Genomic DNA, 124,726 nt, shown 5'->3' with positions numbered 1-124,726 from the left:
AGTTAGACTTGTTCGGACTTGTCAGGTGAAGGCATTTTTCCTGCCGTGTGATATTGTGCAGTCTCCTGTGACATCATGCTTCCAGCCACTGGGCTGCTATCTCTACAAACCCCTCAAAGTGGCCAATTAAGCATCAAAAGGGCATGCTGCATGGCTAATGTGAGCGAAAGGTGTGAGATTTCTCGTCAGTCCACTCCGGGGGCTCTTTATTGGGCTGCTGCAGAGCCGTCTGATCCCCGGGCCCTGGCTGTATATTGGCAGCTGTTAAATGTGGAGCACAAGGGAGATCTGTGCAGTTAAAGCAAATGGCCGAAGACTGACACCTGAGAGGTGGAACATGACGGCCACTGAAGGTGGTCTGGGGGGGAAAGATGTTGTGGAATCAGGCAGGAGATGTGGGGACTCAAGTGAGGACTGGAATAACATGACTGAAGATGTTTCTGATGAGTCATTTAAATAAGTAGCCTCCTTCATACAACATATTTGGGCCTTTAATAAAATCCACCTCATCCTCTATCCGTCCTCTACGACCTCCCTGATGTGTCATCCACTCCAACCCACCCCCAGGCCGACTGTTATATAAGACATCGCTCCCTCCGTCATCCCTCCGTGTCCCCAGGCCATGCACCGAGGCCTTTTACCAGTCACACCTGTCACCTCCAGAGCCGCTGTGTAATGGGATTGACGCGGCTGCTGCTGAAACGTACACCTCAGCACTCACACTATTTTTCTCAGCTGCTAAGATCTGAAGTAAATCTGCAGAGAATTCATCAGCGGAATCTCTCAGTACCCCCCCACCCCCCCAAAAAAAAGCTGTGTGACCTCTCTGGCTCATGTGAAACAGTTTAAGCGGGACCCCAGCATGCAGGGGTGGTGAGGAGAGCCACACTGAACCTGTGACTACTAACTCCTCCACAACAACTGGCTTCACATAAGGTGGATAAAAACACATCCTCAAGGCCAATGTTGTGCCGCCACGCTCGGGTGAGGGAGGAGGTGTCGGGGGGGCATTCGGGGCAATTAACACACTAAAAAGTAAAGTAGCTCTCTGCTTCCTTAAGTGCATCATTAAAGCCCAAGGTTATTATCCAGTTTAATAACTGCATTGATCCAGCACTAGAGGAGCTGGTCAATATTTCCACAGGAAAGACTTTCTTGCAGTAAACGTGTCTTTGTGCACACTTCAGTGCTGATTTTACAGCGTGTTGCACCGCCTTAAAAACCATTCATTTGCAGTGAAAATCATGAGTTACAAGTGGCTTTGGTAAGTGGTTCGTGAAGCTAAAAGCCAAGGATGCGGTGCCTTTGTATGTGCTGAGCGGACAGAGGGCACTGTATGCAGCGCACGGACATGAGAATACAATGAAAATGAAGTTGAATGAGATGTGTAAGTTCCCTCAATTCAAATTTTTCAGTGGAAACAAGAAGGGAAGCCGAGTTGTAATTATTTTCCCTTCTATGCAAACACTTTCTGAATTTCATTTTCATTCATTTGTTTCCTCTGCACTGAGGCGGTAAGTTCCAGGTCCAGACAGGCCCGTGAATATATAGTGACGCCCGTGGATTCTGCTCTGGATGTGGAGGGTGGGGGGGGAAACATGGGTTTGTTGGAGCATGGTCTTTATGCCCCTACCCCTCCTGTCCCATTCAAGGCCAACTTGGGCCTGTGGTGCTAACTGGCTGTTAATTGCCTGTCTATACACAGGGGCCTTTCTCCACATGCAGAAACCAGCTCCTTCAAGGGAAACCAGCTTAATGAGATTATCTATCAGAGCAGGGGCCTGTCTAGACACCCCAATACACAACCCCCCACCTACACATGCATCCGCCACCTCCACCACCAGCACAAGTCCTGCAGGCCTCTGAGGACGCCCCCAGGTACAAGTTACCTGCAGAAAGAGTGTGCATGTTATCATCACACCATTATGGGTTTACACAGCGTTTCCACCCACTGCGTCATTTCTCTCATGGAGAGAGCTGAGAAAGAAGAAAAGGATCAAGGCAATCCTGTGAACGTTTTAAAACGATATCAGTTTAAGCATTTTAATATTAATTTATTATGTGGTAAGTTTAAAACCTGTTTTGACTTGTAAATACTAAGATGCACACATACATTTCAGTGGATCATTCTGTTTAAATGCACCTTCCCCTGCTTTTCTCCCAGTTGTGTCAAATAGATCACACTGGGTGTTTACCACATTACACAAACACACTAAATAGCATTTTCACGTGTGGTTACATGCGTGTGAATGATATTGACACAGACTCTGGTGCCGATGCGAGCCTCGCTCTGCGGCAGAGGAGTGCGTCCATATTTGTTTTAAAGTCTCTTAGCAGTTAATAAAGATGCATTTCCTCCGCAGCCCTTCCTGTGGGGATGGTATCAAGGCTCTGTTAAGTCTCTTTGATTTCCAGCACCCTCCAATCACAGCAGGACATTGACTCATGATTGTGCCACTTCAAAGCTTGGGAATGGTTCTCCTGACCCCACCCACCCCAGGTCTCCCCTTAAAAGTCATGGTCACCCAGTCCTGCAGGACTTGAGATCTGGGAACAGCTCCTGCAACACCACTGAGACTGAGTGACCCCGTCCTTCGCTGCTGGATTTCTATTCTTTACCATTTGGCTCTAAATGTGAAGGAGGGTTAGCGGAGCTGAAGAAACACTGTGGATATCTCTGATACTTGGATTGTTCACTGACCCTGCATGAACACTTTCATACTTCTCCTGTGCTGCTCCTGATCCTGAAGAATGCAGTCCATCAGAGGTGAGTTGTTTTTTTTTTGTTTAAATGGGGATTCTCAGTCGATTACTCCAATTTCCAAAGCAGTGCTTGTCTTTATCAGATCACACCTCTCAAGCATGAAACTTCATATTTCACTCTCTGGTGATGCATTCCTATGAGTAATCTTTTTATTTCGTAGACTTGAAGCCTAACTTCGGCGGCCCTCCTCCTCCCTCCATGGCTGCCGGCCCTGATGCTTATCTCCAGGGTAACATCAGGTTGACTCTCGAGGACCCTGATCTCTGGAAGTCTTTTCATGAAATAGGGACAGAGATGATCATCACTAAACCCGGAAGGTAAGAAAAGAAAATGTGAAATGCAAAATGCAGGTAGAGTAGCGCCCTGTGTTTCCGTGTCTGCTTCTTGATTTATTCATCATGTGTTCACCTCTATGTTCCACAGGAGGATGTTTCCACACTGTAAAGTGAATCTCTCCGGCCTGATTCCATGTGCAAAATACATTCTGCTGGTTGACATGGTCCCTGAGGATGGATTCAGGTATAAGGTGAGACAGAAATTCTCTCATTTATAAATGTTTTAAACCTTCATCTTAGATTAAAGTATCTCCATCTATTCTGTTCATCTTGGGAGAGGGATCCCTCATGTGTGACTCTCTAGTTTTCTACAGTTTGTTCCATGTTGAAGTTGTTCTCTTCACTCTAGTCTAGTGTTAATTTGCTAATATGGGCTATTTAAATAAAGTTTAATTGATTAATGTGCAGCAGCCATGGCTTTGGGCAGAGAAATCAGAGTGGTGACCACAATCCCCCAGACAAGACACCCCCTGTTTATCACCCCCTCCTGACATGGTACATCAAAGGCTGCTATCTCTTCCTGTTTTTCTATTCCCTGCTGGGAGCCCACTGTGCCGGCCCCTATCTCTGTGGGTGGTACCTGCCGGCCGTCACTCTCCACTCTGCCGTGCTCCTCACACTGTGGGAATGGAGGAATCTGTAGACCGCTTGTTTTTCTGTTATGACAGACTGACTGACTATCTGTCCCTCTTCCTACAGTGGAATAAAGAGAAATGGGAGGTGGCAGGAAAAGCGGAGCCCCAGCCTCCCTGCAGGACCTACCTCCACCCCGACTCTCCGGCCCCCGGGAGCCACTGGATGAAGCAGTCCGTCTCCTTCCTCAAGCTCAAACTCACCAATAATACGCTTGACCAGCATGGCCATGTAAGTAAGAGCGCTCAGAGATGGAGTGCTAGACCACAACCTTGTATTTCCAGATGATTCCACATGGCTTCTTTTGAAGGATTTCAAGTTCTTGATTGACAATACCATGAATACTTGTAGAGTAGGAGCTCAATAAATTTAAATTGAATCACTCTCTTCTTCTCTGCAGATCATTTTGCACTCCATGCATCGCTACCACCCACGCTTCCACATCGTCCAGGCAGACGACCTGTTCAGCGTCCGCTGGAGTGTTTTCCAGACCTTCACCTACCCCGAGACTTCGTTCACAGCCGTCACCGCCTACCAGAACACCAGGGTCAGTCCCCAGCATTTAACTAAAACCAACACAATCTGCTACATGACTGAGAGTTTTAACTGAACTGACATCTATTCTCTTGCAGATTACAAAGCTGAAGATCGATCACAACCCTTTTGCCAAAGGTTTCCGGGAGGAAGGCACCAATAAAAAACGGTGGGTTTCACACTGGTCAGATACATGCAGTGTGGCCTGTTTTCCCAGAAATGCATCAGCAGTAGATTCCAGCCAATGTAACATGTAGAACTGTTCTAATGATGTTTCCTCTGCAGGCGTTCGAACAAGAACCCAGGCTGCCCCGAGAAAAGACCGAAGATGTCAGACATCTTAGACAGGGACTCGGAGGAAGACAGTCCACAAGGTTTGCACTCAAGACTCTCTTCTTCCTCACATCTACTTTCTTGTACTTTCCTGTAGTTGAGCTAATGATTGGTGTCTTTTTAGATTTCTGCCCGTCATCCTATGAGGCCTATGATGGAGAGGAAGGAGAGCTTCCCAAAAGGAAAGAGGTCAATGGTGTCAAAGAGGAGCGTTACTCCCCGTGGGCCGCTGACAGGGAGCACAGAGCGAGGACTGAATCTCCTGCTGGGGCAGACAACAGAGATATGTACAACGCAGAGCAGCTGGTTCCTGCTCCTGCTTCCTACCAGCCGTACAGGTGAATACCATTCAGGTTGTTTCACAATAAGAGCGTTATCTCATCCTGATCAGCAAATCACTGACCACCTTCCTTTTTCCTCCTCAGGTTCCACGAGTACGGGAAGTCTCCCTCTCCTTCCTCCAGCATCGGCAGCAGCAACAGTGGCACAGAACGCAGCAGCTTTGAGTCCAGGGTCCCTGATGTCGCCACTGTCCCCGATCACGACTCTTCAAAACCCCGCACGCAGGAGATCGGGCCCCCCCCCTGTGGCCCCCAGCCCCTCCCTGCCCCTCAGGACTACACCGGGGTCCTCAACATGAGCATGGCCCAGGCCGGCAAGCCTGGGGTCATTGGCCACCACATCTACAGCCCCTACGGTGCTGAGCAGCCCTTGGGCCAGTGGAGTGGTCCCGGTCCCGCTCAGTACCCACCTCCTCACCACCTGACTGCCGACTACACCCCGCAAGCTGTGCACCACGGCTATCACCATGGCAACGTGGCCGAGTGGAGCCAGTACCCGCTGTTCTCTTACTCGTGCTGGTGAAGGGATCCTTGACGTTAACTGACTGAGAGTGACTTAAAGTGCTGCGGCGCCATCTTGCCAGAATGCTGATCTAGCACTCGCAGGGAGGAAGTGCATGTCCAGACGAGGCTGAGGGCCCGGGGCCTGCAACAAGAATAGAAAGAGTAAAAGATGTAAAGTGTGAGCAGGGACTGTCGCTGCCTTGTCTTCAGACCGGCAGGACTCGGACTCCTGTTACTGTGTGCTGCTGCGCCATGCCTAAAGATTGTTTCATTAACTGTCTATTTATTTTGTATTTCATCTCTCGTTCAAGTGTAAATAATATTTTTGTAAAAAGAAAGAATAAAACGTAAGTGTGCAAGTTATGTCTTCAAGTTGTGATGTGATTTGAAAATAAAAGACTAAAAGTTACATCATCCTGCCTCGTGTGACTGATTACAATAAATATTTGAATCTCTTTTCAGAATACAAGTATCATTTCCTTATGAAAAATAATCATGTGATAAATTATCCAAACAGAGGAACAACTTTCTTGTTTACAGTGAGTTCATCTGACTGGAATGACAAATGATCCAGATGTATAGATAGATGGTTTAAATTGTAGCCAAGGACTCACTGTAACATAGAAAATGTTCTGGGATGTTTTGTCAAGATAATTTAATTCAAGCATGGTGACTTAGATTAAACACAAGGGCACACAAACACCTACATGAGCAGACAGAAGATGGCATCGTGCTTGGTTTTCTTGAACATATGTATAGAAAAGAAAACACAGGACATAATGAAAGAACTTTGAAAAGGAAAAACAAACCAAGACAAAAACTCTTAAAGAGAATGAAAGAGCCGAACGAATTAATATTGTTTGTGAAAGGAAGTGAATGACGAAAGCCCAAATCTTGTCGAACTACTGAACCTTATCCCAAATGGTGTATGTTATTCTTTCTAAGTTAAGTGTATTCGTGAGGTCACTAAGCCACATCTCAATCAGGGACCTCTTATTTTCCCAGTGTAGAAGCAGCTTCTTTGCTGAGGCTGTAAGATAGGAAACACTGTTGTGCTCTGCTTCATTTGTCCAGGTCATCAGTTTTACCCATGGGTGATCGTGAGGTCGTCGTTTTTTAATTGAAGACACTGAACCAGTAATTCTGAACCTTATGGAGAAAGGTGTCATCTGCCAATCTGTTGCATGTTGGGGGAATTTCAGGTTATATTCAATGCAAACTCTCCTTGGTTAGTGAAGGCTGTGTTAAATATTCAATTGGATTGAACAATACCTTGCATTATCTGTGATCTTAGGGCCCATTTCTTTTTCCCATTTGTTTTATAATTTGGGAATAATTTGACAGTACATATTTTTTACACTTCTACTAAATTGTGTGAAAGAACAACACAAGAGAAATGTCAGAGTTTGAGAAAGTATTCTCACCATGTCAACACAGACTACCCATATATCCTGATGATTCCCATGGATGAATCTGAAAACTTGTCACTGGTTTAAATGCAAGTCATTTTCTTGATTACTCATAACTCTTACATTCAAGTCAATTGTTTCAATCTGCTAGCAGACAATTTCAGATTCTTAACTTCTAACCACCATGTAGAACTTTTCTATTTGTTGACCTTTGCTCCATGTTCCTGTTTGTTGCCTCAGTTCACTGTTAATGCTGTTTAATTAGATAAATATATGTTAAATGACTCCTCCTCTACTGCATATCCTTTATTTCTGCCCCTGAAAAACTTCAGGAGCATGTCTATCTTTTTGTTTTACATCCAAACATCTTGCAGGTTTGCTGAGTTGAGACTGGAGAAGTGTTTTTGCACATCTGCATTCTTTGCACAGGACCAGCTCTGATAAGCAGCACGTCAGCTGTTGGTGATTGTTTGTATTTGCTCTTTGTTGATGTAATGGGGACCACTCTGTAGTTTGGAGAGGCCCAGCATGCATTAAAGACGTTGTGTTACTGTGACTGCGGCTCACCTGCTGGGGTTTACCCATCGACATCATAAAACATTGCACGACTCTCGTTCTCCATCTCAATGAGCCTTTAGAAGCATGAAAATGGGGGGCTGTCTGTTCCCTTTCACCACTAAAAAACACAGACTGGGCCCATCGCCTCCACCCGGGGTGGATATGAGCTGCTAATGACTGTTGTAAAGTCCAGGGGGGGAGGAAGAGGGGGGAGGAGAAGGAGGTCATCCTTCAGGAACAATCCCAGCCTGATGTGGGTTTTTATTCCGTGGGATTCATTATCTCGGAGGCCTCTTATATATAAGGCCCACATATATAATGTACACAGTTCATTCACTCGTTTTAATGAGGATGAGGAGGGAGATAACTGCATCACTGGGTGAGATGGTTGCTGTGATGAAGTTCAAATTCTTAAAAATAATGAGATTACATCTCCCAGAAGCCAGTTTTTAAATTAAAAGCAGTGAAGATAAAATCATGTAGTAAGAAACTGGGGAAATGAAACCCTGGTTACGATATGAAAGAGCTTGTGACACAGGATATTGATTGGAATGATACATAATCACGGTTCTGTCCCCATTTCCTTAATGTGAGTTACAGACACTATGGTGCAAATTTCTGTTAAATACATGTCAAAGCAGGTCGGTCTGAGATTTAATCGTGCAGCTGCAGATTGACCCAAAGTGAAAAGGGAAAAGCAGTGAATCAACACTTTGTGCACAAAACAATAAAACAACAATTTCTTATAGGACAACAGGAAACAGAAGTCAGTTTTAACTTGCTTAAGAGAGTAGACGTCACAGGAATATTGTAAATAATTCAAACTTCATTATGGAATGGTAACTGAAAATGTCCCTAGATCTTTCTCTCTGACAAATAAAAACGCTGCCGTGTACAATCTTTTTCATTAAAGCGACACAGCCGGAATCCTTTCTTCTAAGATTCATGACATACATTAAAATGAACTCTGTTATGAATCCAAGTATGAAGCAACTGTGCTTTTATTTTAATAAACACCAGGGGAAAGTTAGTAGAAGTTTATTTTGCTTGAATGAATTCAAGACTAAATAAGTTTTTCCTAAATTTTCTTTTGTTTATTTGATTCTGTGAATTACAGTGAGAGTGAGCACTATGCTTCGTTTGCTCTGGGTGGTGTTTGTATCAGGATAATTTAATGTGAGCACCAGCACCATTATGCTAAGAATGTAAACAATCAGTTATGAAAATAAATAGATCGCAGCTGAACATTTTCAGGTAGAACTGAGGACAGACTGAGCGACAGATGGAATTTATCAGGTAAATATCTGACATGATGTATTTGCAGTGGAACATCAGTGATTGACTTGAAGAGCTGCTACTCTAAAATGCTTTCTGAGCATATTGTATGAAGATAACTGATTTTAACTGGGTTTAATATGGAGTTTAACTAAGGTTGACAAATATTAAAAGATCAGAAAGATTCATGTTAAGATATGTGAAGGAAAACTATCTGAGAATTGTCTGGTGAGATTAGTTGAATGGATTCTATAAAGCTTTACTTTCTCTTGGTAAAATGTTTCCTCCTGATCTATTATCCATAATAATTTATGTAATATTGTTCATGATATTTATTGTATTTTCACATATATTGTAGCAACTTGGGTTTTACATTATGTAACTGCTGTTATCAGTAAGTTTCTGAAATGTGTGACAAAGCTGCTGAGGGATATAATACTGTAACATCTCGACCTTACTGTGCAAAGTGACGAGAGATAATGTAAGTTGTGATTTGTTGCTTTGCACTTACAAATTGAACTGAATTCAAAGGTCAGTGGTCGGGCTGCTCCGCGGATGTTCAGCAGGAACATTGTCTGTCACAGTCAGAGATGAGGAGCCTCTCTGAGTCCAGATCTCCATCCACAGGTGACTTTCTTTGTTCTCTATCGACTTACTGCCAGACGTTGGACCTCCTGCTCTCCCACACAGCAGTAGAAATAAGAATGAAAGCGACCACTTAGTAAAATTCCCTCGACACACACACATCCACAACTCCACTGGGCTTAATCTTCATAGCTGCATGTCAATGGGGTAATTTGGGGCCTTTTAATTGCTATGATAATGGTCTGGCAAAGAGCAGAGGATCGACCTGTGCTCAGATGTCTGTGGAGGCAGCTGACGATGTTAAGTGCAGGACATATGTCTTTAAGTATCCCCCCGGTGGTAGTATACAGCAGTGGAATGAAAAGGACTGATGCATAAACGCAGCAGATAGTTGATCCTGTGGATGTCCACTGCTGGTGTCAGCACATCCAAGCAGACAAGCTGGACGGGGGCTGGCACAGTGGTGTGAAACAGACAGGGGTGGAGGGACACTCACTTAGGGCCAGTGGGGGGTGACAGATGTAGATGAAACGGCCTCGCAGAGGAAAGCAGCAGTCGGCCTTCATAAAGCTGATGGAGTGTAGGGACAAATGGAGAGGAACTGGTGGAGACTGGGTGGAATAAAAGGACAGGAGGCAGAGAGGAGTTCAAACAAGGAAGGTCACCTGTGGAGGTTCTACATTATATCCATCACACTGTCAGGTTATACAAAAAGGTAGCTACTACATAAACTTTTCATCCAAGAGTGGAGATATAAGTTAAACAGTCAACAGGGACTTTAAACGACCACAAAAAAGAATTACTTAAATACTTACCTGCATAGTCAATGTGTTATACTTTATTTATTTGTGGTTTTTCATCTGTTTTGTTTTATTGCATTGTTGAGTATGATCTGGCTTCTCTATAATTTGCTTATACATTTATTATCATTATTATTATCCCATTTATTTGATTATTCAATGAATGTTTCTGCACATTTAAGTTAAAAGGTGCAATTCTTTTAAGGAAATTCCTATGGAACAGATTATGAACACAACAGAATGAAGAAAACTCACAAAACCTGGGCTCAGATTTCTAGTTGATTAGTAGTTATATTACTTTTCTTACGCAGAAACGCTACGGGGGAAAGATTTGGGGATTCCTCCCAGAAAAACAAGAGATTGTCACGTTTTTACCCAACAAGTCTAAAAGGTATTGTAAAATTCTGATGGAGAAATAAAGAGTGGGTTATCTTGTTTGTCAGCCTTTAACCAGCATGTGATGCTAAAAAAAACCCAAAACATCCTCAGAGATGACGGAGGCCACAGCCCTGCTCCCAGCTAACATGCATGCACAACAGAAGCAATATAGTATTGAGATGTGCTTTTATTACATTTGAAAAGTTATCTTGAGTACCCATTTTGCATTTCTTGTATAACAGCAAGTACCAACACATTGATTTGCTTTCAAAACTCTGATCCTATGAGAAAACAAAACTGAAATTTCACTTGTTCCTGAAGGATTTTCAGTGACAGAAATTAAAGGTGCATAGTGAGGAAAGTGTCATTTCACACATCTGACTATAATAATAACACTAATAATGTTAACTGTGAACTGAGGCAACAAACAGAAACATAGAGCAGAGGTTATATTAACCAATATACATATTCTACTACTCTTAGGATTCTGCCATGGAATAATACGCAGCATGGAAGACCAATGCAAACAAGAACAACATATCATAATGTTTTGGTTTACATTGCACACACGTAATTAACCTGAAGATGTGGCAACATATTAGGAGATGGGCTTTTCATCCTGTAGCACCAGTGTTTCATCATCCAGTTACAGATTACTTCCACATTGTTCTTTACAACTTGCCTGTGACATCGGAGGCACATCATCTGAGGCTCATCTCCATCTAATCAGACACTGGTGAACATAAAAATAAAAAGGTCATTACACAGACTTGTGTGTTTCAGCCAAAAACAGGCACAGTGTTAAAATGTCTTATAATTCAGGAGTTTGGATGTGACGATAAGTTAATCGTAGCAATAACCAGTAGCTTCTAGGCTGGAAAGGTAAACTAAATAATATAATTTACTTCACAGATTTTAATAATTTATCAGACTAGCTTAAGAATAACATTACAACAGGTAACAGCTGCCTGTAAAACGTCTACACCCTGGTTTAGGTGATAAGAGAATAAACATGCAGCTGAAAGAACTCCTCCATATACTGCACCACCATATAATTGCATAGCCAGTAGTCTACACTGCTTTACTTTGAGGATAGCTTTCCAGTGACAAATGACACAGTGACAGGAAATAAAAATGGATCAGCCAAAAACAGTTGCATCAGCATTTGAGCAGGTTTCATGGAGTGGGATTCAGGCCCCGTGCACACCCGGTTTTAACACGTGGTTTTTGTGATCTGATCATGAGTTGACAACTCCGAGTGCGTGCCTTCACACCTGGCATTAAAATGTGGCCCCACATGGACTGAACCTGTCCAACCAAGAGGCTGCCACTTTGTTACGAGACTGACGGATACCAGAGGTCACAAACAACGAGAAGAGACACAATCACGTTCACACTGTGACGAGAATGTGGACACGAGGCCCAGACCACCTCTAAATGTGGTCTGATCTGTATCCGAGTGCATTCACACATGTATTTAGTGCTCTGTCTTGAGATTGATCACAAAAAGCACATGTTCATACCGGGTGTGAATGAGGCCTTAGATCAGGTTTTAAAAGGATAGTTCACTGAAAAATGAAAATGCACTCATCATCTACTAACCAGGCTATCATCCAAGTGTCCTCAAGCCCCGACATTCGACTTTAAACAGCATCATTTTCACCGTGCTTTAAGCCTAAAAGTCAACTGATATCCTTCTACTAGGTGATTTCATGGAACCTCAGACATACTACGTGGACATTCAGGCTTAAACATGGTGTAAATGACCTAGTTTCCAGTCAAAAGTGAATGTCGGGGCTTGTGGACAGTTGGATGACAGCACACGAGCAGTATGGAGGCATGTCATGTTTTTTCTGTTGTTTTATTACCTCTGAAGTGTCGGTCACCACTGAATTTAGTTTTTTTGGATTCGGCTGCTACAAAGTTTACTTCTGAGACTCCAGAAGAGTTTTGTGGACTGAAACACTTCACCCACCCCTCCATCGGCATAGTAGTGAGTAGATAATGAGAGAACTTTCATTTTTCCTATAACAGTTTTGAACAGGGGCTAACTCTGTAGCTGAGACATAAATATAAATATGCAAAGATCCTGAATGACACTTTGGTTCAGAGGCACTCAAAGTGGTCAACATGCAAAGAGGACATGATGCTGTTATAAACCGCTGCCACAACAACATCCTAAAAGTACTTCACACTCAACATGCTGAATTTGTTTTAAAAAGTGCATCAACAGTCTCCAGTGCACAGACATTCAGTCCAACACAGCTGCTTCAGTCCTCATTAGAGTCCTCTGAGTTTTCCAGGTCTTCCCAAGAAGCCTTGGTGCGCTGCTCCCAGCTCCTGGCCTGGGCGATCACATTAGGGGGCATGGGCACCACGCAGGCTGCCATGCCCGAGACACGCTCCTTAAACTCTGTCTCGACCTCCCACTCGTCTGCGTCGGTGTTGTACACGTGAACATACTTCATCCTGTTACTCTTGTTGTGAGAGCGTCCACCCAGGATGTAGATGTAACTGTCCAGCACAGCTACGCCAGGTTCTCCGTGTCCAGCGGGGAGAGGGGTCATTAAAGACCAAGAGTTGGCAGTGGGGTCAAAGCATGCAACCTGAGGAGAGAAAAACAGGAGGGGGGGGCATCACTTAAAGTGTATTCCAAACTAATAATATTAATTCATTTCATTAAATCCACAGGCTTTTACAGAGATGCTGCACATTTAAGTGAAGTGTGTAATTTTAAGTTGTAAATAAAGTTATGTGACTGTTCTTTGTTGAAACACATTAATGCTGGTTTCAATATCACATTTATGAATAAATCATGGCTCCTAACGCCACCTAGGTTTTCATACCGTCCTGGACCTTTCAGGGTCGTAGCTAATGTAGGTCCACCATGCTCCTCAGATGAACGTGAACTTGGCAATCAGGAAACCACTGTCGCAAACGTGTGTGTCACTGCCACTGGAGTCAGACAACGTAGATGGCAAAATGGTATTTCTTATATGTGTGTGGGAGTTTGTCATGTCTGTGTGTGGGAGGGAGGGAGAGCCGTTCCATCTTAGCCCCGTCTTCCACCACTGTGTTCTATAGGCAATTTTTGAAATTCCAGGAAGGGACACTAAATCCGAAATGTAGGGGTGAAGGTAACCTTTAAACTCATGAAAGCTCATGAAAGCTCATATCTGTGTAAAATTGTGTGAGCGCTGCCTTCACTGAGCAGCGTTAACACCACTAATGACTAGTGACATCGTACCTTCAGGACATCACGCCGATATCCATGCTGATCATTGCTTCCCCCGATGACATAAACGCGTCCGTTTACAGCTGCCATGCCGTGCCAGGCCCTCTCTACCGGCCCCTCCGCACACGCCGTCAAGTGATTTGCCACAGGGTCAAAGCAGTACGTCTCTCTGAGGTAAGCCCCACCTCTGCGGCCACAGGTTATATAAATCTTTCCGCCGGTCACTGCTCCGGCATGTGCATACACCTAAAGAGAAGGTAAGACTTTTTAAGAGATGGTAAGAAATGGATAATACCTGGTTAACAGCAGGACAGTCCTATCAACAGATATCAGGTGAGTGTGTAGCAGCATCATGTGGATGGTACAAGTATTACATGCTGTTATTTTTTCATCTCATACCTCTCTTTTTAGAGGTGACACAAACTCCCACTTGTTGGTGTGCGGGTCATAGCGCTCCACTGAGTCCAGTTCATTACTGTAGTCTCGTCCTCCGATGGCGTAAATATGGTCGCCCACCACACACACACAGTGGTCCGCACGCTGCTGCTGCAGTGGCTGGATGGTACACCAGGTGTTGTGACGGGGGTCGTATCTGGGAAGAACGGACGAGACAAAAGAGTGAAGAAGAAATATGACTCCAGAAATTCAATCAGTGGGCAACACATCTATGCACAAAGTAGATATTTAATAAAATGAACTATGAATGAGAAAATTCACATTTAACTGCATGGATCAGAACGAGGTCTGTTTAGTAGCTCCTCTGGGCGTTTGATCGGATCGTATGATTTTCATCAGGAGATGGATTTGTAAATGTCCAAGGGTAATTGTTTCTTTCAGACCTTTTTACATCTGCAAGAAAATATCTAGCGACACAATTAAGCTCAGATTGTTTTCTCAACTGTGACTTCCAAAGTCAGTTAAAAGGCAAAATGTAGATGTAAACATATATTAAGGGGCTCTTAAAAAAAGGGAACTGGAACTTTTACATCTCCGTGACCAGAGCAGCAACCAAATCAAATAATGTTTTCCACTTGGTCAAAGAAACATTAAAAATGAGAAATAGTTATAATAATGAAAAGAACTGATAGTTGTAGACTAGACAAGTCTGATCTGTGTTCCTCTGAAGTAACCAAATATTCTGATGGGATCTCACCTCCAGCAGCGGGTCTCCGCTCGAAATCCAGTGGTGTTCTTGTCTCCTCCAATAAGATAAACAAAGTTGTTGATCACAGCGATGCCCTGGTTGGACATTCGCGGTGCATGTGCTGCAGTGAGAGCCCTCCACTCCCCCCAGCTCGGGTGGAACACCTGAAACAGGTGCTCGTTGTCTGTGAGGGAGCCGGAGCTGAACATCCCGCCGAAACCCAGGATACAATGGAAGGTGGACCGCGGCTGGGTGAGAGGAGTCTGCAGGACGGGCTGCCAGATCTCCTGCTCATGGTAAGTCAGGGCGGCTGAGGCCAAATCCTTCAGCGGACACTGGTTCAGTCTGCCGTACAGTCTCTGCAATACTTTTTTCTCAATCAGGCAGAAACGCACAGCATCAATCATCCTGAGATTATCCTTAAATTCAGAGATATAGCAAAAGAAGCAACTGTTATTAATACCTTTCTTGCTTTATAAATACTTTGTATGTGATGGAGAAGGAGAAGAGAGTATAAAACGCAGACACACCTTGGGACTGACCTGCAAGTACACCTGGTCAGTTTCCACCTGCTCGGGGCTGTAGTGGTAGTGAAGAGCCGCCTCGTACACCTCGTTTTCACTGTTCACCTGAAGCTCTTCGCTGCTCAGTGCTCGGAACACTACGTCTTCGGGGAGCTGTCGGTACACGTCGCTGCGAGACAGAGTCTGAATGTTCCTGAGGATGTAGGAGTGGACTCGGTCGTTGAGCTGCTGCAGTCCATACAGATCGGCGAGATGATGCACCTCTAAAATGTTGTCCTCATCCAGCCAGGAGAGGAGGAAATCACAGCAGAAGCCGATGACATTGTCAAGCTATGAAACACAAAAGTACAAAGGTCAGCTGCAAAATAAAAAACGCAATATTTTGCAAAAAGAGCAACAAATATCTTACCTGTACAAGTGTGGCAGCGATCAGGACTTCCTGGACACACTCCAGGTCTAACTCAATCTCCGAGGTGTAGATGTAGTCAAGTATTCTTTTCATGGCCATGTAGGAGACTCCATGAATTGGTATCTCATTTTGCTGTGTCTCCCGAAGGCCTCCAGCAAACATTCCCCTGGTGGAGAGGGGAGTGCTATGTTGTTGTTGTGATCTTATCGTGTGTGGGATCAATCTGGTGGCCCAGTGATGATAAAATGCATGTCCTAATGACCGCAAAGACCTTTTGCTTACTCTGCAAATTTCCTCTCATTATGTAATTGGAAATGTGTAATAAATACAAAATGCTAAAAGAAAAAGCCAATTTTCAGCAGAGAAACCCTCTCGATCAAATCTATGTTGACAGAATTGAACTTGACTTTTTATTGCTGATACACAAGCACATTCACCAGGATACAGTGAAAGCCTACTGTACCTTGTCTGCTTACTTTTAGCATCTTAATGGGATTTCAGGCCTAAAAGTAGGGCTCTGGTTTAGCTGCACAATGCAAGAGAAGCATCTTTCCCTGCTCAGTAAACTACAAGATAGCGTAAAGTACAATAGTTGAAAGATCACTTATGTAATGACATAAGCAGACAAGGAAATCACTAGGACACACAGACAACAAAGTCAATCCACAATGACCGCTGATCATATGACAACATTGATAAGATACAAGAGGAGGAACTTTATTTCTAACTGGACTCCACACCAAGTCTTGTGACATTGGGCGGGACACACCTGCGCTCACTGATTAGATTGAGTATTTTTGTGTATGTAAATGTACAACTGTTATAAAGTAAAAGTAATTGTGTCAAACTGCCTGACTTGTGATATGTTCAGTTGCCAGGAGGCCTTTGGCCATTTGGCCATGGTAATTGGCTTTCATGTGAGTGCAGCTTGTTCTGCATGTGCCATTATAACTGCACTTTGTCCAAAGTGACTTTTGACTGGTGTCCACGTGCATGAGTGAGGTGTTGTGGAGAGTCTTGCAGATGATGTCACACAAATTATGAGATTAAAAAGCAAGTCAAGCAACGGTGCATCCTGCTGTGGGTCACACTTACCTGAAGTAACTGCAGGAGGCTGCCAACAGTATGCGGTGGGCTTGGATGGGTCGACCCTCCACCAGCAGCACCACATCGAACAGGATGCCCCCCTGTCTGAGAGCCAGCAGGCCGTCCAGCAGGCTGCGGAAATGGGCTAAACTCCTGTAGGTCTGACGGCCCGATGAACCAGGGCCTCCTCCCACCGGACTCTTTCCATCCTCAGCCATGGCAAGACACTGGTGTTCAGGCTTCATCGCGGTTCTTTATCTCCCTGGAGCGGACACCATCCTAAGGTTCTTCCATACTCTTTAGAAATCCATGACAGCGCTGCGACTGTCACACGTATCAGGGGGATCAGGGCAGTTAGCGGCTAAAGCTGGGTGGATACGCCTCCTTCGCGATGCATCGTCACTTTCAGAACTATGCTACAGCTACTTCCACACCGCAACTTAACACACACACCGATCACAAGGACGTGAGACTATACAGTGACATGCATTTATCCTCCAGATGACCTACTGCTAGCTGCCCATACGCCGCTAAGCCGTCAGATAATGTTAACTCTAACCAGGCAGGGACGTTAGCTAGGAGGCTATCAGCTGTTAGCTGATGTGACGCTGTAAAACAGCGAGTTACTGTTTAAAACCAGAATCTGCACTGACGCATCATCGTGATCGTCAGGAAACAAAGTGTCCAACGAGCACAGTTTGACACAGTGACACTGATCCCTTCAGTCAAATCACCAGCTCACGCGCCTGATTCTATTTTGACAGATCAAAACAAGTCTGTTTACTTTTTGATGTCAGGCGATGAACTCGACTGCTATTGGTCGACGTGCTGCTGTAGCCCCGCCTCCTCTCCAGGAACGAGCCAGTTAGAGACTGTTTCACACTGCAGAGGAAATCATTTTGTGTTTGTCTCTTAGAATAATAAGAGTTTATGAGATATAGTTTATTCATAACCTAGTTTATGAGTTATAACAGTTAATGGGAGTTTATAAGAGTTAATAAGAGTTTATACAATTTAATAATAGTTTATAATAGTTCATAAGAGTTTATAGGGTATAGAACTGATTATAGGGGGTGGGAGTTATGGCAAAATACAATTTCCTTAATATTATGGTTGCAACCTTTATATAATTCACTTAGATTTTTAAATTGTATTCTTTATTTTTATAGTTTGTTTTCATCAATCGTCTCTAAATGTGCCTTAAACATGTCGTAACTTTGTTCTTTCTCCATCACCTCAGCCGGTCCTGGCAGAGGCCGTCCACACTGAGCCCAGTTCTGCCGGAGGTTTCTTCCACAAGGGATTTTTTCCTCCCCGCTGTTGCTCATGCTTGCTCGGTGTGGAACAAGTTGAATTTTGTGTTTCTTAAGATCTTGGACTTTAGAGCAGCACCTTGAGACAACTGTTTGTTGTGATACCCTGCTATATAAATACATTTGATTGATTGATTGATTGATTGACTGATTGAACTAATCAGTATGTACACAGTCTCTATTTTGTATGAGAGCAGCATCAAAAAGACGCACGTAAACGCTGGGAATTTGTTTTGTAAATTTATACTTGCGAATGTATGTTGGTATATATATATAAGTGTGTGTGTTTGTTTGCTTGTTCTGTTTTTTGGATGCTTCTATCTCCATTGTGCTGTGTGCCTTTATTTGACATTCTTATAGGTAAACATTACCATAACACCTATGGTTAAGGTGGCTGTATTTTTCATGGAAACAATAAAAAGCGAAATTCAAAAAAGATTGTAGAACTGTTTTTTTTCCCTTAATCCCTTGTTTATTTTATATCGCTCACACTGACTATTAAGTAGATCAGTAAGTTTTTAAGTAGGTAAATAAGAAAGCCTTTTATTAACATGTTTAGACAGTGTGACTTTGTCTGTCAAACACAAGAGGATGCTGTTTCCTGATCAAATGTCTGTGAGGATATTTTTAATGATCATTTTTTCAAATATAGGATTATTTGAATAATATAGGATTCAAAAGTTCCAGCACCAGAGCTTGATAGTAATCCCCAGTGCACACACACTGTGCTTTATTTTTAACAAGATACATGATAAAATTATATTGGCTATTTTTCTTCTCATAACTTTAGACTCTTCATTTTATCTGTCAGTGTCTCCACTCGCTAATTTTTAAACAGGATAATGAACAACAAAACAATAGTTCGACACCTGAGCTGGCTTCAGTAAAATAAATCATTAATTGCAGTAATAATTATCATTAATATTCTAAATGATATAAATAGACATTAAAACATCAAGCATTTATCAACACTACTTTTACCCCAGATACTTTGATACAATTGATAAACGCTACGCCTGCATTTGTTTGAACAAGAAAATACATTTGATCTTTGTATTTAAATCATACATTTGCATAAAATAATGGAATCCTTCTGTGATATGATGATTAGGTTGAACTTTCATATGCTAAGTCTAAACATATTATAATAATTATCATTATTCTTTGTCCTTGTTGTTATTATGTATTTTTCATGCTTCAATAGCTTTTTTGCTTTTGTCATTCTTTACTCTCCAACATATGGCCTCCATCTGATAGAGTTACATGTTTTAGATGGATTTTATATGACATTGGGTTTGATAACCGTCTGAGCTGCCAGATAGATTTTCTCATGCCAGGCAATCATGATACTCCTTTTTTATTATAAAACTAAAGCTTCCATATTTCTCAGGTTTTATAGTCTCATTCATCTTCTGCTGAGGTTTTCCATTTGCATATATAATTTCCTGACATGAACAGGAGAGATTTTTTCCCCACTTGTACAAACACAGCTGGAATGATCCATCACTTGATTTATTCCCTGGTCTAATATACGTTGCAGAGGAGAGCACAGGGAGGACTGAAGGGGAGAGCTCCTCTGTCTTTTTGTCTTGGGTGCAGATAGAACTGTTGCTTGATTAATTGATTAATTGATCAATCAGCAATAAATCAATTTTGATGTCAATTGTTAAGCAAAAATTACAGACATATACATTTTCTCATGCTATTGTCAACAGATTATCAGTTGGTCATACAAAGCATGACATTTTTATGACAACCTTTGGCTTTTCACTATTGTATGACATTTTTTAACCAAATTATTCACTTTTCAATTGTGAAAACCATATGCAGATTATTATTATTATTACTGTTACGGTGGTAACACCCATAACCCATATATATATATATATATATATATATATGCCTCATGTGTCATAGACAATAAAGGTGGTCATGGTTCCTAATTCTTTATTATTTTTAATATAATGATAAAACTGGATTACTGACTTTGAGGGTTAAATTCTTTACTTATTCTGCTAACATGCTTTTATTTCCTAACAACAGTGAATATCACAGAGCCATTTGCAGTTTACTCTTTAAATGTTGAACATGAATTCAAAATTAATTTTCACACATCACGTGCTAATGAAGGTGCAATAATCACAGGTACAATAACCTGTGTAGATAGGACTGTGTTTGTATCCTCGTTGTGTCGTCCGTCAGTGTGAAAGACTGAAAGCGTGATTTTTCTGTTGAACCTCCCTGGAGATCACAGAGAGCTTGGTTTTGCTATTAGTGAGGCTGGAGCATACCAGGACATTAGCATCAAACTGTCTCCTCTCATCAGGTGAAAGTCTCTCCAGCAGCACAGGGGAACAAATGACAAAAACCAACGAAAACAAAGTGGGCTGCATTTACAGAATTAACTGTCAGTTTGTGCTACAGGCAGCAGGGATTAAAAAGCGATGTTGGCTGCAACAGTCACCAAGACACAAACAAGCCAATGACCTTGAGCTTTAACAAGCTTTCCTGCTACAAAATGCTGCAAGACCCTTAACCTTCATTCAGATAATTACTAAAGGAGACCATCTAACAGTGCCATTAATAGCGTTCCAATGATGAGGAGTGTATTAGTAGTGTGTGTGTGCTGTGGATACAATGGGCTCTGACAGGAAATAATGCAGTGCATCCTGTTGCTGGAAAATATAGTGAACGTACCAGCCAGGCTTCACAGCATGGGTCCCGTATACAAGATCTGATAAGAGAAGAAACTGGCAGAACAGAGGACAATACAGCTGATTAGTTTAGGACAGCAGAGCTCCAGTGGTACCATTCATTCTTCTCGTACCCAGGTGGTTGCCATGCCAACTGCCATTGAAGATTTCACTGCAAAGTATATGGCAAAAAAAGCACCATGATAGAACAACAATATGGCTGTGCTTGACATATAAGAGCCTATAGATTTGAACAGCCTAGCCTCTCCCTGCTCTGTAATTCATAAGTTGAATGGATGTTTGAAACTGAGGTGTGGCCCTGACAGGTCCAATTTTGCTGTTGCTGCTTGATGATTGTGTAGCAATCAATTTTCCTCTGCACCAACCATCTCAAGATGGCTGCCACTGTGTTATTCTGAGATGAAAAGAATTGGAGGGTTATTTACACGGCCACAGGATATGGAAAGGATCTTTGTATTTTGTTGTGACTGTGAATGATTTTGTGAGACGCTGGAATGGTACTCCACCGGATGATCTAAACAATGTGATATCCAGTCAATATTCATTAATAATAAAAATAAAAATTACAGAGTTAAAAGTTTTGTCATTTATTATTTGACTACAATGGCAACTCTCAGGACAGCCAAAGTGGTGTCCTTTTCGACTCCCCCTCTTTCTTCTCAGAGGTCAGATTCCTCTTTGAAAACAGGCTGGGAGATTTTCTCTCCTCACTGGGGACTTTTAAGACAACAAACCAGTCATGCTTAAACGTTTAGGCCTCCCAACAGTATGTGCTCCTCCACAGGATAGAAAGGATTATCAGTTACACGAAGTAAAGTCTCCCAGTTTTGTCAAGCTGTTCCACATGCTTGTTCGTCATTGTTCATTTAGATAGATAGATAACATACAATACAAAATATATAGGAAATTATAAAATCAAATCTAAAATGTTAAAAATTGTGAAAGGCTTTAAACTTCATAGCTTCTCTTTCAAAAGACAGAGGGTGGTTCATCGTGTCTTTTTTTCCACATGGACCACACATGGTAGGAAACTGGCATTTCCCAGTGGAAAGCATTATACAAGACAGCAAGCAGAGACTTGATAGCGCTGGATAGCTCGGCTGGACAGTGCTTTGACAGCTGCTCTCCAAGGAGAGGTTTGGTGGAATATTAAAAGCAATGGATAAAGCCTCCAGTTTCCTCGAGTTGTCTCCAGTTTTATATTGACATGAAAGGTTTATTTTACTTTGTGTTTGTCTGTGCTTGATCAGTGCACATATTCTGTGAGATTGCAGAAACCCAGTCATTTACAGTAACCCTGGAAACTGCCGGCCGTGCAATGAGGCCAAGCAGAATGGGGCTGATGGTGGATCAAATTTTAATTGGGATAAAGCTGCGGTGGCCAAGAACCTGAGTGAACGGTTGGTCATATCTACCATGTGTCACTAGATCTGGGCTCATTTATTGAACAGGGCTACTGGAGATCGATGGCAACTTGCTGTCCTCCTTCTATCACGTTATGATGCCTGTGAATTCAGTTTTCATTTCTAGCGGGGGTGCACGCTATTTTGGTATGTGACATCCACCGTCTGATTGGCTGTGACAACGTTAGTGAAAGATCTGAATCACATGCTGACACCGAGGAACTCTTTGGGAAAAGTGAGGCAGTAAGAAGAATTGTCTGCGCTGCACACAGATGTGACTGCAGCCGAGCAGAATGTGGCTTTAGAAAGCAGGACTGACATGAACATTTATACGAATTAAAGGAGGAGGGTCAGCAGATCTAATGCACGCTGGATTGATTCTACCTTTTGGTCCGCTAATGCAGTTGTGTTTTTAATAAACCCCAATCTCAGTCTCCTCTCTCTCTCGTCTCTTGCTCTTTTCTCTTCAAATCAGTTTATTTCTCTATACTAAATGCAATTTTAAGGTTGCGCGCTGCAAAATTGATATCAGTTTTTTTAGCCTTGTTTCATTTCATGCTTGGCAGACTTTATGGTTCAAAACGACAGAACCAACTTTCCATTTAAAAAAAACATATTAGACATGAATTTGGAGGGACTAAGTTTACAGAAAGATACTTTGGAGATATACATGAACAGATTGTAAAATGAGAAGACTGAATCCCGTCTCTAATATAAATAAAGCTACAGCCTGGACAGGGTTGGCTTAGCTTGGCACAAACTGTAGAACAATGGGGGGAAAAGCAGCCTGGTCCTGTCTTCTACAAACAAAAATCTGCCTTCCAGCACCCAAGGCAAACTGTTTAGTACAACAGTTTGTATGGTGGTATTTGTTGCTTTTTGTACGGAAGCTATGTTATGCTAAGCTAAGCGAGTACTTGTTGCATGTAGCTTCAAATCTATCTTACAGACATAAGAGTCATATCATTATCATCAAATAAAATAAGAGCGATTAATTACCTAAACACCCTACTGTTTCTTTCTCTATAATGAGACATATAAGCCTTAAATCTGCAGAAATTGAGTTTTGGCTATTTGGGGGCAGCAGAATCAGGCTGTGAACACGTCTCCTCTACTCCTCCCACTATCCAGAAATGAAGCCAAAATATGAAGTCAGATATGAAGGCTGCCATCTTGCAACAAAGACATAATTTGGAGTCAGTCTGCTCAGTCCCAATGGGGATAGGAGCTGCAGTATCAAGGTGCCACCCATTCACATGCTCAACCATTTGCAAGTCAGTCTCATCTGTCAATCATGACGTTTCACCCAGTTATATTTTTAGCAGGAAATAACTACTTTAAATCAAAATCATCAGACAGATGAAAACTTGAACAAAGATTAATGTGATAAGATCTTACTTTAAAATAACATTAACGACTGGTCGATGTTCCATACACTAACATGGATGAGGCTGGACTTATGACCTATACTGCAGCCAGCCACCAGTTGGCGATTAAGACACCTTGGCTTCACTTTTGGGGAGCAGTCGTGTCGTCCATCTTTAAACACTGTGGGCTACTATCCAGCAGTTATTGAGCAACATTTGCAATCATTTGTATCTGTGTTCACCACCTGATGATTGCAACTTCTATATTAACTCTGAATATTGACTGAATATATTCATCAATGAAGGAAATATCTTTCTCTGTCTGTAGCTATACTATCCTTTAGCTGCTACTTGCTAACTTTATTTGTAGTGGATTTACAGTGTACAGTGGATTTATCACAGTATCCTTTTGCACCTATTTACCGATGCAGGCAGTAAACAAGGTAAATGGGAGCGGTGGGAATGAACTAAAGAATGAACTAAAGTCATTTAATAAAACACAAATATGGACCAAAAAACTAAACAATGGGCTGAAAGACAATAAAGAGCCCTGTAGAACTGCACTCGGTCTTGATCATAGTTATTAACAATAACAACAGATTATTTACTTACTAATATTCAGAGAATCAAAATAAATCATCCCTGTGAATATTAAAAAACCCCAGAGTTACTTATGTTGAAAAACAATGAATGTTACTGTCGATTATATAAACTGTTGTTCTGTAATACTCTGCAGCATGTGCTGCTCCCAAAACTCCCATTTTAACAGAGGAGCATCGGGGTGAGCTCTGTGTCAGATGTGATCTGTGCAACTGATGGGGGTTGTTTGTCATCCATGACTACCTGAGGCACTGTGGCATTTGTTCTTAGCTGGGGTTATTTAAAGCCTCTGGGATTTATAGGACTGTGCTGCAGTGATGGTGTCAAGGATCACTTCAGCCTGGCTCGTGTAAGGGGCTGACATACTGCAGGAGAGATTGCCCTTCGCTCGATGATTTGCTTCGAGAACACAATGTGTATGGATTTAGGGTTTGCGGTGAGTGAGGAGTCGAAGGCAAAATGGAGCCACTTCATCAATACAGTGTGTTCGCTTTGATTTTAATTGACTGGAAAAGTTGAAAAGATGGATCAGACTTCAGGTGTATTCAAATTTTATATTGACAGCTGTCAACTTTTAAAACTACAAAGAGGATATAACTTGGTGGACGGATGTGGTATGTGTCAGGAGAGAACTCGTTCATTTAGGTGCAGATCTGGATCAGGGGGCAGATCAAGGATTATTTTTCTTTAATATTTCAAGCCAGTGTTTTTCTACATTTTCACCATCTTTGGAGAGAATAATTCATCTTGATGAAAAAAATCCGGCACATTTCAGGGAATGATTTAATGAGTGTGTGTAACTCAGTGCAGCTTGGTGGACACGTGTGATCTTCTGAGTACTATTCTTGTTTCTTTGTCTCTGTTTTTGAAAAAAGACCATTACATGACATCATACACAATACCGTTCATATAACAGAATATCGTGAATGAGGAATTCATAAATCATACATACAGTATATTCCCACATACATTAAAAGAAGGTAATTGTCACCTATGCTCAGAATGCACCACCTCCTCCAGCACAAGAGCTGCAGCTGTAGAACAAGGGGTGCAGATTTTGATTGATCGGTGCATCACTGGTTTTTTTTCTTCTGCCTTATACAATATGCACATATATGAATGCATGTATGCTGTGGCAAGGAATAACATCCATGCTGGATTATGGTTAGTGTTGGCAGCAGTAAATCTTTTAACAACCACACTAACAATGAGCAGGGAACAGGAAACACTGACACCTCATTTTACACTAACAGGTGAATTATACATACATCTGTGCTCTGTATTGTAATTTACAACATTTTCACCATCAATACATACTATATATCATCATGATCTATAAATAATGTATCTCTATTATTCATTGCTTCCACCCATTTTTCCTCACTACTCTCTGTAAGTAACTCAGAAAACAATACTTTTCTGTCCTATTTGCATTAATTATTGTTACATAATGTTTTGGGGCCTTGGATGATCATATTTATAAAAAGATATTACTGTAAGACATATCTTTTCTTTTATAGCATACCCATTACCCAGGAACTCATAACGTCAAGTAGAGTAGGCAAACACACTTAGTACAGAGCAAGCGCAAGAACAGTTTTTGAAAGCAATTTAGATGTTGAACAGGAGAGTGGTATGAGTTTATTCGTCTGTTTACTAATTTAACATTATAATTAATTATTATTTTCATTTTGTCATTTTGTCATTGTTGTCATTACAGTATTCCCTGCCCTGCCACAATTTCACTCACCATTAAAGTTAGATATCAACAAAGTTCTGAACCCTTTTTCCGATTCACTATAATATATATAAAATCAGTCATCATAGTAATATTCTTATTTCTATATTTAATTTGAGAATTTCTATGTTTTTAGTCCTTGACAATAGACCTATGACTAATAACACGGGTTCACAAAAGATAAATATCCTCATGTCATTATGAGATACTGCAGTGGTTACCTTGTGTGTTGTAAATCTTTCTTTCTTTCTTTCCCGTCCTGCTCGTCTCTTTCTGTCCACCATGTCTTGCTATGTTGTGGCTGGTTCCTTTTAAAATGTATCTTTAAGCCTTCCTACACCACAGAGGCTATTAAACGTCTGTTGAAATCAGTTTTGGTCAAGATAAATTAAAAAAACTAATAAAAATACACAAAACGAATTGCTCCCCAAACATTGTTAAGCATGGACATGGGAGCTCCAGCAGCAAAACAATTCATCATTAATGGAGCACTTTATGGATTCACACAGGCAGTGACACATAAAATTATTAACATTTTTCCCACAAGAAGCAGCTGTATAATATCTCATGTATTAACAAGCCTATGTCTCTAAATCCAAATATGGCCTTATATGTGAATCCAGTTGCTTTATGCTTTGTAGAAAGAGACAAGGGGCAGCAGTCTAAACAGTTGATAGAGTGTGTTGAATTAAAGAAGTCATCAAAGAGAAATCAAATATTTCATGTGACAGCGAGATAATGTTTCAGAAATGTTTGGAACATGTTATCTGTTCTTGTTCTACCTTATCACCTGTGATGGAACAAAACAAATCTGCTTGTCTGTTCGTTTATGCACGTGTGCTGTGACAGAAATTTTCCATTATAGGTTTTCTTCCTCTCCAGATTGCAGAAGCTTCTCTGGCCACACGTCATTGTGCTGAACTTTCCACCAGCCCATCAACTTTCCACTTATCAATCATATTGAAGTACTGGCCCGCTGTCAAAAAAAACAATTTCATGTCGCAACAGTGCTACGCAGTTGTCCTGACGTTTAAGTCTAAATCAAAGAAATGTTCACCTCTCCCCTTCTGTCAACTGCAAGAAAAATCCAGATGTGACTGACAGAAGTGGAGATTGCACAAGAGAAGTACAACAGCCATTCCAAGTTTCAATAAATTGAGTCATTTCATATTGACATAGTGGCTAAAATCAAGTCCTGCGGCACACTTCCTCCCAACTTCTGCAGCATTTCTGCCCTTCTCTAAAAATTATGTGCATATAAATCATCTTTCTTGAGTGACATGAGCCCCGAGTCACAGTGTCAGGTACACACCCACAGAGCTGTTGTTGATGGTGGCAAATCATTTCACCGTTCTGCCTCTCTCGGACAAATTACGGCTCCCTCAAACGGCCTCCACTTGAAACAGGAGTGTGTGGGGACGGTGTGAAGAAGCAGTTAACAATCTGTTGCTCAAGCAAGAGAAGGTGCAAAGGATGGGTTTAAAATAGCTCCAGGGTGTTAACTGCAGAGGGATCTGGACGGAGGTTTTAATCGTGATGATTTTTGGATGTGCATTACTGCAGATGTAGAGACATGGGACCTGGGTTCCGTAGATTATGAGACATGTAAGACAAAGTTCATCAGTAGCGTGTGATCTTGCAGGACAACCCTGACATGTCATTGAGTGTATCAATATTCATACTTACATGCTAGCAGAGAAAATGATTTAAGTTATATAATTTATGTGTGCATAGTTTTGTTTGGGCAAATACTGCAATTTCAGTGGAGTAGGAACAGATGACATGCTCTGTACTTGACATTATGTGCGTGTGTTCAGCAACAATCCCACTTTTCATTCAAGAACCTCACAGTCTGTCCACAGATCATGACAGGATGTGAAAACTTCACTGTGCATTGCCCACAGTGTCCACAGGCACAGTGCACTCTACTGTGGAGAGAAAACACAGTGATGTCTATCCACAGGCTTGATACTGAGTCCACACAATTAACACAAAGTCCTACAGGAATTTTGAGCATTGGACTTCAATGACATATCACATCAGTTGTATATTACGGGGATATTTTTGCTTTTGCGCATTTGCATCTGCGTCATTACGCTTAGCCTGCATGTGCTCGACAATAATGTATGTGATGTCTCTCACACATTTCTGGCCTTCATGCTGGTGAAAGCAGACCAAGTGTGCAAAATTTCAAATCTCTCAAGTTCCCCCCCATCGGCCCCCTTGCGCGCGCGTGCGTGCGTGCCACAGAGAATATCTTATGTAACATGTTCGCAAGCACATCACATCCCCGCCTGTGCGCAGCGCTGTGTGGAGTAAGGTCGCTTTAAGAGCTGTATCTGAGCTGCTATCAGTGATCCTGACAGGACGCCTCCTGTCTCCTGCTCGACCCAAAACTCTGCGTGTCTCACTGGATGCGAAGCAGAGCGCCAAGTCCCGGAGGAGAGAAGACCTCGGTAAGACCCTCTGAGTAACAGACTGAATTCAATGTGGCATTTGGTGTTGGAACTCTTTTTTTTGTGTGCAGGGTAAACTGAGAGTAAGATGTCTGTTATAGATTTTAATGTGTTTTTTTATTATCACAATTCCAGATGGAAGCTCTGATTGCTTTGATGTTTCAGCCTGTTTTAAAAATGTATGTATTTCAACGTGCGTTTGGTGAGTTTACACACTGGTGCTGTGAGTCCCTGAGGTGTCAGTCTGTGTATGAGCTGTATAGTGATGAGATGTCTGAGTAGCCTTCTCACTTTGCTGATCTCCATCTGACGCGCTCCAAGTATAAAGTAGCTCTGGTTCAGTTCATGGACACCCAGCTGGTCTTTAAGGGTGGAAATGAGTGATGGGTCTCCACTGCCCCCCACGACAGGGGAGCCGTCACACACACACACACACACACACACACACACACACACACACACACACACACACACACACACGGTGTAAGGGTACACTGGAGGACCGGGGAGTCTCCTCCACCTGTCCAGAGCTGAGAGTCCACCTCAGAGCGCGCACACAGAGGATCAGCTGTGTGTGTGGGATCCACTCACAGGAACCTCTCCACACTTTCCATCCCTACATGTGTTTTCCAGTCTGATGGTGTCCGATGTTTATCTGTTTTATTTTGCATGAACTATTCCCGACTGGTGGCTATTTATTAGTGTGATTTTGTGCAGGGGACTGAACATAGCGGAGATCGTTGGTTCAATTTACATACATCTCTCCGTTTTGAGACTAATCTACATGAGCGATACAGTTTGATTGTCTATCAATCAATAAAATTGTATTTGTACAGCCCACACTCGCAAATCACACTTTCCGTCATATGCCTTATTTATGTACTTATTACTTTTGTGTAATCTGCAGCTTGTGCTTTATAATAAGTCTTAAGAATTAAGAATTAATTGTGTCCTTTGTAAATGTCTTTGTTCCATTTATGAACTTCCCTCAACACAAAGCATGCATCACTTTGAGTTTCCAATTCCTACCACAGTAATATTCAGCATCCAGGCTGCAGCATGGCCATCATTCGTAGACCATACATCCAGAAATTCACTTGAAGTCAGGCTGACACCCAGGAGGGGATTAATTATCCTGAAGTCTAAACACAGAAGCCTGTGAACCACAGAGGAATTCAAGTGGCATTAGCTCCAGCATGTACAAGTGTGTACTTTGGTTATTAAAATGCTGTCTTTGGTTGTAATTAGTGCAGATGAAACAGCACATTATAATGACATTACTGCTCATAACAGAGACAGCCACAAGCAGCTGATGTCCTGCCTGTCAACATCTGTCATTGTTAAACTTTAGATTTCATTCTGTTGCGTAGCTGTGTATAAAATTCATTTCTATCCGTGTGCTAAATATCCTGGTTCATCCCTTTTATTTTATATTTTATTTTTATGTGTGAGAGTATATATGCACACTTACACACACAGTTCAGACTGGCCTCGCTGTAATAAAATTGTGTTTCTTTTTTCCCAGTACATTATTTAGAAACTGTACAGACCACATGTGCGTCAGAGTCTAAATGACAGGTGTGAGTTCCTTTATGGACACAAAGAGAATGAATTCCTTCTGTCAAAAGAAGAGAAAACAGTGAGGGGGAACAATCGTCTCTGAAAGCCAAAGCCATTATCAGCATTATTGTGATGGAAATTTCAATCAGCATGTCATTATAGTGATTCCCACTCAGTCTGTGCTGTTTTCTTGATGATACACATCAGTGCATCATTTATTCTTATAGCCTGTACTCGAGGAAACAGAAAATCTGCATTCTGTCAACAGCCTCATGATACTGAATGTCTGTGTAATAGTGAAACCACTGCTGATGAGTACAAAGGTGAAATTGGACCAGTGACTATGTATCAGCCCCAAAAAGACACGTGTGGAACTAGAGGAGTGAATATAAAATCCCCTCCTGCAGCATGAGAATCACTGTCTGCCACAAACCCTCATTTATAAGAAATGGGTGAGGGTCAATTTTACATGAGCTACATTTCAATTTGACTGATAACCCATCCCAAGGGTTTATAACATTAAAAAGAAACTTTTCCTGGCAGAAAATTTACTAATTTCTTGTTCTTCATTTCGCAGGCAGAAAATGAAGATGGCTGTAATGACGTCCAAAGATTAAGGATGAGGGAAAACTGAAAAAAAAAAAATATAATTCACAAAGTAATTACTCTAGGTTTGACACAACAAATTAGTTGAATTAATTGCCAGTGTTTGAAGTGAGGAAGGAGAAGCATCATGGAGCTGCAGCACAGCACCAATCACAACCAAGCCTTGTGGAAAGAGATACCGTGGGATTTCGGGGAGGAGTGCTCACTCTCAGTGAGCGGCACCACGTTCCTCATTGTAGCTTACAGCACAGTATTGGCAGTAGGTCTCATCGGGAACTCTTGCCTGGTGTTTGTCATCACTCGGTACAAGGAGATGCGCAACGTGACCAACATCTTCATCGTCAACCTGTCTTGTTCTGATATCCTCATGTGCATTTTCTGCCTGCCGGTCACTATTATCTACACTTTGATGGACCACTGGATCCTGGGAGACACCCTCTGCAAGCTCACGCCCTTCATCCAGTGCATATCAGTCACTGTCTCCATCTTTTCTCTCGTCCTTATCGCCATGGAGCGCTACCAGCTCATTGTCCACCCGACTGGATGGAAGCCTGTGGTGGGCCAGTCCTACCTGGCCGTGGCTGTCACCTGGATTGTGGCCTGCCTTATCTCCGTGCCTTTCCTCTCATACAGCGTACTTGCCCTGCCTTTACAGAACCTGAGCGCCCCCTTTCTAGTTGGCGATCAACTCGTTTGTATGGAGCGGTGGCCGTCACTTGAAGAACGCAGAGCTTACACCACCTCCCTGCTCATCTTCCAGTACTTCCTCCCACTCATCCTCATCATGGTCTGCTACCTGCACGTCTACCTGCGCCTGAGGAGAAGGAAGGACATGGTGGAGCGTGGCAGGAACACCACTCAAAAGAAAAACAAGGGCTCCACAAGGATCAACGCCATGTTAATCTCCATAGTGGTGGCCTTCACCATCTCCTGGCTCCCTCTCAACATCTTCAACACTGTGTTCGACTGGAACCACGAGGCCATCCCGTCCTGTAGCCACGACATCATCTTCTCGTTCTGTCACCTCACGGCCATGGCCTCCACCTGCATCAACCCCATCATCTACGGTTTCCTCAACAGCAATTTCCAGAAACACCTCAAATCCACTCTGTTGCACTGTCGCTGCTGGGGGGTGGCAGAGCGGTATGAGAGCGTCCCTCTCTCCACTGTCAGCACAGAGGTCACCAAGGGGTCTATCTTGAGCAATGGATCTATCAGCATCAATTCTTAATTCCAAGCCTTTTCAGTAAAAGAGAAAGAAACTACTGGGGCCACTCCAGCCCTCATTGTGTCATTCTTAGGAGCTTCGCTTGCTTCATTGCGTGCAAAAGCGAGGTTGACATTTACAAAGTTATAAACCTCACAATAGCAGTCCAGAGGGAGTGGACTGTAGACACTTTAACCACATGGCAGAGCGCCCACAATTTAGTAGAGGAAGTAGATATCAAAATGATGGTACAAAGGTTGGACAAGTTTAAGTATTGTGGGCAACTGCAGACAATTTACATAAGCACTTTTGCAACTGTAGTCTGTGTAGTTGTGGAGCCACTGGAGTTTTGAAAATACAAAAGGTTTGGGGTTGTGTTGCTGTTTTATGTTAATAGTATTAATGAAAATATGAAGGGGTTGTGAACTGTGTTGTGTTAGAGATCATCGACACAGTAGCAGAACAGAAGGAGAGGACATTAGCGTTCTAAATGTGGCTCTGGGCGTTCATTTAGCCCGATTTACTCGCATCACCTTAATGCATTTCTTATTACCTGATATCCCAGCAAACTGTGTAATAATCTTTCTCAAACAACCTTGGCAAGAGCAATGGTACGCATCTCTGCTGTCTGCCAAGGTCTGCGTTCTGCTGTACTATTTGTAGAATGAGTTGTTTTATACAGCAACCTTATGTATGAAGTGCCATAAAACAGAATAAAATGGAAGTGAGGGACTTTGTCTTCTGCTGTATCTAACATTATGAAATATATGTATGCCCTGTAAAAGATGTGATACATTTATAGTTTATCGATGTGGTTGGCAATAAAGAGCACCGTGTAGCATAGCAGATATCTCCTAGGAAACCTGTTGTTGGTCACTTTGTGGTGCTGGACTAAATTAAAACACTCACTATTATCTTTAATGACAATGTCTATGTTGTAATATTGGATCTTAATTTTTACGATTAGTTTTTTATTTGGTTGTATTGCATTTTTGTTCTTTTTCTTCGTCAGGTCCATCTTGCTTTCTGAGTATGTGTTAAGCCAAAATTGATTTTTGTTGTCACCTTAAAGGTCAGTTCATCCACATTGTTCTACAGAAATCTGATTGGTCCCAAGTGCCAAATTCACACACAGAGACAAGTTGTCCACAGTAGGAAACACTGTGGAATATCACAGTCTGGATGAAACAGCCTCGATGCTGATCCACACTTGCATGGCATGGTGTTGTTTATTATGGAATGTACATTAAAAAACCCACCACAAAAGTTTTTTTTTTGTTTGTGTCTGAGGTCAAATTCAGTGTGCTGCCTGTTTGTGCATTATTCAGGGGGAAGTCTGAGATAACAACACATTTTTGATGCGTTTGTGTTGAATAAATCAGTGTGGTGTTTGTTGGCTTAAATGCACAGGAAGGGGAGGGGAAAAAAACTGTGTGAGAGATCAATGGGGTTTGTGATAAATATTCATGCTTAGGGAACACATGTTAACAATTTCACTTTTATCTGTCTGAAATTAGAAGCATGTCACTGATTCAGGAAGGAGAAGTGGTAAGGAATCTGCTTCCTGGGGGCCTTTTAGTTTTAATGGTGTCGTAAGAGGTCAAGTGTGGGACATTACAGTTTTAGACTCTGACAGTGTCTCAGATAATCCTCCAAACTGTTTTCCCAGAGGCAGCAGAGCTCTCAGAGGTCCTTGTCAGTATAATGGACTGTGTGCTTCTGCTGCTTTGGCCCCACCTGACCTTTACCAGCTGTCAATCCCCTCACCTCTCCATCCTTCCTTTCACCTGTCTGTCCTTTTAAAAACACCACTGAATGAAGTCACAGTGTTTCATTTTGTCAGGAATAAAGAACCCAAGATGCCAAGAGCTGCACACTGTCTCCGGTGACACTTGACGATGAGTGGAACTCAAATGATGCCGCTGTATGATGTTTCCCCAAGTAGCTGTGAAGGGGCTGTGGGCACATTAATGTTCTTTATAATGACGCTCAGCTGGAGACAAACACTTAATGGCTCTGTGGGGCTGGACTCTCCTCGCCAGTGGAGCAGTTTCAGAAAAATGAACATCTTGGCTCTCAGCATAATTCAGAGAGATTCTCAAACAAGCAATCTCCGCAGATAACAGGAACAACATGAACTGCGTAGTTGGCGAGAGATTTCAACAAGCTGTTGTTTGGAGCTCTTAAATTCTCGTCAGTCCCATATTTTTGCCTGCCTTACTACTATGAGAGTCGGGCATAATTCATCCCGCGTTGCCTTGTTCCCGTATTAATAACAGCTTTCTAACTGCTGCTGCTTTGTAGAAGAAAGTCTTTCAACCCTTTTGTGTGAATCTATCTCCCTAACCAATTCTTGTAAAGATCAGGAGGCTGCAGTTTTCACCACATGTAGGATCTACAGTATATGTGAATCTGCAGGGTCTTTACTGAGCCTAGGGACATAATATGAGGTGACATGATAGAGATATCTTACAAAATGATTTTTTAAATTAAAAAAATTAATTTTATGCAGTGATGTCAGATTTGAAGTAATTTGCCTCATACGCATTTGATCCCTTGTGCCATATGAAAATATCAAAGGTAAAGCCTGACTCTGGAATCCTGATCATGATATAACACACAGGGCTACACCAGACAGGACACAGAGACAACTCACGTAAAGGAGTCAAACATCATGGATCAGGTCCTTCCAAAATTCCCCTGTTTTCTTATCTTTCTATTGAATTGCCCTAATGGTTCCAGTTTTTCCTGTCTTCACATCTATCAAGAAGCATTTCTGGGAGTATTTCCTGGTTATACCTCTTTATTGGTTTGAATTTCATAACAGCATGATAACATAGCAGCCTGTTTAATGAGTCATACACACAAACAATCTTTCAGAGTAAATTCATGACAAAACAGTCCAACGTCTCTAAAATATGAATATGAATAAAAATATCAGTTTTTTACCAGATAGACAGACAGACAGACAGATAAATAGATAGACAGACAGACAGACAGACAGACAGAACGACAGACAGATAGATAGATAGATAGATAGATAGATAGATAGATAGATAGATAGATAGATAGATAGATAGATAGATAGATAGAAAGATAGAAAGATAGATAGATAGATAGCATCAACGATAACTCTGTTCAGTTCAAGTGGCCCAGTAGAACGTAACTGTGCAAGCATGGAAAATACCACTGCCCTGTACCTTCAAATTTAAATGTAATTCACCCATCATGACAGCTCCTCAAAAGTGAAGCCAATAAAGCATCTTGATCGCTGGCTGGCTGCAGAACAGGTAATACATCTTGCCTCCTCCATGTTAGTGGACTGGACATGGATCAAAATTGAAAAATTAAAGTACATGTCAAGATAGTTTGTGTAATTTTAGGTAGTTTTTTGCAACTTTCAAGTATTCATTTTTTTAATTTTTTGGATAAGTTTGGATTGAATTTGTTATTTAATGCTATTAAAGCGTCAAGACTGACAGCTGAGACTGACTCACAATTTGCAGAGCGTATATTGGCAGGACCTTGGTACCACAACTTTTTACTGCACAGACTCTGGCTCCAAATGTGAAAGATGGCAGCGTTAGTATCTGGGATCTTCTTGGCTTCATTTCTGGATGGTGGGAGGAAGTGGAGATGTGTCGTCTTTATATACAACCTATGGTGCAGAAATAACAAATATGTGTGAAATCATCCAATGGCCCAGAGAAAGTCAGTAAAAAAACAAATGTTTTCTTTAATAACTAAATGCAGCATTCCTATGATGTTTCCTATTTTAAATAAAAACGTAAATTATGTTTCTTTCTGGGAGCAATGAGTCTGATACAGTGTCTCGGATCTCCAAATAGAGGGTAGATGGGCAGCCAGAGTTATTGTTCATGACAGAGTTGATCTTGAGTAAATATTTTATGTCCTGCTGTTTCACCTGTCATATAATTATCCTTCATCATATCACTTTCAATAAAGGTTCAACACTTGACCTACATGGTGTCATGTGTATGTTCAATGAAAGTACAAGCAATCTCAACAACAAGAGGAAACCCACGGAAGTGATTTTTTTCCCTCGTGTGTGCTTGCTGAGCAACACCTGAGTGACCGACTGTGTGAACTACTTTGAAAAACACACTTTCCATTGAAGATAAGAGCGGGGGCCACCCCATATGGTGCTCAGCAGGATATTACAGGCTGTTGTATCACTGTCAGATCTCCATGATGAATACACTTCAGCTTGTTTTTCACTTTGGTAAATTCCATCTTCTATTGGCAAACACACACGTGACGCCTGCTCAAATAATTTTCATTTTGCTCATCCATCCATGATCAGTCTCTTTTATAATACTGAGGAGATTGTGGAGTGGGTGTGAATCGAGCCAAGCAAACAGTGAGCAAAAATGAATTGGCCTCAGACTCATGGTGAACAAACACAATAAAGTACAGTAAATTACAATAAATAACAGTATTGACAGGATTTGGTCCGGGTTTATTAAAAACAGTGGAGATAAAATCTTAGCAACAGTCAGATGGAATATTCTACAAATGTATTATTATAATAAGAGTATTTTATGTTTCAGAAAAGCATTATGAAGTTTTCTAGTGCCCTCTGGTGTCTGCACACTGAGCCCCTCATCAGGAGGTTCAGGTCTGATTTTTTAAGTAAATTAAATGCATAGATTTTTCAAAATAAAGGTATATGTGCTCTTCTTATTTTCCGCAAAGAAGAAAACGTATTTGGACCCAAGGAGGACAAGTTGAATTATTTTAATCACTACATCAGATTGGTATGATTTCTCAAGTTGTTACATTCAGGTTTGACTCTTCAAATACAACAAGGATTGTATATATAAATTGGTATGAGAACCAAAAGGAGACACAGATTAAAATAATGTAACATTTAACACCTCATTACATCCAAGGCTGTGGTTGGCTATAGTTGGTTGACCACAAATCAAGTGAGCACTTCCTCATCACCATCTGATCAGGTGTTAATGTCAAACTGCATTTGTCGATGCTTTTACAGGAACAGAGCAGTTTGCCATGAGGGGGGTGGATGCTGTAAATTAAGTTGTATTGAGGTTTGAGACCATTTACTCCTTCAAAGACAAGTAATGAGATTTGATCATTTATCCTTTACATTCTCAGGAGACATGGTGCAACGATGTTCATCCTTGCTTTCTTTTAGACTTCCAGTGTAACCACTAGGGGGCAATGCTGTTTTCCTAATATGTATATGAGGTGGTCCATTCCTTCTTCATCTTACTCGAAGATTAATACTTTCTCTAGATCATGTTTCATGGCATCATATCTTGTGAGTTTTTCAATGACTAAATCTGCATGTTTAGAAATGGAACCATCAGATTTTCCTTATAAAGGGGTCAGAGATCAGTCAAGATCTGAAACAATTGTTTTGTTTTGCTGTTGATTACAAGAGTTGGATCTATGATCTTCAAGCATTTCTAATTTTGAAATGTGGTCAGTAGTGTGTCTATTGTATATTTGTACATCAGAAGAGTTATTTGTGCTAACTGTAATGCAATTTAACAATGTTTTGTACATTTTAATTGCTACATGAGACAATTAATGCAACAATAGTTGCACAACTATGAACAAAAGTATTTTTGTAAAATGGAAGGAAATGAATGTGATGAATATAGATTCCCAGCAAAGTGTTAAATGTTGGGAATACAGAACAGTGTGGCTTTAGATAAAGTTTCTAAACACAAGTAGACAATCAGAACTTTATTTAACTCTATGTTTGTATAGATCTGTCTTCACATTCAGTGATGATTCTTTCAGGAAATGATTCAATATTGAGATTTACATAAGCTTTGGTCCCAAGTGTGGGAAATTCTACATATCTATAGTTGGATATGGTCTTGATGAGGAGTTATTACACGTTGCATGACTTTTGCAGCATTCCTGCTCTTCTTTGGAGGACTTAACAGTTCCTCTCAAATCATATATTTGTAAAATGTCTGTGTAACTGTCTGAGAGACAGTCTTTATTTAGATTTCATTGAAATGTTTATTTAATATTTTCTGTCATAATTTCAGCAATGTTGGAATTCATACAATTGTAAAAACTTGATTAAAATGTAAAATATAAGATGTAGTGTGTAACAGGTCACATGACCAGAGTTTAGTTATGGGCACACCTGTTGCATTATGGGCACACCTGTTGCATTATGGGTCAGAAACAGAGGAAAGAGCCAACATGGCTGCAGAGGCCCTAAAATAATTACATTCTGCACGGTCCAAGAGGCGCACATGGTAATCTAACATTTTGTACTTTCATTTGTTTTATATCTATGTATAATATTGTTTCAAGTGCCTTTAAATGGACAATTTGATGCTTTTTCTGTTGCTGTGCTAACATGCTTGGACCTGTCTATGAACAGATGTTAGCTTGAGAGACTTTGTTGGGGCCGGTCTAAATACTGGACGCTTGCTACAGAGGCTTGTAAATACCTAAGAGATATCAATTTGAAATCTTTGTTTATGTCTTTTATTCTGTTATAGTTTTCACGGTGTTTGCTGATGAGAGGGAGAAAAATAAAGCTTCAAAAGACATCTGTATGATGCGTGGCCATTATTCATTGGTCCGGTGTACTTACAGTCTGTATAGACTATTGCTTATGATCTGCAGATGATCAGTACAATTTCTAAAAAGTCTTACCACAAAGCCATAATTCAATTCCTACCACAGTAATATTCAGCATCCAGGCTGCAGCATGGCCATCATTCGCAGACCATACATCCAGAAATTCACTTGAAGTCAGGCTGACACCCAGGAGGGGATTAATTATCCTGAGGTCTAAACACAGAAGCCTGTGAACCACAGAGGAATTCAAGTGGCATTAGCTCCAGCATGTACAAGTGTGTACTTTGGTTATTAAAATGCTGTCTTTGGTTGTAATTAGTGCAGATGAAACAGCACATTATAATGACATTACTGCTCATAACAGAGACAGCCACAAGCAGCTGATGTCCTGCCTGTCAACATCTGTCATTGTTAAACTTTAGATTTCATTCTGTTGCGTAGCTGTGTATAAAACTCATTTCTATCCATGTGCTAAATATCCTGGTTCATCCCTTTTATTTTATATTTTATTTTTATGTGTGAGAGTATATATGCACACTTACACACAAAGTTCAGACTGGCCTCGCTGTAATAAAATTGTGTTTCTTTTTTCCCAGTACATTATTTAGAAACTGTACAGACCACATGTGCGTCAGAGTCTAAATGACAGGTGTGAGTTCCTTTATGGACACAAAGAGAATGAATTCCTTCTGTCAAAAGAAGAGAAAACAGTGAGGGGGAACAATCGTCTCTGAAAGCCAAAGCCATTATCAGCATTATTGTGATGGAAATTTCAATCAGCATGTCATTATAGTGATTCCCACTCAGTCTGTGCTGTTTTCTTGATGATACACATCAGTGCATCATTTATTCTTATAGCCTGTCCTCGAGGAAACAGAAAATCTGCATTCTGTCAACAGCCTCATGATACTGAATGTCTGTGTAATAGTGAAACCACTGCTGATGAGTACAAAGGTGAAATTGGACCAGTGACTATGTATCAGCCCCAAAAAGACACGTGTGGAACTAGAGGAGTGAATATAAAATCCCCTCCTGCAGCATGAGAATCACTGTCTCATTTATAAGAAGCTACAGTCTAATGATGAAATGGGTGAGGGTCAATTTCAACACCTTGAATATTTCAAGATATTGTAACGTCAAAGAAGTGTCATGACTGGAGATCTGTTTAAAGTTACTCAGTCCTTTTTCTTCTTTGTCAGGCAAAAAACTAGGACTAATGAACCAGTGAGCAGGATTTTAAAGGCTGCTGTATCACTGCCACGTCTCCATGATGAATACACTTCTGTTTGTTTTTCACAGCAAACACACACGTGTCACCTGCTCAGATAATTTTCATTTTGCTCATCCACCCACTAATAATCTTTATTATAATCCAGAGGACAATGTTGGTGTGGATCAAGGAAACAGTGAGCGATTAATAACTTGACTTCAGACTCATGTCCTCATGGTGAATAAACACAATAAAGGCGACAGTAAATTACAGTTGATTACAGTGTTGATGGATTTGGTCCAGGCTTACAAGAAACTGTTGATAACATTTCTTGATACCACAGCAATGTCGGAGCAGGATGTAGATGAAGTTTCGTGTTGGTTTATAGTGTCCTCTGCTGGCTGTGCAGAGCCACGGTGAAGAGGGAGAGGGTGGACAGGTAAAGAAAGGCAAGTAAAGAAAAGCAGATGAAGAGAGGGTGAGAAAAGGAGGAAGACAGAGAAGAAGTAGAGGTAAAGGAAAGGATGTGAAGAGGAGCGCAGGTGGAAAGATAAAGGAGGAAGGCCATAAGAAAAGGAATCACAGTGAAGGTGGATGGTGAGTTGAAAAAAGATGGAATTCAAAGGATGGAGTGAAGGGTTAATGAGAGAGAGAGAGAGAGAGAATGAGATGAAATGATGGAGAATAACAGGAGGGGTGATGAGGAATATGACAAGAAAATGTAGAGGAAGGTCAGAAGGAAGGACGAGGACATGGTGAAAAGGGGAGATGAGGGACAATGGGAGGGAAGTAAATTGGAGGAGTAGTCCCATAAATTTGGAAATGTAAATTACAGACAGAACCAATAGAGAGGTAAAGGAGAAAGATAAAGGAGAGATGAAGCACAAAGGAAATAAAAGAGAGCCCAACGGGGAGAGATGATGGACAGGAAGACGAAGAAAGAAAAGGTTAGAGAGATGAGGGCAAACATAACTCCCCCATCCAAGAGGGATATAAAGAGAGAGAGGTGACGGAAAGGAGGAGGTAGAAGGGAAACAGAAAAGAAGGAAGTAGAGAGAGAAAAGATTGGAAAGGAGAAGGAGGGTAAAATGAAAGAGAGGGTGGTGTGAATGACTTAGAGATAAAACATGCAGAAGTAAAGAACAATCAATGTTTTGCAATTGTAATTATTTATTTAATAATACAGTAATCATCATTTCTTATAAGTTCTGCGTCCGTTCCCCCTGTCAGTGATGCTTCCCTGAAAGAGAGCAACAGATTCAATCTGTGAATTTAAACTTTGATTAATAATCTTGGAAAAAATGACCAAAGGGAGATTTTTCAGTGGAGAAAAGTCAAAATGTCAAGAATAAACTTAATTTCAAGATTAAAGTCGATTTTATGAAACTGCTAACGTTATGACCTTCTCTACAAAATGCCAAGTGTAGATGAATTGGTAAAATAGTTTTTCGGAAATACTTCTTTATTTTTAAGTGCATTTATAAATTCATTAGGACTATGAAGAGATTGAGCCTAAATCTGTCTGTTCATGAGGCGAAAAGAGACGGAACACTGGCAGCTGGCTGCAGCACTCAGTCACTCCGTCATGCAACTTTATTTTCAACATTTCAACTTAAATCTCGACCTTTCAGTTTTGTTTTCAACATTATTCTTGACCTTTTGACTTTATTCTCAGCATTTCGTGACATTTGTTTACTTTACTCTTGACCTTTCGACTTTGTTTTCGACTTTTCCAAATTTGTTTTTGACTTTATTCTTGATATTTCAACTTCATTTTGAATAATTTCGGCCTAATTCCCAACATTTCAACTATATTCTTGACATTTTGACATAATTCTTGGTGTTTTGACTTAATTCACAAAATACAAAGAAGTCTTTCTCTGATTTACTTTGACTTTATTCTCAAAGCTCTTAAGAAAAACAAATCTTCCACTTATATTTTTTTTTCTTATCCCTGAGCCTGATATTCTTCCACTTGGCAGTGCTGATGGATGTATCCAAGACCAAACACACAATGACAAATGGGTCAAACTTACAAGGAATCCTTTCATTCTGTAGATTCCGGCTAAAGGTGATTCCTCTGCACCACCCAGAACACTGCAAGGTGGGTCCACACGAGGAAACTCCTCAACTACCTGTTGAAGAAAAAAAACATCTCAATGAATGTACACAAAAGGGAAGATAAACATTGAGTGAGACTGATAAATGCTCACATTGCCCAGACTTTGTGAAAGACTGTCCAGTTCCCTCTTCCCTCCTGGGCTCAGGCCGTAGGACCAGTGCTGACAGGAATGCTGAGGCACCAACATCCCCACAAGGAGCAGCCACACTGCCAAGGTCTTCACAGCCATTCTGAGGAGAAATAGTGGAAATACGCACGTCATGTCATGCATTTTTCTATTTTTTCTTTAAATGTGCCCATCATCACTGGTTCATTTACTCTCTGTGCATTAAGCAGGCAGCGTCTCTGAACTGATGGTCTTCAGTCCTTTGTGAATACTTGTGCACACTCCATGCTTTATATGAGGCTGTGATGCTTCCGCTTCTCACAGCCCAGCACTTCACTACAGGGGGTGTAACTGGGATTAGACATTTACTGGCGACCTGCAGAGCTGTTTAAAAGCTTGTTTTTTGACCTTCAGTAAAAAAATAAGTAACTTTTAACCATTTCCAGTCATTTCATGGTGTTTCTTAAACAGAACACTCATTCATTCCCATTCGAGACACAATAAATAAAGAGTCTTTCTTCATAAGTAATTTATTTATAACAGTCATTTATGGAAATAAAATTCCACGGTCGAGTGCAATAATCATACATAGAGACCTACATCATTCCCTCTTTCAAACACAAACTAACCTCTGCCCCATGTCGCATTCATTGAGATGTATTAAAATAAATAGACATTGCTCTTCAATTGAGTCTCACACTCAAGGTGAAATACACAGTATGATTGCCTTCATCGTTCACTCTCACAGGCTGGGTACCTACAATTGAACTGAGTGAATAGTATTGCATCGGAGCAGCTTTGAGCCACAGATAGAGTAACAGATCTTTACACATGCAACAGACACTGTCCAGTAAGAACTGCTCACAACACCTGCCCTCTCTTATAATAGTATTTAACATTTCTTTTTCTGGGAAGATTTGGAAGCACTGGATTTGATTTATATAAGATTACAAGCACCAAGAGTTTTTGGTGAAAAGGAATAACACGTTATAAGTTAACATACATTTGTGCAAATAGGTTCAAAGCATGATTAAGTGATATACATCGATATATATGGAGCATGTTTCCAGGTAAACCCACTCTGAGATCATGAACACAGAAATAATGGCTTTCTGTTAAAGCACAGGTTTTCTCATAATGGGAAGAAAAACAAACAGAACACCAAGCAGTGCCACAGTTAAACGCATGCAACTGTGGGTCACTCGCACACTGGATTAAAAAAAGAGGTAGATTCACAGAGCGCAAAACATGGAGAACACAATATTTAAGAGTAGGAACGGAGACACCTCACAGCTCTAAATGATGTATTGCATACCCAAACTGTATAACTAGCCTGCAGCATAGTTTCACTTTCACTTTTAGCCTTTGATTAGACTGTGCTGTTGTATGGCTTTGGCTTGCATTGCTAATTCATAATATGTTGAATCCAGCAAAATTAAGCTACATACTTAAAGAGGAATATATAACGACAGGTATTGGTAAATGACACCTTCAATTTATGCTACAGCAGCATTCAGTGAAGCTCTGAACTTCACTGTGCACAGATGCTCTGATTTTGACTACCATCAAGTCATATGAAGAACATAAATAATGTAAAATATCAAATGAGCATAGTCATCGGATTGCATCTAGATACATCTACACATAAAAAGAAACATGTGTTTGTTTTGGTGATATACAGCTTTACATATTAAAAACATACATTGACAACCCTGGATAGATTCTAGTGCAAGATATTTAAAGCTAACATAATATTGGTGGAATGACCAGGGATGTGCATACGAGTGCCTGCGCTGCAGACAGGTAAAGAGAGATGGGTACGTTGGGGGAGTATGGGGGAGGAGGACTGGAGGAGAAGAGCATTGAAAGAAGCCAGCGGTGGCCCACAATGGACCTGTGGGTGTGTGCCGAGTTATCTGACACTCTGGGACATGTGCAGAGGGGTCAGCATCTCTTCGAAAATGGCTCCTTTCACATTGGACCCTCTCAGGTTGGCTTCTTGTAGATCGCAGCCAGACAGGTCACAGTTCTGCAAATTAAAAAGGCACCAGGGACAAAACAGTTAGAAAAGAGAAGAACGGTTAAGTGCCATTAGATTTTTACAGACACTGGTTGAAACTGATTCACAAGAACAAACTGTACAACACCAATACATCCAGTTTTCAATCATTCATTCCCTCCTTGGATTCACTCTTGTATTACTGTGACAGTCAGGGAACCTGCTGCTGAGTTATCAGACATAAAAAACATTTTGGCAAAATAACTTGGATGTGTAGTGTATTTAAAATGATTTATGAAACCATTTATTCAGTTCTGCACCATTTTATCCCTGATGGCTCTGAAATGTGGCTGTAAATAAGACGGACTGCTAGCTGAGTCCACATTAGTGTTTTCAGAGTTAATCCTTTCTGAGAGCTTTAATTCACCTCGAGATCAGTCCCTGCTAAAGTGGCTCCCCGGAGGTTACAGTTCTTCAGCTTTGCATTTTTCAGAGTGGCCACACGCAGGTTGATGCCGGTCATTTGGCTTCCTTCCATGTCAACCCCTTTCAGATTGGCACCTGGTCAGGAATAAACATGGTTAAAATTATGACTATGACTATAAATGTGGGACCAGGTCGTCTTTGATGAAGAATTGAAGCAGATTACCTTCCAGGTTGGCCTTCAGTCCAGAGGGATCTTCAAAATTACAACCTTTGAGAGAAGCTCCCTCAGCATTCGAACAGAGCATCTTCACCCCTTGTAAGTTCGCCCCCTAAGGAGAAAAACCAAACATCAACAGGAGTCATGCTTTCATTGTATATGCAAAGATTAAGTCATGTCAAGCATCAATCATTTGGTATTAGTGAACAGAAATGACATATGTGCATATTTGCATATAGAAGTGAACTATTGCCAAGTATGAACTGATGTACTTGGAGCTGTCCACTTGTATTGGATCACACATGAAAGTTACTACCAGCTCTAAAGAGTGAGAGTGTGCAATGGATGCCATGATGATGTGACAGTCCACTTCTCATAATAATGAATGCTGTTGTTTCATGGTAGAATGTACAGCACCTGCATCCCTCTCTCAATCAATAAACATGGCTGCTGCACTGATAATAAGAAGGTTTATTATATTTCTATAAAACATGACACAGACAATGGGGTCGTGGGTAAATTAACTAATTGGTATGGGCCTGAACACCAGCTGCTGCAGCTACCCAAGTATGTACCATTGGCAAACATGTTTAACAAGTGAATGACTCTTCTTCCACACAACTGAGGCACCAGGAGTGAAGTGGCTGCAAACCAAAAGCAAAGTCAACTGTTCACCAGCAGGAAGACTAACAAACAAAATGAGCACAAAAAAAGACACAGGAGTTGGAATGAGGAAACATTGGCTTCCCCACTGTTGAAACATTTTTGAGTGCATCCTGTACTTTGCATGGCCTGATACTGTGGGTGCACATGAATCATTCAGTGCAGACAAGAGAAGAGTTTTCAGACTCACATCCAGGTTGGCTCCAGAGAGATCGGCCCGCTCCAGATTGGAACAGCACAGGTTGGCATGAGTCAGATTGCAGCGGCTCAGATTGGCCATTTTAAAATTTATGTAGCGCAGATCAAGTCGGGACAGATCGGCACCACTGAAATTAAGTCCCTAAAAACAGTGAGAGAAATAGAATGAAATATTGATTTAATATGGAATGAAATGGATGGGTAAATGAAATTACTTAAACTAAGCTGTACCTGACAGCGGAGCTCAGACTTGGTGGGCGTTGCCAGAAGAAAACGAACTAACTCTTTACGGGAAATGGGAGAGTGGTCCTCCGGTGGCTGTGAGTTCTGTAATGAAAATGAGCAGAGTTCATTTAAGGGAAGCATCACATTTATACATGCAAGATATTTGCCTTCCCCTCTTCCTGTTACCTTGATTGCTGCTTCCAGCTGTTCAGCCAACTGCTCAATTCCAAAGAACCGAGCCTCCTCGAGGACTCCTGCAAGATACACACACAATTTTAAAAGGTTTTTCAAGAAATTGCTGTGGGAATTATATTAGATTATTAAGACCTTGTTCTCAGTTATTCAGGTAGATCCCAAGCTTACCTCGTATATTTATGCCTTCATTGATAATGAGCTGACCGTGTCTCAGGTAGTTGAGAATAGGCTCAAAGTATTCAGGGCTGCGGTCGATTAGGTAAGCCCCATGCTCATCCTGCTTGTTCCCCCACACATCTGGAGCAAACACAGATGTTGACAAACCACATTCAGTAAGGATGGTTGGACACCTGTCTTGTGTGGTCCGGACCTTAGGGCTTTTCTGTTCAGTCCAAAACATAGTAACAATTGGGAGATGCGCCCCTCTCACCTATTTTAGCCTTAATTCAATCAAAAGGGCGGGGGGGGGTCTTCATCCAGATCAAATCATGTCATGTGAAACCAAAACTAACCGGATCAAACGCAAACAATGTAAGGAACACATATATCTTAGCTCAGACATGGGTCCAGACATTCAGGTGTGAAAATGCCCTAAGAGGTCTCACATTTAAATCTTAAATAAATACATACATACCTTTCTCTCTGAACATATGAGCAAGCATACTCTCTGGCTCTTTGCTGACCAATGTGCTCCTGAACACATAACACACACAGTCACGTTACAAAGTGGACATAAACACACCCTGTGGAACTGTGCCAACTCTGTTGTGATGTGTTATTGCTGGTGATCACAGCACACATACCTGGTGGTGGTGAAGAGGCGCCCGCCAATATTGAGGGTCAGCCAGTCGGTTTGAGCTCCATGCAGATCAGATCTGACCTTGGCTTCATCTTGAGGACCTGAGGCATGAGAGAGAAGGAGACAAGAGTTGTTGAGACCACGTGTAACACTCTGACTGTCGGTGGATGAGACTCCTGCAGCAGACATGGCAGCTCTCACCGATGAATGGATCTCCCTCTGAAACGTACAGCACATCGTCGTCTCTGTCAGAAACACGAATACAGAGATGAGACGAGGCGTCCATTGTGTTTGAGCATCATGGTTATTATCAGCACTGCGTGAGCTTACCTGATGAGGGCTATGTCGTCTATCAGGCCACCTTTACCATTGTATAAACTAGAGGCTTTGATTCCTAACTTATTGCTGGCTACAGATAGTAAGTCAGACAAGGTCCCGTACACTGCTACAACCTAGAAAAAAGGAGAGGTTTAACAAGAATTAGTGGGTTGTTAGGAATTTAAGCCTGAAGCTAAATGGGTCACTCCTGCCTGATACAAGATTAATGTAGCAGCTAGCAGCGAGCTAACTGCTACAGTTCTCCTCGGTGTGAGCTGAAGTTAACGTTAGCTACAGAGAGGTGAGTGAGTTAGCTAACAGAATCAAACACGTATGCTGAGAGGAAACAGCCTGGGTCATTCTGCGGCCCGAGCTCACGCACTCATCACACTCACACTGACTCTCTACCCACCTTGCCATTTTTAGACGTCCCGTTAACAAACAACGTGACTCTTCTCATTCTTCACGCTTTGCTTGTAAAACGTATCGTGATCTGTTCTGTGGCGTCTGTGGAGACTGACTCTGATGTTTAGCATCAGACGACAACACGAGACCACAGCTGCCTTCACTGGCCAACAGGGAACATCTCTCATTTAACTAGTAAACCCGAATAAGTGGTGGATATATCGGATTTATAGCCATACCTGAGCTTTGAAGTATTACAGAGTTGCAGTATTATATTAATTACTACTTAATTACAACAATTGTATTTCATACCGGTGTAAATAAGGAAAATAAAAGGAAAATGTGACTATGGCAGAAATCAATGACAAAACCGATGTGTATATTTTTCTGATTGTAAATACATGAAATTATCAGTTGTATTAATGCAGTGCTGCAGCTTTTATCATCATTATCCCGCCACACAACAAAAGTTATGTCTCCTCGCTTGTTTTTATAAATACAAATGATACACATAGAAATTGTCCGGCAGGACCTTAAGGCATCATCCTGAATGCAGCTCTGTGATTGGTCCGATCGTTTATACGTAATCACGCTGTCATCCTGATCAGAATCGAGTGGAGCCAACGACGTATTGTCTTTATTGTTTTGTTTAATAAAACATAATGAAATTATTATATCAAATATGTTTTCATCCGATTAAACATTTACTGGATTCTTAGCATTCTTTTCTGGGCCCGTGTGTGGGCGAAGCTGACATGTAGGTGGCGGTGTTGCACTACGAAGTTGTTATCAAAGACAAGAAGAAGACACACGGAAGTGTCAAACAGCATGTCGGTCTGTGGGCATCCGATCATCATATTCTATGAATTCTCTTTCATGACGTTAATTCAAACAAGTGACTCAAAACCTAGCAGAGTTCATTTTCAGGTCGGAACCAGTCTGTGACAGTTTTTATCAGCATGGCGTCTGACAGACCTCATTGCTCGTGCTGCTCCCATCCTGTCTCCTCTCCCAGTGTTTACCAGACTCTGGATGAAATGGATTTTGAACGAGGTTAGTGCTAATATAGAATATAACGATATATCTGTAGTATTCCCCAATGATATAGTAATTCTTCATTTTCCAACTGCTGCATTTTGTAATTTCATTAAGCTAACAGTTATTTTCCTTCCTGTTTTGCAGCACTTAAGTAAAGTACAGTACAGTGTGATGTGTCTTTCTCTTTGCAGGCATCTGGTCTGCTGCAATGGACGGTGACCTGGAGAGGGTAAAGTCTTTGATCCAGAAGGGCACAGACATCAACCTGAGAGACTCTTCTGGATACACAGCTCTGGTATAGTTTGCTTGGAACATATAAGTGCTGTGGCGTCTGTTCGTCTCTTGTTTATAAATTGTTTTTTTGTGTTTTTTGTGATTTGTCTCAGCACTATGCAAGTCGCAGTGGCAATTTTGCTGTGTGCAAGTTTCTTCTAGAGAATGGTGCATGCGCGTCTCCTCAGACACCAGGCGGTGCCACGCCGCTCCACCGATCAGCGTACTGCGGTCACTTGGATGTGGTTAGACTCCTTCTGCACCACCGGTCAAATCCTACGCTCTGTGATGACGACGGAGCATCCCCTTTACACAAGGTACAGAATTTGCAGCAGTACCATAAGAAAATCTTTCTAGAGAGAGAGTTGATGACCATGTAACTTGGTGTTTGCATTTGTTGTTTTGTAAAATGCTTGAGCAGGCTGCAGAACAGGGTCATGAAGAGGTGTGTCGGCTGCTTGTTGAGAACTGTCCAGCACTTTGCAGCCAGAAGAACAAGAGGCTCCAGCTGTCCCACCAGCTGGCACAGCAGGGAGATCTGCAGGAGCTCTTAAAGCCACCATGGTGACGGGGAACACACACTGCGTATGGGGCATGCTGTGTTTCTAAGATCAGACAATTGAAATGAACTCAAATTTACCAGGTGAGGTCCACATGCATCAGGATCACGTTGACCTGGATTCACCATATTGGACTGCTTTTATTTCTCAACTGAACATCAGCAAAGACGACTGAGTGAAACAGGGTGAACACAACATGACATTTTCTATATGCATACAACAGGCATCGACCTGTTTTTAATTTATTGTTAACTGCTTGTGTTCAAAATACACACCCAAAGCAACCTGTACAACCTGTCCAATAATACCAGTTTCCACCGTCTGCTACTGCTGCTTGATTCTTGTCTCAAGTAGTTAAACAAAATTTCTAATAAAGAGTAAGATCTGACGCCTGCCTTCATATTGAAGGAACACTAATATTATTTAATCTAAATTCTTGAGTGCTTTAGTGTTTGTTTCCTCAGCTGTTTGCATTATTGAACACTGACAGATATTATTCTTTGTATCTGCGTCACTAAAGACCACCTGTCAGATCAGCCAGAGCTGTGCAGCACACCCTTCCACATTTGTGAACAAATGATTATTAAATAATAATTATATTTAATAAAACAATGACAGCTGCCATTTCCCAAATTTCTCTCATTACTGACAAAGAGAAAAAGTACGTCAGCCTTTGTGCCACACTGAGAAAATTGAGTCATGCAGTTCATCACGACCAAAAGCATCTACCCTCACTGCAGTATTTATCATTGTAAACTGATGACGTACCATGTTTGACACAGTTTACATTATGACTGGAGGCAGTTTCTATCTGTTAGGATTGTTGTTTGTTTATTGTTAAAGATCCAAAGTGTAGGATTTATGAGGGATCAAATAGCATACATGGACTTAAGTCATTGTCACATCTCCATTCGTAATCACCTGAAACTAAGAATAATGTTTTCTTTACCTTAGAATTAGCCATTCATGAGGAGGAGGTTCTTTTCCAAGGAGTCCACCGTGTTCTACACAAGCACTTTATATTAAAACTGGAGGCAACATCTTACTGTATAAGGATTATTTGTCAAACTTCAACCAACAAATTTACACCCATCAGCCACGACATTAAAACAGATAACTGCTTTTATTACTGTGACATGCATATATGCTATGTGACTTGATCCTCGCTGGTCTTTTCAAATCTCTTGCAGCAGGGGGCGCTGTTGTCTTACAAACGTCATGTGTTTTTCATCCAGTGCACCATATGAATTCAATGCCAGCTTTTACACAGTGACCTCATTGGCTCCTCTTAGTGCATTGCTGGAAAATTAAACAGAAACTGTTAGAAAGAGAGAAAAGCATCAGTGTCTCCATTATTTACCTTGTACTCTTGAAACAAAAAAATAAATCCGTTTTTCCTAAACTGCTGACAACCCCATACAGACTGATGAAGTGGACATGGTCTTTAGGAACATTCATCTTCAGCCCTCATCTTTCATTAGTGGCCCGTTCCAAGAAGCATGTCTCAAATTACTTTAACTGTACTAGTTTCATGTCCCTCTAAATATTTTAGCAAAGACTTGTGTCCTGCTGCTTCTAGTGTGAAACATTGACACTTTTCACACTCCGATCAGAAGTTGATGTTCACTTCTTTTTGTATTTTTAGTGAGTTAACGACCTGAAACCTGAAACTGTTCACAAACGTGGAACCTCTGGCTGCTGTTTTGTCACCTTGTGTTTTGAAAGAAAACGTATGTGCATGAATATATCATTGTTAAACAGTTTTAAAAGCATTGGCAGGAATTCAATTTCTGTCATGTCTCTCACTGACATGACTTGTCTTCTCTTCTGTTATTATAGGAAGAATATATTACCGTACTTTTATTAACCAGTATTTATGAGCAAAGGGAACAAAGGATGGAAGCCTGGGGTGGATAAAGGATGTTCATATTTCCATATCTACTGAAGCAGATGTAAATACTTTCATCTACTGTCTCATATACTTACTTATTTAGAGTATGTTCAATAAGTAACACATGCACAAACAAGAGGCAGATCCAGATGGAGAGAGTGAGTACTACGCTTTTCCTGCGCTCCTGCAGTCCGCACAAACACGAAGCCACGACAGAGAACCTCTCACTGCAGCCTGCAGGAACTTTCATTGGGTCCGCCGGTGGGTGGTGTTTCCAAACTACCTTCAAACCACATCCAGCGCCGTGACTGGAGGGGTGCCAGGCCACATCTGGAGCTCATTGCAGCTGACGCCACACAGCACAAAGAGATGGGGTGTCGGGGGTTAGTAGATGGGATGGGGAGAGGGGGTATTTTAGCTCAGAGAACTAAGCCAAGAGAGCTGTTTACGCTCAGTGACAAGCTCCCTCTGCCACACAGCTGAGGAGCTGGTACCAGGATCACCCGACATGAGTGCCACATGTCAGTAATGGCTGTGTTTGTTTTTTTGCAGTGGAGACTGGTTAGAAAATGACACTGTTTGTCATTTAAATGTGTCTACAAACAAAAGCACATTATGCCGTTTGAATTGCAGCAGTAATTTTGACCGTCACGCAGACTATCACACCCACAACCCCCTTTGATTGTTCCTCTGCCAACTTGTATGTAACATAATCAAAGGTGATGTCTGAGATTTGCTAGCAGTGAGCGAGGTAATGAAAACCCTCTGTGTCACTCGGTAAAATCAGAGGAATGTTCGAGGGCCTCATTCTTTTTTGATATTTTCTTCATGAGCTGCTTTGAATTTGAGAGCTGCTTTTGCCCCTTTATGTGGAAACAATCAGAAACCGGCCTGTGCTGGGTGAAAATGAGCAGCTGTTTCAGGGGGAGAACGAAAAAAGGATTTTTCACCCATTTTTAAAAAGTTGCTTTCAAGCAACTGTGCTACTGACCTCAAGTTTTATTTAATGTAATGAGTGACACCCAGAGGGACAAAGTGTGATTTTTGAGAGCTCTCACTTAATGTGATGACTCTAGGAGGACTCCACAAGAAGATGAATTCGGATAACAGCTCTGTTCAGTCAGATTTATTTGGAAAGCAATGAAACTTCCTGGCCCTGGAACCCACTTCCACCATAATGAGCCCGAGTTAAACCAGGACTGGATGTTATTTTCCTCAGAAATAGAAGGTGGTCTGTGTGCCATGCTTGCGTGGAGAATTTGTAGTCATTGCTTAAGACTTTATTTTAAACGGCACTTCAGCCCAAGAGTCAATGATGAGAACAGCTTGTTCTGTTTCTCTATTTCGAGAATATTATTCATTATGTAAGATTTGTATTTATTTTGAGGCAACAAAAAATGTGTAGTTCAACATTATATTCAATTGGGCCATATGTCAATTTTCGATATCTGGGTGTTTGTTTTCGCGGATAAAATGGTCATCTGGTCCTTATCTTCCTTGTGTCCAAAGCCTAATGCCATTCTCTGGCCTCCCAGCTGCTCTGATACAGCCAGAGCCGTCTGAGTTATACAAAAGTAATCAGGTAAATGGCTGGCAGATGGGCACACATTAAAAAAGTGCAGTACCAGACTCCAGCATGGAGCAACGCCCCACGTCGTCTCATCTGCTTTAAGAGAAGCAGGAGTGTCGGTGCTGGGTGAGGTGGCGTGCGTAATCAAATCTGCGGGAGCTGCTCCTCAGAGATGCTACATAATCCAATTTGGGTCCACTTCCACTTCAAAGCAACATGTTGTCTGCTGGTTGAAGAGATGTCGCAGATCTTATGCTCCCACTTTCCAGGTCAGTGGGTGATGAGAGACATGAGTCCACAGGGCTGCAGCTCAGCTTCTCCAGGCAATCAGCACTGTGGCTGTGAGCAGTGAGAGATCAGGTGATTCAGCCAAACAGAAATGGGAACATGTGATACAATTACATTTTCCACCTATAATCAACTTGATGCTTTATGTTTTGATCCGAAAGACTTTGTTCAGTCAAATTATGGATGGATATGAAAACAATGTATATTTGTGTTCCTGTAGCCACGCTTGGATTGAAAGTCATATGAGGACGATTTCAAAAAATCGCTATACCTGCGACCATAATCATGATAAAGTTTCCCCAGGAAAAAGAGCTCAGTAAACATTCAGGGTTTGTGTGTGTGCGTGTGTGGGGGGGTATATTCGAGGAGGTGAAAAGTTTATTGTCCCAGATGTGTTGTTTTTTTTCCGACCCTGTGGTGAATGGAAGTTTCTTTTTATTGATTATGGAGATGCAATCTTCTCAAAAGCATGGCCAGAAAAACAACCCATAAGCTGTACCATATGAGTCAGAGGACAATTAGTGATGCTTGTGAGATCTTATATCTAGATCCCATCAGTCCAGAATGTTGTTATAAACCAGCTTATTATGCATCGTCTGCCAAACCTACAAAGGAACTTTGCAGACCCACTGTATTTCCCTCGTAGTCCTTTGAGCTTTTCCAACATATTGTTTCACATGCACATGTTGTCCACCCCATTGAGTTTTAATTTGCATGTTTATTTTCCTGTCTGCCTGTCTTTTGATTTTTTACTCCACAAGCGCTCATCCAATCGACTTCAATCTTGGTGTGTTGCTGGGGACCCAAGGAATTGCATTAACCATTAAAGTGTGTTTATATGACTTTGAGACCCTAACCCCAATTTATTTTTAACTGCACTTGGTTTAGTAACTGATGACGGGGTAACATGACACAATGTTGCTTTGTGAGTTTTTAAATGGACCCATGTCTCAAATCAGGCTTTTATTTTTGACGGGCATAAAACATGATTACTAGTATTGACAACTGCAGTGACAATCCTCCCATTCAGTGTGAATGTCTAGGAAACGTAACACTGGGCTCCACGTGCAATTGAACAAGATGGTTACGCTGATGAACTAGGACTCATATAGAGGTACGCCGTCCCTCTGTCAGTGGGTGCCCGGCACACACTGGCCCATTCATATGCGCATTCCTGTCTCTCCACTCGCAGCCCAGCAGGTTCCCCCGTCCCGTCCACTCAGGACAAGGGCTGACGCACACAAAGGGTCTTCAATCTGCCTAAGACAACAGCCAGCATAAAGGCCCGGAAACCCACAATTGCGTTATGTCAAAGAGTAGGTTGGGGGGTAGTGGCAGAGATGGGGGGCCCTGTGTAGAAGGGGGGCACTGCTGATGGATGGATGAGGGCTGGGCTCAGGCAATGGAGTGGAAGGCCTGTCTGAGGTTTTTGTGCATAAAGGAGGATATTTGTACTTGCCCAGTAAAAATGGAATGCAAACACAAACGCAAGGACAATAAAACACCACTTTGGGGCGACGACCAGCCACGAGGGAAATCATCATGCAAAGTATTCCGGGGGGGAAATATTGCTTACTATGAGGATTGCTTGACTCTGAGGTTTGTTCTCATGCTGATGAGTGGCTTTGCCTGCCTTCAGTTCTTTTTTGCATAAAGTATTCCTGGCTTTAACAGTGTCCGGCACATTTCCTTACACTGAAAGGAAGTGTGGAGTGATCAAAAAAGCCCCACCTCATCTTAAAACAGACCGCACATAGACTGAGCTTTTTCTCAGCAGCATCCAAGGAAAAGTTCAACCGACAGTTTTATATTACTTGACCCTTGTAGTTTGTATTTCTTTATGAGAGAAAAAATAATGGCACAGTGTAAATATTGATAACAATCAGAAACTATGTCTTGATTTTATAGCCATTCTATATCATTCTTGAGCTACCATGGCATGTATGCATCACAGGGACAGGTTACTGATTAATGATGGAGGCTTTTTCAAAAAACTCCCAGATTATACAAGCTTTTATTGTCTTATGGATGCTTGTGAACTTGTATAGAAATATAGACTGTATGTCTCCCTCGCGCTGCTATAAACAACTGAAGACCATCTTTTATTGGTCTGCAATTTTGTCTCATCTGTTTTGCATAACTTTTACCACCTTCAGCTTTCTCTCCTCCCTGGTGCGGAGGTCTCCAACGTTCCAGATTTATCGCTCACCTCTTATCATCAGAGGGAAAAACTATAAGCAAAAAAAAAATGAATCAACAATTACCATATGTCATGAATTCTGCCAAGGCTTTTATCTCATGTGATGAACTTCATTAACAGCTTGATGCACATCTCAAGAGAACTCTTAAACAGTGACACAGAGAGAAAGAGAAATGTCTGTAAAAGGATCTGGTTTCAAACTATTGTGGCTTCAAAGATCTCCTCAGTCGTGGTTGCTGCTCTGAATTTGTAAGATGTGGCTGATGGCCACACATGAACGTTTAACTCTCACTATTAGTTACTCTAATAAACATGCCTGGTATGTAAGTGCTTGTCAGATTTACACTGCATGTGCTTCATAGTTAACAGCTGTCTTTGAAGCTGCAGATTATTTAGAGCACAACGTCTGACAACAAAGCCATTTAGAAATGCTAAAAGCAAGAGTGATTGACCAGAATATGACAATCTAAAGGTGTAACATAAAGACAATACACGCATTACAGTGACTAAAATTTCCCAGATAGTTTGACTGTGCCTGTAAAATAAATTCTCATCTAACATTAGCATCGCTATAAAATAATGTATAAAAGAATGCAAAATTCAACACTACAGAACCAGATATATCATATTTTTATTCCATGCATCTCTCTTGTGAAAACCTGGGATGTACATTTCCCATAGTGCAACACCACTACCGACAGTTTGGAGATGCGTGTGTGTTATGCTGATAGCACCTAATGTGGTCTCCAACTGAAATAAGGAGTAGTCTGGAGAGCAGATCTGTCTGAATTTCACACCACCAAATTTGTTCCTTTATCATTTTCAGACCAGAAAAAACGTTAAAGTCTGATGACACCCTCATGGCCACAAATTAGACCACACAGCTCTCTCTGGAACTCAAAGGCTTTTTATAACTATGCAGCAAAACTCTTCAACAACTGGGAACAGACTCAGATGTGTAAAACCAGCTGTGTGCTCCTTTAAGAAAAATGATGAATGAAACTTATAATAACAAACGTGATAAAGTTAGCAGTGCAACTATATTCAACAATTTGCACCTATATTATAATTATATGCACATCTAATTATACTGCCTTTACTGATCCTAGACTGTTTACAAAGATGGATGCCATGACTCCTCCCAAAAGTGAAGCCAAAACGTCTAGATTGCAGTATAGGTCATAAATCCTGCCCCCTCCATGTTAGTGGATGGAACATGGACCAAACTAAAAAGTCAAGCAGAAAATCAAATAATTTGTTCATAAAGATGCTGTCTATCAATTTGTTAAATCACACTGACATACCTCATTTTCTTGTCAGATGGTTTTAATTAGTTGTTTGATGCTATAAAAACAGAGTGAAACATCATGATGGCAGCTGAGACTGACTCATGATTGGCCAAGCGGTGGAACCATGATAGTGCAACTCCACCCCCTGATCGCTACTGCACAGACTCAGGCTCCAAAAGAACAAGATGGCAGCGTTCATATAAAGGATATTTTGGTTTCATGTCTGGATAGTGGGATTCAGTATATGCAGTCAATGGTACAGAGTGGCTGAGCAGAACAGAGCAGCTGTTAAAAGTAAACAGAATATTCACAATATCACAGCATTTAGTATGTCATGTATCTAAGCATATCTTGCTTCTTAACTCTACCTGATGTTGGACTCAGGCAATGTTTGTATCGCTGTTTGTATGTCACCTGCTTGTGATCTCTTCTTGCACTTTATGATTTTAATCTCAGATTGTAATTTTACAGGGGTCTGTGACTGTGTCTAAACTTAATCCAATCTGAATGAGTCAGTAAATAAGTAAACAGGACATACATTGTGTAACATTATGCCAGGATCCTTCCTGTGTTTGCTGATAGGAGCTTGGTTCGGGGTTTGTGTTACAACCAAAACAACTACTGTATAAGGCAATGTTTACTTTCTCAACAGAAGAATAGAATAGTGTGGCATCTACAAATGCAGACTAGAATATTTGTGTGACTGCTGTTTGTTTTCGCACGTGAATCTCTACTGACCTTCAACGCAAAATTGCAAATAAAGCAAACAAGAGAGTCACCTCATTTTGTGAATGTGTGTAACATCACATGTGGTTAGCGTTGCATGGAAGATGAAAGACCAACACATGTTGAAACACAGATCTGTTTCTTTGTATCCCATTCTTTAATGTGACGACCAAGCTGGCCTTCACGTGTCTCTGCAGCTTTAATCGTCAATCATCTGTCAAATTTTAGTTCTCAGATATGAACTATGTGCTTGATCAGATGGAGCAAACTTGTGTTTGTGCTGAGCTCGCAGATACATTAATTATTATGCTCTTTGAAATGCTGCCAAAGCATATGATCTTCACGCCAGCACAATAACGCTCTTTTACAGTTGCTTTGAATGGGAAGTTGATGAAAGTGCATGTTTTCTGTCTGTGACTGAGTATTGATGTTGTTTATCTAAATTGCTTTAAATTAAAATAAATGTCCCTCCTCAGATACAGACTCATATCACTGTCTGTCCATTCACATGCTAAACATCTCTTTACACTTCTGTTTACACTGATAAAAACCTTTGTCCTCATACATAAGCTTTTCAAGAACATTATACTGTTGGTTTGGAAAAGTTGTACTTGGAAAACAACTTATTTTTTAAATGTTCAGTGATCCTTATTGTCCTGTCAAGGTAAATGTGGTGATCAAGCCTTTGTACTGAGGTCCATTAAGTGTTGTTTTGTTGAATTCAGTAACTTGATAGGGATCCTGGTTACATTTACTATCCTGTGAATCATTACATAGTGTTTTGTTGTGATCAAATCTGAGGTTGTAGTTTGCAGTTGTTCTTTATGTAGTTCACTGTGATAAGTGAAATGTAATTCAGGAGTGCTTTATTTGATGTTTATTTGACGTGAAAATACTAGGCTGTGTATTGTGTCGGTTTCCTATCCCACAATGCAAAGAGCGCGGTGAGGAGACTTGCTCGCTCTGGGCTGGAGAGGTGCTGTGGCTGGCAGGGGGAGAAGACCTGCAACAAGTTAGAAAATAAAAGCATGGATAATGCCAGAATTCCACTGATATGACTTTCAAAGTAAAAGCTTCACTTTCGTCACAGGGGGATCAGCATTTGTGTGGAGCAAAACGACAATCATACCTTTTTATTGTGGAGGTGGAGTGAATATATTGATAAATCATTTTCATATAGGGTATTTACGTATGAGATATTAAAATGGATGTGTCCATATTTACTCCATTTACATCCCTGTGCAGTCATCTTGTGCCACTGCATCTTGAATTTGAATCACATTGTATCTTTAACTAATAGTAAGAAGTAAATAAAACATAAAGGACACGTTTGTACGTGGATGAATATTTTGCCCTCTTTTGTTTTTGTTAGAACAAAGCTTACTTTTCATTTTTCATCTAAACAACAACCGCCTGGCACACATGAGCACTCTATGGCCATGTCGGAGCTAAAATTACCTGGGTCCTGTCTCACGAAGCAGAAATAACTAATCACCTGGGTTACATATTCAGCCAGCTCTGTTTACTTCAGTCCAGCAGAGTTATTCAGCCAACCCCTGCTTCTTAGAATCGAGCGTTCGCATTGGGCTGGGTGTTTCCTTGTGTTGGCTTTTATTGTGGAGCCAGAGACCGGATGTTGTGTGTGTCACTGCCTCTGTGTTGTCGCTGGTCCGGAGGATGCGCTCACTCTCAGATTTAAGGGGGGAGGTCTGGAGCGCCTCGGACTCTCGTTGTCTCACAGCGTTTCTCTCTCCGAAAGGAATGTCCTCAGTACTTTCTAGGATTCACCGCAAAGCCTCCCTGTCTGTAGGAATACAACACGGCTGCTCCTCTGCGTTAGAGCGAGTTGGGCAAGTCTGAGTTCACAGTTTGCGGAGGTGAGGACACTTTGGTTTGATCGCGAGCGGAACGTTTTTGGGATAAAGGGGCTGAAGCACTGGCTGCTCTCACGTAGCTGCTCCGGCTGATCTCCTCAGGTCAGCACGGTGGGATAAAGAAGCGTGTGAAGACAAGTCCCCAGTGTTTCTTTTTTTTTTAATTAACTGTAAGTTACTTTTCTTTTACGGTTTTTTACGGGTCTTTTCCCGCTCTGTCGATTATCTACTGGGTTTTGGACGCAGGGGGGACGCACATTCTTTTCCTCTGCCGCTCAAGTTTGGTGAAAATATGCGCAAACTTGTTAGCTAAACGCTGATAGCTGGGAATACGATTGTTCCGCACGTTTTATATCTGGATATACTGTTTTCTGGAAGTTTTCCTCCGTCCTGTTTGAGCCCAGCAGTCTGTTTCACAGCCCCCTGTCTGTGAGGTGAGTTCTTCTCGTTTTTACTCCTTGTCCTTTGATTTTCCTTTAATGTTTGCCCACACCGAGGTTAGCTCCGATGTGTCGCGATGATTTGTTAATAATAACGTGGCTGTTAAATTGACATCTATCTAGTTTTTCACATTCGACCAACTCTTTTTCCTTATAGAATTATTTGCTGTGTTCTGGAATTTTGAAAGTTGAAAAAATGAAAGTTTTCATGAGTATTTAGTTTTCTCGTGGCCATGTTCCATGCGTGCTAAACCTCAGTCTCTCTGCTTGACAATGAGAGGGTACAAACAGTAAGGTTAAAGGCCTACATGTTGCCTGTCCTGTTAAAACTGTCTACGTTTTCCATCTAAAGAAACTTAAATTTAGATCTGATATCTAAGTTGGATCAATAGTTCTCACAAGGTAAAACCTACTAAGCTGCACAATGTGGTCGTTCTCCCTTTTATACCAAGGATTTTGGCATCATGGAGCCACTCCACGTCTTTCTACACTCTCTTTTGATATAAGTTTGCAGGAGTGTAATCATTTGTGTTGTAGCTCTGCATATTGATCCAAGTCGTTGTCTTGTGCCTTGTGCATATGACACAAAACTATCAAACATAACCAATAAAGGTTTAAAATTCTATTAACGTTGCTTATGAAATGTGGTGCGGCAAGTCCAAAGCTATCATTCCTACATCTGTCCTGAAGTCTGAAGTCTTGACGATTCAGGCCTATGTGTTTTATATATAAAGCTCCAAATGTCATGTCATTAAAGGGAGAGGGGAGAGAAGATGGATGGTTTAGAGAAGCAACATGTCCACAGGGACATCACAAGTTTTTTCCTGAACCATATAATGGGAAGTGAGGAATAGTCCTGCCCTTTAATTTACCAGACTGTTGCCCTGGCACAGGATTGACACTAGAGCTGTATAATTCTGTTTATTATAGCTTAAACAATCATAAATTGTTTTTGTGAGTGTTAATTGTGGTCACTCATGGTTCAGATTGATATTGTAGTTGTTTACTAGACGTTGAGGGTGTCATTTGATTTAATGTGTGCGATAATTAACAAAATAAATTTATATACACCAAATATCCGGTGCACGTTCCTAACATCTCCAGATTTAGATGAGCTTTGTTACTTGATCTAAAAGTCAGATTGAAAACACATACAGAACTGAACCTACTGAAAATCAATTTCAGTCAGAGTGTCAACCAAATGGCACAGTGTCAAATGGCTTGACATTAATTGTCTTTACATTGGAGTGTAATCTCTTGACACCCGATCGCATTCTGCGGCACGCTGCTGGCAAACCACTGATTCAGATTGTGAGACTGCAAGGAGAGAAAAAAAGGTGTGTGTTTTTGTGAAAACATTAGCCTTGGGGGAAATGGTCTGATGCTCTTATCTCTGCTGAACTGCAGCCGTGTGCAGACGGGCCTGTTGCTGGCTGCGAGTGCAGACTTCAGTTGGGAAGGGGGCTACAGAATTTCAGAGCTGAGGAATTTTATGCATGGATGGTGGTGAACAGTAATTATGGTGCAGGTCATGTTATGGGTTAGGCTTGTAACCTTTGTCTTTGTATAATGAGAAAAGCTAAATGTGTCTTGCATCTTCTAATCAGTTTAGTTTAACCCCATTTTCTTGCCAGATTTTCAGGGAAATGTTGTCTTCTCTGAACAGCAGAGAAATGCAAGACTTTACTGATGTGATTTTATACATATTTTCTTACCCGACAAATTAGCTCGAAAAGTTTCTTTTTAACTAGAATGTTTGTTTTTTGAGCTGAAAATGTTATTTGGGTCATTTCTTATTTCTTTCTAAAAACACAACAATAAAATTGTGACACAAAATTGTGTCATAATGTCAGAAAAGGTAAGCTGGAAACACGAAGGTTACACACTAAAAGAAGTACATTAAGTTACATTAACTTTATCAGCAGGGGTTGGTCTTGGTCTGATTTGAGGCTTTAGACTTGCCTCTCGGTCTCAACACAACACAACCGAAATTATGTTGGAAGTGAATAAATGTATACTTTTTTTTCAACCTACCTTGACCAATGAATTAATTGTAGCTGTTGTGTATCCTCAGTGTGTTAAGGGTTCATTCACTCATGTATTTACAGTTCAACATTGGTAACTATAAAAATAAATTGAATATGCCCATGCTGATTATAGATTTGTCTTTAAATAACAGAGAAATTAGTGAGATACAAAGTAGGATATTTTACAGTTTAAAAAATTAACCTATGTAATGGTTAAACTATTTCTAAGTTAGTACAATTAATTTTTATTCTCTTATTTCTTGATCTTTTCACACAGATCAATATATTGGCCTACTCATTTATCATTTCATCTTAAATAATAACAATCACTAAAATACTGATCAGCCGTACACTCAAACAGACAATATTTTATGATTTACTACTATAGCTTTTTCTTATGAAAGTGAATGAACAGTGCTGTCCAGTATGGGCTGCCGGCTTTGTGTGGGTCACTCTCTGTTCAGACTTAAAAGTTTGAGTTAATCCTGCTATGTGTATGTAGATAGTAAGACGTAGAGTACATATGTTTTTGTATGACAAAGCGTTGTGTCATATGTTTAAAGAAGCTACTTCCTCCTGTTTCAATTATTGATGGCTGTTGTAGAGACCAGGGGCCCGGGGAACTCGGTCGGCTGCTCTTTGCTGTTCCTTCTGTCTGGCAGCAGGCAAACTTTTCTTGGAGCCCTCCCAAAGACTGACTCACTGCATACAAAGCTGCAATGACCAAGCTTCTTTATCCCCCTCGGACCCCCCTGACCCAGCTCAGCTGCTAGAACACTAGACCATTCTTGGAAAGAGAAATTGAATTGGTTTTGAGCAGAACACAATGATGGTTTCAGTGATGATCGCTCACACAAGCGATTACCTTCTAAAAGAAAACACAGCTGCATCTGAACATGGCGTTGTGTGAAAACATAAGCCATGTTGGGGTTTCTCTGACTCACATACGACTCATGTTGTGGTAGTTGAGCAGAATGGACCTGGATAGATATCTTGGATTCATTCAGGGCAACATATTTCTTCTTTTCTGATTTCCCAGGTCTTCATTAAGATGAGTGAAGAAACCCTAATAACAGCATTTGTTTGACACTTCTTGGCAGCTCATGGGAGCAAATGGTTGCAGGGGGGTCATTTTAGGCTTAGGGACCAAAACCAACTGTTAGGTGATAGATCTCTCAGCGTGGAAATGATGGGTCTAGCGATCTCTCTCTACAAGGGTGTCATGTGGCAGGCTGTAGTTTTTTTGGCCTTAAACAAATTCCTCAAGGGGGGTTATGGGGGTTAGGGGCAAGTGTTAATCTCTGTGGCCAGATGCTGCAGAGGTGATGATGCGAGCAGATGTGCATGTGAGGGTCACCCACTGCTCTCCGCCCGTTTCGGAGGGTACTGTACATCCTTCAACTCCAAGATAAAAATAAGGAAAATTGATATGACAGCATGTAAGTGTTACGACTTTATGTTCTCAAACTTTGATGGTTTTGAAAATCAAATGTTTCATCCCAAAGAACTGAGCATTGCGCTCTTTATTTTCCTTGAGATATCAGAGTGAGGCTGGTTGGGGGCTTCTTATCAGTGGTTTGGTACAAGCAGCCCTAAATCCTGAAGTTCTTACCTTGAACAGAACAGAATATCCTCTTCTTTTTAGACAAACAAGGAATTTCCATGTCACTAAAACATCAGTAAAAATGAGCTTACAGAGAATATATTCCACTGAGCAGCACTTCGAAGGTTTTAATTGGCCTCGTTTCTGTCTTGTATTTTTCTAATTGATTTTGGCGTATCGTTTTTCTTACTGAAAACCACACCATAAAGACATGAGGATTGTTCACGTGGTCATGCAATTGTTTGTTTTTATTCATTCATATATTTTCTGTTTTGTTTATTTTCAGCCGAGCACTGCGGATGACCCACTGCTGATGCCCCAAAATTCTGAATGGAGTTCCAGTCGCAGAAAAGCCAAAAGTTGTAGCTACCTCAGCAGGATGCTGATGAGGCAAAGTTTACTTCTGTTTCTGGCTTTATTTGCCCACGTTTTAAGGACGCAGGGTCGACCAGCCAATACTGATGAAGGTAAGTTTGCTCTATAACTTGAAGCTACTACCACTGCATTTGAACACTTTTATTTCTTAGTTCTGTTTGTAGTATTATTAAATATGGTGTAAGTATTTGAACTAATCAACTTTAAGTATTTAGTCTGGCTTATCTTGACTCTTGCCTTGAGAAACAGTCCATTGATAATCAAAGCTTTGTTCTTGGAGCAGGAATGTAATCCTAACACACTCCAGGCTTTGGTGAAGTCGCTCCTTTGTAGTGTCACTGTTTCCCTAACCACCTCCATTTGAGTCTGATGTTGTTTGAGTGAACTGGAATCTGTCAGTTGTAGCACAACTCTGTTTTTGACAATTGGTTAAAAAAAAACTTCCACCCCTTTCCTGCCTAACTGAGGTTATTCAAATCCCTGAACTTATTAGAAATGTGTTACTAGGAAAACATACTTTTTTACAAAACTTAGTTTAAACCATTTTATTTAGCTCTTAATGTGGACAGAACAACTCTAAGATTTTCTGGTTTTGGCTGCTACACAAGTTTAGTTCTGAAAAGGGGAATGAGGCACTGAAATTGAATCCTTAAAAATGCGTCTCTTGGATTCAGTCCAGCGGTGTAATAGCTGCCTGGACTTGTGGGCAGATGGGTTTGGATGTTTACACTCTGCAGTCGGAAGTGGAGAGCAGCAAAAGAATATGATAAAGCTCAGCATTATAATTAGAGTAATTAAGCAAGAGGGTCTTTCTTGGGCTGTAAGCCCTAAAATAAACTTGGTTCGGCTGTGTTTAAGCCAACAGTGGGACAGGGAGGAGAAAATGACTCCCATGTGTAGCCTAAGGGCAGCCCCACTACCTGGCAGTCCCTGCTCCTCTCCTCCTTTTGTAATGAAAAGGTATTTGTTGTCACTGAGAGAGGAGTTAACTGCCAGGGAAACTATAATTTAGTTTTTTTTGAAAAAAGGAAAGAAGATGCTACCTTGAGCCCCCCCTTATCCTCAAGGATAGGGTTTCTGAAGAGAATGTTTGTCTTCTAAGGTGAGCCATAAATTTCCACAGGGGTGGGGGAAGTCTGATGCATTTACACTCCACAGTTCTTAATCACCAAATGGCCAGGTACTATCTATGCGTCTCTGTGCTTTTCCTCCTGCTCCCCCGCTGGCTTGTGCTTGGGAATGCTACACTTTCCCCCCCTGCCTCCCTGCTGGGTGACGGATGGCTTCAGCTGTCGACAAACAATCAGAGCAGAAGCATTTGGTTGCATTCCTCTTTGTCTTGGGTGAGGAAACAAAATAGTTATATGGAAATGGCCATGTTTTATGCACGCTTCATTGTTGGTCTTGGGGGGTGTTGTTGTGTGTTGTTCACATAAGAAAAGAATATTCACTGAACAAATTCAGCTCATAGGATAATTGCAGGGGCCACATGCACTTTCATTCAAATGATTACAGCCCGTTTAACTTTTTGTTATTGTGATCACAGATTGGAGCTCAACTGTTTTCTACCAGAAACATTCAAACCATTCTGTATATTTTAAGCTGTGATAGTGAATTGCAGGCAGATATGTATTTGTTGCTCCTAGTGGATTTCTTTGCTCTGCTGTCAGTCAAAGTAGAAGAGCCACTGACCCTTTAGTGTGGGGCTCTTAAGATTCGAAGCTGCCACAGTTCTAAATAGACTCTTTTCAGAGGAAAAGCAGGGCCCCAGTGGAGCACAGCCTCGCTGACTCTCTGAGAACAGAGTGTACATTTAAGGGTTAACACCAGACCAATATAACATGCTGCCTGTCAGAAGTAATCTCACCTCAAGGATAACTACCATTATCTGTCAATGACATTATATTGTAATAAGGCCACATTCTCCCTTATATTTTTCATCAATTAACATTTTATCTTTTAGTATGAACACTGGGCAACCGGATGGCAATTTCAAAACAAGAGAAAAATAATCTTAATGATTCAGGATTCAACATGATGCAAAAAAATTCATTTTTGATAATCATTTGTATGAATGGCGGATAAAAACGAGCAATAGATGGGGACATGTTTTATATGTTTCCGGGAATGGTAACTCAATGTTGTGTTTTTTTGTAAAAGAGCTGCACTTGTGTGCACACATTATGAGGTATGATGCAAAATACCGTCTTGGTAAAATATCCAAAAGGTGGAGGAAATGTTCTCATGATCACTCTGATGCAGTTTGATAAACTTTCTCAATCCGTAAGCAACACTGCAGATTACGGAAAAGAAAATGGTCAAGTCAAATGAAGAAGGACATTGGTCTGTGTGTTTGTTTTTTAAGTGAGATGCATTAATTTATCTGTAAAGCATCATGTGCATTTTTGTTGGATTTTTTTTAAGGAGGCTGTGATTTTTCTGGTTTCTGAGGCAAAATGGACACAGAGCAAATGGAAGAAGCAGCACAGCTTCATTCATTTAGGACACCCTAGTTTGTCCATTAAAGACATAATGTAACTCTAAATATAGCTGAACTTGTTTGAATGACTGTGGAAGAGCTTTGCACTGCATAGTAATCATTGTAGCTCCTAAGTGTTAATCCATGCTGATTGCCAGTGGCTCATTTAGGAATGAAAAGGTCCTCCACTGGAGTGCTTTCAGGAGGGACACTCGCTCAGTGAATTTTTTTTGGAGGGGGGGCTTGCTAATAGGCATTGTCCTATTCTCTTGCTTCCTGCCAGTCCTGTCTTTTGTCTCTTATCAATCCCCTCTACACGTCACCCATCCATTCACTCTGGTATGGTCAGATCAGCAAAGAAAACTTGCCATAGCCCCCTTTTCTCTGTGTGCCACAGCAGAGCCTCAACCGGTCCGACTTCACTGCATTCAACCATCACTCCTGCGAGAGCAGGAAATCCCAGAAGTCATTCACGCGGCATATTGCTTCCTATCTTTTCGCCAAAGAAGGTTCCATAGACTGGCGCCAACTCTTCCTTTTAGTTGATCTTGAATTTGCAGACTAGTGACCTTTCCCCCCGGTCCAGGTTAAAAACCTCCCAAAGCTTTCAACTGAAACAACATTCTTTTCACGATTTACGTAATTAGGCTGATTATAAATTATGTCAATCAATTTTTCCAAATGGTTGGAAGAACACATGCAAGACCATTCCAGATGGATTGCTTTCTGAAAATATGGTTCTTAATCCATTTTAATCCAGTCATAGCAGCAGGAGGATTAACGGAGATGAAACATCCTCAGATCCAAAGGAAATGTTGGGAACTTGGCCACCAGCTCCATATATAGAGATGAAAACAAATAAACTGTGAGTGAACAAAGTATTTTCTACACTGAAGAAGTCAGGCCAATGTTCTGTTTTTTAGACAGTGGCTTGGTTTGTTTGACAATATTTGTTGTATTTTGCGTGAGTTTTAAGTAGCTTGTCACAGAAGCACAAATGGCCGACAATAAAGTAACAAGCAAATTTTACGGCTTTTATGGGCGTTTTATGATGTCTGCAGCCACATTAACAGCTGGGATGTTGACACAGTCTTATCTGTGGCATCTCCATTTAGAGGGCAGGGACAGAAACACAGGCAACACGCACACACGCACACACACACACACACGCACGCAGAGCAGAGAACTGGTGTTTACGGCAGTGTCCAGGTTGGATAGCTGTAGCCCATCACTAAATGCCTGTTCTGCTTTCACCCCCTTTAGTTTTGTTTTTGAGGAGAAAGTTGATCCTACCCCCCGGCCCCTTTTCCTTCTGGGATTAAGGGCCTGTCAGACAAATGTGATCCAGGAAATACCTTTACTAGGCCCAAGTGGGGTCACCATAGCAACTGGCACTAGAACCTGCTGCTGCAGGCCCTCTCCTGCTTGCTCCTGTGCACATGCTCACTGGCTCGCTCTCCCTGCTCCCTCTTCCCCCTTTATTGTGTGGATGCCTTTGTTGTGATGGTGGAAGGGATTAGTCAAGTTTGCTAGTGTTGTCCTGAGGTTATGCTATATAGATGTGCTTCCTGTTGTTAGGAAGTGCACTTGCAAACACACAGTGAGCTCCGAGAACAGTCCAGATTGATCCCATTTTGAGGGATTGCTCACCACTATGGCATTAGGTTGTCTACGTCAGGTTTTCTTGTTACAAAACTAAACAGACTGTGCAGGAGATAACTAATTTTCAGTACTCTATTTTTGTGGATTTGTTTTGTAGAATACAAAATTACAAATTAAAACTAAACAGACGGGTCACTGAAGGCAGTACAATGCAGCTCATACATTATCAGCAATTATGTTTGTGTAAAGGCTTTCAGATAGTCCCAGGGGGAAGAGAGGCAAGCAGGAGCAACATCGACATGATTTCACATGAGGCTCGCCTCACCTCTTTATCAGTCCAGGTCCCTCCAGTCCTTCATATAAATGGAACAAGGTAGACATCCAAACATTAACCCTTAAAATAAAAAGCCCCAAAAAAATATGGAAAATAATAATTGCAAAAGGTGAAACTTCCCTCAAACCATGTACATAAAACTATACGGGAGGAATTCAAAATAAATAAATGTCAAGAAATACATCAGTAATAAATATATGCTCAGGATTGGGAAAGAAATAATTTCTCTCTAAGTAATATTCATGTGTTGTTACCGTTTGGACACTAATGACAAAATTTCTGTTCCATTACTGCAACAAGGGATTTCTTCAGAGATGCCACAGCATCAGTCAAAGCTGAAGGGATTAGTATTATTATTATTAGAATAAATATTTAGTCTATGTAAAATATTAAAAGCAGCTATTTTGATGGTATATTATAATTATTAGCTTCCACAAAATCAGTCGACTTCATCAGAACAGCATACCATATGTGTGTGTTTTTTATGTGTGTGATCCCAGATCCCAAATGTCAAGCAGGTTGTCCAGTGGCGGTCTTCACCTTTTTGTAATGAGAAAAACAACACCACAGTGATGGACATCGTGTCATAATAATTGAGTTACCCCCTCCCCCTCTTGGACTATGTAGTCATTTTGAACAGGGGGGCTCAGGTGTCTCATTCAGTGACGTCGCCCCTCTCTTCATCCCTCGAATTAAATTTCACCTTCCTTCCCCCAAGTACCTCTTTGCCTGCCTGCTTGTCGTTGGAGCCTTGACTAATTTGGGATGCGATTTCATTTTTGGGAGAGGTTAAGCAGGCGTTGTGCCGGAGAGGAAATCAGGAAAGCTCTTCTCTGCTGTCTTTTGGACGCTGTTTCATGATTGAAGTAGTTTGTGATGTGTTTTATCTTAAAGATACATTTTATGTATACATGTTTATGTGACAGGACTTTGAACATTGTAGACGCTCAGCTACTGTTTATTCAGCCAGAGATAAGATACAGTTTATTTGACTGGGAATTTATCCTATTGTGAATACCTTGTAGTATGTATCATAGTTTGTACCCTTGATATTGTTTCGTGTTCATGGAGGCATGTTATTGTGAATATGTTTTCTTACATTTGGTGTTAAAAAGCTGACTGATCTGATTAAGCAGAACCTTGTGCTATGTTTCCTTTGCAGTCCTTGTGGAAACACAAGCAGAGCTGTTCACGCTCTACCTTGGTGAGCATCTGGATCTTAGTTGCTCTGCCAAGGAACAAATCCATGCTGTCAACTGGACCAAAGACCATGTGGTTGTAGTCGATGGAGAACACACACACATCCGCAATGGGCAGCTGGAGATCAAGGCGGTGGAGCTGACGGACTCTGGTCTGTACGCATGCACCACCTTTGGCAACCACAGCCTCTACTTCAACGTCACAGGTAAAGTTATGGAAACGGAGCAGATAAATTGGCACTTTTATTTTTTGTCACAGAATATCACATGCTGTCTTGATGTAAACATGCATATACAAGCATAGTTTTACCATCACAAATTAGTATTGGGCAGTAAAAGCATTGAAAATGTGTCTCACTTAAACACAAAGATATATTGATGCTTTGATCAGTATGAATGTTACAGTTTTACTTTTTAATGTTATGGTAAAAATGTTTGGTATCTCTGTTTTCAACATCACATTGCCTCTATGACCAGACAATTCATTTTTCTCTTGTATTTGTTTCACTATGATGTTTTGAACCAGTGAATTTGATCACATTTGCATGATCTGCAACCACTGAGTTAAAGTTGATTTGAAAAAGGTGTGAATCACCTCCACTAGTCGAAGTCTGTGCATATCACTTAATGCACACACTTTACATACTGACCCTACTGCACGGATCAGTATAAATGTAAATAATTAATGAATTGTCTTTGGCCTCACAATTGTTTTCTGTTTCACTAGTTGATATGGCATCATCTGAGGATGATGATGAAGATGAGGAGTCTTCATCAGAGGAGGCCAAACTGTTGGGCAGTCAGAAACTACTGCGTAAGTGTGCTGATCTGTCACATTACTAATGCTTACCCATGCTACTGTAACAAACGGTCATTACTTGTTGCCCCAAAGTAAGAGGTAATGACTAAGTGTCGTGAATAGTCAGTGATCTGAGAGCTTTATGATTCAATCATGGGTGTGTGTGTGTATGTGTGTGTCACATTAGGGTGAATGATTTCACTGTGAATCAGAGGGTTTTCACTACCCCTGTGACAGCTTTTATACGAAGAATGTCCCTGTGGTGACTAACCGTGGTTAACCTTACATGTCTTCCAATTTGTCCAAAGAGCAATTAAGACACCCAGGCTTAATCATTTGGCTGCTACTGTCCACTCTTCCCACAAAGAAGTGTGGCGAGCATGCCAACCTGGAGTCTATGCTCCTACTCCCAGAGTTTCATCTCCCCCTGAAATTTACACAACATGATATCACTTAACTGAGGCAATTTTGAAGCCACAGCATCAAAAAGAAAAGGATCGGGGTACTATTTTGAGAAACCACGCACTGTAACTAAATTAGACATTTTTTGTGAACATGCGTGTTCTATGTGTAAAATCCGCACCGTTTTTTTGTATCTACTTCAGAGCCATAATTGTACCTGTCGCTTGTGTTCTGTTTTTTTCCTGTTATTCTTTTTTTTAAATTTCATTTTCATAACCTCAAGACTTTACGTAAGTCACCAAGGAGCAGAAAACAGCACAAATTACATGATTCATATATTAGTACAATCTTATCAACAGGCCCAACAACCTAACTAGTAAAATAAAATACATAAATAAACAAACAAAACAATTGCATAATGATGTTTTACGGTCAAGTTTCATTCCAGCCCTCAGCTTCAATACATTTTCACCATCTATCCTCATATTCATCAAGTTCCAAAGTTAAGCAAACAAAAAAATTTTTTTCCTAACTGTAGGATCAAGTTAATAATGTAACTCTGTTGCTTTAATGGCTTTTTTTCCCATCTATTTCAAAGCCAGCATAATTGTTTTTGTCAATCATTTCTTAACAGTTTTTTCCATATTATTCTTTAGCAATGGCTCCACAGTGGGCTCATCCAGAAAAAATGGAGAAAAAGCTTCACGCTGTCCCAGCCAGTAAGACAGTGAAGTTTCGGTGCCAGGCCAGCGGCAACCCTACTCCTACTTTGAAATGGTACAAGAATGGAAAAGAGTTCAAGAGAGACCATCGCATCGGAGGCTTCAAGGTTAGTAATTATATTTTGTTGTAAATGTCTTCCCTCCATTTTCTTCTCGAAGATGCTACACCCACTTTAGCATTTCTTATTGAATCACTCTGAACTCATTCCCTGCAAGTGAAGATGTGTCCTTGATCTCATCTCACATTATATCACTACACACTCTTCCCTGGAGTAAGAAACGCTCTCTGCAAATAAAAAGTTTCATATTTAACCTGAGAAACAACGCAAGATGAAACACTACACCACAAAAAGGAATAATACCTCCAGGTGGGCAATCCTAGCCGCACATTTGGCTGAGAGATAACTTTGGCTGTCCCCATTCTGCTTTTCACTGCATCGTCTTTCTTGTAATTACATCCGTGCAGCAGTAAATTTGCCATGATACTTAGTGTATCGGTTATAAATCATGTGCACCATTCCTCTTTTTGTCTGCATATTCCCATTTCCAGACGGGCTGTGTTAAGATGTGACGTTAACTGCTGATAAAGTGCGAGGTTATAATGGTTGATAAGACAGTTTACACCAGTCTGTAGATTTACTCAGAAGAGGTGTGGCAGGTTATGGGTGTGGACTCCATCTATTATATCACCATCGTTAACTGTAAATGATACCATGAGCCCTGAGAGACCATAATTAATCCGTTTTTAAACATAATTTCCTTTTGTGCACAAGAAAATTATGAGGGCCAGTCATTGTATTTATCCACAACCTTATCATCCAACACGTAATTTGGTCATTATGTATTAGAAAGCTGTAAATGCTTTATGTACCTAAGTTGAGACTCGTCTATGAATGGCTGTATTCACTGGCAGTTGCTCCACAGGTGTGGGATGCATGTGCACGTTCACAGAGACAAGGAAACAACCATCTTCCTTTCCCAGCATCTGCTCTTCCCATCAAGGTGTAGGCCAGTCCAGCCTTGTCTTGTGCTTCCCCAGCTCCATCTCCCTCCCCAGCTGGGACACATTTAGGAGTTTCCTCTCAGCTGCCTGCCTCCCCTCCCTCCTCAAGCTCCCCCACCACCACCACCCAGCCAGGCAGCACACTTAGCCATCTGGCTGCTGTTTTTTTCAGTCAAGGTGCAAAGGTCTGCATCAGTGGCCAGGGACGTCTGTCATCCCTCCCACACTCTTGCTTTTATGGCCGGGCTTCTATTGTTCATATTGTCTGCATGGAGACGTGCAGGATGGTGGGGAGTAATATAGACCACATGTATATGAAGCCAAGCACAACACATCTGGCAGCAGGCAGCTGGACTCCCTCATCATGTTTTTGAGTAAATGAGGGAAACGGTATGGCTCGGTCTCTGTATATGCATGTTTGATGTTGCCATTGCCTAAGAGGTTGGTTGGTTAATCACACGCTGCTGGTCTTGGCAGATTTATGGAAGAAAAATTATAACATGTCTCTGGAAAAAAAAAGAGCCAGACATCAGTTGGCGCTAATAAGACATGTTGGGGCAGATGTGTATTAAACATCTACCCGTTTTTCCCTTTGGTCTTTGTTAGGTAGGACAAAGATCTGTTAAAAAACATTGGGTGGTGTCACAGGAAGAGGGAGCAGTGTGTTATTTTGTTATTATCACATCACACATCATTGAACTTAGCCATTGCTTTTAAGATTAAAAATAATATTCGCTGCACTTCATATCGGGAACACGGGTGCAGAAAAAAGCTCAGTGTTGCTTTGCTCATTCTTCACATTTCTGTTATGGACAGGAAATAAAACGATCTGCACTGACAGATTTTTGGTGAAGAAATCCACAGCCACCAAAAAATGATCTGTTCAACACAGCTGCAGTTTGACCTGCTGTGCCTCATACAATAACCAGTTTGATAAATCCCTCCGCCTGACAAATACTATGTCTACTGTACTATTCTACTAGTTAACTATAATTAACTATTGAAATATAAATTGCACTATGATCACTGAGTTCTATCTGACCCATGATTTTAGTTTTTGGTTATCAAGTGCTGTTCTAGACGTCAGCCACTGAAACTTTTTTGTCTTTTCCTCTAAATGTTTAGGTGCGTGACCACGTCTGGACCATCATCATGGAATCTGTAGTTCCCTCTGACAAGGGAAACTATACCTGTGTGGTGGAAAACCAGTATGGCAGCATCAATCACACCTACCAGCTAGATGTAGTCGGTGAGTATTAACTGTATTATGTTTTATAATTTGTCAATTATTGATTATGGTTCAATCACCTGTTGGACATTCAAGTTTTACAACACCCTTACTAATCAGATGTGACAGTTGTTTTGCCCTAATGTTTGGTGAAATCTCTGTTTATCAGCCATTTGACAAATTAATCTTGCACTTGTGGCTTTATAATGGAGTTATGCTGAGGAGAGAGGTGATTACTCCTCAAGGAGCTGAACTGTGACTCAGTCTAACACCACTGGTCTTATAAACCACGATCCCACTTCCTCTGTCTCCGTTATCCCCTGAGCTCTGCCGTGACGTCAGAAGTCGAGAACCTAATGAACTGTGAGATCGTGCAGTGACAGGAGAGTTTTTGTCACAAGTGCTTACAAAGTTCCCCCGGGACTGACTGAGTTGAAACCCGGCCAGGTTCTTGGCTCATGAGTTTACTTTGGAGAGTTATCAGTCATCACCAAGGAGACACAAGAACATTTCATTTCACAGTAACTGCTCCAAATGACACATTTAAAGTTCAAGTGTGTAAAATTTGGTGGTGAAGTTGCATGTTGCAGCTGAACACCCCTCACCTCACCCTCCCCTTCCAAACATGAAAGAGAACCTGTGGTTGTCATAAAAACTCAAAAGGTGTTTAGTTTGTACAGTCAGACAAAAACATGCCGGCCTCCGTAGAGAGGACCCGCTCCTGATGTAAATATAAAGTATTAAAATATAAAGCGCTTATTCTGGGGAAAAGAAAATCACAATTCATATAATTTAGAAGAAACACACTAGTGAACACATCACTAGGATTATTTTATATTCTATTCTTCCAATAGATCCCTTTAATCTAAATCTTACACACTGGACCTTTAACTAACTCTAACATTTATTGTGACTCAATCATTACATAAGCAGCACACAGCTGAGGAAGAAGCTACTTTGAAGTCTTTAAATTTAAAATATGAGAAATTGTAATCTGTAACATCCGTAAAATTATCAGAACAAATTATAAAGCCCCCTTTATTTACTATCAGCTCCAGTAATTTCCAGTAAAAGCCTTGATGTGACCAAGGTTTTCTTTGTTTTATTTTTGAAAATAGGTCAGCTGTGTGTGCATATGATATGTTTGTTTGTTTTTAATATTACATGTTTGCTTCTCTACTCACCAAACTAACATTTGTGCACCTTTTTGTTTGTGTTGCAGAGCGGTCTCCCCACAGGCCGATCCTGCAGGCTGGTCTACCAGCTAATCGTACAGTAGCAGTGGGCAGTGACGTAGAGTTCGAGTGCAAGGTGTTCAGTGACCCTCAGCCTCACATCCAGTGGCTGAAGCACATCGAGGTGAACGGGAGCCGCGTTGGTCATGATGGTTTACCTTACGTCCGTGTCCTCAAGGTAGGAGCTCACTCTGACCAGTCCTGCCACACCATGCCCAACTTCTGCATGTGTTTCTACAACGTTATAACATCTGATTTAAAAGTTGTCCAAACTAGCACTAGTGTGCACACCTCTGCAAAGACCAAAAATATGGGATGAAGGAAATTGTTACTCCAAGATTTCTACATTATTTCCAGAGGAATTGGCAGAAATGTCACATCTTCTCCTAGTAACCCCACATGAATGTTATGGGGTATTCTCTTATCCCTGCCTCTTCCCTCCACCAAGTTTGGCAGTTTGGTTCAGTACTTCTTTCAAACAGTATTTGAAGTTGTAATAAATGTTGCTAGTGTAACTGAAATAACCTACACAAACCAAAGATATTGTCTCTAGAGCCCGACCAATTTATCAGTTAGCAGATATGAGAGTGTCCGTGTTTGCTGACATATGCACTCAACATAAAACAACTTGTATTTTACAGAATAAACAATGAAGAAAATATATACATTCATATAATTGTATCATTAACATTTTATCTGTATATCTTCCAGTTATCTGTGTTTTTATTTAGAAAAAAATGGTTATATTGTTATACTAATATATTCATCAATCTCAAACCAGTTGTATCGGCCGGGCTCTAATTGTGTCTGCTTCTTTTTGTCTGTGCTGCACATGACTTGTTTTTATTTCCAGCATTCTGGGGTCAATAGTTCGGACGCTCAGGTGCTGACCCTCTACAATGTGACTGAGGAGGAGAGCGGAGAGTATATATGTAAAGTGTCCAATTATATAGGAGAGGCCAATCAGTCGGCCTGGCTGACTGTCACCAGATATGAGCCCACAGGTAACCACCACCACCACCACCACCACCAGGCAGCAGCACAGGGACGACACAGTGGAGGCACTTCTGGGACCACCTGGAAAAAACTAGGGCCATATAACTGTAGACAACCTCAGCTGTTTCTCTCCTCCCTCCCTTCGTTTCTCCCTCCCTCTCTCCTGCCTCAGTGCTCCTGACTGTAAATGACGCTATGGAAAATTCCCAGCAGAACAGTTGAAAGTGTTTCGCTCTCAGGTTTATGTTGGACCCGCTCTCATTCTTGCCCGATGCCTGTGCGGTGCCCTCCTAATAAGGGCCTCTCTTGCCATCTTCTTCTATTACTCTCGCTCTCTTGCCCTTCAAAGTTGTCCGTGTGCAGCTCACAGACTCTTTTTGTCTCTTTTTGTTTTTCCAGCTGTCCTCCTCTACTTACCTATGTTTCACAGACCTCCTGTTGTTTGTCTGATGCTCACATAGTTGGCACAAGTGTAAGTGAGAGTTTTGAGTGTGGCCTGTTCTGCTGCGGAGTTTTCCATGTTGCCCATCTCTTGCATGTAGAGATGAGACTGAGGTATTTGATGTGGTGATGGGGTGGACCAATGTGACTTAACCTAACCAGCTCCTCCACTAACGGATACTGGAGGGCTCTTCCTGACAGAGTCCTCTGCCGGGGCTCTCTGTGGTACCTTCTGGGCAGATGGTTTTGGATGGTGGAGGAGAACACTCCTCTGTTACCCTTTTCTCTCTTTCAGAATCCTTTACTCATGGTTCCCTTTTCCTCTTGGGCCTCTTGTTGGGTCTGCTTCCTTTGTTATTTTCTAGACCGCTGGCCTTAACACCACGGACAAGGAAATGGAAGTCCTCCAACTGAGAAATGTGTCTTTTGATGACGCTGGGGAGTATACCTGCTTGGCGGGCAATTCTATCGGGTTCTCTCATCACTCTGCATGGTTGACCGTTTTTGAAGGTATCAGTAGTTCTGTCTCTTTCCTATATTTCTACCATTTTTCAAATTTTCCAACTCTAGCCTGGCTGTCCCTCTTCACTTATTCCAGAATGAGTTCTTTTCTGACTCAATTTCTGTGAAGAAATTGTGAATGGAAGCCAGAGCAAGTTACAATTACTAAACCCCCCCTCCCCCTCTCCCTGTGCTCAGCATGGCTCCTGCTCCATCTCTCTAGATGGACGTGTGCAAGGCCATGCTCTGCTGTTTCTCAAATGAAATCTCAGAATGCCAAACAACCCCATGGGCTGTCTCCAACAATAAAAAATTATAAACATATTAAAACAAGCATTATTTTTTTTATAATCGTTTAAGTAAAGTAGAATGACAGGAGGTAGAGCGGGTCATCCACTAATTAGACGTCGGTGGTTAAATCCCATGCTCCTCCAGTCTGCGTTTCAGTGGGCATTACACTGAACTGTGTGTGAAGTGTAGTCCATTTACCTTTTTACAATTTCAAAAGGATTGTTTGGCAGCTCTGATCAGATTTCACTTTGAACTTTCTCCACTATTCTACTCTATAATTGGTGTTTGCATTTGATTCGGTGTGAAGCTGATCTCCTTTGACAAGCGCTCCAAATGACATGTATTACTGATGTCATTTCCTGCTGTGAGCACAGCGGCTGGCTTTGATAATTGGCTTGCTGTAGTGGATGTGCCTCATTCCTGAGGGTTGGAATGGGCATTTGTCCAATTATCATGCCGCTTGTCAGTCAGCCTCCTCACACAAGTGCAGCTCACTTGTGTTGCTGGTGTTGTTTTGGGGTGGAACGGCACACTTCAGTAAGTTCGGGACCCTTGGTTTGGGATGAATTGTTCTACATGTAGTTGCTTTTAAACACAATAAGTTGTGTGGTATAAAATCCCACCAACATAACACAAAAATATTCCATATGTAGTATTTTTCAGTGGCGATATATTACATAAATAAATGTGGATCTATAAAATACAAAACCAAGCAATAATTCCAGGCTCTGTAAAATCAAATGAGAAGTTAGAATAACTCCAGAATTCATATCTACTACTGAACAAAAGCTTGTGTTTCATGAATAAAAATGTGCATTGGAAAAAATACCATGGGGTGAATAAGTCCAATGTTTGTTAATTGAGAAGTGTTTATAACAATGCACAAGGCAGGAACTACTAAGGCTTAGATTTATGTAAAAACAAAACAAAAATTGATTCATAGATAGCTCCTGTTCTCAAATCCACATCCCAAGCCAAGATATGTCCCGAACTATGTATTTCACTTAAATACAGAGTCCGTTACGCCCCCAGTGTCGGTATGAATAAACGTTGGTGTTTTCACTGAATGGGAGGAAAAAAACAAGATCTGAATTGAATAGTTTCTTTATACATGTTAGCAGTTATGATAAAATTTAAATCATAAATATGTTGTTTACATTACCAGCACCAACACCCAACTCTTTTAACAATACAATATGAAGGAAATGATACATTTGACAAACATTTGAAGTACCCATATTTTGTCAATTTACAGGTTCATAATTTTAACATGGGAGTCTACCAGAGTAGATTTATTCATAGTAACAATGGTGCTGGCCCTGCTGTACCAATTTATTTCAAGCTAGCTGGTTGGCAGACATGCATGTTGCATGTAAATTGAGTGATTCTGACACTTTATGTTAAATAGTTAATAGCAAAGAATACAAACAAGGTGTTTCAGGCTCTTAGGGAGCTGTGTTTTCTGTGTGTGTGAAGGTCTTGCTTTGCTGTGGACTTTTTACATTCACAAAAAGTTATGACGCACTAAGAAAAAGGAACAACTGTAAAAGCATAATATGGGGACTTCAAACTACTGTATTGAGCTCATGCTATGATGTTAGTGCTATGTTAGTCCTACATTTAGACATGATATGTGAGCTGGATTGTTTGAAGTAGAAAATGATTTGCCGTGTTGAAACATTGTGTGTAAAGTGTGGATTGTTTAAAAGTCAGATCCTTTGCACACTGATACACACATAAATGAAACCATTACATAGTAACATAAACAAATAAAATATTAATGTTTGTAATTAAACCCTTTTTCTGAATCAAAAACTGTTACCTTGTGTACCGCAGAATCTGGGTTTAGTAGTGATTCAAAGAGAGTAAGGTAACATCCATCCTAATACATTTCAGTTTTAAAAAGGCTTTTGTCCATCCATACTCATACACCTGATAATTACATTATCATTCATGCATATACTGGGCTTGTGCTATTGGTTTAAACAGGAAGCAGATTGTTTATCATGTGAAACTGTTACTGACAGCAAGTGTTAGCAACACTTTGCCTTCACTGCTCAAAAAAGGTGGATTAGTGTGGATGGCAGACGTAAATATTACAACAGTGATGCATTGTAAAACTAATGTAATAGTGTGGATGTAGCCTAATGTAGAGCGAAACTGTGCTCAGGGAATTAACTTCCAATAAGTGTCAAAGGCTCTGGTTTTTAACCATGGCAGCTGTGTGTGTTGTGTGGACCAGTTGTTTTTTTTATTTGTGTTTCTATGTGCGTGAAAGCATGGGTTGTGCGTGAAAGCATGGGTATGTTTGGTGTGTTTGTGTATGTAAAAGTGAGTTCATGCCTGACAGCTGACCCCACCCCTCCCTGACCCCTGTCACCTTGCGATCCCCCCCACCTAGCTGTTACACACTACCCACCGGCCAGCCACACCTACCTGGAGGTGGTCATCTACTGCGTGGGTTTCTTCTTCATCGCCGTCATGATCGCCATCGCAGTTATCGTCAAGATTCGCACCTCCTCGAAGAAGAGTGACTTCAACAGTCAGCTGGCTGTCCACAAGCTGGCCAAAAGCATCCCTCTGCGCAGACAGGTAACAGAAAGTAGATAGGGGGTTTGGAATATTTATACCCTTTCACCTCTTCTTTCTGCCACATCTCAGAATTTTATGAATTCAAAGTTAACAATGTATTTGACTTGTTTGACTCCCCTACAAAATTTCACAGCGGCTAATCGTCTGATAAAACTAAAAGCGTTCATAAAGCTTTCAGGTTGATTGTAGAGACTTGAGTTCTTGAGCAGAAGGTAAGTATTCAAGGAATGGTTCAACTCCATCGGCTGGACACATACGAGTGTTGTGGGTGTTGTTTACGTGCTCTTATAGAAATTTTGTTTTCATTCATCTCCTGATCTCTGTTGACTTAATAAGCAGCTGGTGTCCGTTTCATTATGAGGGGAGTAATATCAGTGTTCTTTACCTCAGGTGTCTGTGGACTCCAGCTCCTCCATCCACTCTGGAGTGATGCTGGTTCGCCCCTCCCGCCTCTCTTCCAGTGGATCTCCAATGCTGTCAGGCGTGTCAGAGTATGAACTGCCCCAAGATCCCCGCTGGGAGCTGTCCCGGGGCAGGTACGTGCTGGACAATGACAGCCTATCGGCTAGAAAATGATCTTCTGAAAAGAACAGAACAGTTCTTCTGCTGGGACAAAAGTTCAAAGACAAATTCACACATCCTCTAGAAACTTCTAGGCAACTTCTACATTATGTTGTGTAAAACTAGATGGATGCTTGGGGAGCACATACCTCTGCTAAGTCCTATCTTGCCAAGCAAACGTTATCTCAGAAGTCGAGTGTCTAAAATTGACTTAAATTTAAAACCAAGTTTATAACAAAAGGCCAAACTAATACAGACTCCACTGATAGTCAACTGTTGTCTTGTGTGTTTTCTTACCCTCACAGACTTGTTCTCGGGAAGCCGCTTGGTGAAGGCTGTTTCGGTCAGGTGGTGATGGGGGAGGTGCTGGGTCTCGACAAAGAGAAACCAAACCGGGTGTCCAAGGTTGCAGTGAAAATGTTGAAATGTAAGTTGGATCTCAGTCATGTGAGTGTGCAGTTGTTATGGATTGACAGATACTGAGAGTCATTAGATCTGATGCATTAAGTTTGCAGAGAGGAAAAGTCTTCAGTGTATAGAATATAACAGGAGCCTCAAATCCAGGCTCTTGGAAAACCTCTCTCACACTGATGAGCAGACACTAAGAGACATGTACCATTGGATCCCAGCCACCATGCAAATGAGAGCAGAGAAAAGATTTATGAGACCCCTTGACATCCCATATAAAAGAAGTGTTCATTCAAATGAACAGAGGAGTGCGGTTGCAGAGAAAGTAGTCTAAGTGCCTTCCCCAAGGGAGCATTCTTCAAGACAAACGTGAGCCAAACTCTGCAAGAACTGCAATGTTTGTGTACAGACTCTTCACTGTGGTAATTGTGAGTCCTTTTTGGGACTTTTCACCAACAGTACATCAGCTAATTTCTCTCATGATTTATTTCCCTCTTCCTGCAGCTGATGCCACAGAGAAAGACCTGTCAGACCTGATATCAGAGATGGAGATGATGAAGATTATTGGGAAGCACAAGAACATCATTAATCTGCTGGGAGCCTGTACACAGGACGGTAAGACCAGACAGAAGGGGGGCCTGCTGCCGACCCTACCAACACACACTTCCGACCCACAGACAACAGTGTCACAATGAGCTTGAGAAAGCATGAGAAATGATTCTGATGCCAGCTACTGAGCTCATAGTTTGAATCACCCACAGCTGCCATCACTTCTCACCAGTCATCCCTGATGCAAGAGCTTGAAGTCCCCCTCCAACAGCTTATTATCTTAAAACTCTCCTTTGTTCTTCAGAATCACACATGCTAAAGTTATGACCTGAAAAAAATCCCCTCATGGCCTTTGAATGACTTAAATATAACTCTACACTTTCTTTCCTTGTTTTGTGACTGGGATCTATCAATGTGCTAACATATCCCAGCCCCTACTCCCCGTCTGCTCACAGCGCCCCCTGTAGTTGACGAGCCTTTTCGAGCCATTGAGCTGGACAGAATTGGTGTCTTAGACTGGTGTTGACTACTTGTATTGCTCAAAATATGTCTTATCATACAAAAAGCTTAAAAGGGGCACGTTAACAAGTTTAAAATGTAGATTTTCACCGAAACTGGACTTTGAGGAAATCTAACCTCTAATGACCTTGTGTTACACATTACTCTTTTGCCTTCACACTGACAAGTAACGTTCTTCTTTCAACCATTACAAACTGTTATAACTTTGAAATGCACTTATCTGTTGAAGTATTTATTAGCTCTACCAGTGGGTGCAGCTCATTTCCATTTGCTTGGCTATAACCCCAGATTTTAAACTGTTAGCTGGACCTGCATCAAATTTTCACATTACGTCATGTCGATTTAAACGACTTTGTGACCTTTTTTGCTTCCATCAGACATGTATTCAGTTTTGAAAATATTTTTTCCTAAAGAGCACATTGCTTTTATTGCATAATTGTCCTCCCGGCACAAACAAACATTCAGATCTTTGCAGCTGCTGTTACTTTTTCCTCAGTACTTGTATCAGCACTGTTCTGACATACTTCAGATGTATCAGTTTAGTCACATCGCATTGTTTAAAAGTGATTTGTTCTAACATTCTTTACTTGTTTCCAGGTCCTCTGTATGTGATAGTAGAGTACGCATCCAAGGGAAACTTGAGGGAGTACTTGAGAGAACGGCGCCCCCCAGGCATGGAGTACTGTTACAACCCAGACCAGGTTCCTGTGGAGAACATGTCCATTAAAGACCTGGTGTCCTGTGCTTACCAAGTGGCTCGAGGCATGGAGTATTTGGCCTCTAAGAAGGTAACCACAACATACAGCTATAGACATTCTCCGCCAGTCCATGTCAACAAAAGCAACAGCAAAAGAGTTTCTCATTCTTGAAAGATTAGTTTTTGTATTTGAGGCACTGCTTCCCAGGAAGTTTATTTGTAGTAATGTCAATGTCTTTTTTTTCTGCAGTGCATCCACAGAGATCTTGCCGCTCGCAATGTTTTGGTAACAGAGGACAATGTGATGAAAATAGCTGACTTTGGCCTGGCTAGAGATATCCACCACATTGATTACTATAAGAAGACCACCAATGTGAGTCCTCCTATCATTCCATTAATATCATTTATAAATATGAAAATGTGCTGTGGATGGTTGTAACATGCATACCTCCACCACAGGGTCGTCTACCAGTCAAGTGGATGGCTCCCGAGGCTCTGTTCGACCGGATATACACACACCAAAGTGATGTGTGAGTATCACAAGCCAATTCTAAAGCTAATTCAATCTTGTTGGAACGTGAGGAAGACATTTCATGGTGTCTGGTTGTGTCTGCAGCTGGTCATTTGGGGTGCTGCTTTGGGAGATCTTCACCCTGGGAGGCTCCCCATATCCCGGCGTCCCAGTGGAAGAGCTGTTCAAGCTGCTGAAGGAAGGTCACCGTATGGACAAGCCCTCAACGTGCACACACGAGCTGTAAGGGAACATTGCACACCTACAATCAAACATGTTTCATGTTGCGTAGATTTTTTTTTTTTTCCCCTTTTCTTTTTGTCTTGCATTCTTTTTGAAGAAAAATCAAATAAATGAATGACATGACCAAAATGGAATGTACTATTTTGAAAAAGATCATTTAGGTCACCAGTTATAACAAAGTCTATGAATCTATGAAAGCGAGACAAGTTGCATATATGAAGGTTTTGTTCAAATAAATCTGTATAGAGATGGCATTTTAAGGAGACATATTCTGCTCATATTCAGGTTCATAATTTTAATTTGGATTGTTACTTAAAAATGTTTACATGCTCTAACTTCAGAAAACTTTCCTCATACTGTCCATTGCTGCAGCTCCACTTTTCAGCCTCTGTCTTTAACACAAGGTTTTAGTGTCTGTCTCTTTAAGGCTCCCCTCTTAATAAAGCCCAGTCTGCTCTGATTGGCCAGTGGACCCACTCTGTTTCGATTGGTCAGGGCTTTCAGTGTGTGTAGAAAATGTCGGCCTCTGCTCTCGCTTTACCTGGCTTTGTTAGAGGGTGTGTCAGACTAACTGCTAGACCTGCATTGTGCATATGAAGAGAATCATGACACCAGGTGATATGACACTGAAGCAGAAGTGTTAGCCACATTACTGAGGAGGCGTTTCTGGAGCTTCAGGAGCAGTGTTCTTTGTCAAGGAGCTCTCTTCAAGGGCCTTTTACCTTTGCAGAACTTTTACATTCACAGAAAATTTACAGCACACTAGAGTAAAGAAGAGCCTCCTATGCATGCTTTATAAAACATAAAAAAAAGGTTTTGAAAGCACCAGACTATCTGCAAGACTTGGAAGTGAAGACAAAGCTTAGTCACTGCTGTGTCTCATGCTTGCCCCCAAGCACTTGGCATTTTTATTTATATTACCCTTGTTCTTGTATATCAGAAAAATTTCAGTTACTTAGCAACGTAGGGATTAACCGGACTGTTGTTTGTGTAAAGGCTGAGTGGGCTAAGAATGGAACATAGATTAGATGGATTTGTCTGCTCCTCACATGAATTTAACCTTCTTTAACTTCAGGTTTGTTTTATTAGCAATTCAATCAATGATAATCAAAAGCAGAAAAGGTTGACTTTGATGTTGCGAATCTCTGCAGGTACATGATGATGAGGGACTGCTGGCACGCTGTGCCCTCTCAGAGACCCACATTCAAACAGCTGGTAGAGGATCTAGATCGCTGTTTGGCCATGACATCCAATCAGGTTGGTTTTCCTCTCCTCTCCACGCAGAGAAACGCCTGTTTTTGGAAGCAAAATATTCATATTCTTTTCTCCCCTTTGTGCCTACAGGAGTATTTGGAGCTCTCAGTGCCTCTGGACCAATACTCCCCCAGCTACCCCGACACCCGCAGCTCCACCTGCTCCTCCGGCGAGGACTCAGTCTTCTCCCACGAAGCTGGAGCAGAGGAGCCGTGCCTGCCAAAGTTCCCTCCCCACTCCAACGGGGCAGCCATTAAGAAACGCTGATACCTCATCTCTCCATTCAAACATTGACATTTTCCTTGCTCCTGCCTTGTGTGGTAGGACTCTTCCCCATATTCCCAGAGATGAAGCTAAAAAAAACACTGGTGCTCTGTGAGAAAGGAGCTCAGAGACACCTTGCAGAACTTGTTGGATCACACGGACTGAAGTGTGCAGCAGTTTTCCCAGTTCTCAGCGGTGACAGTGTTTATGGGGCACTCTGTATTAACGGGGAGTGGCAGCTTGTTGGTGTCAGAAAAAAGGAGCCGACACCCACTTATTACTCCAATTGGACCCTTCTGCGGATCAGAAGAATGGAAAGGACCAACTGTGATCACATCACATTTTCGTTTGTTTTTTCCCCCTCTATGTTCAGTAGTGAAGGACTATTCTGCTTTTCAGACCAAATCCAGAGAAAACACTTCCAAGGGACATAAAGCACCATGGTTCATTGCATCATTCACTCTATTCTTGTAAATACAGTTAGAAAATTATAAATATGAATATATATTTACACTGTACTCTTATTTTTAATACCATAATTGATTTATTTTCCTTTTGTACAAGGTGGCTTTTGTTTTGATCCATTTTTGAATGTAGTCATCAGTAGGGGCAGTTGTTACATGAGAATATCTTAAAATTGCTGAGGATTACATGGCCAGTCATCAATGGAAAAAAAATTATATGTAATGGGTTTTCTATTTTTTTTTTTTTTTTTACTGTAAGTGCTTTTCAAGACACAACCTGCAATACAGTGTAAGTCAGTGTTTGGGGTTTCTCTCCATGAAAATAGATGGATTTATGAAAATTGTTTGTGTGCGTGCGTGTGTGTGCTTGTGTGCGTGCGTGCGTGTGTGTGTGTGTGTGTGCGTGTGTGTGTGTTGGGTCCATGTGAAATTTGTTTTTATCTTGTCTCAATCAAGATTGTACTAGATACTTCAAGTATGGTCACAACTGTAAATATTCCTGGTTGTTGGCCATGCTTGTTTTAAAAAAAAAAAAAAAACCCTTAGTAATTAGTTTCCGTCAACGTCATGCACTTCCACTGTGCATGCCTTCCATGTGATAAACCTTTACTGTAAATGCTTTAACAGGAGTTACATTTGCTGCCATACAACTTCTGATGAAGGGTTGCAGAACACGTATGTCATTGTAAAAAAGGATTACAATTAAATAAAATGCTATCAAAAAACAAACCGACAGAGCTTTCTGAGTTTGAACTCCACTCCATAAACGGGTCCATAAATATCCAGATTTTCATGTTTGTGATGTAAATCATCTTTACGGGAATGGCCACTTCAATCTCCCACCCATTTTCCACGGGTTACTGGGGGCTGATTAAATATGATAATGCGCTGCTGACATCATAAGAAATGTTGGCGAGCTTGGAGAGCCACAGCCGGCAGTAAACATGTAATTTATGTCTGTGTGAATGGCTTGGCAAGTGCTGGTGCAACGCTTCCATCAATCAGCCGCACCAACCTTGATGCCTGTATGTGGCTCTGGCTTCCTGCCATTGGCTGATGCATCACCTGGATTGCAGTCTCCACGCAACAGGCTAAAATCGGTCGCAGTGGTTTGACCGGCACTCAACCCTTTTTAAAAGTCGGCCTTTGCAGCTCAGGTCAACGCAGTCAGCCGTCTGCATGTACTGTATTACAGCAGGGACGGAGAGCAGCTTATTAAGTAAGTCAAAGAACAGATCGTGTCATTTGTAACCCAGCAGTCACATGGATCACGCTGCTGGGATTTGTAAATGAACACCAATGGCACATGTCATGGCCTTCAGGGATACAAGGTCACGTCTGTCACCTCCAGATTTCCAAGCCACACTGCCAAGGATTCAAGCAAACACACAACCTTGTTTTTGGGAGAAATATCATCCACTCCTGGAAACGGGCAGTAATAAAAAGAATCATGTGTGCGCCGTGGTTCAGGTGATGATGAAGAGCTCTTATTTAAGAATAGAAAGGACAGGAGAGGCCTGGCTTTATAACCTGCTAATGGTGCAGAGCAGTGAGCAGAGGTGGTGTTAGGTGGAGGGTATTATCACTTCTGACAGATGGCACAGAAAGAGTTTGGTGGAGCAAAGTTCATCGTGCAGTGTAGCAGCAGCTACGGTGCTCTTCTGATGGCTCAGTCACTGTTTGTCTTTGTTTTGCTCTGGTGGTGATGCATCATACTATTAGCAGTTATGATTAGAGGCTTTGACAGCGTCTAATTAATAGTTACTTATTAGTGAACAAAATAAAAACAGGCTGCTGTGTCCTGTTTTTAGGGAAATCCCTATCTGATGACTGATTTGGAGGAATGTAAATTGATTTGGGAATTTCTGGAATTCCAGCCGGAAAGTGGTATGTTATTGCACCAGGAACTCTCAGCCTAACACATGGTACATACCAGGACTGGTGGAAATCACTGGACAAAATGACCAAAGGATCTTTGCGTTGATGGCAAGAGAAATTTGTTAGGTTAGGTTAGGTTAACCTTTGCTGTCCACAATGTGAAAAATGTTCTTCTCTCCTCAGAAGAACAGCAGCATAGATCACAAATAAAAACAGTTGTAAAATAACAGTTAATCTGAAGAGTTCTGAGTTCAATCACAGTTAGATACAGTTCAACAAATGCATTTCGAAAATTACATAAATTACATTACATCATCCTTAACATATTTAGTTAAGTAGCGCTTGGGACAAAAGATTTCTTGTAATTATTTTCTGTGGTCCATTGCAGTTTTTTTTGGTATTCATCGTATACCTGTCCCTTAGCTACATATTTTGTTTCCCTATGATAAAAAATATGTCTAACGTCCCAAAAATGGATTAAAACAGGGGAGAGAGCAGCTGTCTAAAATTTGGGCTACGAAAGCATCATCAGTCAAAGTCAAAAAATTAAGGTTGGAACAATAATCATTGTAATGCTGTTTATTTCATATCATTATTGTTGGTATTACAGCTGTTATTAAAGGTGATGACAGATTTGATGGGCGATGAACTGGAAGATGCTCACATGGATGGTGTAAGAAATAATGACAAACACAGTTACACATTTTTCTCCTCCATATTTTTTGTCAGATCAGACTGATCGAATGTGTCTGACAGGCTGAGTGTGTGTAACAATCCATCTAATGACAGCACACAGCTTTAAATCTGCCTCTTGTGGCTTCTCCGGCTCGACTCAGTGATGTGTGACACAAAATGGCGCGAGTGAAACCTTCAAAGAGGAAACATAAATAATCTCACAGTTGCTATTTTTAAGCAGACTGTCACAATTTATCTGTCCTTTGCCATCGTCATGCATTGTTGCATCTTGAAAATAAAAAAAAAGATTAAAATGAGTGTGTCATCTGCAGACTGAGTAACTTTTCTGAAAGTCAGTAATATGAGCAAGATGGGGAAGCAGGGATCTCTCCTTGGTGGCCTGCGTCTTGTTTACCAGAGATGGTTTGATTTATTCCATTTCGGGATCATCATCTTTAGGTCTAGAGAAAAGCCCAGGCTGCTCCATTAATCTCCAACCCGGTGTGTTTCCCGTCAGCAGTGACAGATGACCTGCCCTTCAACTCCCGGCCGCACTGCGGAGAAGACACGTCGTCAATCAGGGTTCATTTCTCAGCTTCACCCAGTCAGAGTGTCCAGGGAGGGCGACGTGCATGTGGTGATGATAGCACTGTGTGTGTGTGTGTATATATGTGTATGTGTGGTCCAGGTATTTCTCCTGTTGTGGGGACCTACATCTGTTTACACATTCACATTATGGGGAAAAAATACAAATCCCCATAACGTAAATCTTAATATTATAAGGTGCTATGAGTTTTAAGGTTAGATTTAGTTGAAGGGCTAGGTTTAACTTAGGTTTAGGTTTAAGTGTAGTTTGAGGTATAGGTTGAGGGTTATGGTTAGGTTTAGGTTTAAGGGTTAGTTTATGGTTATGGTTAGGTTAATGTTCATGCTAAGGTTAGGGTAATGTTATGGTTATGTCTAGGTTTAGTTTAACAAAGGATACGCTTTGGTTTGGGTTAGAATTGGGGTTACGTAAGTACTAATGACGGTTACGGCTAGAATAAGTGTTGGGGATATCAATGTAAGTCAATGAAATGTCCTCTGAAGTCATGGTGACACGGCTGTGTGTGTGTGTGTCCAGGAAACAGGATCATCAGCCTGCTGCTGTGCACCTCTGTCTCCTGACAAACGAACAGATTATTTATGGGAAGCAGGAGGAGGAGGGTTTGTGGAACAGGGAGGTGTCAATGCACAAGAAGGGAGAGAGAGGAGAGGGTTACAGCAGGAACCCGTGAATATCATTCTGGCCAGCATCCATGTGCAAGGTGAAGGAGACGTGTCTCTTGTCCTGGTATTCCTTCCTGAATTGCATGTGTAGAAAAAAAACAAAACAAGAGACCACAGACAGTAAAGTGAGTCAATAACCGCAGACAGATTTAGCTCCGCTATTCATTTCAAAACGGGACGAATGTTAATTTTCTGTTGTTTTCTCACTGTGACAGATTCCCCACCCTCGTCTACAATAGTTAAGATGATGAACAGCTGTTTTGTGTCCACATGTGGCCGCTGAGGTTTTGGGTGCAGCTCACTCAGGAGGGACGTGTTTTGCAGCAGAACTAAACATGCAATCTTTTTAATGATACAAATATTTTGTCAGCGCTTGTCAACATCTTGGTGCTGAATCCTCTGTCGGATTCCCGGAGAAGAAATTACAGAAGAAGGCGCTCAGCGTCCTCTCTTTGTCTGTGCTCTCCGGTTGTTGATGTATGTGTCTCCACAGAGGGCCCAGACCCCTGTTTATGGGATGGCTGTCTGTGTGACAGCTCCCCGGTGCCCTGGCTGCTCTGTGGAACAAGCATGGATAGAAGGGCTGAGCGTGGGGCACGGCCTGTCACTCACTGCATGTCTCACTATACTGTTTTGGATCCACTGCCCCCCCTTTCTTCTTTTCTCTTCATCAGAAAAACAGAGGAGCGCTTGAATATGTGTAGCAAATTTCAAACAGACAAGACTAATCAGAAATGTTTCTGCGCTCTCATAGAAAAATATATATCTGACTTGCTTCCTGGAGTTGGTATTTATGGTGTCTGGAGGCTCGGGTGTGGTCAGGTAAATGAGATGGGTGAGGGTGTTTGTTTGGTGTCGAGCTAGCAGGAGCGGGTGGGGAAGGGGGGTGTCAGGCTGTGGTGGTGTCTGCCCGACAAGGTGTGCATTGGCGTCCGCACAAAAATGGACGCCCCGCAGGCACGGCCCCGCCTCTTTCCCACCAGATCGACTTTCTTCAGCGCAGGAATGAGACACAGACACCTCCTCCAGGCTGAGACATATAATCGGGGTCTGTCAGGGCCTTTATCAAACAGGATCAACTGGTGCGCTGGGCCTTTCTCCGCGGTCCCCACAGGCGGCCAGATACCTGCACACGCATTCCTTTGACACATCCCCGTCCCAAGAGGCGTATCGCCTGTCCATTATGGCAGCTTGGCTCGAGGCTCGAGGCTGCATGGAGGGCCGGGGTACAGTTGCTCCTCTGCATTGTCCTGAATGAAAACTAAGATAGCAGCGTTAACTTCTGTTTGGAGGATTCTCCTGATCCCCTGAGTCTCAAAATGTCAGCATGATGAGCAACCAAACAAAACAGATTTTGTTTTTTCTTGTGGGTTTTGTGGCTGTGGTCAGTGTTCACTGCGGAGGTGGTGACAATATGACGTGTTGATTGTGAGGGATTCGTTTTGGAGGCCTTTTAAAGCCCCTTGAGGACAGGACAGCCCACCATCGGTTGTTTCTGCTGGAGGGCAGCATGTTCGCTGTGAGTGACCAGAGAAGAAGAGTGGGTATGAATCAAAGCAGCACGTCATCGTGCGCAGGACTCTAATCATATCACTTGCCCCTGAGCCATATGTCTTTGTACTCTCTTTAATTGAATTGAGCGCGGGATGAGATTGGCTGACATACCTTCCAGTGACTTACAGAGCGAGGCGAGGAATAAGAGCAATTTGTGATGGTTGTTCTCTTGGCACAGCGAGGCACGAAATCCTGAAGGCATCCTCCAACCTCCCTTTGCCCTCGACTTATCCAATGCAACAACATTTATTGTCTAATATGAAATAATTGTGATTTTTATTGGCGTGTTTTGCAGCCCTGCGATTGCTCATTAAAGACGGACTCGTCAGGCATGACAGGTTTGTGCCTCAGCGAGGCCTGTTGTGACAAACACTTACCTTATTGAATCTCTGGCTCATGTGCGAATGCATTATTTGCTCCTGACTCACCAGGGAGGACATGTGACGTCAACCTGTCCTCAGACTTGCCAGTGATTCCATCACCGACCGGTCAGTGTCCTCATGAAGTTGAAGTGAATGATTTAGTTACCGGTTTATTTGTACCCTTGTTCACCTCTGTTGATCAGTTTGTGTAAAGAATGTGGTGGTGGTGCAGACGTGTCGTCTCCATATCTCCAGCCGTACAGTACCTACAGTATAGACGCACCACAAACGTGTGCGTACATGTCTGACTGAAGCGTCAACACCTTTGTGGGTTCTGTGTAAGACACGTTGCCTGGAGCTGTGGGGATTTTCCCCTGAAAAGAACTGAGGTGAAACAAAATTTTTGCTGTTCCTCCTATTTTGCTTTTCCGGCTTCCTGTAGAGCCAGGAGGCCAAACTGTGAAAGCTAAACAGAAATGGAAACAGACAGACAGAGAGGCCTTTTCAGGATCCTTGGCCCATAATCAGAATGGGATGTGGGTTTGAAACCGAGGAGAACAAAGTCAGTGTTAAACATGGCTGTGACGTAGACTTAAAGCTGTCCAAACAGCACACAGAGGTGAAAAGCTCTGATTTTAGAAATCATACTTGCCGGATAGCGGGGGATGTAATGAGCGTCTGGCACAGGAGACAGGAACACTTTGTGATGTTTGATGACATTTTTTTTGGCCAGACTCAGCGTGGCCAAGTAGCTCCTTGTAATGTTAAGCTCTCAGAGTGAGTGGTGACTTGGCTGAACTTGTCTTTATGACTTAAAAAGTTGATATGAAACAGGGCAGCTCCAGAGGCACAGCTGTTAATGTAATACAGGACCTGACGGAGAAATGTGTTGAGACTGCACTGCGCGTAGAAGCACAATGAATTACTATATATAAAGATGGACGACATGACGGCGGCCCAAAAGTGAAGCCAACGTGTCTCGATCACCACCTAGTGGCTGGCTGTAGTATATGTCATAAACTCCACCTCCTCTGTGTTAGTGGATGGGACATGGACAAAACTAAAATCGAACTTCACGTCATATAAATTTTACTTGAAGACAATTTATAGTAATAATAATAATAATAAAAAAATATATATCTTAAAATGGGGTTAGGGTTAGATTTGTTTGAAACTACTTTAAGTGAATAGTTGTTGAACAAATGTAGTAAGCTATAATATACTTAGTATCAATTAACCACATCTTAGTTTTTTACACTGAACATTTCTTTATTATTTATTTATACAAGTATCTTGGCAATGGTCAGTGGTCTTTCCAGGTTTTTATCTGCTGTAGCAATGAGGACAAATCATAGCCTCTATAAAAAGATGGACAACATGTCTCCACTTCCTCCTACTATCCAGAAATTAAGCTTAAATATCCTTGTCTGGGCAATAACAATCAGGGGACAGTGCCCAGAATGTGAAGTCCCGTAAATACACATGTTAAACCAATCACAAGTCAGTCTCAGCTGTCAATCATGATGTGTCACCTGAGCATCAAATAACTAATGAAAACCAATCTTACCAGAAAAATGAACACTTGAACATCAGTGTGATAAGAATGACTTAAAATGACAGGGAGCATCTTTTGAGAATACATGTCTTCAACATGTTGCTCCATGTCCCATCCACCAACATGGAGGAGGCCAGATTAATAACCTGTACTCCAGCCAACAACCTGGTGGCGATCAAGATGCTTTGGCTTCACTTTTGAGGAGCTATCATGTCGTCCATCTTTTTACAGTCTATGGTCGAGATGGTTAACCATATTATATTGAGTGAATTGAATCATGTTCAGTGAAGAAATGTAAGTAGCATTGAAAAGTCAGAGCTGGTTGTAATTATCTTTGTTTTCACCACCCCAACAGAAACAAGCTGTGGCTCGCTGGATCTCCTGCCGCAGGTTTTTCCTGAACTGCATCATCCTCCTCCCATTTTTCCACATGTAATAGATCTGCAAGTTTTAAACCCAGAAACTTTGCAGTAGCTGAATATTTTTCAGTCATTCAATATGCAGATTAACTTTCTGAAGACATAATCTTGCTTTATTGTGATCCCGGATTCATTTCATACAGCACATTCTTCAAAAGCAGCAGTTTGCACTGAAACCTGTGATTATGTTAGGTTGACTCTGATAGAAAGCATTGAGAGGGTTAATCTCAGCAGCATTTCAGATTCCTCGGCCTCACACACGGGGCATGTTCCGGGTCTCCAGCTGCTGTTTCATGCTCCCTTCTCTGTGCCATGCAATTACGCTGGTTCCCACCGGAGATTTGGATTGGGTGGAGCTCTGCAAAGGAATAAGCTCCAGCATTAACTGCTCCTCACTGAGCATGACTTACATAAAACCACAAACACAGTTAGAACAGAGGAGCAGAGAGGCACGCAAACACGCTGAAGCAAAGAATAAAAGAAGATAAAACATAAAAAAAAAAAAAGCTTCTGCACAGGAAACGGCATTCCTTAACTGGATAAGCCAAAAGGAGACACCACCCAGAATGTTGCGACTGATTCACTTTTGAATTCACAGATTTAAAGCTCAGAGGCTTTTTCTCTTCACAAAGAGTCTTTGGACAAACATCAAACTGTCTCCAGTCAAAGAAAACATCTAACAAAGACCTTGAAGATACTTTTTCCACTTTCATCCCTCCATCAAGAAAGAAAGAAAGAAAGAAGGAAAAAAAAGAAGGAAAAAAGGAAAAAAAGAAATGTTATATATGTACAAATGTCCCTCTGCTGTCTGCTGTGTTGCAGCAGTGAGAGGTGACAGACAGTACGTAGCAGGGTCAGTCTGTGACAACACAGTGGTTGTGTAGGAGGCTGGTGATGCCTGGCACTGAGGCCACAGCTCTGACATTCAGCCACTCACTGACCACTCCACTGCCCTCTGATCACTCTATTCTATGGCCAACAGCGCCATCTCCTGTCACACCCCAGTACTGAGAACCACAGGGCAGATTCTTGTTTTTTCAGATGTGTGATCATGAATCTGTTGTTAGTGGAGGAAATGATTCAGTTTAATTGGACTAGTAATCTCAAGCAAGAAACTTTTGTCGCTCTCCAGATTAAACTATACATTTGCCTGATTTAGGGATGTTTTTACTTTCTGATAATCTTAATATGAAATAAAATATGAAAATGCATATTGGATTAACAAAAGAAAATTACATTTTGTTCATATTTTTGAGATATTGTAGCCGACTGATGTGTCCTGACACACGGCACACTACGTAATATCAATTAATACACAAACGTTAAACAGCCACTGACATGGGGACCTGAGACAACTCTCCTAATCTGAGAGGATTAATAAACATATCAGTCAGGTGACAGAGATCATTCAGGGGAATATTCTATGTCTGATAAATCATTTTAGTGTGAATGACTTGTTCACTGGGGGGCTGGAGTCAATCAGTGGCCGAGACGCAGGGCACACTCTGGACAGGTTACATGTGTATAACAGGGGGCCAACGAACAGGAAGCCAGACTACCCCCAAAAAACCCTTTCCCATCATAGTTTGCTATTAATAGTAATAATCAAGACTGTAATCAGAAATAATCATGTGTGAATATCTTTCAGTAAACTGAATATCTTTGTATTTTGAACTATTGAACAGAGAAGCGTGTGTGTGTGTGTGTGTGTGTGTGTGTGTGTGTGTGTATTGTTCCTTCAGTGCCTTCAAAAAATCTCAGCACAGGTTGCTATTTGGAAACTGCCAGAAAATAAAAAGCCTCCCACACACAGGGAGGTGGTTGTGTGCCGCCCACACACACACTCACACACACACACACACTCACACATGTATACATTAACACACGTTCCCCTGTGTTCTCTAAAGCCTGCAGCAGTTTGACACCTGATAAGAGCAGAACACACAGACTGCTGATGGTACAATCCTCACATCAGCACTTATGTGTGACCCACCCCCCCCATCCACCAACCCTTCCATCTATACTTATCCCCTCATCTCCTCCTCTGCCTGCTGCAGTTGCTTCAAGGCTTTTCACAGTAAATAATTCATTGTCAGCGACGCTGCCCACAGGTCGTGGTGCGGAGAGAGCAGCCCTGCTCGTCATTCCTGCAGTGTGCACTACAGAGGCTGCACAGATCCAAGGGAAGACGCAGAGCACCCACACCCACCGAGGATACACAAGACCATACCTTCACTCCATCCCTCATTCTCTCTCTCTCTTGTTGTCTCTCTCAACTCTGTGCTCAGCACCATCAGAGCTGCTGGGGTTCTGTGCAACCTGACCATCGTTGCCACTTAAGGAGAAACTTCCAGAACCTCACTTCTCACAGTGTCCCTTTTTCTGTTCCTGCCTGAGGATGATGGAGCTGGGACCTAGATGGATGAGGCTGATCGGCTTGTCCCTCCTGTGCCTGTATCTCTGCCTGCCGGGGGAATTGAACGCCAGGAGAGCCCCCAAGATACCACGCTGTCCTTCCACCTGCTCTTGCACCAAAGACAGTGCCTTCTGTGTGGACACCAAGGCGATCCCCAAGAGCTTCCCCCCTGGGATCATCTCTCTGTGAGTAGAAACTAAAATCACTGATAATATCACAACCTGTCTCAGCAGCATGCAGGCTGGTACAGATTGCTACATCCCTGATGTCACCCTCCATTATGTAATGATGCATAAAACTTGTCTTATCCAGGACTGATATATATGTTGTTCCTTGATGCAGGGTATTTGCATTCACAGAGAGATGCAGAGCAGCCAGAATTACATATGATAATAAAAAATAGTGTCCCTCTGATTTATGCTGAACTTAGTTGAGGGAGCACAGCAGTAAAATCCTGCCGAACTCCAGGGAGGAATACTAACAATAGACTCCGTATCTCTCTGCTTCTCCTCTGAGAGATTTCATCTTGAAGAGAGTGCGCTCTATAAATGGAGTGCGTATAATGAAATGGATAGATTAACACTTGATGGGAGGGGAAGGGGAGGTCAAGACCACTCCTTTCATCTCATACTGACTCCCACTGCCCCTGGATTGAACACTGGGTTTAAAGAGTCAAGGGAATACAGGAGCACAGGCTGGTGGAGGTGCCCTCATTCTACAGTAGAGAAGAAGTAAAGTAGTGGGGAAGGAAGTTATGTGTCCTAGTTTTGAAAAGATTCTCTCCTTCATATGTGAACTGTAAAGACAGAAGTGTCCTGAGACAAGAAGGAATGAAATATGACACGATTAATGTTGAAAAAAGAAATGTTCCACTATGATGTCACACTCTTGAGCTTTGGCACTGGCTATATTATCTGCATGCTATCATCAAGGAGACACGTCTGATGATAACTGATGTTGTCTGAACAGGACCATGGTGAACGCGGCCTTCACTTCAATTCCAGAAGGAGCTTTCTCACACCTTCACCTGCTACAGTTCCTGTGAGTTCCTCCACCCAACCTGAACTTTTACCTCAGGATCTGTCTCATAACCACTTAGTTTAACCCTATTCGTAAAAACCAGTCACAAAACTTTATATCTCAGCTATGTCTCCACACAGCTGATACTGTCGCACACTCAGACGTCTCTTGTCCAGTGACAATAACAGGACTTGAGCTGCTGGAAATGAATGGTTATTGAAAGCACTGGTGACATAGCAGTAATAAGTGTAAAGTGGCTCTGTATCACTGTCATTGCTGATGACTGACTCCCTTCAGTTGTGTTCTGCAAGACAAAGGCCTGTTTGTCTCCTCAGATGGAATCACGAGAGTGTGCTTGTGTGTCTGTGTGTGTGTTTGTGTAAACTGTATATAGTTTTCTTTATATGCTGTGAATGGTTATCGAAACCAAAAATAGTTATTTTATTCTTCTTCTTAAACATCTCTCAATTTGCCCAAAACAAATTGTAGAAACTTGAAATCACAATCAGTTTGATATACATTTCACTTTTTAGCTGGACAAATACAAGACCATCAGTATGATTTGATGATTATCATCATTATTCCCTCTTTTCTACAGGCTCTTGAACTCCAACACATTCACCACAGTCGCCGATGATGCCTTTGCTGGTCTGTCCCACCTGCAGTACCTGTGAGTGTCTCCCCTTATGGTTCTGAATGTTATATACAGCTACTGTAAAATCATTTTTGACAGAGTTTAGTCTCTAAAGAAATTTGCTGTGTTAAGAACATGAAAATAATTAACTACTTAATAGTGCTGAGCAATATGGCAAAACAAAATATAAAGATAAAAATATTCCAATCAGTCAATATTAATAATTATCTCCCTTTCTTATTTCTAGCCTCTTGCTATTACTTCATTATTACGTTTAAAGACAGATTATTGCTCCTGAGGGAAGGTTGTGTTTTTAAACTCTTCTTAATGAGCAGAGGATGACAAACACTTGATAAACAGCAACATATGTCAGAATTCTGATGTAGATCAATTATATATAATACCTCCTCACTGTGGTTGCATAATGTATAAGAACTATATTGATGTATATATTGAGCCTTTGTTATATTGCTATCAATGAAAAGCATATTGCAATAGTCATTGATATTGTTTTATTGCCCAGCCTTACTCAATTTACACGTACAAATTAAAGGTTACATTTTTTAGCTGTAATAGGACCCTTGCTGTGGTCAATACTCTGAGGTGTGTGGCCGGTACGGCCCAATTTGCTCTTGTATGACCTCTTATGTTGGAACAGATGTTATATGACATCGGTGAGTCACAGTCAGTTTTCTGACTGTGACTCACCTCTAATTTGCCACGCCTAAATTATATTTTAACAATATATTACAACTGCACTTATAGGTTAGATGTACTTTTATTGAGTTTTTGAGCTATTTTATCTCGTTTTCTGTTGTCGCATTGTTTACTTTTGTGAATGACGAGTCACAATAAGTCTCGGCAGGTTTGTTTCTGAATAGGCTGAAAAGAATGAACGTGACTCAGTAAGATTTCTGGATCGGACTCTGCAGTAGAGCAAAGAATGCCAAGAGTAAACCTGGAAATAAATCCTCCCACAACAGTGAGCAGGCTGCAGCTGTAGTGTGATGAAGCTGCATATTCCCTCCTGTGGAATTGATGAGCTTTACAGAGTAGTTAGCTGATGGCCTGGGTGTGCGGCTCTCTGTGATGGCAGTACTTCAGGCTGTGTCTCTGAATCGCTGCCACTACCGGTGCTACCCACTGTGAATGCTAATAATAATACTAATACAAAGACAGGGCAGGATCAGTTGGTGCCACAAGCAGAGCTTCGATTTATCACATTACTCAAAGACAGGACATGAGCCTTTACCATTAAGAGTCATTTAACTTCCTACTTTTCTGTGGCCAATACACAAATTATGTTTGTGACTCTGAGCTTTAAAATACAAATGAGAAAAGTCAAATATTTTTCTGCATTATCTTCATTTGTTGCCAAATCAGATATATTGCTTAAGACAGTGTTTGACACTCCACTAGAGGTCTGCAGTGACTGAAATAAGGATTGCTCACAATCCCGCTCTCAACTGTACTCTCATCATTAGAATACAAACAAAAATGGCTTTAAAAGACTGTTTGCTGTCACTCTGTGATATGTGAACTATTTCTTCTCCTCTCAGGTTCATTGAGAATAATGACATCCAGGCTCTGTCAAAGTACACCCTCAGAGGACTCAAATCCCTGACTCATCTGTGAGTATTTTTGCGGGCGAAGACGCCAAATTCTTTGGCAATTACAGACTCTACAAGCCAGACATGACTGTTTCTTCTTTTCCTTTCAGATCTCTCTCAAATAACAACCTGCAGCAGCTGCCCAGAGATCTCTTCAAACATCTAGACATCCTCACAGATTTGTAAGTGAGCCCACGCTGAAATCTAAAACAGTGATGTCCCCAGAGCTTTGAACCGACAATGTGTCAAGACAAAACTCTGGTCGGCTGGGGCTCCCTAAGGGTTTAGTGGACTGCTGCACTGCTAAACTGTCTAGCTCAAGTGTGTGGCGTGTTTCTAATTTAAACTATGCTGATTTACTTGTTTTGCCGCCCTGTAAGATTTGGATGATTCATTTCAATTTCAATTTTATTTGTATCGAGCCAACAAACATTATCTCAAGTCTTTTAACATATTAAGGTTGAGACCTTACAGAGGAACCCAACAGTTCCCACAACCAGAAAACACTTGGCGACGGTGGAAAGAAAAAAAGTCAAGGGACAAAACTCAAATAGAATCAGATTCAATGTGAGCAGCCATCTGCGAGATTAGAGGAGAATGAGGATGAAAATGAGAATGAGAATAATAACAATATTTCTCTATTGTTATTTAGTTGTTATCTGATACATTCTCTCTTTCTTCTGTGTGTTCCTCAGAGACCTGCGGGGGAACTCCTTCCGCTGTGACTGTAAAATCAAGTGGCTGGTGGACTGGATGGAGAAGACCAACACCTCTGTTCCTGCCATCTACTGTGCCAGCCCCTTTGAATTCCAGGGACGCAGAATCCACGACCTGGTACCACGAGACTTCAGCTGCATCAGCGCAGGTTTTACTTGGTCTCTACTGAACATAATGATTGATCTGAAGCCACAACACGACTTCATGGTTTCTATGTTCTGTCACACTGTTGTTCTTTCCTATAGATTTTGCTGTGTATGAAACCTTCCCTTTCCACTCTGTGTCGGTGGAGACGTATGAGTTTGGTGGAGATCAGTTTGTGGCCTTCGCTCAGCCCGAGTCAGGCTTCTGTACTCTCTATGTGTGGGATCATGTGGAGCTGGTCTTCAGGAGCTTTCACAACATCACCTGTAAGTTCTTATGAAAGAATACAAATGGCACATTACATGTGAAAAAAAACCAAATCATAATTTTTCTTTCTTCCTGTTACGTGTTGCAGCTCGCTCTGCTGTGTACTGCAAACCAGTGGTGATAAACAACACACTTTACATGGTGGTGGCTCAGCTCTTTGGTGGATCTCATATCTACAAGTGAGACTTTATCTTACACGTCTGTAGAGTAAATATGTAGCTGAATTAAGGAGATAATTAGCTTAGCATAAAGATTATATTTGACATTTTACATATTCCTTAGACTGTGGACTAAAGGTGACAGGATCTTTGCTGTGGACTAGTTCACCTGAAGAACTCACTTCACTGTCTGTTGTCAAATCATCTCTCAAAATGTACTTTTACCAAATGGCGTTTACTTTACTTGATTGTTAAAGCTAAAGCTCTGTTTATTTTATCCTTTTCTTTTGCCATTACTTTTAAATTATATTGTATCATTTTTCATCCTTGATTTTAGATTTTGTGCTATATTATTAGCTGTCTTTGATTTTAAATTCACAAATCCTCTTCTTGAAAGGTATAATTATTATTATTAATATGATCATTACAAGACAGAGGGAAAGCGTGGTTCCTTCCAAAGATAACAATAACAAAACAAAATAATTAAGTGTAAAAAATTTAAATTTTCGTTTTCTTTTTCTAGAATAATCCAGGTGCAGTTGTTCCATTTCACTTCATGCTAAGCTAACAGACTGCTGGTACAAGCTTTTTTATACATGACAGTGGTATCAATCATCTCATCTAACTTTAAACAAGGAAGCTAAATGCCGAACTTCATTTTATTCTGTAAAGCTTCAGAAACACTATGAAAATGTTTGATGTTATCACAGGTGGGAAGAGGGGCCGCTGCGCTTCGTGAAGATCCAAGACATAGACACCACCCGTGTGAGGAAACCCAACTTTGTGGAGACCTTCCAGCTGGATGAAGAGTGGTACTTTATTGTCGCAGACAGCTCTAAGGCAGGCTCCACCAGCATCTACCGCTGGAACAGCAATGGCTTCTACTCTCACCAGTCCCTCCATCCCTGGCACCGGGACACCCACGTGGAGTTCCTCGATGTGGCGGGAAAGCCTCACCTCATCCTCTCCAGCGCTTCTCAACCACCTGTGGTTTACCAGTGGAATCGAAGCCAGAAGCAGTTTGCTTTCTATTCCCAAATCACAGAGCTGGCCGACGTGCAGATGGTTAAACACTTCTGGGTGAGGAAAGTTCTCTACCTTTGCCTCACACGCTTCATTGGTGACTCCAAGATCCTCCGCTGGGAAGGCCAGCGCTTCATAGAGATCCAGACTCTGCCATCTCGGGGCTCGATGTCTGTGTATCCTTTCACTGTGGGCCTCCGCCAGTACCTCATTCTTGGAAGTGATTTCTCCTTCTCCAGAGTTTACCTGTGGGATGACCTCACGCAGCGCTTTCAGCCCTTCCAGGAGCTCAATATGAGAGCACCGCGGGCGTTCAGCTTGGTCACCGTTGACAACAAGGACATTCTGCTGACCGCCAGCTTTAAGGGCAACACCCTGGCCTACCAGCACCTGTTGGTGGATCTCAGTGCCAAGTAGACATGTTACAGTACAGTCAGACAAGAAGGAGGTGTCGCTGAGTGTATAATGTGCCAAATACACGAAAGACTGCAAAAATGTTTATGCCATCTAACTAAAGATCTGCTGTTGCAGTTATAGTTTGAAGAGAGGAACAGATTAAATGATTAATCTCTTTTTATGCACTGTCCCTTAAAATCTGAATGAAATGATGTGAACATTTAACATGCCAACATAAGTGTCATTGTATCACTGCTTCTGTTCTGCCAAACACATGTCTTAGCTATTATTTTCAAAAGTACTATGTTGTTTATTGTACTTTACTAATGTGAAAAAGATGTGCATGTGCATCATCTGAATTATTCACTGAATGAGACTGGAAATTATAACTAACTGTAAAACTATTGAGGTTTTGTAAGTTGCACAGTGCAGTTTAACTGTGTAGCCTTTTGCATGATCCTGTACACATGATATAACTTTGTAAACAAGCAATACTTACAACTGCAATAATTGAAATCATTGATTGTGTTCATCTTTGTATGTAAGATATATTTTAAATATGTTTTGGATTCAATGTTTGTTCTGCAATAATAAGATGGGATCATGGCCTGAGCAGACTTAACAAAGGGCCCCATATTTAAATGATAATGTGAACTGACTTAAACTTTTCTCTGTTTATTTTATTTTTTTTGTCATTTAATCTTTGAATGACACATTCCTTGATTTTGTTATTGTGCCCAAATCCCAACATTTTCTTTCAGTTTATGACAGAGACTTGTTTTTGGAAACATGAAAAAAAACAAAAAAACATTTGAGGGCACTCTTGCATGTATAATATATAAAGCAAGTAGAACTGATAATCTATTCCAGAGGCATTATATACAACATTTGTGGGAACTATAACAAGATCAGAGAATGTATATTAAACCCTCTAATGTCATTTCCTTTTTCAATGTACAGTCACAAGCTGTATTTAATTTTTGCTGTGTACATTTGCACATGAAAGGCAGGGGGGCGGGGGGATCTGTATATGATTAAATCCTCTTTATGGCTCTTGTTTTTAGTCTTATGTGGTTTTAACTGTTTTTAAAAGAGCATGATGAACACCAGCAGAAACAACAAGACTTTCTGCTTTAAACATTAGTTTTAAAGCCTTGGCATGGATGGATGGATGATGGATGGATGATGGATGGATAGATAGATAGATAGTGCTTCACAAATAATAAGATACATAAAAACACAATCCTTGAAGAATAAAAACACTTACAAAACAAAATAATAATATACATTGTCTTATTAACACATATATAATGATGGATAAAGAAAGAAAACGTACAGAAAACAAATTATTAAAACGTAAATTGAAAGAGAAACTCTCATAGATGCTCGTGCGCTCCAGCAGAGTCATGGGTGCGCTTGTTTTTGGATTCAGTGCGTCTGCGTGGGCGGAAGAAACTGAATGCCACGTTCGTGCCTATGCGCCGCTCTCCCGCACGGTCCTGAACGGAAGGATGAAGCGCGGAGCTCCGCCGTGTGTTGTTGTTGACATGTGAGCCGTTAGCTGTTAGCCACATTTCAATGCACCGTGCCGCGGTGAGCTGTGGCAGCGACATGTGAGCGAGCGTCCACCTCCACACACGGTATCTGAGCTCAGTGACGGTCACTGGTGGCTCTCTGTTCCCCGGCGAGGACAGCTACGCTAGGCTAAGCTAGGCTAACACGACAGCATCCTGGTTCTGAACCAGCTAACATTAGGCACCGCTCCGCTCTGCTGGGTGTAGCTAAAGTTTAGCCTCCTACAGATGGCTCACTCCGCCGACATGCCGCTGCCAGCGGACTGGGACGACGACGAGCGGATGAACTTCATGTTCTCCGACTTCAAGGAGAACCGGGACGTGGACACGACGGACTGGGACAGTAAGACGGACTTCTGGACGGCTCTGATCCTGAGCAGCTGCAGGCACCAAGGCTCCGTGTGTGTCCGCCTGCAGGAGCTGAACCACAGCTTCAGGAGGAAGGAGAAGTCCCCGCTGGGCTTAGCCACGGTGCTCCAGTCCATGTCCAGGTATCTACAGCTCCTTCCTCCACATGCATCGGCCTCAGCCCGGTTGATTGTCACACTGTCTGCATGTTGTCTCCCGTCAGGTCTGGGAAGATCCAGAGGGAGTCGGAGTTCGCAGCTAACGTGGACTGTGGCTGGGTGTCCTGGGGGGTGGGCCTGCTGCTGGTGAAGCCCCTGAAGTGGACCTTCTCCACCCTGCTGGGCAGCAGCAGCCGGGTCCCTCTGGAGGAGTCGTTTGTTGTCATGGAACTGGTGAAGGTTTGTCAAACCCAGTGTCTGTAAACAATGGGATCCAGGTGCATCAACATAAAACAAAGTGTCATTTAAACTCGAGCACCATGATATTGCTCTCTGTTATTGCAGTAAGCTACTAGACATTGCATGTATCTGATTGTTCCTTATATTATTGTCTGCTAAGATTTATATTGCAGCAGCATAGTACACTAAGTTAAATTCATGTGCATCTAAACAAAAACGTGAACATAATATATGCAAACTGCTGTGGAAAACTATAATAATAATAATAATGATATATTTATCATTTAGTGCTTTTATCAATATTCTAGAACACTTTACATTGGTTAAAACAGATAAGAGCAAACAAATACATCCTGTTCAATGAATTAATAATTAAAATGCACCTTTATGATTAGTATGACAAAATAACTTTAGGGAAATTGAATTCATTGCCTATCTCTTTGTTAAATTAAATTTCTTATTATGTTTTTTTTATTATATGTTGTGTATTATTTTGATAATGTTTTAATAAACATTTATTTTATTATTCAGTCATACTGCTGTGTTTTCTTACATGCCTAAAGTTTGTATTTTTATCCATGTTTGTCAGCTGTTTCAGTATTCAAGTATTTAAATAATAAAACAATTATATTACACATCATAGATCACACAGCAATGCAGCAGATGGCAGCTGCTATAATATTCTAATCGATGTTGTGTTTTCAGGAGAAAGCTGCAAAACTTCTCAGGGTCTACAGGAGCAGTGAGTTTGCAAGCCGCTCCGTCCTGTCCTTTCAAGAGCTCTGTACTCTCTCCTCTGGAGTCTGTGCGGACGAGAGCACCCTGTGCATGGCTCTCCTGCAGCTGCAGAGGGACAAACAAGTGCTGGTCTCACTGCACGAAGGCGAGAAGGTGTGACGTGTAACCATGTCAGTCCACAAACTGTTCGTTTGTAGTATTTAGAAGCATTTGGTTAATAATCTCCCTCTTTCTTTGTGTTTTCTCCACAGGTTGTAAAGTTTTGTCTGCCAGGGCAGGACCGCGTCTCTCCAGTCAGTGATGTGGATATCGGAATCTACCAGCTGCAGCACAGTGAGAAGCTGCTGGGGGAGCGGGTAGAGAAACTGGGCCTGGAGGCTGACAAGTAAGTCATCAACCTGGATATGAACTTCAAATAGAATGTTTAGTTGTAAACTGGTAAGGATTTGACACCAAGGCTTAAGCCTTAAGATAGTGTCTTATATATTCAGAGTTGAATTGCTTTTTTGCTGAAATAACCTGTGCCTTTTGTGCAACTGGATTCCTGAGTCATCCATTTCCAGGCATTGGAGTTTGAGTCAGGCAAGATGGATTTCACTGCATTCAGACATTAAGACTAGTTGCTTTCCATTATCTATGTGTAGGTGCAGAGAGGAGGCAAAGCTTCTGCTGTCGGAAGGGAAAAAATCACAGGTTTCTACCAATTTAACCTACATGAAACATTTTTTTACCAAGTATCCGATCGCAGTCAGTATAGTTTGTTGTATTCATCATCCATTCCACAGGCCCTGAGGTGTTTGAGAGGCCGCAAGAGGGTGGAGAAGAGAGCAGACAGCTTATTTGCCAAACTGGAGACTATTAGAGGAATCCTGGACAGAATTGCACAATCACAGACTGATAAGATGGTAATAGAGCTCCCCTCATCAAGACTTTTTCTGTAAAGGTTATTGTCAGTACTTACAGTGTGTGCTGAACATGTCTGTAGGTTATTCAAGCATATCAGGCTGGAGTGTCTGCCCTCAGACTCTCTCTTAAGGACGTGACTGTGGAACGTGCAGAGAACCTTGTGGATCAAATCCAGGAGGTATTGGTTGATTTTAAGACAATTGCTACTGTATTTTATCATTTTGATTGAATTTTTCTCTTAAGCATCTTAATTGATCTTTTCTATCATCTCACCAGTTATGTGACACCCAAGATGAGGTGAATCAAACTATATCCAGTGGTGTGACCAGCGCAGGTATGCCAGTGTGTTACTGCCATATGTTTTATGCAGTGGATTGTTTAAATGGATATCACTGAGACCAAAATTTGTCATGTTCTTTTGTAGATGAAGACATAGATGAGTTGGAGGAAGAACTGAAGTCTTTGCTGGAAGAGTCAAAGCCAGTTTCAATCTCAGATTTACCTGAAGTTCCAACAAACCGCCTGCGACCCTCCGGGGATACAGTCCTCTCTGGTAACAGCCTGCTCAGTTCCCTCCCTGCCGTACCTCACGGGCTCTTGAATATTACCACTGAGCAGCTGGAGGAAGAGTTGAATCAGTTAACACTTACAGATTCAGGTTTGCACTTTTAGATTTCTGCTTTTTTTTCTATAAATTTTGATATAAATGTTTTTAAGTAACACATTGTCACCTCTCTGTCCAGGCTTTCAGCTGGAGAAAATGGCATCGCCTGCCAAGAGATTAGAGCCTGCACAGTGATGGCATCGCAACTCTCTGCAGTAACACATCAACCTAATCTGTAGCTCATAAAAGTCTTCTGTGAGCCACAATTCATAGAAGTTTTAAACAAAAGCACTTAAGTGCAACATAAGCAATTTGTTCAATCATAGTTTGATCTGAATGTTGGAAAATAAATGTCATAATTTAAACAAGAGACTTTCCTTCATGTCATGACAATTAAGAAATGCACTTATTGTGGTCACGTGCCAAAAATAACTTCAGTAATAACATTTTCTTTCATGAAGCAACTTTAAAGAAAATTTAACGAGACAGCTCTCAGATCTGCTCCAATATCAATATCTGGAGGTTCTAGTATCAAAGCAAAAGATTTTAACATTTTAAAATATTCTTCACTATGACATCACCATCAGGAATGCATTGTGGTATTTTTGACAATAATAAGAGGACAACAGTGTTTCTGGTTTAATGTGTCTGTTGATTGTAAATGTCCCTCATTGACAGTCCTGTAAAGTGTATTAAGTGGCCTTCAGAAGTGTAAATATGAACTCTTAAAGTTAACAGAATATTCTGCCAAATGATGTATAATTGACCCCACTGCAACACAACATACTGTATTTTTGTGAACTGAGACGTCTCCTTTAAGTGAGTCAACCAAATATGTTTGTCAGAATAAAGTTTATTTTAAGCATTTGTCTGTTTTTGTATTTGTCGTGAGCAGATGTTTGGCAGAGGAGGAGCTACACTCCACATAAATCATAACTTTGGTTGTTCCGGGGGTGCAACCACACCTCAAAGTTAGGAACAAATAAGTCAGATTTACCAGCAGCAGCATATTTTTAAAACAGAACATATTTTTAGTTTATAATTATTTATTAAGGTAGGATACAATGAGCATGTCTGTTGTCAAAACGACTATTATCTGAGTATTTACAGTATTTTGGCCAACAGGGGTCACTACAATTCAGATGTTTATGAGTGAAACAAAATGAACTCTAATTACTTAACTGATAGTTTCACACCCAACCTCTTTTTTTAAATCTATGAAATGTAAAAAAAAAACAAAACAATAATACTAATATTTACTATTGATACATTCTTTCTTATGTTTATTGCTAATAAACTGGATTCACATGTAGTAAAGCAAGACAGCTCTGCTACTGAATTGTCAGGCCTCGTGCACAATATCTTTGACCTTATCAAAAATGAATGTTATTGGAAATTTGACATGAAAAGATTTGTAGCAGTGGCAGAACAGGTTGGAATAGAGACCAGGTTTATTTTAAAGGTAATAACTATGCTGGAGGGTTGAAAAGCAGAAAACATTCAATTCATTATTAAAGACTAAATAATAAATCAAAGGTGAGACTTTCTGATTTATTTCTGCCTGCCAAATCCTCACCAGAGATACTACTATTTTATGATTTACCAAGTGACCATATCAAATGTCGTTTAGCTTTCAGCAACCTTAGTGTTTATTCAGAAATTATTTGTATTTATTTACATGAAGACTGTGTTTAGAGTTTAGAGTCTTAAGAGTAATCAGCAGATGAATCCTGGTTCTGTCAGCTCACAGGGGAGGCCTTCGCGTGTTTCTTCATAGTTTATTCAGGAGGCCAACATTCTCCAAACATTTTGGAGCATTTAAGCCATTTCTTTTCAGTTAAGGGGAATAAATCTACACATTTAACGATATATCACACAATAAACTGCATAGTGTTTGTATAGATACTGGTGATATGTCTTGTTTTCCATGCATCTCTATCGATCAGCTTTTACTGTTTGAGTGACATCGAGTGGCCAACTGGTTGAACTACACACACAGTTGTAAAAACAGCTGGAATTCACGAGTCTTTTTAGTGACAAACTAAAAAGACAACTAAAAAGGGGGGGGGATGTGATTTTGATAAGTATCAAAATCACATGTTACAATCACCAGATCACAACCAGTCAACACCTACAGGTGACTCTGGACAGGCACTTGTGTCAACCAACATCAAACACTAAATGAGGAAATACGATTTTGTACATCTCTTCATTAGACTCAAGAGTCGTCTAGTTGACTTGTTGTAATGGCCCCAAACTTTAAGAAGTCCATGTTGTCTTCTCCTTAATATCTTTATCACCGTTATACACAGAAACCAAGTAACCAAACCAAAAAAGCGCTGCTTTATTGTATTGATTCATATACGTCAAGGACAAGTGGTGTTAATGTGAAAAGCAGATTATTGAGTGATTATAATTACCATCGATTTGGTGGTGCAGCAACTACTGAGGTGCTTTTGGGTTCTCTATTAAACAATAGATTTAAAAAAAAGAATTCATTACAAATGTACAGCCTTTATAAAGTACAGATTATTATCAATAATAATAATATCACAAACTCCTACTACAGCAGTGTTTTCAAAATTGCCCTTTTATCACAAATAACATCAATGGATATTGTTTAAGCCCAACTTAATTCTCACAATGGCCTTCATTGTCTCTCTGTGAAACACACACACACCCTCACTCTCTCTCAATGTCACACGCACACACACACACACACACACACACACACACACACAAACAGACTCCCTGTTCATCTCATTTCATGCTGCATCCAAACATGTTGCTGCTGTTTTTCGCCAGTCAACAAATGCAGGGTGAAATTTCAGCTCCCTCACCTTGACAACCAGCAGATTTCAGGTGCACATTATGCAGCTCGTACTTACAGTAACATTATTATACTGATATCACAAGAAGAGGAAAGATGTTTTGGAAGCATTTACGTTTCATCATTTTAATTCTATTCCTACGCAGCTGCAGACATCTTGTTATATAGTTTGTTGATGCGCCCAGACGGTTTCTGAGAAGAAGGAGAGGACAGAGATATGCTATAGCCATGACTACACTATGCAGCTTGTGTATGAACCGGTCAAGCAGGCACTGATGCAGATATTTGGCCGAGAGTTGGTTGTATGCGCCACGTGAAGTGAAAGCAAAAAAGAAAAACCTGTGTGTAATACAAGATGTAAATGGGTTGTATTAAGAAACATTTGGCATGCTTTATAGTAGTTTTTTTCTACTATATATTAAGAAAAACTCTTTATGGAATACCATAAACAAAATCATAATTTTTTTTACATTGCAATGTTGTGTAAAAAGCAGGCTACACAGTGGGTCAGACTCATTCCTGCTATTGCAGTGTAGTGCATGTACAGTAGATGTGTGTATGTTAATGTGCATTTTAGCGTTGCAGTTTTAAACTGTCCTGTCGGCTCCTGAGCGCTTCCGCACAACCTTCTCCTCATTGACCTGGTCCACGGCCAGTGTCTCCAGCTCTGCTTGGGGTGGGGCCAGGGGAGGGTTGCCAAGTGGGATGCGGTGCGCCACGCCCACGTGAGCCCTGTACTGGCGGTCTCGAGCGGGGCTGTGACGAGGGCTGGCCATGGCACCCAGGGGAGGGACGGGGGAGCGCTCAGATGCAATGGGAGGGATGACAGCAGGCCGTTCACGCACAACCTGATGTTCTGGAGACTCTCTGCCAGCCTGAAGGAAGGGTGTGGGGTCAGGCATGGCGTCAACCGTCTCCCGCAAAATTAGCCGCCTCCCATCCTGGCCGAGCTTGTACACCTCTGTCAACTCGGGGTGAAGAGGCTGCGAGAGGCTCTTCTTCATACGGCGTCGTGGGGTTTCAGGCTGTCTGTCCTTGGCTTGAGGTGGCGTGGGCTTGTATGATGTGACTGGACTGACATTGGGACTGGCCTCTGAGGAGCAGCCAGCCAACAGCTTCTTCTTAGTGGCATGAAGTTGTGAGGTGAGGTAAGCGATGGTGCTCGCTCTCTGCTCGAGCTCCCCGGACAAGATGGCCAGCTTGTGGCTCTTCATCTTAAGCTCCTCCAAATACTTTTTCTCCCTCTCCTTGATGGTGTTTTCCAGGACAGAGATCATGGCGTTCTTCTGCTCCAGATCCCTGAGCAGCTCTGTGTTCTCCTCCTCCTTCTTCTTCAGCTCAGCCTCGAGCTCCTCACACCTCCATTGCAGCTCCTTGCAGCGGACTTCACTGTTGTCTGCACACACAGGAAAGGGCAATCAAAGAGCAGCTCTTACGTGTATGTACAGATGAATACTTGGAGTAAACACATAAATGAGTGCACATCACAAATACACACCTAGAGACACACACCCTCCTCAGACTGAGCTAACCACAGGTGCATTAAGTGCAGACACTGAGAATGTCAGCTGACTCACAGTAAGATCCTATGGAGACTCATCTGCAGTGGACAGAGAACTCCAGTCTCACATTACAGCTCTATAGACACAATGGCACTGCTCTGCTCTGACCTTCATTACTGCTGCCCCCGCCCTGCCCCGCCCTGCTACAGCCATCTTTGCATATATGCAAAAATAAAATTATATATATATATATCACAGTTTCTGATGTCTGGTTTATATTTCATGAACTTCTTTCAAGCAGAAGGGGGTTGCTTTACTCTGATTATTGTTTTCACCTAATTTTTGAAAAGGGAGCTGTTAAATTCTACCCCAGCTGGAGCAGCTGAGCCCTGCTGCACTAAGTAGGTTGCAGCCTGTGCATTAGCGCAGTGACAGATAATCTCATTTCCTGCACTCCAATCTCTGAGATGCGCCACACTAACATGATAGTGCCTCTAACTACAGGCCCTGGCAGCATCACTCAGATCTGGGCCACGTTAGAATGCTCATAACATGCTGTGACTCCCGTTGAGATGCAACATGCTTCCTCTTCACGTACACACATCAGCCTGCACATATAGTGAACTCCACGCAGCCTGTTAGGGGGGGCTCTCTGAATCAGATCAGTGTTGTGACTCCATGTCATAGCCATGGTAACAAAGGGGGAGGGGCAGTTGGCAATGAGTAGTGGGAGCACTACTGAACAGAGGGGGGAGTCCCACAATGCACTGGTTCCTGGGTGGGACTTTGTTACCAGGAAACACACTGAGCCCTCTGCTCCCGGGCCAGTCCACTGACACAGAGCTTTGTTTCTACACCCCACTTCTACACCCAGATTTATAAGTCGGAATGTTGTAGATTTTGTCTGCTGCTGCTGTGCACTTCCACAGCATGAAGCACTTCCACTTGTGTAAAAGTAAAACTGATCTAGCAGATTATTGTTGCTAACGGCACAAGAAATCAAATGGTCACTGGTAAAAATGAATGAGCTTGTGTGCTTCACAGAATGATGTTTGCTTACCTGAGGGATCAGAGCTTCTCACAGTCAGCTCATATGTCAGGTCTGTGAAAAAAAGAAAACAAGAGCGTTACTCACATGTCCATGTCGTGTGAGGTTGCAACAGGGCAGCTAACCAACCGCATGTTTCTAAGACAGCCTAACTAACGGTGATGCATGTTTGGAGATAACATGTCAGTGATTTCCATATGGTGGAGTGTTAACAGGATTAGTGACAGGTTAGCCAAGGATACAGAAAAGCAGGACTAATGCATACAGCGTCCTTTTTTTCTTTAAGCTGGGTGACCATCATGCCTTCATAAGGGGAAGAGTATATATATATATATAAATATATTACCGGTGGTGCAATCGATGCATATTTTTCCATGTTGCATCACTAAAGCACAGGGTGTGTTCGCTAAGGCTTGAGTGCATTTCCCATAAGTCCTTTTCCTCTCTCTAAAAGATTTAATAGTGGCACCACAACACACCAGCTTGATATTTGGTACCAAATACCAGGGCCATTAATGGCATTTATTGTTTCCCCTGTTGTTTTCAGAGATCTCATGCGTCATTCTTAAATGTGCTGGTTTTTCCTCAGCAGCATGAAGAGAAGAATTGCAGGAATATGTGACGGCGCTCACCTGTGCACTGCTCTTGCAATCTGCGGATCTCTGCGTGTAGCCCCTTCAACGTGTTGGCATGGTCCTGCTGGAGGAACAGCAGGTTCTTCTGTGCACTGTGTAGCTGATTTTCCAGGGTAACATTTGCCGATGCCATGGCTGGTAACGTTCAGACACACACCAGGCTCGCAACCTCCAGAAAGAGATGTACAGAAAACAACAGAGACAGAGAAAGGAGAGAGAGAGAGAGAGAGAGAGAGAGAGAGAGAGAGAGAGAGAGGGGAAAAGACGATAAATAAAAGTGAACAGATTTGGCAAACAAGCTGTTAATTCTCACTCTTTCGCCCATAAACATCTGAGGTTTGGGACTTGCTCCAACTTTGCTCTGTCTGCAAACTGGCAGACACAGTTTGCTATAGATGCCATATTCAGCTATTGGATAATGCAAATATAATTAATCCACAATACAGGCTGCGAGCGGAGAGAGGCTCAGTGACTGTAAGTAGACACGCTCTCTTTTTGCTTGCTGTGATTACCAACCAATTACTGAAATCAAACCATTGATTTAAAAAAACAGACGTGTAAAAAGTAACACTAATCTAATATATGCTAATTGAATCTACGCTGTATTCTGTTATTTTATGAGGACATCAAATGAAATTACTCCTCCTCAGCATGGATGATAGTTTTAATTCTTACACTGGAATAAAAGCTGGAAATAATAAAATATGAACTACTGTATCAGGTACATATATTGTATCACAGCTTTTCTACACTTGGCGTGTATATAAATACAACAGATTGCAGCTTATTCTGCTCGAAAATATTCCCTTCCAGTATACAAACCAGTACTAATACTAAAAAAAAAAATCAAAGCCGCACACACTGATATATGACATCACAATGACACTGGGTGTGGCATGGATGTTGCCAGTCTTGAGCATGCTTGCCCCAGCATCGTCTTCCCTCCCTCCACTGGACACCCTTGTCTCCAGAGCCAGAGAGTGAGAGAGAGAGGGAGAGAGAGAGAGAGAGAGAGAAAGAGAGAGAGAAACAATCACTCAGCCCCAACATCTCCCCCCTCAGCCAGACAGCTGTAATGGGCTGAGAGTCAAGAGCACATTGATCCCTGCAAACACCCCCCTCTGAGTGCAGAGAAAGCCTCTCCCCGCATACATACAGTAAAGTGTGCTTGAATAAAACATCCCAGTGCTTCTCACTCTTACATCATCAGCTTACTAGCATGAATAATACAGTGCATCCCATGGCACATGGCTGGACACACTCCCCAGATTGAGAAGTTTTCTTCATGTGTGTTTTTCTCCGTTGGTTACACAGGGGGAAAGAGAAGCTTGTGATAAGAAAAAACTGACTGATCACAAACAGAGCCAGTGTGTCGTAGAGGATGAAGACATAATCTATTATTGATGAGTAATGTGGCGTTCTTCCCGTAAAAGCCTGCAGTGCAAGCACATCATCCCATCCCTTTCCTAGAATAGCTTTGCTTTCCAGTGGACATCATCACCTCAGTCAACTCCAGCATAACATGGAGGTGACAGTGAGGGAATCAAAGAGACAACCTTAACGTCCCTTTGTTCAGAGACAATGCAGAGGGTAGATCTATCAGACAGAGTCAAACAATGTTCTTCTTTCTCTAATAAACAAACTGGCATTTCCTCATACAAACAACAGGAATAATGAATGAATTGAAGAAACAACATACAGGAAGTAGTAGCTTCCATCCCCAGCTGCTTCAGTTTCTTTGGGCACAAATATCCAAAATGCATCATCGGATTAAGCTGTATGTTCTATGACTTTTATTAGAATATCTTCTTTCTATTTGTTGCTAGTATCTAATTGGTAAATGATTCATTTGTGAGCTTTTTGTCAGCATTCTGTTGTTGTTGTGTTGTGTATGGTCTGAATGACAATAGAGTAAATCTTGAATCTTATGTATTTTAATGCATTTAAAACACACTGGAACAGTCCACCTACTCCTCCCTAAAGCTTGTATTTTAACAGTCCTAAACATCTACGCCCCACCCACCCCTATAACAATAACAACACATAATCTAAAACATGTAATCAACCAAAGCTAAAGTGTAACCATCCCAAACCCTGTGTGGAGGTGTAGCGGGATATACAGCTACGTGTTAGCCGGCAGCGACGCTTGATGCTTCCCCCGGCACATCAGTTTCAGCACCTGCATTGCGGACAGCACCCTGAACCCCCGGCTCACAGGAGACCTCTGTGCTGGTCCTGGCTGTGCTGCTGCCAGAGCCTCAGGACTTCACACTGACATTACTGACGAGATCACCCAGGACACGACCTTCTTTATCCTCATCCTCATCATCATCCTCATCCTCATCATCATCCTCATCACACAAAACAAGCGATTATGATCGTAAATCCCGGGGCCTGGCGAGCGGCGCCTGTGAACGACTGAACGCATTTCGCTTGTCTTCCTCCTGTTTGATGAGCAGATGTGCTGGAGGATGCCTCCACTGCGTTTGCTCCCGTCATCACAAAGCGTGTCCTTGCAGCTAATGTTGTGTTGGGGAAAGCTAATCAGCTTCAGGAAACCGCAAACAAGCTACATTCCCGGTTCGTGCTGTTTATCAAATGGGGATCACGCCACACCAAAGTCCATTTACAATCTGATACACACATAATGGCCCACTGTTTAGAAAATCAAACGTAGCGATGAGAAATACAAATAATGATTTATGTTAATTGTTAAGCTTTTCTGGTAAATTCGGCTAGCACTGAAGGCACTATTAAGATTGTTGTATCCAATAATAGTGGCGTGTTTATCATGAGTTGTATTTTAGCGCATGTCGCCCTAGTATAGGCTATTCAATGATTTAAGGCAAACCCAACGTAACATTTTAAATGTCATTGCAGTCAACCTGTTTGGACGAATGCCGAATTTGACAGTCGACAGTACAACTACAAAATCATCTTAACTGCGATCATTCCAAATATTTCTGAATGAGGCAGCCTGTTCTTACACCCAGGGGGAGTTTGTATGAGGCTTTATTTGTGCTAACAGCTAACGAGGCTACAGACGCACATCTTCTGGTGGTAAAGACTTACCTAATGGCTCTGAACGCCGCCGTCGAGTGTCTGATGAGAGGCGGTGAAGTGTGGATGAACCGAGCAGCCGCACCGGCTAAGAGCGCTCCGCCCTGCGGGCCATGGCGGTGGAGCTGCCTGAGAGGAGGACTCGCCTGTCGGGTGAGAAGAGAGCGGAGGGCGCCTGTGTCACTTTCCCCTCATCTCCCTGAGCTACGAGACACAATAAAGCGGTGCATCATGGGAAACCCGGGTGAATTATTTCTGGCCTCATCCATTAACGAGCATTTCTAACGTCGCCTGTTCATAAACATCCAGGAAAACAACTCCAATGAAAATGGTGAAATACAAAAGGACTTTCTTTGCTGACCGTGTGAAGTGTGGAACAAGCGTCAGGTTCACTTTCCACTGACCAGCGTCGTCACCATAGCAACAGCGCCTGTCACCTGCAGCGACTCATTCACGCCACCTAGTGTCCAAAATAAAACTTTAGAAAATAGCGTCTCTGCAATAAAAGGAGACTGATCATCACATCGTCCCATTAACTACACTGTGGTCAGTTGTAGTCATTATTGTGGATAACACATATTGTCACGTCATGTCAGATCATGTTAGATCAGTTCAAATCATGTCAGATCATGTTAGATCAGTTCAAATCATGTCAGTTAATGTCTAATCATATCGAGTTACGTCAAATCATCCCAAACCAGATGAAACCAGGTCAAATCATATCAAATAATGTGAAATGGTATAAAATCATGTCAATTCCGGTCAAACTGAAGAGAAAGAATGAAAGCAGACCAGAGCTGCTGGACACTGTACAGCTGGTGGACAGAAGGGGGCAGTGTTGTCCTTCAGTGGCAGTGAAGAGACAAGACAACAACAGCTGGAGCTACACCTTCATATGCTTTTTTATTTAGTTAGGATTTGTAATCACTTTTGTATTCTTTAAGTGTTTTAACGTATCTTTTTTTAGTTCTCAGTGCATTGCTTTATTCATATTCATTAGGTATTTCGTTTTTTATTTGTACTATTTTCCTTTTTATTATCATATTTCTTGTATTGTGTTGTGTACTGGTTTGTACCTCATGTAATGTGTACAATTTGTTAATTAAGTAAAAAAAAATCATATTCTGTATTCTCACATTTTCATGCAACACTGTTCGTGTCTTTTCTATTCTAAAAGCATTTTACATCACAAGGTCAAGACCTTACAATAATAAAGAGAAACCCAATTGCTTCCTCACTAAGCACATACTTGGTGATGGTGGAGAGAAAAGAAACTCCCAGCTGAGACAAGTGACAACAGATCATCCATTATCTATACCACTGTACGAACCAGGGGATCCTGGAGCCAGTTGATATTGGGCGAGAGGCGGGTTACAACCTGGACAGTTTGCCAGTCTATGACGGGGCTGAGACAAACAACCACTCACTCTCTCAATCACACCTACAGCCAATTTAGAGTGTCCAATCAACCTGACCCAAATCTACATGTCTTTGGACTGTGGGAGGGAGCCAGAGAAAACACAAGCAAACATGGGGAGAACTTGCAGACTCTCACAGAAATCTCTAGGCTGAACTGGGATTTTGAACCAAGAAACATTTTGAGTGCTAACCCCTGACAACCGACCATGGAGATTATTGAACAATGTCACTTCAGGTCTGATCCTATCAGATTTTAATTATACCATGATTAAATAAAAATGAACAACAACTAAACTAAACAATGATATTTAGATTTATAAATATTTGCGTTGGTAGATAATTGCGTAGCTTAGGTCATGTACACTCGAGGAGGCTGTTAAAGTAGAAATGTTTGCGGATCACAAATAAGTGTTTGTGTTTAGACTTATCAGCTGTCAGATATTATGAATCATGTATAATTTCTCAGAGAACATTGATTATATTTGTTTTTGTTCTTCTTTAGAAATGATTTGAGAAGAATGGTCTGTCAGTGAGGAACAAAGGGGGATAAATTAAGTGACTTATCAAACAAAACTTTATGGCCAGTTCATTTTGTCAGGACTGCATCAGCAACAAAGTGTAGTTGTCACATTTTTAGTGATGGAGACATGTACAGAACAAATGGATGAAGCCCGATTGATAAACGTTTCTGTCAAAATGTTCTTATTAAACCTAGATATGTTGTGTGCATATGCTGGCTCATTTATTATAGTACTTGAGTAAGTAATTGTTATGTAATTTGTTATTTGAAAACTAGTTATGTAATAAAGAATTGTTGTATATATTTGTCCTCATGCAGTTTTCCACTGGAACGATTGAACTTGGTCTAATCTTAAGTGATTATCAGCACACTTGACTGTGAGTTTCCAAGCCTTAGGTAAGAAAACTTGGGACACAGAAGCCTTTTCACTCTCACCCATAATATAACCTTAAATTATTCCTGGCAAAAGAAATTCCTCTGTGACACGGCTACTGCGTAAAATGATACAAACCAAAAACAAAAGCATCAGTTTTCACTCCCAACCTAAGTCAGAGTCTCATGTGTCAAAAGAAAACATTTCATGGAATAAATGGAATTATTGTCCAGCTCGAGAAATTATGTTTTTCTGAATCAGCTTTTAATCTTCCCCTATGCTTTGGCATGTTTGTGATGGGGGTTCACTTTTCTCCTTTCTTTATGTTTAAGGTTTCTGGCACACGTCCCAGCTGCCTGCAGAAAGCTAAGGTAAGTTATACCCATCGTACAAGTGGAGTATTTCTCCAACAGAGACCCTTACCTTTGATTTGTTTTACCCACACGCTACTAGAAATCTCCATATATCATAACAGGTATTAAAGTAGCTGAATGAGAGACACCAACCAAAAAAAACAAGCTGGATTGACTCTGGACTCCTCCTGTGACTCTGACCAGTTTATAGCCCTTGTTTTTTTGCCCTTGCCCGGGTGATCCGGTGCGGGGTAGAACCCAGCTGAGAAATGTCCTTCATACAAGTTGACCAAAGCTCCTCTCCTGCCGGAGGTGTCCACAGTCTGCCAGGCCTCATAAATGTGTCTGTGATTTACTGTGGAGTGTGTCTATAGATTGATATTCTGATTTTTTATGATGAAGTCAAGGAAATACATTCTTTCACACACAGCCATGCACTCAGAAATATTCCAATTGATGCCATACAGACAGTGGCAAGGGTCCTAGACACAGGCCCAAAATGTCTCAGGTTCTGCTGCTGGAAAAGTAATAAGAGTGAAGTATTGAGCTTTTGTTACAACCTATGGGCATCAGTCAAACACAGAGGAGTGTCAAAAATATCAAATTTATACCATTTTGGAATGTTTCTCATCGGTGTAGTTGCTGGACGACAGACAGATAGCTTTGTCAAATTCATGGAATCACAGATGAAATGTAAGCACATGGCAGCAAATGGCACCGTTTTACTGCCGCCGCTGTGACCGACTGCCAATACCAACACTTCTCAGGTTGTAATAGTTTTACAGTTATTATATTGAAGTTGGCAAGACAAAATGCCTCTACAGCTCTGAACCTAATTTAATTTTCCAGGACCTTTTTTTATTATTCATGTGTCCAAAGAAAGTCATAATCACTTCACTGTTGAACTAAATGTGTCATTTAAGTAACAAGAGCTTCAAAGTAAGACAATGACAGTGCAATGGTATTAACTTATTTCAGCTTCATAACAGTGCATTTAATCCTGGATATACAGTATCATAATGTACATTCATTTGGACAACATTTGAACCTCTGCTGATTTTATTGAATATTTTGGCATCATAAAAGACCTTGAAATCATTTTACCACAGTATGTGTAAATGCATGTGTGTGCTCATATCCCACATACAGAGCACAGCCCTTCTCAGTGGGCTGCTCATCATATTTTCTCCAGATGTGGAGTCTAGTCTCTACCAGGCTTTTGAATCTTCTCTCTGTCCAATGCTAAATGGACCCAGATATTTTTCTATTTTGATTTGCTCTGTGCTCGTGTGGTATGGAAAGTATTTGTCCTTTCAAGTCTTTACACAGTATCTACAGTATGAATGCCGGTAGCATCTGGACTTTATATGAGGCCATTTGAAAATGAAGAGGCCAGAATATGTGAAATGAGCACTCAAAGAAAAGTTTACAGTACTCAACTCCAGTACAGTTTTGCACCTTTCAATTAATTCAAGACAAATTTACTAGCTGACAAAACATAGGTGAACACAGAGAGGAAATTATAGCCAACATGTTACATAGGTCCCACATGGAAAGCCCTGCTATGGAATCATTGCACCACCACCGCCAAAATCTGGTAATGAGGGTGGACTGCAGGAAACCATGATTTCTATGTATTTTTTTTTTTTACAGTTTGTTACAGTCCAGTGAGAGCAATGACACTTTAATTACTAGTGGTTAATGGACCACTAATACCAGACTTTGAAGTGGCTGTAACTCAAAGTGCCAGCACTGCCAGCCTCAGCAGGAAAAAAGTGTACCATGGTATAATCCTTTCACACATACTGGTACACGACCCACTGTGATTAGACTAATAACTCAGGTCCAATGAGCTAATGAAATACTAAACATACACCAGGCAAATCAAAGGATGGCAACTATGGGAATAAGCATTGAGTATTCTGCCTGAGCCAACTAAAATAACAGTTTGAAGAGTACAGGAGAATTTAAAGTAAAGCTGCTGCATCCGTCAAATAAGTTTCTCATTTCGGGGGCTAATGTAAAAGGGGTTTGAGGAGATACTGTCGATTTAATTAAATTTAGTTAATACAACAATCAATTAATAACATCAAGTATTGTGCTTTAGTAGTTGTGTAATCAAGACAACTTTCAAAATATTAAACTAAACTTTCAAGTATTCTCTCAAGGATAACTTTGAGTTCATTTTCATCTGCATGAACATCACTAAATAAAGAGGAGAATATAAAGGAGATTAAGTTGCATGGACGTTTTTTGTTGGACTATTTGTTTTGCTTCTTAAAATGAAGACACTCCAACATAGACATGATTTTCCATGTGCAATTACAAGAGTTTATTCGGCATATATTTGCAATTGCTTACCTTGGAACTGTTGTGCCCATTAATACAATATGCACACAAAATGATAGAGGGCCCAACATGTAGCCTTGTGGCACACCAATTATTCATTTCTTATCATGGAGCAACAATGCTTTATAAAAATATGAACTATACAACCTTAGTTTCCTTTGCCAGATTTTATTAGATTTGAAATAGCTGGATGTTCAAGTACATAGAATATGTGTACAGTCTCACACACTTAAATCTGAGGCTAATTTGTGCGGTAAAGTTATGTGCAAGCCATTGTTTGTGGTGGACACACTCATATCTGATTATCCCAGTTTGGTTGACAACCAGGAAAGAAATAGAAGCAGACATGCCTGTCCTGGATGCAGGGCAGTCATAAAATCCTCCGGGCTCGTATATCAACCACCTCAGCCATCAACTGTGCACCACCACCATCACTGCTCCAAATTTCTACAATTTTCCGAAAACGTAAGAGAATAGTTGTAGGTTTTCCCTGTTTTCAATATAATGCTTAATCCTGGTGTCAGGCCTTGATAAGGATGAGACTTCTGCTGACATCTTCATTTCATGTCCCCATGTTTATCCATCCTCAAACCACTGCTGGAGACTGTAATAAGGAAAATGTGAGGATCATCATTTTTTGAAATATAATGCACAAAACCTTAGCCACCAGCATTGTAACAAGATGCACATGTAGACTACACAGCTTTCAGGTGTACACACTTCATGAAGCAGTTACAGAAAACTGTCAAAGCATTGGTGTTGTGGACATTTTTGCCCTTGCAGAGAGGTACCTAATCATATACATGTAATCGATGCTATATTGTGGTGGTGACCCTTGTGAGAAACAGTGCTGTGGGTTTGCAGAGTAATGTCGGAAACCCTGCTGCGCCGTGTGCTGCATATCCCTGCGCCTTGAGAAGGGTATAGAGGGTACTGGAATTTGTCAAGGGTTTTTTTCTGCTGGGGGTCTGAGCAGTCACCTTCAAGCTACCCTAAAGCCAACCCTATTGTAGAAATAAAACATACTTAAATACCATTTCCACTGGACAAAGTGGAAGTCAAATATTTACTTGGTACCAAAGAAACACTGGTTATGCATTCTTTAATTTTTCATTTTATTTTATTTTTTCGTCAAGATTTCACAGAAAATTGGCGGCACTCTGTAAATATGAGACTACAACCAGCAAGAAGCCTCTGTCTGGAGAGAGCAAAATCTGCCTACTGTTCGTTAATCAACATGTAGTTCAACTCATTTGTTTACTTTACAGAAAAAAATAAATAAATGTAACTCTCTGCATAGTGGTGAGTACATAATGAGTGAATTTTCCTTTTTCTGTGAACTATCCCTTTACGCTCCTCTTTCCAGAGAGTGGAGCTGGCAAGAATGGAAGCATGCTGAAGCATCAAATGCTGTAAATAAACACTAGCTGCTGTTTATACATCTCACATATGGATTTTAGTGCCTGTGTGATCTCCAAAAGCTTTGGGCCTGCTCCAGTCAAGCTGGGCTACTCATCCTTTAGCCCAGACTCCAAATAAAACAGAGTTGCTTAGCCAAGGAAAACCCACTACAGAGATATTTTCCACCATCTGTGTGGCCAGGCAAAATACAAGGAAACCAGCTCAACCCCGAGGCCTTCCCACATCGAGTAACACTAGATCAGTGAGATTGATGAAAAGGCCCAATCAACACACTGTCAAGGCCCTTCCTAAAGTTGTCCACTTCCTCTGTGGGGTGAAGTGAAATGCTTCAGCAAACCTTGCACCTCTCCCAGCAGGAGAACTGCTTTACAAGCTCTACATGTCCCACCCTGTCTGAGAAACCTCCCTGAACTGAAAGCAGTTGCTTTTTAACAAGTGTCTTTTATTTCTTCTCATCGTTTGACACATCTCGGCCATATTGACAACATCCTGACTACCCACGTAGGTTCAAGACCTTCCAAGTCACTTGCCAGATATTCTCCTTCACATTGGTGCTGTGTTCACCTGTTGCCAATGTCTCCCGGAGTCTTCCAGCTGCTCTCTGTAGGCCTCTTGTCTTTTTAGAAGTCTGCAACAGGGACGCCTCTCCTGTGGCTGCAGTGGCAGGGTCCTCAGGGCCTCACGGAGGGACTCAATTTGACTATCCTCTTTCAAAGAGGACTGAAGAGGACAACAAAAACCCTTGTCCAGCTGCTTGGATGGACCAGTCAACACAGGAAAGCCACGGATTACAGCTTCCAGTGCCACACCGTCTTCAGTAACGCCACTGTTGTCCTTGGTCTACTCCAAGGAAGGGACCTTCACAACAAAAGTCAGAACATTTCAATTTGTCCCATAGAAGAAACCAAATCTACTATAAAGAAGAAAACCAAATTCTGTGCATTTTTGAATCACATATAAAGTTGTTTTTGTTCCAGCCTCAGAAGTTTACCTCTCATCCTCGCTCATTTTTCATTGTTTGGGGACGATTCTATAATTTTCAAGAGCTGCTTTAACAAGCCATTCAAACCCAAGACTTGCTGATGGTTCCTCCAGTGCAAACTCTGCTGTTCAGTGGCAAACGCGATTGAGTTTCATTTCAGGAAATTCTTTCCATGCAGTATTTTCACTCAGGCAGGGGCACAGCTCTGACTTGACAGACCTACTCCAGTGCCCCAGAGAGTGTAATGAAAAGAGCCTTTATCTGCCACTCACTCAAATTACTATGAATGACACCTTGCCAAAAACCTTTACTATTTATATTACACAGAAAACAATCAACAAGTTGAATGGCTGAAATATATGCCCTTCCTTCTACAATATAACCATTTCATTCTGACTCCTTTGTGCATTTTTAATAATTAACCAACGGAGATTTTAAATCTAATTTCTGACATTCAATAGGTTCTTATAGACTGTAATTTTATTCTCCTGGAGCAGTATCACTGAGACACACCTTGACATAAATCACTCCTCTGACTTTTACTCTTAACAAATCAAGTGCTTGGCAGTGATCACAACCTTCTGGCTTTGATAGCAGCAACAGCACATGACACATTGTTCTGACTTGCACCGCTCCTGCAGTAATGCCATGAGTGCAACACAAGAATGTAGGTGTTTGACACTGGTGCAGAATCATACTGGAAGGCATGAGTTCAGGAAGGTCAGCCTGGACCACAATGACAGCAGGTATTACATAGTGTGAAGTGGCAGCACGAGAAAAAACTGGACTATGCACAATTTATCATTGCACACATCTCTGAAACTGTGATCGTCTTTGACCAGACGTCTGGTGTGGCAAGTGATGAAGGGAATTATGACATGCATGAAATAAACTCCACTGACTTTATGGAGGGAAAAATTGGAATTGGAGGTTGTGTAAACTAAGCTGCTGTCTGTGCTGTCGACTCACCGCTGAGCGAGCAGCCGCTGAGCCGTCAGGGTGAAGTGAACACGGCAGGAGCAACAACACACTACCATCCCAGCTTCTACCCCAGAAATGGTAATTACTTAGAGAGGGGAACAAAGTAGACTACATTTTGTTTTGCACATTTTGTACATTTATAATGTTTTTTTTAATCTTACTTAGAAATATTTCAGAGGGCTACCAAGAGGCCCATTTTGAATATGATGGAACTTTAAAGAATTTTATTTGTATAGTATACAAATAGTTTATTTGAGGGTTGCATTACCTCCTAATGATCATTAGCCTTTGCTACTATTTCACACACACACACACAAACACACGAGTGTTTATAGGCAGTGAGCAAGTCCACCATTGCGTTGGAGGTGCAAACAATCATCGTCATTGAGAGATTGATTGATTATCACATTGATCGGCCTCCATGCACTAAAATAAAACAAGAGATATATAGGTGGTAATTTTAATGAAGAAAAAAATACAACATGAGCAAATTATGATATTTCGAGGTTATAAGTAAGTAAGTAAATTTGATATAAACTAAACTGGTAAAACAGGTAAATATAAATATTTCCGAGGTCAGCTCCCAGATCATTCAACCAGAAACTAGAGCACAGAATTACATTGTAATTCGATGACATGTTGACATATAATGCAACAAAAATAAACATGATCAACTCCACCATATCTCCTTTGCACATTCAAACAGGTATCTCCTGCAGGTAAATACATTTTAAACATTTAAAAAATGCTTTTTTATATAGAATGATTCAACATTTTGGCAAATGCACCTTGTTGTTTTCTTGCGAGGAATGAGAGGAACCACACCACTCTGATGTCTGTGCAGTAAATATGACGCTTGAGTTAACTTGGCTACAGTGTGCAAACAAGCAAAACCTGCAATAAACAAAAGACATATAATAGATATTCATGACAGAGTGAGGCCACAGCTTCCAGTTTAATGCAGAGTCAAGGTAAATGGATGAATGCTGTGTAGAATCAAATTTAGCATCTAAACATGTTTTCACTCCTCTAAAAATGTGAACCAATTCCTTTAAAACAATATTTTTGACAAAGAATTCATCAGAAATAAATGTGGCCAATTTTGGCACAACAAAATATCAGTAATCATCAGTTTCCAACTCAAAAGTATAAGTTTCAGTTTTCAAACATCTGCAAGTTGCAGGTGAGCCGGGCAGAGAGAGAAAACGGGAGCAGATGATACCTGGCACCGAGGGCAGCACAGAGGACGTGTGTGTGTGTTTGTGCACATTCTTGTGAGCTGCAGTTCGTGTTGGCAAATTGTCCTCCTGCGCCTGTTAGTTCTCCCAGCCCTACGTGTTTATGTCTCGGGTTTCTTTCTCTCTCCCTCCCTCTCCAAATATTTTCTAATGCCACTGAAGAATGTTCTCGCGTTGTAGAAATACTGAAGCAGTCACATCCAATGAAACAGAGCAGTTGTTCTTTCTTTCAGCTGTATCTGCCTCTTCTCCTAATCCTTCTGCCAACGGTCAAATAACCTCACGAGAAGATTCTCCATCTTTGCCTTAATACATCAAACGTGGCAGATGACATTAGCACAGATGTAAATGGGCGCAATCGTTTATTTCTGTACCTAACAAAGAAATATCTGCCTCTGGATTAACTTGAATGACCTCTTTGTTGGGTTGAAGAATGTTGGCTAAAAATAAAGCTGCGGTATATGGATGGTTTCTGTGGCCCTGTTGGTTCTGCTGGCGATGGGCTCAGAGTGGGTCTGCAGGGCCTCTGTCACTAATTCATCCCATATATTCCTGCGTTCTTCATACATAAATAAACAGAGACCACACAGTCTTGCCACGACATGACAGG

At 41.4% G+C, this 124,726-nt stretch overlaps 10 protein-coding genes and 1 long non-coding RNA gene across 16 annotated transcripts; 6 read left to right on the top strand and 5 right to left on the bottom strand.

The window, feature by feature from the left end:
• The first annotated feature begins 2,609 nt into the window (after positions 1-2,609).
• Positions 2,610-5,778, top strand: tbx16 (T-box transcription factor 16). Its single transcript, XM_020093616.2, has 9 exons — positions 2,610-2,767; positions 2,925-3,081; positions 3,188-3,290; positions 3,799-3,963; positions 4,133-4,279; positions 4,365-4,435; positions 4,552-4,640; positions 4,724-4,937; positions 5,025-5,778. Exons 1-9 carry the CDS (start codon positions 2,752-2,754, stop codon positions 5,461-5,463), a joined length of 1,401 nt encoding a protein of 466 aa, XP_019949175.1. The 5' UTR covers positions 2,610-2,751; the 3' UTR covers positions 5,464-5,778.
• A 4,840-nt stretch (positions 5,779-10,618) lies between these two features.
• On the bottom strand, positions 10,619-17,614 carry klhl22 (kelch-like family member 22). 2 transcript variants are annotated; one of them, XM_020094051.2, is made up of 7 exons: positions 16,857-17,614; positions 15,762-15,927; positions 15,371-15,682; positions 14,838-15,247; positions 14,084-14,276; positions 13,697-13,930; positions 10,619-13,055 (listed from the first exon to the last, which is right to left on the bottom strand). In XM_020094051.2, the coding sequence occupies exons 1-7, from the start codon at positions 17,090-17,092 to the stop codon at positions 12,720-12,722; spliced, it is 1,887 nt and encodes a 628-aa protein (XP_019949610.1). In that variant the 5' UTR covers positions 17,093-17,614; the 3' UTR covers positions 10,619-12,719. The 2 variants fall into 2 exon arrangements, with proteins under 2 accessions (XP_019949610.1, XP_019949609.1); XM_020094050.2 differs by having other exon boundaries at positions 15,359-15,682; positions 16,857-17,611.
• Positions 17,615-28,299: 10,685 nt separating this feature from the next.
• npy8br (neuropeptide Y receptor Y8b) lies at positions 28,300-32,543 on the top strand. Its single transcript, XM_020093634.2, has 2 exons — positions 28,300-28,438; positions 30,576-32,543. Exon 2 carries the CDS (start codon positions 30,732-30,734, stop codon positions 31,833-31,835), a length of 1,104 nt encoding a protein of 367 aa, XP_019949193.1. The 5' UTR covers positions 28,300-28,438; positions 30,576-30,731; the 3' UTR covers positions 31,836-32,543.
• Positions 32,544-40,777: 8,234 nt separating this feature from the next.
• Positions 40,778-42,135, bottom strand: LOC109642372 (progonadoliberin-1). The gene is made up of 4 exons (XM_020107124.2): positions 42,059-42,135; positions 41,832-41,970; positions 41,655-41,753; positions 40,778-40,858 (listed from the first exon to the last, which is right to left on the bottom strand). Exons 1-4 carry the CDS (start codon positions 42,067-42,069, stop codon positions 40,811-40,813), a joined length of 297 nt encoding a protein of 98 aa, XP_019962683.2. The 5' UTR covers positions 42,070-42,135; the 3' UTR covers positions 40,778-40,810.
• Positions 42,136-42,360: 225 nt separating this feature from the next.
• kctd9a (potassium channel tetramerization domain containing 9a) lies at positions 42,361-47,458 on the bottom strand. 2 transcript variants are annotated; one of them, XM_020107121.2, is made up of 12 exons: positions 47,299-47,457; positions 46,899-47,020; positions 46,770-46,813; positions 46,573-46,669; positions 46,404-46,462; positions 45,938-46,066; positions 45,761-45,828; positions 45,581-45,676; positions 45,342-45,491; positions 44,495-44,600; positions 44,273-44,406; positions 42,361-43,875 (listed from the first exon to the last, which is right to left on the bottom strand). In XM_020107121.2, exons 1-12 carry the CDS (start codon positions 47,344-47,346, stop codon positions 43,759-43,761), a joined length of 1,170 nt encoding a protein of 389 aa, XP_019962680.1. In that variant the 5' UTR covers positions 47,347-47,457; the 3' UTR covers positions 42,361-43,758. The 2 variants fall into 2 exon arrangements, with proteins under 2 accessions (XP_019962680.1, XP_069380255.1); XM_069524154.1 differs by having other exon boundaries at positions 45,581-45,828; positions 47,299-47,458.
• Positions 47,459-47,870: 412 nt separating this feature from the next.
• Positions 47,871-49,782, top strand: ankrd39 (ankyrin repeat domain 39). Its single transcript, XM_020107122.2, has 4 exons — positions 47,871-48,344; positions 48,521-48,624; positions 48,716-48,919; positions 49,024-49,782. Exons 1-4 carry the CDS (start codon positions 48,251-48,253, stop codon positions 49,168-49,170), a joined length of 549 nt encoding a protein of 182 aa, XP_019962681.2. The 5' UTR covers positions 47,871-48,250; the 3' UTR covers positions 49,171-49,782.
• An 8,193-nt stretch (positions 49,783-57,975) lies between these two features.
• Positions 57,976-58,762, bottom strand: LOC138407505 (uncharacterized). Of its 2 annotated transcripts, none has more exons than XR_011240940.1 (2): positions 58,622-58,762; positions 57,976-58,129 (listed from the first exon to the last, which is right to left on the bottom strand). It is a non-coding gene; the product is annotated as an uncharacterized lncRNA (long non-coding RNA). The 2 variants fall into 2 exon arrangements; XR_011240941.1 differs by having other exon boundaries at positions 58,585-58,723.
• A 52-nt stretch (positions 58,763-58,814) lies between these two features.
• On the top strand, positions 58,815-85,468 carry fgfr1a (fibroblast growth factor receptor 1a). 2 transcript variants are annotated; one of them, XM_020107119.2, is made up of 18 exons: positions 58,815-59,434; positions 63,357-63,537; positions 69,023-69,265; positions 69,787-69,873; positions 70,917-71,089; positions 73,111-73,234; positions 74,436-74,626; positions 75,302-75,452; positions 79,079-79,269; positions 79,660-79,805; positions 80,136-80,257; positions 80,743-80,853; positions 81,904-82,094; positions 82,254-82,376; positions 82,463-82,533; positions 82,620-82,757; positions 83,909-84,014; positions 84,102-85,468. In XM_020107119.2, exons 2-18 carry the CDS (start codon positions 63,384-63,386, stop codon positions 84,276-84,278), a joined length of 2,499 nt encoding a protein of 832 aa, XP_019962678.1. In that variant the 5' UTR covers positions 58,815-59,434; positions 63,357-63,383; the 3' UTR covers positions 84,279-85,468. The 2 variants fall into 2 exon arrangements, with proteins under 2 accessions (XP_019962678.1, XP_019962679.1); XM_020107120.2 differs by lacking the exon at positions 75,302-75,452 and adding an exon at positions 76,251-76,395 and having other exon boundaries at positions 58,817-59,434.
• A 9,040-nt stretch (positions 85,469-94,508) lies between these two features.
• Positions 94,509-101,893, top strand: lgi3 (leucine-rich repeat LGI family, member 3). Its single transcript, XM_020109618.2, has 9 exons — positions 94,509-95,052; positions 95,837-95,908; positions 96,486-96,557; positions 98,081-98,152; positions 98,242-98,313; positions 98,827-98,996; positions 99,094-99,258; positions 99,348-99,438; positions 100,128-101,893. Exons 1-9 carry the CDS (start codon positions 94,850-94,852, stop codon positions 100,855-100,857), a joined length of 1,647 nt encoding a protein of 548 aa, XP_019965177.2. The 5' UTR covers positions 94,509-94,849; the 3' UTR covers positions 100,858-101,893.
• Positions 101,894-102,512: 619 nt separating this feature from the next.
• chmp7 (charged multivesicular body protein 7) lies at positions 102,513-106,271 on the top strand. Its single transcript, XM_020109617.2, has 10 exons — positions 102,513-102,901; positions 102,982-103,156; positions 103,862-104,047; positions 104,146-104,279; positions 104,539-104,587; positions 104,680-104,799; positions 104,880-104,978; positions 105,077-105,134; positions 105,225-105,458; positions 105,544-106,271. Exons 1-10 carry the CDS (start codon positions 102,639-102,641, stop codon positions 105,597-105,599), a joined length of 1,374 nt encoding a protein of 457 aa, XP_019965176.1. The 5' UTR covers positions 102,513-102,638; the 3' UTR covers positions 105,600-106,271.
• A 1,453-nt stretch (positions 106,272-107,724) lies between these two features.
• ccdc92 (coiled-coil domain containing 92) lies at positions 107,725-114,850 on the bottom strand. 2 transcript variants are annotated; one of them, XM_069524152.1, is made up of 4 exons: positions 114,492-114,850; positions 111,417-111,588; positions 110,797-110,838; positions 107,725-109,630 (listed from the first exon to the last, which is right to left on the bottom strand). In XM_069524152.1, exons 2-4 carry the CDS (start codon positions 111,550-111,552, stop codon positions 108,822-108,824), a joined length of 987 nt encoding a protein of 328 aa, XP_069380253.1. In that variant the 5' UTR covers positions 111,553-111,588; positions 114,492-114,850; the 3' UTR covers positions 107,725-108,821. The 2 variants fall into 2 exon arrangements, with proteins under 2 accessions (XP_069380253.1, XP_069380254.1); XM_069524153.1 differs by lacking the exon at positions 114,492-114,850 and adding an exon at positions 113,599-114,464.
• Between the last annotated feature and the right edge of the window lie 9,876 nt (positions 114,851-124,726).

This window comes from Paralichthys olivaceus, chromosome 4, assembly GCF_024713975.1.
Source record: "Paralichthys olivaceus isolate ysfri-2021 chromosome 4, ASM2471397v2, whole genome shotgun sequence".
NCBI lineage: Eukaryota > Metazoa > Chordata > Actinopteri > Pleuronectiformes > Paralichthyidae > Paralichthys > Paralichthys olivaceus.
This window is presented reverse-complemented; position numbering and strand designations above follow the sequence as displayed.

Coding starts and splice junctions, on each gene's coding strand:
- chmp7 (XM_020109617.2), top strand. CDS start 102,639: ATGGCTCACTCCGCCGACATGCCGCTGCCAGCGGACTGGGACGACGAC. Junction 103,157..103,861: donor TTGTCATGGAACTGGTGAAG/GTTTGTCAAACC, acceptor TTGTGTTTTCAG/GAGAAAGCTGCAAAACTTCT. Junction 104,048..104,145: donor CACTGCACGAAGGCGAGAAG/GTGTGACGTGTA, acceptor TTTTCTCCACAG/GTTGTAAAGTTTTGTCTGCC.
- npy8br (XM_020093634.2), top strand. CDS start 30,732: ATGGAGCTGCAGCACAGCACCAATCACAACCAAGCCTTGTGGAAAGAG.
- ankrd39 (XM_020107122.2), top strand. CDS start 48,251: ATGGCGTCTGACAGACCTCATTGCTCGTGCTGCTCCCATCCTGTCTCC. Junction 48,345..48,520: donor TGAAATGGATTTTGAACGAG/GTTAGTGCTAAT, acceptor TTCTCTTTGCAG/GCATCTGGTCTGCTGCAATG. Junction 48,920..49,023: donor GAGCATCCCCTTTACACAAG/GTACAGAATTTG, acceptor ATGCTTGAGCAG/GCTGCAGAACAGGGTCATGA.
- kctd9a (XM_069524154.1), bottom strand. CDS start 47,346: ATGAGAAGAGTCACGTTGTTTGTTAACGGGACGTCTAAAAATGGCAAG. Junction 46,814..46,898: donor GACGACATAGCCCTCATCAG/GTAAGCTCACGC, acceptor TGTTTCTGACAG/AGACGACGATGTGCTGTACG. Junction 44,601..45,341: donor TCTCTGGAGCCAACCTGGAT/GTGAGTCTGAAA, acceptor TTTTCTCCTTAG/GGGGCGAACTTACAAGGGGT.
- fgfr1a (XM_020107119.2), top strand. CDS start 63,384: ATGCCCCAAAATTCTGAATGGAGTTCCAGTCGCAGAAAAGCCAAAAGT. Junction 73,235..74,435: donor CTACCAGCTAGATGTAGTCG/GTGAGTATTAAC, acceptor TTTGTGTTGCAG/AGCGGTCTCCCCACAGGCCG. Junction 82,095..82,253: donor AGTATTTGGCCTCTAAGAAG/GTAACCACAACA, acceptor TTTTTTCTGCAG/TGCATCCACAGAGATCTTGC.
- LOC109642372 (XM_020107124.2), bottom strand. Junction 41,754..41,831: donor TTTCACAAAGTCTGGGCAAT/GTGAGCATTTAT, acceptor TTTCTTCAACAG/GTAGTTGAGGAGTTTCCTCG. Junction 40,859..41,654: donor ACAGAATGAAAGGATTCCTT/GTAAGTTTGACC, acceptor GCTCTCTTTCAG/GGAAGCATCACTGACAGGGG.
- lgi3 (XM_020109618.2), top strand. CDS start 94,850: ATGATGGAGCTGGGACCTAGATGGATGAGGCTGATCGGCTTGTCCCTC. Junction 98,997..99,093: donor CTTCAGCTGCATCAGCGCAG/GTTTTACTTGGT, acceptor TCTTTCCTATAG/ATTTTGCTGTGTATGAAACC. Junction 99,259..99,347: donor GAGCTTTCACAACATCACCT/GTAAGTTCTTAT, acceptor TACGTGTTGCAG/CTCGCTCTGCTGTGTACTGC.
- ccdc92 (XM_069524152.1), bottom strand. CDS start 111,552: ATGGCATCGGCAAATGTTACCCTGGAAAATCAGCTACACAGTGCACAG. Junction 110,839..111,416: donor ATTGCAAGAGCAGTGCACAG/GTGAGCGCCGTC, acceptor TTTTTTTCACAG/ACCTGACATATGAGCTGACT. Junction 109,631..110,796: donor GAGAAGCTCTGATCCCTCAG/GTAAGCAAACAT, acceptor CTGTGTGTGCAG/ACAACAGTGAAGTCCGCTGC.
- tbx16 (XM_020093616.2), top strand. Junction 3,082..3,187: donor ATCATCACTAAACCCGGAAG/GTAAGAAAAGAA, acceptor TATGTTCCACAG/GAGGATGTTTCCACACTGTA. Junction 4,436..4,551: donor GAAGGCACCAATAAAAAACG/GTGGGTTTCACA, acceptor TTTCCTCTGCAG/GCGTTCGAACAAGAACCCAG.
- klhl22 (XM_020094050.2), bottom strand. CDS start 17,092: ATGAAGCCTGAACACCAGTGTCTTGCCATGGCTGAGGATGGAAAGAGT. Junction 15,683..15,761: donor TCGCTGCCACACTTGTACAG/GTAAGATATTTG, acceptor TGTGTTTCATAG/CTTGACAATGTCATCGGCTT. Junction 13,056..13,696: donor ATCGGCGTGATGTCCTGAAG/GTACGATGTCAC, acceptor TTCTCTCCTCAG/GTTGCATGCTTTGACCCCAC.